At 38.1% G+C, this 144,179-nt stretch overlaps 8 protein-coding genes and 3 long non-coding RNA genes across 15 annotated transcripts; 5 read left to right on the forward strand and 6 right to left on the reverse strand.

The window, feature by feature from the left end:
* Nucleotides 1–5,249: 5,249 nt before the first annotated feature.
* On the reverse strand, nucleotides 5,250–10,146 carry LOC129744403 (alpha-(1,3)-fucosyltransferase 10). The gene is made up of 4 exons (XM_055736909.1): nucleotides 9,983–10,146; nucleotides 9,768–9,926; nucleotides 5,880–6,458; nucleotides 5,250–5,808 (listed from the first exon to the last, which is right to left on the reverse strand). Exons 1-4 carry the CDS (start codon nucleotides 10,052–10,054, stop codon nucleotides 5,380–5,382), a joined length of 1,239 nt encoding a protein of 412 aa, XP_055592884.1. The 5' UTR covers nucleotides 10,055–10,146; the 3' UTR covers nucleotides 5,250–5,379.
* An 11,035-nt stretch (nucleotides 10,147–21,181) lies between these two features.
* LOC129744407 (uncharacterized) lies at nucleotides 21,182–26,246 on the forward strand. Of its 3 annotated transcripts, none has more exons than XR_008736906.1 (2): nucleotides 21,182–21,278; nucleotides 25,884–26,020. XR_008736906.1 is itself a non-coding variant. In XM_055736912.1 (2 exons), exons 1-2 carry the CDS (start codon nucleotides 21,612–21,614, stop codon nucleotides 26,054–26,056), a joined length of 432 nt encoding a protein of 143 aa, XP_055592887.1. In that variant the 5' UTR covers nucleotides 21,483–21,611; the 3' UTR covers nucleotides 26,057–26,246. The 3 variants fall into 3 exon arrangements, 1 of the variants encoding a protein (XP_055592887.1); XM_055736912.1 differs by lacking the exon at nucleotides 21,182–21,278 and adding an exon at nucleotides 21,483–21,870 and having other exon boundaries at nucleotides 25,884–26,246; XR_008736907.1 differs by lacking the exon at nucleotides 21,182–21,278 and adding an exon at nucleotides 21,881–22,896 and having other exon boundaries at nucleotides 25,884–26,014.
* A 6,787-nt stretch (nucleotides 26,247–33,033) lies between these two features.
* On the reverse strand, nucleotides 33,034–34,723 carry LOC129746502 (COP9 signalosome complex subunit 4). Its single transcript, XM_055740176.1, has 4 exons — nucleotides 34,430–34,723; nucleotides 34,115–34,370; nucleotides 33,325–34,001; nucleotides 33,034–33,260 (listed from the first exon to the last, which is right to left on the reverse strand). The coding sequence occupies exons 1-4, from the start codon at nucleotides 34,590–34,592 to the stop codon at nucleotides 33,127–33,129; spliced, it is 1,230 nt and encodes a 409-aa protein (XP_055596151.1). The 5' UTR covers nucleotides 34,593–34,723; the 3' UTR covers nucleotides 33,034–33,126.
* Nucleotides 34,724–35,192: 469 nt separating this feature from the next.
* LOC129747186 (mitochondrial import inner membrane translocase subunit Tim23) lies at nucleotides 35,193–36,464 on the forward strand. Its single transcript, XM_055741234.1, has 3 exons — nucleotides 35,193–35,371; nucleotides 35,475–35,721; nucleotides 35,876–36,464. The coding sequence occupies exons 1-3, from the start codon at nucleotides 35,323–35,325 to the stop codon at nucleotides 36,168–36,170; spliced, it is 591 nt and encodes a 196-aa protein (XP_055597209.1). The 5' UTR covers nucleotides 35,193–35,322; the 3' UTR covers nucleotides 36,171–36,464.
* Nucleotides 36,465–44,900: 8,436 nt separating this feature from the next.
* LOC129746813 (voltage-dependent anion-selective channel-like) lies at nucleotides 44,901–51,952 on the reverse strand. The gene is made up of 5 exons (XM_055740698.1): nucleotides 51,792–51,952; nucleotides 47,340–47,659; nucleotides 47,016–47,243; nucleotides 45,938–46,146; nucleotides 44,901–45,867 (listed from the first exon to the last, which is right to left on the reverse strand). The coding sequence occupies exons 2-5, from the start codon at nucleotides 47,657–47,659 to the stop codon at nucleotides 45,776–45,778; spliced, it is 849 nt and encodes a 282-aa protein (XP_055596673.1). The 5' UTR covers nucleotides 51,792–51,952; the 3' UTR covers nucleotides 44,901–45,775.
* Nucleotides 51,953–62,227: 10,275 nt separating this feature from the next.
* LOC129747083 (uncharacterized) lies at nucleotides 62,228–68,290 on the forward strand. Its single transcript, XR_008737443.1, has 4 exons — nucleotides 62,228–62,351; nucleotides 66,734–66,782; nucleotides 66,878–66,950; nucleotides 67,007–68,290. It is a non-coding gene; the product is annotated as an uncharacterized LOC129747083 (long non-coding RNA).
* On the reverse strand, nucleotides 63,025–63,823 carry LOC129747082 (uncharacterized). The gene is made up of 3 exons (XR_008737442.1): nucleotides 63,631–63,823; nucleotides 63,500–63,533; nucleotides 63,025–63,426 (listed from the first exon to the last, which is right to left on the reverse strand). It is a non-coding gene; the product is annotated as an uncharacterized LOC129747082 (long non-coding RNA).
* Nucleotides 68,291–89,318: 21,028 nt separating the features above from the next.
* On the forward strand, nucleotides 89,319–90,659 carry LOC129742428 (uncharacterized protein K02A2.6-like). The gene has a single exon (XM_055734325.1). It carries the CDS (start codon nucleotides 89,319–89,321, stop codon nucleotides 90,657–90,659), a length of 1,341 nt encoding a protein of 446 aa, XP_055590300.1.
* Nucleotides 90,660–94,836: 4,177 nt separating this feature from the next.
* On the forward strand, nucleotides 94,837–106,498 carry LOC129744546 (SET domain-containing protein SmydA-8). Its single transcript, XM_055737125.1, has 3 exons — nucleotides 94,837–95,874; nucleotides 105,517–105,743; nucleotides 105,809–106,498. Exons 1-3 carry the CDS (start codon nucleotides 95,195–95,197, stop codon nucleotides 106,390–106,392), a joined length of 1,491 nt encoding a protein of 496 aa, XP_055593100.1. The 5' UTR covers nucleotides 94,837–95,194; the 3' UTR covers nucleotides 106,393–106,498.
* LOC129744547 (uncharacterized) lies at nucleotides 97,216–97,824 on the reverse strand. The gene is made up of 2 exons (XR_008736943.1): nucleotides 97,519–97,824; nucleotides 97,216–97,447 (listed from the first exon to the last, which is right to left on the reverse strand). It is a non-coding gene; the product is annotated as an uncharacterized LOC129744547 (long non-coding RNA).
* A 164-nt stretch (nucleotides 106,499–106,662) lies between the features above and the next one.
* LOC129744545 (DNA-directed RNA polymerase, mitochondrial) lies at nucleotides 106,663–112,079 on the reverse strand. Of its 3 annotated transcripts, XM_055737124.1 has the most exons (7): nucleotides 111,904–112,014; nucleotides 111,796–111,839; nucleotides 110,981–111,109; nucleotides 109,680–110,905; nucleotides 107,329–109,569; nucleotides 107,184–107,275; nucleotides 106,663–107,061 (listed from the first exon to the last, which is right to left on the reverse strand). In XM_055737124.1, the coding sequence occupies exons 3-7, from the start codon at nucleotides 111,045–111,047 to the stop codon at nucleotides 106,932–106,934; spliced, it is 3,756 nt and encodes a 1,251-aa protein (XP_055593099.1). In that variant the 5' UTR covers nucleotides 111,048–111,109; nucleotides 111,796–111,839; nucleotides 111,904–112,014; the 3' UTR covers nucleotides 106,663–106,931. The 3 variants fall into 3 exon arrangements, with proteins under 3 accessions (XP_055593099.1, XP_055593097.1, XP_055593098.1); XM_055737122.1 differs by having other exon boundaries at nucleotides 111,796–112,079; XM_055737123.1 differs by lacking the exon at nucleotides 110,981–111,109 and having other exon boundaries at nucleotides 111,796–112,079.
* Nucleotides 112,080–144,179: the final 32,100 nt, after the last annotated feature.

Consider the following 144,179-nt stretch of genomic DNA (forward strand, 5'->3'; position numbering starts at 1 on the left):
TAGCAAAGTTTGTTGAGAAATATACTTACAAAAATGTTTGCTGGGTAACTAACCTTCCGCCGTTTCGCCGTTGTCCATAACCGGCCCCTAATTTGTCCCTGAATACCACAGGACCCTGCTGTTTTGGGTTAAGAAAGCCACTCGCTTTTACCGGTGTGAAATCAACCCCACGTCACCGCATAGTTTGACTCGACAACATCGACCGCCAATAGTCGGTGTTACTTACCTCAGTACCTGGTTCAGCACCCAAGGTGGGGCCAGGTACGTTCTAATCAAGCCGCTTGCCGTCTGAGGACCAGCCGTGCCCGGTCCAGCACCCAAGGTGGGATCGGGTGCAAGCGTCACGACCCTGCCGATCTTCAAGTTATCGACTAGGAACCCGAGCTCGACGCACAGGAGAAGAGGAAGTAGCCGCAACTAAATAGCCAGGTTAGATAAATTAAGAAAGTGTTGGGTGAATAAACTGCAACTTTAAATAAACGGTACCATTATTGTAACTGAGGAGTTTTACCTTAGTCCTCCTGAACTCCCCTGCAACATAGCATATAGAGTGGTAAGCGTACCGACCTTAGGGATTGATAGGGGTTCACTGCATTTCTACTGATTAGCTAACACCCAGTCTTACACTTGTTGCCCAGCTACCACGAAATTGGAAGGATTCACTGTGTTGATTCCCATCGACTTGGTCTTTTCGACATTGATTTTGAGACCTGCTGCCTTGGAGCTTTCTGTTAGATCTTCGAGTTTGCTCAGCATGTCTTGTTGTCTCTGGGCGAGCAAAACAATATCGTCTGCCAGGTCAAGGTCGTTTAGCTGCTCCATTGTCGAAGAATTCCACGGCGAACCTCGGTTTGGTCAATCGATCCAGTCAAGGTCTCATCCATTATGATGAGAAAAAGCAACGGTGATAAAATACATCCTTGTCTCACTCCAGCAGTTACCGGGATTTGATCGGACAAGACACCGTCCGCGTCGTGCAAGACCTCACACGAAAATGCCTAGTACTGTGCTTCGATGAGATGGACTAGTCTCTCTGGGACTCCTCGTCGTCTAAGACCAGCCCAGATGTTTTCGTGGTTCAGTCTGTCAAATGCTTTTTCAAAATCGACGAACACCAACAGAAGAGAGTCCTGGAATTCGTTGATTTGTTCCAGTATGATTCGTAGCGTTGTGATCGTCCGGATCGGAATCCAGCTTGTTGCCGTCGGAGTGTAGCGTCAATTTTCTCCTGGATCTTGTTCAGGATCACTTTGCAGAGTACTTTGAGGATTGTACAGATGCCTCACCAGTTTCCGCACTCTGTCAGGTCTCCTTTCTTCGGGACCTTTACGAGGATACCCTGCATCCAGTCGGTCGGGAATGTTGCAGTATCCCAAATGTCAACGAAAAGACGGTGCAACAGTTGTGCTGACAAGGCAGGGTCGGATTTCAGCATTTCAGCAGGGATAGGTGTTCACGGCAATTTTTGGAAGTTTTGTCGTAATGTGAAGATCTGCTCTCGTAGACCGTCTCTTCACGAAGCCGTCCTGATGACTTTCCACGAATCTGTTTGATTGTGGCGTTAGGCGGCGGAGTATGATTCGGGACATCACTTTGTAGGCGGCATTGAGGACAGTGATCGGTAGTTCTCACAGTCTAATTTGTCGCCCTTCTTGTTGATAGGTCGTATTACCTCCTCCATCCACTCCTCTGGTAGATGTTCTGTGTCCCAGATCCGGATCATCAACTGGTGTAGGCATGCGGCTTACATGTCCGATTCCATTTTGATTAGTTCAGCTACGATGCCATCCTTACCAGCCGACTTGTTGCTAATCAGCTGGTGAATGGCTTCCTTAACTTAACTCATCCTTGGGGATCGTTCTCTTCGTCCATCACCTTGCTACACTCCTCGTCGAACCAGTCGTTCCGTCGAGTTCGTTCCACATGCCCGATGACGTTCTACGCAACGCTGTTGAGCTGTCTTGATGGTATCCCAACAATCCTCGAGAGGGGCTTCGTGCAGTTCGGCCACCACCCGATCACACGCTTATGCATTTTTTTCAGCACTATAGAAGTTTTTCCGAGCTCGTGTGTGTTGCCGCAGCTCTGGTAGATGGTATGACCATCTCGAAACGTTCGTACCAAGGAGGCCTTCCATAATACCAACTGAAGCGCTCGCTGTTGAACTTGTGGCTCTTCAATTCGTTGGAAAGCACGTGGCCTAAGAAATTTAGAGATCGGCAGTTCTATGTTACAAGTTTCCAATCGCTGGTCCCTTTTCGTCGCGTGAGTCTTTGCCGGCTTCCATCCGATATTTCTTGTTCATTTTTCGTTGCTGGTATTTTTTTACAGCATTTCAATGCATTGGCTTGCATTGCCAGCAGCTTATTCACCCCACTATCTTGCAGGAGGACCGTCGTGATGTTGCTGTTTTGGGTCCCGAACACCATCAGGTCGTTGCTGCGTCGGTGCGTCGATGCGTCGCATGCTGCCCCTGATTTGTAGAACATACGTGTACGCGTAGCCCCCTATGGCCGATGACATAGTAAGAGCGATGCGATGCGCGGCCAATGCGAACTCGAGCGGCGGAACAAATTGACATCTGCTTCGCCGCGTTGAGTATGTCAGGTTTAAGCGATTCACATATATTTTCATCAAATGTGGTTCGCCGCATTGAATCGCATTCGTCGTTTCGCATCGCATCGCACTCACTATGTCATCGGCCTATCTCAGTTCTCATGCGACCAAAGCACAGCCAGCACCACGGGGAGGTTGAGAATTAGAGTTGTAAGATAAGAGGTGATTTGACCACTTCCCGAAGGATGGGTATAGAGTTGTTTTTGACATTTCTACTTGACATGCTGAGCGTGTACAGATGAGACGGGACCATTAACCTCAAAAACTCTCGGTACAAAAACGGGCAGCCGGTCGACATACTTGGTCGTTTTTGAGGTTGATTGTCCCAAAACTGAAAAGTGTTAGTGAAACAATCCGCATTCTATCACGAATACTACCAGCGGCAAATATAAATATATAGGGTCTTGAGTTGCACACCATTCGCCAGCCAGGGGACTTCCATAAAAAACTGACATATAATTCGATACAATACAAACAATGTTCATGCAAATTTTGGAATCAAGTATGATTTGACATGAAATGATGATTTATTTGATTGTACAGTCATTCAGTAGAATAAATTACCTTTCGATACGGGGGTGATGCCATACAAAGTCAATATAAAATACGACTCAATAAAAGTGATTTTCATAGTTTATTTTTGACCAAAGCATTTTTTCATGATAGCATCAGATCTCGACGTTTCATGCATTTCTAAGTCAATTGGCATCAGAATTTAAAATTTGCATTTTCCCAATTTTCTTTGGCCTATCTTTTGGTGATTTTTAGGGTTAAAATTCGAAACTCTGAGCGCTTTTAAGGCAACCGTAAATCGAGCCCGATTGAGCTGAAATTTTGCACAGGTCAGTTTTATGGGCCAATATTTATACAAAATGTATATGGTCGGTTTTCAAAACTCGATCATTATATTTTTTTTATACATCCATTTCCACGTACATGGCTCTGTGGAATAAATTTGGCAGCATTAGTCGCGTTTTTGTTCGCAAGTCCAATAAAGTGGTAAAGTGATAATTTTCTGTGGTCACCGCAGTTAACTGACATATGGCTAAAGACTGTAAAATATCTAATGAAATAACTAGCCCAAATCATCCCGAAGCATTTCGGCATAAACTCAAAAAGCATTTTGAGTCTTTGAACACACAAGCCTAATTAAATTTAAAATTTGAATCTCAAATCTGAAACTGAAATCTTAAAAAAAAATGAAATAATGCCAAAAACTAATAAATTGGAATAAATTGCACGAAAGCTTGTATGTAACAAAGTTGCATACAATATTATTGCACAAAACCTATGAATCAAGTAATTTTTTTTATCTAAAAATTCAATGAAATCAAGGATACGAAACGTGATAAAACTCCCATATTTCACAATTTGTTTTTTGCTCTTGTAATCTTTCGGAAATCAGATAAATTTTTCGAAATTTCCGTAAAAAACTTCAAACTTTATTTGTTCCCCCCTTCGTGTTTTTGGAAATTTCGAAGGGGAGGGGAGGGGGGGTGGTTGACAAGACAAGAAATTGAAATTTGTTCCGGCCTAATTAAATAAAAAAAAGAAGTCAGAATAGCCGATTTCCAAAACCGGCGGGCTAATGCGCATATTTATGTTGTTAGCTATAATTCAGTTCCACTTGCAATATTTTAGAATTTTAGAAATTTAATTGAAAATGGTAGAAATTTGTGCTAAGCAGACGTCAAAGCTAAAATTTTGGCGAAATTTTAGATATCACTAGTTCTTTTGCATAAAACATAATTAGTGATGCCATATTGCCATATTTCACAGTAATAATTTGCTCGTACCATATTTTTCTCAGATTAGTATTTAGCTCTTCTATTTTCACTGTAAGGTTGTAATTAGAGCGTAGATTTAATGTTTCAATGATGAAAAGTCAAAAGCTTTTATGGCCAATATATTTTTTTATAGAGGCATTTTATCTACCTGATATGGACATTCACAACCTGTCTCTTATTTATTTATTTTTTATTGTTCACGGTCTTCGATAACTCAGTATCATACAGACTGGTTATTTCAATATCTTATAATTTATAGCTTTGCTAATAACTTCAATTTGTTGAATTTTCCAGGTGAATTAGAAACAAAAACCATGAACATTAGAATTTCTGTACGCACGAGTATTAAGTTCAATATATTTTAACAGAACTGTTAAAAATCTTTTATGAATATTTATTTATTTTTTTAAATTAAAACAATAAAAAAAAATCATGCCAAGTGCCAAAAGCGGATTTCCCTCAAACAGCACTGACTAGATATGTTGATCTAATATTCTTCTGTTTATTTCCTAATCTAAAATCTGTGTCTGACTTCTATACCAGATAGTCGGAAAACCTCGAAAATTTCTATTACTTTTGACAAACTTTTGATACTGAACAATCGGTGGTTTTCACCGAACAAACTGTAAAGTATTTTCTTCCGAACTGGTTGATAGTTAATAACGTTTTTCATATCACCCCAATCTATAGCAATTCAAAATTTAACATTATAGGGAGCTATTTTCATTTAAGAGCCGTTTGAAAGCTTATCTGGATACACAGAAAATCTAAAATGATCTTTAATAAATATAAATCAATGATTGGAAGTGCAATTCACGAATACTTAGTATAAAATTTCAAAATTCATTTAAAAATATTAAATATTTATTTTTTTAGTTGTTTAAATAATATTTGGCATTTCTTTGAATCACTAATATTTCAAATTACTGACATTGAAATCGAACCACCAGAAAAATCCACTATGGACATCTACAGCTTAGTTGATCAATTGCCGAACGAAATTCGCTTCCATGTGCGTTCGCTCGAGAAATTTATCCATCCTTGGCAGGGCCTTCGAAGTCACATTGCCCGGTGGAAAGGAAGGCAGCGTACATCTGTACCGGCTAATAGAAGAATTTTCTGGGACTTGAGGCCATTTTCGGCCGATGGCAGCTTCCGCGCACACGTGGCACTCAAACTCGGCAATGGTTCGGGTTCTTCGGTTCCGCACAAAGTAGATGTCATCTTTGAAAACGGTTTCTACCAACAGTTGATTCGAAATTGGTAACATGTTGAGAATTTTGTGGGAAAGAAAGCTATTGTACAAATCCTTATCGTTGGCGATTTTTATGATAAATTTTGCCATTTCGGCGGGACTTTTAAAATCGTCGATTAGTATGGCTGAATCCGGATTTGGAAGGTATTTCTGTGAGGATTGAAACATTTAGAACATTTAGAATAATTTATTAATTTGTTGATAGGTTCTGATTTACTTACTCTTATATTGGGAGCTCCGAAATAAATTGGAACTATTCCCAACGAAAGTGCCTTCCAAAACTTATCAATAATGTAGTCCTCGCATACCATGTCCTGGTAGACGATCACAAACTTATACATGGAAACAAAGTCGAAATAGTTTTTAATATCCAAAGCGGTTTTCGGCTCTATCAGAATGCCATCTGGTAGAGATTTATTGTGCAGACAGCTTCCGTAGGAATCTATGCTGATATGTTTGGCCAGTTCCTTCACGTATAGCTCACGACCTGTCAAGGTGTCGCAGCGAGACTGAAGGTACAGAACCGGGGCCATTTTAAGTTTCCGTTGGAACTGTACCTTTTCTTCGAAGGAGTACATCGCATGATAGTCGATAAGCTCTTCTAGGCTGGTGAAAGATTGCAACGTCAACGGAACGTCACTGTGACGACTGATCGTAGCACTGAAATTGAACAAATCGATTGCCTCCAGAAGGTAGGGCGTTTCTTTGGGCGATCCCTCATGGTAGATGGCCCACAGGTCCCGTGGTTTCCGGACTGGTAAATCCTTGAGGGACGTTTCCCTGCCATAGAAAAGATAACCCTAGAATTAAAAGAAGAACAAATGATACAAGTAAGGTGACATAAGCTATTTTAACATTAAAATTATATATGTACTGTGAAATCCTGACTATCCAGTGTTCAGGGTTTTCTCGAGATAAATGCTTTTTTTTAGTTTTTTTTATTTATATAAATGCTTTTTTTTCTGGGATTAGAGTTGTACCGAATATTCGGTCGGACGAATACCACAAAAATCCGTTAAGACGAATATTCGGCTCACCGAATAGTTGAGCTAAGTATTCGGCAATAGGCCGAATAGTTCGTATATTTATTTTTAAATTCATACAATAACAGCCTTGTCATTTTTTTTTATAAAATACCCGAAAGTGAATAATGTTGGAAAAACTACCCAATTATCAAAAAATCATGTTTTCAGTAAAACATTTTAGGTATATCTTTTACTGTAGATCGTGCTAGTTATCAATCGTTTATACCAAATTTTCTTAGATAAATTCGAGCTTGGAGATGAATTCAATAAAGAATTCGAGATAAGTTAAATCTGTCCTGGATGCCTAGATACTGTTCAAAACTTTTCGGATCACATTATTTGCTGAATTATATTTAAAAAACTCACATTTTTCTATGAAAATTTTAATTTATTGTGTTCAGAATTTTTTCAGGGTAAAGTTGAAAAATGAACATCATATATTTTTTTAATTCTTCTATACGATTTGATCGCTGCTGATGAAATTTAAAGTGATTTTCTGTCACTTTTCTCCTGTTTGTTTAAGAATAATGTTTGGATTCTGTTCAGATTTGCTTTATTTTATACGTGCGGTAGAAAGTATAGCATGCTTGAGGTTAAAGATCATCGTTCTTTTAAAGTACTATTTGCTCAAAAGCTGAAAATCAGTCACTATAGGGGCATAATGAGAACCCCCACTGGGGCAGTATAAGCACCATAAATCGAGGTACGATGAGCATTTTCTGCCGTAGAATGTAGCAGCGAATGCAACTCGATGAAGTCAGCTGAATTATATAGCTACAGCTTGACTTGTTTCCTCTGATGATTTGGCCTATTGGTGAGGTGTCGGAGAGGTAATCAGTGGACTCGAGTTCGATTCCTAGTCGAGATTATTTTTTTGATTTACCATTCATGATCGATGCATTTTGTACTAAGTGAGTCGACAAACAAAGCAATAATAGAAAAATGTATATTTGTTTGTTTGAATTGTTTGTATTCTAAAAACAGACATACATTTTTCTGTTATTTCACACATTTATACATTATGTTTCTGGTGCTTTGTTTGGCGGATGATGCTACTATCCGTATAATGCAACAATCAAAATAATCGATCATGAATGGTAAATGAAAAAAAAATCACCTCGACCAGGAGTCGAACTCGAGTCTTTTGATTACCTCTCCGACACCTTACCAAAAGGCTAAACCATCAGATGTAAAAAGTCAAGCTGTGGCTCTATAATTCAGCTGACTTTATCGAGTTCAATTTGCAGCTAGATTCAACGGTAAAAAATGCTCATCGTGCCCCGATCAATTGTGCTATATACGCCCCGAGTCAACAAGTTAAAGTAAAAACGCGTTTTAAAATTGATTATAGTGAAAAATCGATAATTTAATGATGGTGAAAATTGAGGAACAATGTGTGCATCATGTTGCGTGTGTATCTTATAGATTAAGATGATTTAGCTCTCATAAGAGCTTATTTTCCGGTTCTCAAAAATTATAATATTTTTGTCACATGAGAACCTTGTTGGTTTTGTTTAATATTTCTGTTAAGATTGGTTTTGTTTCGATTATAGTCGTTTTAACATCTTTATGTCATTCGCGACTTATATCAACGATGCTTTGTATCAAATATCCGAACCCGGATAATACCGCCAGATTGCGCAACATTAGTTTAGCGATAATTGAATCCTAAGTACCCGAGAGACTAATTATTATTAAAAAATATGTTATGCGTTACTCATCTAGTTGAAAATAATTGACTTAAAAACATGAGGGGCATTTAGATCGAAACAATATAAAAAATCTAAATAATCGGGTTTAACACTTTCAAAAAAATCGATTTTTTTTTATTTTCTTATTGTAAAACATTTCAAGAATGTAGTGTCAATTGAAGCAAAACTGTAGAAATTATAGGCCTTTATCTCCTCCTATCTAATACCACAGAGGTAATACTGCAAGAAAGCAAGAGCAGAAACTTCGAACGCGTTTTTCTCGAAAGCACATTTTTAAAGTCCGTGGACATAGTCATTTGAAAACTACTTATCCGATTCTTTTCAAATTTGGAACATATTTTCTACATATAAAATACCAGACCCCAACGTTTTTCTTTTTTTTTACTTTGAGGAGATTTTGCAGATAAAAAATGGCGGATTTTTTCGTGAAAAATCGTAGTTTTTACTTCAAACAGCCACAAAAATTTCATAAATTTTTTTTTAGTTAAATAAAAACGTTGGGGTCCAGAAAAACATCTATTAAAAATATTTTGCTCTGATTTTTTGACTTCAGATGATTCTGTGCTGAGATACAGTGTCCACCGCAAATCCTGTTTTCTGAAAGGCATCCTCGAAAGTGCTCCGTCACCAGCTCATTTTTCAATATTTTTCTACGAAAAAATTACTAAATGTTCATTTAACAATGCTTTGTATAATGCAAAAAATTTAAATACATTTGTTTGAACGATAGCTCTAGAAAAAAATCGAGAAAATGGTGTTTTTTTTACCCGTTAGACCCTACCATAATGACTCAAGCATTGATGCAAGACCACTATAAGATCATGTTATTAACATATGAAGTTGGATCAACGCTAAAGGTAAGACAAGCGTTTTCACAGTAATTAGTATGATTTTTTCTTTGAAAAAACATTAAAAAGGTTAAAAAATCTTCAAAAAAATAAATTGTATACTAGATCCCCCGATGGATTATTTTGAAGTTGGGCTCAAATGAAAGAGGAAAGTGCCAGCTTTCGAACAGTACAAAAATTAGCGATGCTAATTTTAGATGAATAAAATCATACACCATAATTTAGGAAATATTTTTACATGTTCTAGTTTATCAGGCAACGCAAAATTGAGTCACCTCATGTTCCTGCATGTGACTTCATAAACAGAGACGTCTTTTGAACCATAATTTGCGATCTCCGATGGAGATCCTGGATAATTTTTCTGCCAATGACTTGCGTTGAATTTTTCAACTAATCCTTTTTGATTTTAAGGAGTGCCTAATCAGGATAGCGCATGGCACCTTTTCAAATGAACGAATTCCAATTCAAAATCCTTTGATTTTAAACTAAAACCGCTAATCGAATCAATTTGAAAATATCCGTACCGTAAAATGTGGATCACTTTGAACACTCCGATCACTCGTAAAGCGACACTCTGCCAGATCACATTTCCGGTGATAATCGATGTGCTTCCTGTAGGGACTCCACCACACTATCACATTGTACTGATGCTCGGTCCGATTCTGTCGATGTCGATGATTTAACTGCAAGAAATTTAAATGTTGAAATAAACTGGCACGCCAATTAAAGGTGAAATTACATATAAACAAATTCCAAACAAGAGCGAAAATCCTAAAACTATAAATCTGGTATTCCTATTCCTAACAACCATTGTAAGTGCGAGAAACTACATTTTGATACTGAAACAACACTTGGAAAGTCTCATGAGTTATCGGAAACCTCTTATCATCTGTGTAGTCGCTTTGATATAGCACTTCCATATCATATTATAGGTCCGTAATGTATGCAACGCTGTTTAGCACATTGCTGTTTATTTTATCTCACAAACGGGTCGTTTTCCTCTCTTGAGGGAATGTTGTTTCGAGACAAATTAAAACCGTACGTCCATCATGCGGTTGGTCGAGCTCAAATTTGAATATTCGTTTTTTTCATTCTTCATGGCAGTATTTGCATCAATAAGAAATAAATATTTAAAAGGCAAAAACTGACCTTCAAGGTCCATATAACATTTATTAAATGTCTTATCTTCGCTGAGTAAAATTTCTTTAAGACGCAGTAATTACCTACTTAGTGCTTATTTATAATTGTTCAACTATTTCTATCATTCCTTCAAGTGGGTAGACATGTACTTAAGATTTCCTCAGACATGCGCTGAGTCAATACAAATATTATTTCTCGAGTGGAAAGAAAAAGGTTTATTTTTTTTAATATTTTCCATTTTATTTGAATCTTTGAAAAACTGAATTATCCACAGACTATTTATAATCTAAGGATTCTTCTTTTTAAAGTAAATTTGGACACACTAAAATCGAAGTTTTCACTTGTCTCGTTGAATTTCCGACAGCATGTCCAGATGGGGTTGATGAGACCATGGCTGACCAAATCGTGGCCCGCGGGCCACATTTGACCCTTGGCTGTCTTTTTGTTGCTCTCGAAGCTTTTTCCAAGATTGTCAAGCTCTTAGAATTGAATAATTCATTTGAGCTTGGGCTTGCTATCAACTACGGTCCACCTGCGGCCCCTCCTGGGCAATGGCATAATGGTTGCACTCCGTGATTGGTTCGAAATTTATTTATTTAGTCTTTGCAGACATTTAGAGATGTTTACACATAACAAAAAGATAAATTCTTATTCTACTTTTGAACACAGGCTAAGAAATTTGTAATTTGTAATTTATTGATTATCAACTTCAACGTAGCCTGTTAGTTACAATTAACTTTATAGTCAGGTTAAGGAAAACAATTCTTGAAAATATTCTACTTATTGAGTGTTAATAATTAAAAGAAAAGAAATATTAAAATCAAGGTTAGGGGAGATGGGGGCATAATGGCCACCTTAAGGAAAACGGTTATTTAACCATAGAAAATAGCTATAATATGAAGGTTACATTATTGTTTCGTGTTCAGACACTTGAAAAGCCTATTCCCTAACGGGCTGAGACGTGAAAAACTAGATGAAAACGTTAAAAAATGCATTTTAAAAATTTTTGCCAAAAGCTGAAAACCAGCCACTGTGGAGGCATAATGAGAACCCCCCTGAGGCAGTATGAGCACCATTAATCAGAGCAAGATGTGCGTTTTTGCCGGGGAATCTAGCAGCGAATTCAATTCGATGAAGTCAGGTGAGTCGTAGATTCATCAAACAAAGCAATAACAAAATAATCTAGGTCTGTTTGTAGAATACAAACAATTCACGCACGCTCATACATTAAGTGCTTTGTTCGGAGGATGATGCTACTAGCCGTATAATAAAAAAAATCGATCATGAATTGTGAATGGAAAAAAATCACCTCGAACAGAAATCTAACTCTAGTCTTTTGATTACCTCTCCGACACCTTACCAATAGGCTAAATTGTCGGATGAAAACTAGTAAAGGTGTGGCGCTATAAATCAATTTTAATTCGCTGCTAGATTCTACGGCAGAAAATGCTCATTATGCCTCGATAATATGGTGCTCTATATGCCCCTAGTCAACAAATTTAAGTAAAAACGTGTTTTAAAATTGATAAAAATGAAAAATCAAAAATTTTATGATGGTAAAAATTGAGAAACAATGTGAACATCATGTTGTAGTGCGTACATTATAGATCAAGGTTATTTTAAGATCATAAGAGCTTATTTCGAGGTGCTCAAAAATTATAATATTTTCGTAACTTGAGAACCAAGCTAGTTTTTTTAAATATCTCTGTAAAGATGATAAAGAGATTCCTTTTTTTGTGAAAAATTAATACTATAGGAAGTACGAAACAAATCCTCATGAAAATTTATTTAAGAAAATACGCACTTTCGTAGAAAAGCGTAGTTCTCATTATGCCTCGGGTGCTCGTTATGCCCTCATCTCCCCTACTAACTATTTCATTGATACACTCAGAGGAAATCTTATTATAAATTTCATAAGATACATCTTATGAACCACTTTTTTGCGTCCAAACTAATTCTTCATAAGAGTCTTATGAAATTCTTTCTATATTCATATGAAGTTCTTATGAAAAATAGAAGAAGCGGCATTGTGAAAAAATAATGAACACATTCATTCCATCAGTCATTTCCTCGTCGTTGCACCAAGCACTAACCAGTTGTGGAGCCATCAGTTTTTTTTCAAAGTTGAAAGTGGTTTTGTTATTCTACATGGTAAGTTTATTTTTTTGTGAACGTTCAAATTATTTGTTAACGTAAACACATATTTTTATGTTTACTTTTTAGCATGTTGACCGGCGAAAAGGATAAGTTCAATGGACCGGGTGCGGCAGATTGACTGTTGGAACCGTGCTTTGATGTGCTGCTTATGGTGATCATGATGTTATTGTAAACAAACAACAAATTACCAACGAAAATAAACTGATCGTTTTTAACATCAATTATCTTGATATTTCTCTTCAAACGTAAAATTTTCTGTTTCCATAAGACGCTCTTATGAAAAGCAACAACCTTTCATTGAAGCAGGTGTTCATCTGAAGAATTCATTCGCTTCATAAGATAATCTTATGAATTTCATAGATTTTTCTTATGGCGCCACTTCATAAGAGAATCTTATGGTATATATAATAGTATTTTTCTGAGTGTACGAGCACAACATGTATCCAACAATTCTGGACAGTCCACATTATTCTGTAGAATATCGAAGATAAAGGCCTTTGTAGGAGAATGCGCCTTGATGCCAGCGTCGTTGGATTCAGCAACAAACAGCGCTGTTCGTACGGCGGGAGGTTCAAGGCGTCGTTCCTTGCTATCTGGCGCAGAGCGTATCTGAGGAAGCATCGTTGTACTCTTTCGATCCGGTTTGCCTGTACAATAGACTGAGTCGATTTGGGGTCATTTTTGATTTTCTCAAACCCTGGAGTCTAAAAAGCTTCGTCTTGGTCCAAAACTCATCCATGATTTTTTGTAGAATTTTTCAGAAACGTTTACATGCGTAAATTTGAACGTTTAGGTTTGTATGGGAAAATTGAATATTTTGTACTGAAAAATCAACATCATTTTTGTTTTTCTTGTAGAATCGAGCCTCCTGAAGGTTTTTGTGCAAATTTATAAAATTCCTAAAGGAAATTATCCGCTGAACAACTTTGTCGAAGACCGTAACTTCGTATCTCATTAGACAAAAATGTTATTAGCTGTTTAACAGGGGTATGTCTTTTCGCATTGATAAACAATAAATTCAATTGACATCATTGCTCAAGCCTGGTGAAGTATTGCATGAAAAGTAGTCATACACTCAAAAGAAAAACATAGTAAAATTACTAAATCCGTGGTTTAAATGAACAACACGCAACCATATTTTTGAGTCAATAATGTTTTGTTCTTGATATTACCATGCGCATAGTAATTTTACTTTGTGTTGATTTTGGATGCGCATAGTATTTTCGACTACGTGCATAGTAAAATTGTCAATGAAATCATGAGTATTTTTTACATCATGCATGGTAAAATTGAAATGTTTCATAATAAAACTAGTACGTGTTATGATATAAATAAGTACATGTTGCTTGATTCGACAACAAAATTACCATGCGCCATGGTATAACTATATTGCAGCGCGATAGGAATAACACTCTTTGCGATTTTTTCGAGATCTGGAAATAATTTATTTTCAAACAAATTACATTTTTATTTTTTCGTAACAACTATCACAGCACGATACAAAGGCCCCATAGTAACTTCGATGATTCATTGTCAGGCGCTGAAAAAAATTAAAAAAAATCACTTAATGAGCAGATTAAATTTAGTATTGCTGATCCACTCTTTTTTTCTATTTCTGCGATAGCTGATTTGGGCTCCCGTAGGGTACCACTGTAAAAAAAATTACAGTATTCAACAAAAAAATGAGCATTGTTCTACGAAATTAAATCGGATGAACTAGCGGAAAACATTGAAAGATGATTTAATAAAAAGTTGTCAAACAAACATGTATACTAAATATTATTATCGGATTATCTATTGTTTATAAAACAAAAAATTGTGTTTGCCTTGAGCTTGGTCAATCAGCGGTTAAAATCACGGAAAAATGAATAATAAAAAAACCTGTTTGCAATGGGGTCAATCAACGGACAAATTCACGAAAAAAAAATGAAAACCTGTAGTTGTTTAAATAAGTTTAGAGTTCGACGACACGGTAGCGATCATTCATGGAATGTTGGATTTCGTGCAATGTTTTGCAGTCGGAGTTATCCGTATAAAGTTTAACTGAATAGCGGTTAGCGTGTAGAAAACCGTCAGATTTTATACTGATTTGACAGATCGCACAAATTTCGCAGTTATGAGTGTGCAGTCCAATTTTTTGCGATACGAATGGTATTATTTCCTATAATAGATTATTCACCGTACACAACTCCTTTTTTTAGCTTCTCATATACGATTTGTTACATTTTAACGACAACATAATTGAATTCGACCAGCATATAAAGTATCAAAGACGCATTTATCGCATCAAAAATCTTCGTCATGCCAAATTCGTTAATTCTCAGGCTATGGAAAAATGTGTTTTCAATAATGTAGATTGTTTTTTGTTTTGTCTGGGATTTTAACGCTCGTAATTAATTCAATCTCAATGAATACTAAGAATAATAATATTTCATTCCGATGACTTCATGTTTTGTCCTCTCTTGCAAAATAATGATTTGAAGATTGATTCAAGAATTTACTTCTTAACTTTTCAATGAAATTAGTGAGTAAGAGTGAATTTTTTAACTGTGTTTACTGCTCCGGCTAGCCTACCGCACGGAAGGCTACCGTCGCGCGATTAGAAATTTTCCCAGTAACCGCAATAATTGTTGTACTTACGCTGGAATCGATATGGATGTTGGCAGTCATCTTGAGACCAATGATCCAGAAAGTGGGCCCGGAAATTGCTATCCTTCCGTTAATCTTCAGCGGCTGGTTGGGAGGGAGATCCCCACGGCCGGGGAATTCGGGTTGCAACGAATGGAACAGCTAAACATTAAAAGAAAGATAGGAAAAACATTTGATTCAAGAAAATAGAAAAAAAAACTGTTAGCATATTCCATAAGCAGTAAATCAGAAGTAACAAAAAAAATTTAATTTAAAATTTACTCACCTGAGGGAATGCGTTTCCCGATCCGACAAATGGACTGATTCCAATCCACCTTACGACGTACCCGCGCAATTTTGTTCACTTTCCGAAATCCCGACCGGCTGACCCGAAAAAAAAACACTCGACCGAAGCACAAAGTTCTATGAATTATAATGAGCATAGTATTTTGGACAACACAAATGACGGTGTTTCAACATTACCATGGGCATAGTAATTTCAAGAACACGAACTGTGTAATATCCGAATATCATGCGCATGGTAATTAAGCCACGAGGAAATTACTACACACAAAAAAAAGCATAGTAAAATTACTAGATCCGTGGTTTAAACGAACAACACGCAACCATATTTTTGAGTCAATAATGTTTTGTTCTTGATATTACCATGCACATAGTAATTTTACTTTGTGTTAATTTTGGCTGCGCATAGTAATTTAGACTACGTTCATAGTAAAATTGTCAATGAAATCATGAGTATTTTTTACATCATGCATGGTAAAATTAATATGTTCAATTTTGAAAATAGTATGTGTTATGATAGAAACAAGCATATTAACACGATCCAAATAGTAAAATTACCATGAAGCATGGTATGAATATCTCGTAGCATAATCGATTTTACTAATTATTGTGATATTTTGAGCCCTTTAATTGAAAATGCAATTTTTTCATATCACGTTTTTATTTCATAAGTAGTGTTTCACTTACATAACTTTTCTTCGTGTGAAGCACAGTACGCCGGACCGAATCACATCTGATGATTAATTGGAATATTCTGAAAACAAATTTATAAAAATCAATTAGTGGGCAAATTGATATTAATTATTTCAACTTACGCTTATACCGCTGAATGTCGATTTTTTTTCCATACCGATTTGGGATGTTTCGGAACTCCTTTTGGCCATCGATGATAAACTTCCGGGGTGGGGGTCTGGGACTTGAGCAAGTGCCTCTTGAAATCGAAGTGCCAATGAATAAAATTCGGCTTCCGGCTCCAGCACTTTCAGTAGATTTTTTTTGCGATTTGAGCCGGGACCGAGAGTTGGCCGGGTGGAAGGCAGCTTTATGATCACAAATTGATTGTTAAACTAAACACTTACAATTTTACCCGCGCCGGACAGCTTGTTCGCGTTCCTAAATCGCGACGAACGACCGAAAAGAAAACAAAACACATTCAAACGAAGCGCACAATGAAGAATTTACCATGGATATAGTATTTCCGACTTCACAAAAGACGATTACCATGCGCATAGTAATTGGAAGAACACAAATCGAGCAATATCTAAATATCATGCGCATGGTAATTTAGACACGGGAAAATTACTATGAGCTGTCAAAGTTCGTATAGTAAAAATACTATGTTGTAGTACTTTAAACCAGATTTCTGGTAGAAAATACTAAATCGTGGTAGAAAACACTAGATCGTGGACATAGTAAAATTATCATGATCCTGTATTTAGAAAACCCATGCAATTTTTTTCCGTGTAGGCACCCAGCAGTAATGTCAATTGAATTTGTCGTTCATCAATGCGAAAAGACATACCCCTGATAACTTTTTTGTCTAATAAGATACGAAGTAACGGTCTTCGACAAAGTTGTTCAGCGGAAAATTTTCTTTAGGAATTTTATAAATTGGCACAAAAACCATCAGGTGGCTCGATTCCACAAGAAAAACAAAAATGATGTTGATTTTTCAGTACAAAATATTCAATTTTCCCATACCAACCTAAAAGCACAGAGAACAGACGTACAAGCTCGAACAAAAAATCTTCAAAAAAGTGTGTAAAATTTCAAATGCAGACATCCAAAAAATATGTTGAAAATTAACTTTAAACAGTGGCACCTATTGCGCCGTTCAAAAGCTGGGGGAGGAAGACTGAAATTTGCTGTATCGTTTTCTGTATCGTTTTTTTACTGTTCGGCAAAAAGCCAGCAATTGTTGAAAAGATTTGTAATAGTTCAAATTTTCACATTTGATGATCAGTTTCGTGTAGCGAGTCATGTAACCAAAAATAGTTTATATAAAGATTCCCAACTCTTATGAAAACCGGGAGACAAAAAAAAGCGCCACCAGACGGCAGAAATGCAACTAAAACACATTGAACACTGTTAGCAGAGAAAACTCATGTAAATAAGTTTTTATCACACGGTGGGACACATGTACTCAATTGAGAGTTTTTTAGCACAACAATCAAAAGTCCCATTAACAGTAACTAATTTTTGCACTCAAAAATTTTTAATGAGAAATGAGGGTGTGGATTATTTTATGAGCAGCGCACAAAATGGGACTGCACACTTTAGATTTGTGGATTGTGACATTTGTGCCACATTTCAAAACAGTACCTATTTAAATCAGTTTTTTTTTTTAATTTTTCTATTCGCCAATCGCTTTTTGTGACTGCAACAGATTGCACAGTATCCAAATTTTCAAAAAAAAAAAATAATATCAGCCTGATTATTTCACATTGAAGAAGACTCTAAATTTGCAAAAGTAATAATAAAATAATATTCTTCAAAATTTAACACGACACTTCAGGTAAACTAAAATGCCATAGTTGTATTAGTTGGTCCAGCTGTTTTTATCATACAGCAATTTGAGTATTGGATTTTTTCTAATTGATTTCCTTGCTGGCCATTTACCTAAATTTAGTTCTTAATTTTAGTTCAACGTTTCGAAGTGCTATGTACAAATTTAAAAGAGTAAATAAAGGTAGCGGTACACCTCAGGTGGAAATGAAAAGGTAGGAATGTTATCACATTGAGGGAATCAAGAAATAAAATCTTAAGAAGTTTTAAGCGCTGAGACTGGCTTAAAATTCAACTTTTCACTATGTTCATAAATTATAAATGTTAAATATTCTTAAATTATAACTTTGTTTATACACTTTTTTTTATTCATTGTTGATCAAATAATCAAAACATTGTTAATGTTAATGTTTTCATTATTAAATTAAGGTATTTTCACAATCGATGAATCTGAATGCGGTTAGCTCAATTTTACTGAGTCAGTCGCATTTATTTCTGCAATATTTAATCAAATTACTTCAGAGTGCAGTTTGAATAATTTTACATTGATTGAAAACATATCAGAGTGCATCATGATCTGCACGCTACGATCACTAAACACAATTTGTGAGAAATGATGACCTTTTCCGTCAGCAGGTGGTGTTAATGTTGGTAGAAAGAATGTCTGTTGGAATTTATATGAAAAATGTAAAGAGCTGGGTATCTTTATATCTACTATCTTTGATGTAATTCAGTTGTTTAGGTGCTAAATTTAGATTTAGCTATATTTTTAGAACAACCATTCATCAAACCATTTTTATTCATCAGCTTCAAAACTTTGACGAAATTTGAACGACTCAATACGCCAGATCATGCTAGAATTTGCCAGAGCAAAACAAAACGTAATTAAATCATTGTTCTATGCAAAACAAGTGCTTTTCAGAATCAAAAAAGTTTTATTAAAAAAATCACTAAATGAGAAAGTAAAATTTAAAACCTTCGCACTGGTCGGTAGATTGATGAAAGAAATTTGACGTTTAAAAGATTTTTTTCTTTTTTTATTCAGTCTTCCTCCCCTAGTTCAAAAGTTACAAATCAAATTCTCAAGTGTACAGTTTTCGAAAAGGCGTAATCGTATATATGAACTAATAATTAAACTAATTGTCATGTCCGGATTTATATTCTACACACTGTAAATGAACTCTGAGAATAACTCATAATTATGAGATCTCTCACGATCCGATCGAACGACGATCGTGATCGATGTCGAAATAAAAGATCATTCTATTCTTACCCGTGGTACATAGCGGAAGCCTTCTAAACGCGTGTTTGTTTTATTGATTGGAAAATCCCATTTCTTAATTTTATAAAAAGGTTTTATAAGTCAAGTCGTGTGTTAAGGATATACATTACAGCTGGCGACGACGGTAAAAATACTCAAACAGAAATTTAGCATATTTCTAGAGTGAGTCCGTAAGTATTCCTGAACTAGAATTGCTTGGGAGCTTGGCTCAAAGATTTGAAGTTGAGAATAATCTGATTGTAGCTTAGTGTAAAAATTCATGAAAGCTAGATCGCCGTTAATAATTTGATCAATCTAAAGAAAAATTAAATAATTCTATGCGTGCACATTAATATTGTGAAAAATATTGATTAAGTATAAAACGTGTTTTAACGCCATTTTCCTTTCTTCCAGCAGGTTACTCAAAGGGTTATTCGAAGAACAAAAGATTTGTTCTGGAATAGCGTGTTCAACGTGAGTTCCTTGGGCTAGTAGACTGCCTTAGCGAAGTATTCTACCGACGCCTGCTACTCGACGCTGATCAGCACAGGCAGTGAAACAAAGTTTCTGTGAGTGCAAGTGAGAAAAAAGCGTGCGAGTTATACTGCAACTGTGGATCGATCGACAGACAAGTGGAATCTTGTGGGGATTTCTTGTGTCGCTACACACAAAAAAAAAATCATAGTAAAATTACTAAATCCGTGGTTTAAATGAACAACACGCAACCATATTTTTGAGTCAATAATGTTTTGTTCTTGATATTACCATGCGCATAGTAATTTTACTTTGTGTTGATTTTGGCTGCGCATAGTAATTTTGACTACGTTCATAGTAAAACTGTCAATGAAATCATGAGTATTTTTTACATTGTGCATGGTAAAATTTAAATGTTTCATTATAAAATTGGTACGTGTTATGATATAAATAACTATATGTTGCTTGATTTGATAACAAAATTACCATGCGCCAGGGTATAACTATTTTGCAGCACGATAGGATTAATACTCTTTGTGATTTTTTCGAGATCTAGAAATAATTTAGTTTGAAACAAATTACGTTTTTATTTTTCCATAATAACTAAAATGGTCCGCTAATAACTTTGATGATTAATTGTCGGGCTCTGAAAAAATTAAAAAAAAAACACTTAATGAGCAGATCAAAATTGGTAATTGTTGTACTTACGCTGGAATCGATATGGACGTTGGCAGTCATCTTGAGACCAATGATTCAGAAAGTGGGCAAGGATTCTGGAAATTGCTATCATCCCGTTAATCTTCAGCGGCTGGTTGGGAGGGAGACCCCCACGTCCAGGGAATTCGGGTTGCATCGAATGGAACACCTTAAGATTAGAAGAAAGATTTTGTTAGCATATTCTATAAGTAGTAAATTAGAAGTAACAAAAACAAAAACACAATCTACTCACCTGAGGGAATGCGTTTCCCGATCCGACTATGACGCTGATTCCGATCCTCACACCAAGTGCGCCGGTCACCTGATTAGTTGAAACAGCATATCCACCTCATCGACGTTCCCGCGCAACAATTTTGTCCGCGTTCCGAGACCCCGACAGGCTGACTCGAAAAAAAAAACACTCGACCGAAGCACAAATTGCTATGAATTATAATGAACATAGTATTTTCGACAACACAAATGACGGTGTTTCAATAATACCATGGGCATGGTAATTTCAAGAACACGAATTGTGTAATATCAAAATATTATGCGCATGGTAATTAAGCCACGAGGAAATTACTATGAGCTGTCAAAGTAAGCATAGTAAAAATACTATGTCGTAGTATTATCACCCAGATTTTTGGTAAAAAATACTAAATCATGGTCGAAAATACTAAATGATGGATATAGTAAAATTATCATGACTCTGTATTAGAAAAACCCATGCAATTTTTTTCCGTGTAGCGTCGAACTTCTTGTCACAAGTGAGACGTGAAGTGAACCAAGAAGAACGATCGAGTTTGACTGGGAAGGTGCAACTCATAGTGCATTCCGCAAGACACCGACAGGTAGTAGATTCTACTGAAGCGTGAGTACTCAGATTTTACATTCTTTCTTTCATTATATTTTTACACAGTTTTTTACTATCGAATCAATAATGACTGCTCCAAGCATGATTGGAACGATTGACCATTACAATATTGGTCGATCTTTTCAAAACTATGTTGAAAGATTTGAGATACTGTGCGATTTAAATAAGGTGACCGAGGATTGCAGGAAGTCTTGGTTTATTTCGTTGAGCGGTGATTTCGTTTACGATGAAATAAAACTGCTGTTTCCTAATCAGGAAGTCAGTAATTTACAATACAAGGAAATAATAAGTAAACTAAAATCTCGATTCGATAAAACACAGCCAGCGCTAATGCACCGTTACAAATTTTACAATCGTTTTCAAGGAGCCAACGAAGGTTCTGAAAATTTTGTACTGGCAATTAAATTGTTAGCGGAAAAATGTAATTTTCGGGAGTTCAAAAATGAAGCGATCAGGGATCGCTTGATCATTGGTCTGAAGGATAAAATTTTACAACATGAACTACTAATGGATGATGATCGTGAATTAGAGGAAGTAACCAATATGATTATTAGTAATGAGCTAGCTGGGGAACGCGCGAAAATAATAGGTGAGCACAGTGAAGCTCAAGCGGATATTTTTTCAATAAAAAATAGGCTGGGTCGTCGTGACAACTTCGAAATGAACGGATATGGGAATCGTACGGATTATAATCAACAGCGCTACGGCAAGTTTGCTAGATACCGGTCACGTAGCAGGAGTAGGGACGAAGGGGGAAATAATGATCGCCGTTTTCGCAGTCGCAAACAGTTTAATCATTCGCGAGCTGTTTGTAACAGATGCAATCGTTCAGGTCATTTGCGTAGAGATTGCTGGTTCGAAAAAAAGAACGTGAACTTTGTAGAACAGGAAGATCAAAAAACCGTTTCACCCACTGATAAATTTGATCGTCTCCGTTTACATGATTCTAGTGAGGAAAGCGAAATCAATTGTATGATGATCAAAACAATTAGCAACATTTCGGAAGCTTGTCTCGTAGATGCGGTGGTAGAAGGACAGTGTCTTTCCATGGAGGTGGATACTGGTTCTGCTGTGTCCGTGATGAGTGATAGATTATACAAACAACGTTTTCGTACCCTGGTACGAAATCGTGGTAGATGGAGCCAAACTTGATGTACTGGGACAGGTTCAAGTGTTTGTTAGTCTCAATAATCGGATGAAAATTGAAAAATTGATTGTTTTAAAAAGCCAAAAAGATTTTATACCACTACTAGGTCGAGACTGGATGAAAACTTTTTATCCACAATGGAAGGCCAGTTTTTCGCATGTTTCATCTATTAATAATGTTGTTTTGGATGCAACAAGAGAAAAAACTCTGGGGGAAATAAAACAAAAGTATGCAAAAATTTTCAATAAAGACTTAACAGAACCTATTTCAGGATTTGAAGTTGATTTACATTTCAGGATGGAGCAACCGATTTTTAAAAGAGCCTATCAGGTACCATACAAACTCAAGGAAAAAATTTTGATTCATTTGCAAGAACTAAAGAAGCAGGGTATCATAACACCAGTCAAATCGAGTGATTGGGCATCTCCAGTCATTGCGGTCTTAAAGAAAAACGAAGAAATTCGTATGGTAATTGATTGCAAAGTTTCTTTAAATAAGATTATCATACCCAGTTCTTATCCTTTGCCACTCGCACAAGACATTTTCGCTTCTTTGGCTGGATGTAAAGTTTTTTGCTCCCTCGATTTGACAGGGGCTTACACCCAACTCAAATTATCTGAACGTTCTAGGAAGTATGTTGTAATTAATACCGAAGTTGGTCTTTTTGAGTACAATAGATTACCTCAAGGTTTGTCATCCAGTGCGGGTGATTTTCAAAGAGTGATGGACGAAATCCTTAAAGGTTTGGAAAATGTATGTTGCTATCTTGACGACCTGTTAATTGCAGGAAAAGATTTTCAAGGATGTTTATTTAAATTAGAACAGGTGCTTGAAAGACTTTACAAAGCAAATGTTTGTATAAATTTTAAAAAGTGTAAATTTTTTGTAAATTTGTTACAATATTTAGGTCATGTTATTACTAGTGATGGATTATTACCATCACCTGAAAAATTGTCTACAATTAAAAATGCTCAAATACCTAAAGATGTGACACAGTTAAAAGCCTTTTTAGGGCTAATAAATTTTTACAACAAATTCGTTCCAAATCTATCGACAAAATTACGGAGCCTTTATGATTTACTGAAGAAAAATGAACGTTTTATATGGACAGCAGAATGTAATACATCGTTTAATGAAAGTAAGGATAGTTTATTGAAAGCTAACATTCTTGAGCTCTATGACCCAAATAAGCCTCTGATAGTAGTGACTGATGCTTCATCCTATGGTTTAGGAGGAGTGTTAGCTCACAATATTAAGGAAACAGAGAAACCAATATGTTTTACGTCCTTTTCGTTGAATGCCGCACAGAAAAAGTACCCAATACTTCACTTGGAGGCGTTGGCTCTGGTTTGTGTTGTAAAGAAGTTTCATAAATTTCTTTTTGGTCAAAAATTTAAGGTCTTTACTGACCATAAGCCACTTATAGGAATATTCAGTAGAGAAGGAAAGCACTCCATATATGTGACTAGACTGCAACGTTATATTATGGAATTATCTACACACTTAGAAAAATCAACGTAGATTTACATGAAACTACATGGGTAGAAAGGAATCGGCCATTTGCATGCGATAATACTAGTTGTTTCATGTAAATTTTCGTCAGCATTCAATGCTGTTATTGAATGTAGATTTACATGATCTATCTCATCCTATAAATCTTATTAGACAGGGGATGGTTACTGAATCAAAACAAAAAACACTTTTTGTGCAGAGAAAACATTTTATTGCACTTAAAATACACTTACACTTGGAATTGAAAAAAAAACACTTGGTTCAAACACTCTCGAACACTGTTTAGTTTTGGCTGATTCCTCCGACGAAAACAACGGCTGGTGCGAAATGACAGCAGAAAATATGCTGTTGCACAATTGGAGTTCCAATGGTTAAATTTCCAGGCATCTAATTCCTCAGCTTTGGTTTCCTGCAAATGACATAAACCAGTGTTAATATGCTATAAGTCACACTTATTTTCAAAATTGTTTACCTCTAGTTAGCAAACATAATTCTATGGAATAAAAAACTGCAAACTGTTGCCGACGGAGAACGGGACGAGAATTTAACTGGAGTAAATACAAAACAAAACTGACAAACTGACGCTGGCGCTGGATTTGGCATGCATTTACATGTAATTTCCCTTGAAAAGGTCAAGATGCTATACTCTTTTTCAATATTCTTCCAGCGCTGGTGTTAAAATGTAAAATCACTTGTAATGTAAGGTTACATTTTTTTATCTGTGTATTTATAACTTCGAAATTGAGTATCGTCCAGCATCCAAAATGGGAAATGCAGATTTTTGCAGTCGCTTTCCACTTGAACAAAAAGTTCCTAGTAGCCTGGATTAAGAACAAATTAACAGTTTGAATTTCACAAACGATTTTCCGCTGGACTTTGCTTTAATTTCGAAAGAAACTAAAGTTGACAAAGTTTTAGCAGAAGTCATTCAGCAAGTCACAACAGGGTGGAGTCAGTCAAACCAGATGAAATTTAAAAACTTTTATTCACAAAAGGAGAAACTTGAAGTTATGAACGATGTATTATTGTTGGAGAACAGGGTAGTTATTCCTCATTCCTTGAGATATGCAATTCTCAAAGTTTTACACGCTAATCATGGTGGAATGATAAAAATGAAAACATTAGCTCGACGCACAGTCTATTGGCCAGGAATGAATCTAAACATCGAAGATTTTGTTAAATCCTGTAGTATCTGTGCAGTGATGGCAGTTACAACAAAAACTAAAGACACTTACCCTTGGATTCCTACTAAACGTCCCTTCAGTAGATTACACGCTGATTTTTTCTTCTTTGAAAAGAAAACGTTTCTTCTAATGGTAGATAGTCATTCTAAATGGCTAGAGGTAGAATGTATGAATTATAGTACAACTGCTCAAAAGGTCAACAAGAAATTCAGCTCGTTATTTGCTCGTTTTGGGCTACCCGATGTTGTAGTCACAGATGGAGGACCGCCTTTCAACTCACGTGAATTCACTGGTTTCTTAGAGCAGCAAGGAATAAAAGTTCTAAAAAGTCCACCGTACAATCCGACCAGTAATGGTCAAGCTGAACGGATGGTGAGAACAATTAAGGATGTATTAAAAAAATTTCTACTAGACCCTGAATTTAAAATGATAGATTTGGAAGATAAAATTTGTTTATTCCTAATCAACTATAGAAATAGTTGTCTTGTTGAGGATGGTACGTTCCCATCAGAAAAGATTTTCAGTTACAAGCCAAAAATGCTTCTGGATCTGATCAACCCAAGGAAAAAATTTGATCAACAATTTGATACATCTCCTGCAAGAGATAAATTGTTTGACTACAGGTTAGAAACACCTCCTGACGACTTTGACAAGCTCGTGGCAGGGGATAAGCTGTTGTATAGAAACCCTAATCGTAAAGAAATTCCCAAATGGTTAAATGCGTTGTTTTTAAAAAGCTATTCTACTAATATCTTTCAGATATCTTTGGAGAAGCAAGTTATCATGGCCCATCGACACCAGTTAAAAATGGTATACAACCCGCAACGAAAGTGGAACGTGATGATCCGGTCAAAGGTTTCGCAGGGAAACCAACAACCTTACAAACGCCGACGAAGCTCATCAGAAGACGATTTTTTGGGATTTCCGGATGATAAGGAACAACTGGATCAACCATCAAAAAAACGCTTCGTATCAGTACGCAGTCCAATTTGGACGCGGTCTAAAGGGAGCCCAGCAAACAATTCCCAAAATGGATTCTAGATATTCAGCAAGTCGTTTCATAAGAGGTGTTACAAGTGCTGTCACATAAACTCAATTTTTTTTTGAATACAATGAATAATAAAAAGCATAATATACTGCACGATTCTCTGGATTCCTTATATAAAAGTAGCCGAAATAAAAATAATCCCCACTTTCTAAGAGCTCTTCAACTGAATATCAGAGGTCTTAATGATCCAACCAAATTGGATACAATTAAGATTTTTCTAGAAAAATACCCTGCATCTGTAGACATCATAGTCCTTGGTGAAACCTGGTTGAAGGAAGAGAATAAACATTACGCAAATATAAATGGATATCGTAGTTTCGTCTCATGTCGTCCTGATTCCAGTAGCGGAGGTCTTGCTGTTCTTGTGAAAGAATCTCTAAAAATCTCGGAAGTGGAGAACACACACATTGAGGGTTTTCATTTTATTCACTTGCGACTTGATCCTGGAGGCTCTCCAATCGACATTCTTGCCATATATCGTCCGCCCTCTCAGAATCCGCAGTTGTTGTTTGACAAAATCGATTCTATTCTTGCATCCCTGAAACCTGACACCCGGATCTTAATGCTTGGAGATGTAAATATCCCTATAAACAAGGAAATGTGTCCAGTTGTCCAACGATATTTAGATCTTTTAACATGCTATGGTTGTCGTGTGTCTAACACACATGCAACTCGTCCAGCCAGCAGCAACATACTTGACCATGTGGTATGCTCAGATTCATTAGCTGATCAAATATTGAATGAAACGCTCCCATTTGACATCAGTGACCACAGCCTGGTGTTGACCACAATTAATTTAAAAAAAAACATTTCGTATCAAACACTTGAAAAAGTTATCCTTCAACACGAGCAAATAAATGCAGCTTTCCGAATAGAATTCGAAAACATACAAGCGTGCAATCCGTCAGAGAAACTTATCAAACTTATAGAATTATACTCTTTGCTGAAAGAGAGGTTCTCAAAAACAGTATCGGTTCAAGTAAAAGTGAGAGGTTATTGTCCATGGATGTCGTTTGATGTGTGGAAATTGATGCGTATTAAAGACAGAACTCTTGCCCGATGCAAAAAATACCCTTTCAATGAAAACCTGAAAGAACTCCTATCGCACATCTCGAAAAAACTGCAGCGCGCCAAAGCTGAGGCTAAGAAAGGTTATTACCACTAACTTTTCCAAAAATCTAATCAGAAAGCGATGTGGAAAAATTTGAATGATCTGGTTGGACGTAGCATGTCACAAAGCGAAACTATTAAATTGGAAATCAATGGAGTGCTCGTGGAAGATGCGAAATTGGTTGCAAATGCATTCAACGACTACTTCTGCAACGTTGGGACACAATTAGCGGCCACGATACCGAGAAATGTGCAGAGTAGTAATACTCCATCAGTTCACAATGGTAGAAGTATATACCTGAGACCAGCAACCGAACAAGAACTTATTGTTCTTATTAACAACCTCGAATCTTCTAAAAGTCCTGGACCGGATGGCATTTCGGCAGAATTTGTTAAAACTCATCATGTCATCTTGGCACCGCTGATCAGAGACATATTCAACGACTGTATTAGGACAGGTCAATTTCCGGAGTTTCTCAAAACAGCACGAGTCATTCCGATATTCAAAGCAGGGAAAAAGACTAGCTGCAGTAACTACCGCCCGATATCAATATTATCAGTTTTTAGTAAAATCCTTGAAAAACTCGTAGCAGAGCGGATCTTGCACTTCCTAAAGCAGCACAAACTGTTTTACAACTATCAATATGGGTTCCGGGAAGGTTCAAGCACATTAACTGCGGCAACCGAGCTTGTAGATGATATCCACAACGCACTTGATAATCGCAAACTTATGGGAGTGTTGTTTTTGGATCTGAAAAAGGCCTTCGACACAATCGATCATTCCACTATGATCCAAAAACTGGATGCTTACGGAATCAGAGGTGTTGCAAATTCCCTCTTAGCTAGCTACCTTGCCAACAGGAAACAGTTCGTCCAAATCAACCATACTTCAAGCAAACTAGGAAACCTGCCAGTTGGAGTTCCTCAAGGTAGTAATCTTGGTCCTCTTCTATTCATCCTGTACGTGAACGATTTGCATAACTTGCATCTACATGGCAAACCCCGACTTTTTGCTGACGATACTTCACTGTCGTACGAACATGCTGATCAACAAATAATAATGTCTCGAATGGCGCAGGATTTGGACACACTTCAAGGATACTTCAATTACAATCTTCTCTCGCTCAATTTGGACAAAACCAAGTACGTCATTTTTAGGACAGCCAATCGGCGCATTGAATGTGAGGATCTGCTTCAGACTGGTACAACAGTAATCGAAAAAGTTGAAACCTTCAAGTACCTTGGGCTTATCTTTGACGAATTTCTGAAATGGGATGCGCACGTAGACAGGCTCAGAAAAGAGCTTAGTGCTATACACAGCTTAATGTGGAAAATTTCGAGGTTCGTACCCACTAAACAGCTGACGTACATCTACCATGCTTTTGTACAGTCTAAACTGCAATACATGGTCTCTATCTGGGGAGCAGCAAGTAAAAGCAGTATAAGACCACTCCAGGCCATGCAAAATCGATGTCTGAAAGCAGTTTACAAACGACCCAAACTCTTCTCCACGCTCAGCCTATTTAAAGAAGCCCCGTTATCTGTTCTACCGATAGCTGCACTAAGAGAACTACAGAGTATTGTGCAGATTCACAACGTACTGTATAATCCACTCTGTCACCACAATCAACATGTCCAGCAACAGAGTCATAGATTCCCCACAAGATCGAGAGAAAACCTAATACAAAGAAGACCAAACACAGAAAAGATGAAAAGATCCCCTGAATACTTCAGTAAAATGAAGTATAACAGTCTACCAGCGCACTTAAAAATCATAAGGAACAAAGCCAGTTTCAAACGTCAACTCAAAGTTCATATAAAAAACAACTTGGAGAACTTCTTAGTATGAAACAACAGTAAAACAAACTAGATCGTTGAACCTGCCGTAGACCAGTTTTTTCAAAGTCTCCTTAACAGAGAGTAATCTCACTGGAGACTTGAAAGAAGTCCAGTTCCTCACTTCAAACATATCTGCCTGCCACTAATTGCCTCCATACAATTTTGTTTTTATCCCTCTCCGCCAGCCACCGCCACCACCCACCACCGCCCACCAACGCCACCCACCACCGCCACCCACCACCGCCACCTACAACAGTCACAATTTGAAGAAAATACAGCTCTCAAACAATGAGCCCGAATAATTGAAGCGTTTATAAAACAAAAATTCTGTGTAATCACAAAAATTGTACGAAAAATATTGAAAAAACAAATAAATAAAAAAGTGAGGAGGTTTTATGCCTTCGGGAGGATGGTCTTGAATGGTGACCAACTCCCGGGGGCTTTTCCCTGCTCTGTTAAAAAAAAAAAAAAAAAAAAAAAAAAAAAAAAAAAAAAAAAAAAAAAAAAAAAAAACTTGTAATCGAAGAAATGCCTAGAGAAAGAGAAGCAATTTAATGCTATCGAATATTTTCTTATCAATCAAAACTTTAATTATTCATACTGATATTGTATTTTCTGAAAACGGAGGACTGTCATGTCCGGATTTATATTCTACACACTGTAAATGAACTCTGAAAATAACTCATAATTATGAGATCTCTCACGATCCGATCGAACGACGATCGTGATCGACGTCGAAATAAAAGATCATTCTATTCTTACCCGTGGTACATAGCGGAAGCCTTCTAAACGCGTGTTTGTTTTATTGATTGGAAAATCCCATTTCCTAATTTTATAAAAAGTTTTTATAAGTCAAGTCGTGTGTTAAGGATATACATTACACTAATGCCGCTGGAAATTTTACACAAGTTTCGTGGGCTAGCTTGTACGTATGTTCTCTGTGCTAAAAGTTCAAATTTACTCATGTAAACGTTACTTAAAAATTCTACAAAAAATTATGGATGAGTTTTGGACCAAGACGAAGCTTTTTAGATCCCAGGGTTTGAGAAATTCAAAAATGACCCCAAATCGACTCAGTCTATACTGTACAACCTAGTATGGAGCCCATATTTGCACTTTGTATAAGAGCACAATAAAGTGCTTTTAGGCTGTAGTAGTCGTTGAAAAATTACGTGTTTCGTCGAATGAAGCCAAGAACCGCAAAGCCCTTAGCTGTTGTAGTCGAGAAAGTGAGCTTGGTGTCCAAAATTATGCCAAGGTCCTTGACGATGAAGTTGCGACTTAAGGTAGTCGATGACATTTTGTACTCGATGTTCAAAGGTTGACATTTACGAGTGAAAGATATGACACTACATTTGTAAATATTATGAGCCATACCATTCAGTAGCAGTAGTCAACTAGTGAAGCTATGGTACGAAAAATTTTTAGATCGTCGGCGTACAACAACTTCTCAGATTCAATGATATCTCATAGATCGTTGATAAAAAGAACGAAGATCAAAGGTCTCAGATGACTTCCTTCTAGAACTCCAGAAGTGATTCGGAAAAGCGTCGAGTTCACGTTGTTTAGTCGTACGTAAGCAGTCCGGTATACGAGATAAGAGTTGATCCATTTGTAAAGCAAATCAGGTAATTTTATCCGACGCATTTTTTCGATGAAAAATTTGTGCGGTACTCTGTCAAAAGCTTGCTCAAGTCTACATAAACTGCATCAACTTGTTGACGTTTGTCCAGCCTAGTAACCAACTACGAAATGTACGTCATAAGATTGGTGGTCGTAGATCTACGTTTCATGAATCCATGTTGATCTTCAGAAATACAGTGATGCACTGATTGATGAAGTACGTTATAAACGAGGCTCTCGAATACCTTAGGCAAACAGCTTAGAATTGAAATCTCTCGGTAGTTTTTCACTCGATGCGAGTCGCTGGATTTGAGGATTGGAGTGATCGATGCGATATTCCATGCGGTGGGAAAAGTACCTTCCATTAACGATTGGTTAAAAATGATCGAAATTGGTACGGATAACGGATCGGCACATTTCTTAAACAGAATTGGAGGAGTGTCATCTGGTCCAGGTCCTTTTGTTGCATCTGACGTAGACAGCTTTCGGAAGACGTCGTTCGAGAAGAAATTCAGCAGAGGAAGGTTAAAATCACGATTCGGCAAGCTACTTAGGTATGATTCGCATAAAAGTGGTGAGTTAGTGCTAAGAACACTCTGGAAGAATGTCGAGAATTGGATTGAAACAGCATTTGGCGTTTTGGCAGTTCCACTTGAGTCACTTGAGGTTGAAACTTTGCTTTTTCCCCAGGATCGGGTTCAGCCCAGAAGGGGCTGCCCAGCAACACCCAGTCCCTGGTCTAAAGCCACGGGGACTAATGGGTTTGGGCGCTCAAGGCCTCTTTAGTTCCTGGGTCTCAGGGCGTATGTTAGGCTGGGGGAGTTTTCGGATGGGAGGATTCCTAACACAAAAAACACAAAAAAAAAAAACGGTTGGTCGGTTCGGTCTCTCTCCTCGGCTTGGGTAGACCAACCACGCGCTTTTGACTTGGCGCGTACCTCGGTCTTCGGCTGGATGGTCTTCACGCTCGGACGCGGCGTGAGAGGCAATAAGGCGGTACTACGCACTACCGGCTGGATGATGCGGTTCTGTCTCTCTCTCCTTCGGCTCGGCAAACCAACCACGCGCTCATGGCTATGCGCGTCAAGGTAAGACGCGACGTGTTGGGCAACGTGATGGGATCGAGATAATGCGATACCACGGACTCGCGGCTGGATGAGGCTGTCTCTCTCCGGCTGGCCGCACCTCGGGTTGAATTGGCGCAAACCGGTTTTGGCGATGATCGGGGACCACTCACCACACACACGATTCTTCGGACCAGTTTAAGCTCCGTCTAATCACACACGGAACGTCTCGCACCACCACTGACTCGGATTGTTGCCTTAGGGAGCGATAGCAAGGCACGTCCGAACTCGTTCGCTACCGGAAACCAAGAGAGTTGGTGATTTGTCTTGCCTCAGCAAGAAACCTCGGCTCGGCTCTGCTTGCGTTTTTCTAAAACGCGTGTATCTTGCGGCGTTGCGATATAGGCGTACGTAAGTCGTCAAACCCATGTGCGTTTTGCTTTCGCCTGCTTCGCAGTTTAGAATTCGCTGACCGCGTGTTTGAATTTGAATCCGCTGTTGTCTCAAGCTAGCTTATTACATTACATATTATCTTACCCTAACTCCAACCCATCAATAAATATAAAAATAAAATTAAAGCAAAACAAAACAATGTTACCGAATTGGGAACAAGGTATACTCTGAGTACCCTTTCTTTGTCGCACGTATGACCAAAAAGATAAGGGATCGGTGAGAGCGTTATCCTGAATGCGATTGATGTAGTTACAGAAACTTGTCACGTGTAATGTGTTGTAGGCGCTCTCCAAGTTACGTACCTCAAGAAACTCAGTCATATCATAGTCATTGCGGAACCTTTTTTTCGCTTTCCTCAAACGAAGGTTACGAAGTTCGGGGTTTAGCCAAGGTTGACTTACTCCAATACGTGAACACCGTTTTTTAACAGCAACAATATCTCGGAATACTTCATTCAATTTTCCATAGAAAGCTTCTACCACATTATCGATTGAACCACATAAAACACTTGGCCAATCAACAGCAGCTAAAGACTCATTCATTGAGTCGAAATCGCATCGTTTGAAATCGAAAACCAATAATCAACTTTGCACAATGAACCAAATGAAAGGTTGCTGGGATCAAGCAAAACAATCTCACTGTACAGTTTTGAGAATCTCCGATATTACTATGAGCAATAATGACGCCGGCCAAGTCCGTGTAGTCGATAAGAGGAAGGGAAATGCAGTACGCCATCTCTCCACAAATCGTGTCAAACAAAACTAACAAAAACTTTTGATTAAGTAAGACAGTTTAATCATTTCAAAGTTTATATAAGCTCTTGAGAACCATTATTAAACTCTACGGCCCTGCTGAAAATAGCAATCTATGTGCACATCTCTTCATCCATAATCTTATTCATCCATTCGGGTTCGGCTGCTCCAATTTTTTCGATCAAGCCATTGACCTGATAGCAAAGGCTTTGAATTTGCTTATCCCATTGCGGTAAAATTTCACGAGCTGGAACAAAGATACAATTTATTTTTCAATGTTCGACATTTAAAAATTTGTAATGTTATCTTACTTTCAAAATGTACAACCCCGTCGATTTGGTCGATGTAGCCATTCATTCGTCCTTCGGTAATCATTTGACTAGCTATTCTTTCAGCCTTGTGGGGTGGAATTTCCAGCAGCGACCCTAACTCATCGAAGGTAATATTGTTGTATAACTTGCTTGCAGACAGCAAGTTATGTTCGAAGACCGCCCGGTCCAGAATGGTTGACCCATCTATGGTAGTTGCCTTTTGGTGAGCCTGCAGCAGCGCTTCGAAATCCTGCAGCTCAGAACGTCGAATAATTCTATCGAGGTACATTTTCTCGAGAATCGAATAAGCCGGCAAATGCTGGCATCGTTCATCCTTGAACAGGGTTGCCAGCATACGAGAGCGCTGCTGCCCTGCTGAGGCCAGAACAGTGCATATAAGAGCCTTTTTAAGGGCGGTCATCCGTTCGCCTTCGTCCACGATGGTGCGATAAGAGAGCTCGTTGTATCGCTGGGCGGCCTCGATGAATTTGCGACGATAGTCAAGAACACGGGCGTAGCAAACCTTGTATAGAATTTGCAACTTCTCATCCTTCGTGTCTGCCTGCAGAATCGAAGCTCGATTGATGAAGGCCTCCGCCTGAACAGGATCTTCATCTTCCAGAAAGAGTCGCGCGATCTTAAGATAGGTTTCTAATTTGTAGTCAAGAGTATACGGCCTTTAACAAAAAGGTAAAATAAAAAAAATTATTATTTAACCAATAATATATTATAAGCCCAAGAACCAATCCAAGTTGTTTTCAAGGAGTCCTAATCTTAAGAAGATACTCACTTCTGGCCTGTTTCCAACGGAATCCCGCCAAGGACATTTGCAGCCTCTTTCCAATTCTGGTTCCGTTCATAGATCTGCGCCAAGTGTTGTCTGATGCTGGCAACCTGTTCTTCGAACGAAATCACCCTTGGTTGGACCTTATCCAACGTGAAATGGGAAACCGTTTTCGAAATGTCGTCCGGAAGCTTGGTCAGGTGAGTGCTGACATCCGATAAAATCTGCCGGGAGATGACCAGGCTAACATGTTCATTGACAACTGAAAATTCAGAAAGATTTAATAATTTGGCAGGGAAAAAAAACTTGAAACAACCTTACTTGCTTCAATAAAAAGTTTCAATGTCTCGACTAATTCATTTCCAGTATTCAACAAAATCTGATCCAACAAGGCCCGGTATTTGTCGGCTTGTTCCTTATGGATGCCGGAAGAATTTGTTAGCGAGGCAAGTTGATTGCGCAAAGCAGTGGCCGAAATAGCCATTATGATGGTTTGAAAACTTATGTTGAATTATTACGCCACAAGCACTTAGTATTCGTATTTTCTTGCGAAAATTTACGAACGCTTCCGCCGAATCACGAAAAAAGTTGTTTTCGGAAAACAACAAACCGCAAAATGTTTGACAACACGCGGAACGTTTTGGCAAAATTTACTTTTTCTGCTCAGGAAGCAGAGCTAACTTCAACGAGTAATTAAACAATATTTTTTTCTGTGTTATCTACACATGCATAAATTGCGTTCGGATTTTTTTTTTGTACGAGATTTTCGTCCTCTGGGATGATTCATCAAAAAAAAATCGCGTTCTGATGTTGACACTTTACCTGACAAATCAGACTTTCGTACAAGTTTTGAAATTCGAGTAATTGAGGATAAAAAAATGAAAATTTTAAGTTACCCTGTTCACCATCTGTTGCATGTAACAAATTCCACATAAACGATCTAAATTGCGAATTAACCCGCTATTTTTTTTTATTAGCGATTCCAGTTCAACGCTATAGGGTTTTGATTGAGAATTCTAAATATTCTAAAATTTTACTCCCCTCTCGAGTATTTCGGCTTCAGCGTGTAATAATGTTAGAGCTAACATGGAACACATTTAAGCACATGCACGAAACTGTCACACAGCGCTTATTTTGACGACGCGATAATTGAGAAAAATTGATTGAATTGTTCAAATTTACCATAAAAACTAGTAAAATAATTGATCAAAGACATGAGTGATGATTACTTGAGCAAACCTCTATCGTTCGGAGCTTCACCGGGTAAGTAGAACCACAAATTTAATCCCTTTCAAGCTTGATTACGCAACCTATAATTACAAAAAAATCATTTGGCTCATGTCATATACAAATTGCTTCCTACCAGCACTTCCGTCGCAGCAGATTCAACCTCTTTCGCCGTACCTCAACTATGATCCACGCTTTCTGCAGAACCAGCCGGAATTCATTTTCCCAGAAGGCGCTTCGAAACAACGCGGCCGGTTCGAATTGGCATTCTCACAAATCGGATCTTCGGCAATGATCGGCGCTGGCATAGGCGGTATGGCTGGTTTCTACAACGGAGTACGGGCCACGGCTCTCGCAAATCAGACCGGCAAACTTCGCCGTACACAGTAAGTTGGTTCTCTGTTTTTATAAACAACTCTGTTTCACGTGTGAGATCCGGATATGGTTTAAAATTAAGGTCTCAAAGTCAACCTTAAGATTAGTACTTTTAAAAAGATCTATGTTGTTCGTTATTAATAAAACAATCTCCCTTTCCTAAAGACTGCTAAACCATGTCATGAAGCAGGGAGCGGCCACGGCAAACACCCTCGGAACCGTTGCTGTTATGTATTCGGCATTCGGTGTCCTGCTACAGTGGGCTCGCGGAGAGGACGATGAAATCAACACGATAGCTGCCGGGGGTGCCACCGGGTTGCTGTACAAATCGACGGCAGGCCTGAGAAAGTGTGCCCTAGGCGGAGGAATCGGTCTTGCCTTAAGTTCTTTGTACGTGCTATGGAGCATGAGCGGAGGTAGTTCGGGAAAATTGAAAGAATTCCGCTCACAGTACTTGTAATTTGGAATGCTATTATAGATACCCAATACGAAACACGTGCTGCAAAGTGACGCGGATTTAAATGATAAAGTAAATTGTTAAGAGTAGGTTCAGCGAATAGGAAAGGAACCTTGATCCTTTATCCAAAAGCAAACGAACCAGTTTCAGTCTATGAAGAACAAGTGTACCCATTGAGATAAGTTCCATTATGTATGTTCAGAGGACACTTGTTATCTGTGATTCTTATGTTTATATTATTTCTTCTCTAGACATGCAAACCAAGAAGTTCAAATAAATGGAAAAATCAAAAATGTGTTTCGCTTTGTTCCTAAAATCCGTTTTTAAAAACCTTTGTCACCTTTCACACAATCTTCATCATTCTATCCAGATTAGAACTTTAATACCGTAATACTTTTGAATATAATTTATTACAGTCTAACATACTAAAAGGTCTTCCCATGAACATTTTTTTAAAAAAATAAATCTGAAACGATTTCGGTTCTCCCATGTATTCCCTTTACTTAAAGAGTTAGATGTATAAGATGCTGACTCAATTATAAGCGGTTCTTCTTTAGGCTATCTTCATTCTCCAATTGCAATCGATAGCAAAATAAAACTTGACAAAATTCGAAAGGACACATTGACAATGAAAACAAAATTTCTCCCATTCAAAATATCTTGTTAAAAACTTCTGTCTTCCTTTTCTCAATGATGCCTTCTTTGATTTGACCGATGGTTCATTATCTTGTTTATTTTGGTATTTTCTTTGTCGATATCTTTACCAATGACCGTGCACCGACCGAGTTCAACTATCATTGTCAAATTTGTTTTCCCTTTTTTGAAAGTTCATTTGTGCCTTTCTCAGTTCATTTCAGAAATCAGTGAAAATTTAAATTTCGATTTTCAACTATCAATTTTTTCTTTGAAATTTTCGAAAATTCAACTTTGATGTGAAAAAATTGCTTTAAGCAATTGAAAACGAACGGTGATCGCGTAACGAATGATAGGCCTTGCTTTAGGCCGAAATTCATCAACCGCCTGTGCACGTATGGACAATGTGATCCTTAAATCATGTAAACTATCATTAATTCGTGCAACCCAACTCGATGGGGGTTTTGCTGCCTCGTGAAGACCTTGGCTGAGAAATACAGTTGGTTCCAGAAACTGACCTCACCGTGTGAGACACATTGAACGTTGTCAACGAAGACCTCAATTCAAAGCACATCGAACCGGCAGCAGTTCCTCTAACCCTTAAGGACTACAGCTGGGGAATCCTCAACTTTCAGTTACCAGGTATGACATTTACGACATCGGTCGTTTTAGGCGGCAATTGGATTTGGCAAAGAAAATATGCCACACGAGCCATCGCCCGCCAGATTCAGCATGATCATCGGATACAACACAACAGCAAAATTGGAATCCAGCAACATTATGCTGGGCTTTGATCGTACCTCAGGCAAAGGAAATGAAATGATAACAAGCACAAGTCTGAAATTCATGAAATTTATGTTCCAGACCTAAGCCCATTTTTCAAGTCCACATCCTAATCCAAATCTCAAGTCCGAATCCGAAGCGCAAGCTCAAGATGTCCAGGTAGCAGATGAGCGAAACAATTTTCTTCTGTTTGTTTAATGTTTGTCTAATAAAAAAAATATTTTAATAAATAGTTTAAATAAAATTTTCCAGTTTTCGACATTCAATTTCGAATCCATATGACATATTTGAGTAAGTAATCTATTCAATTAAAAATCAAGACTTAGACAAAAAAAAACCGATTAAGTTACACTCGTTTCATTCAAAGAGGTCGCTTGGCTAACAGTTTGTTCGTTTAGCTCAATAAAGTTTAACGTTTTACTTATGCTCTTTCTACAGTATATAACCAGAAAAATTCTTTAAAAAATTGAAAAAACTCAGGCATTTGACTATTATTATTATATATTGAAAAATCTAGGAAAATATTAACACGGACATTGTTTAACTTTAGTTATTTTGATCACATATTTTGCTTAACTTCATTACATTAGCCAAAACTTGATTAAGAAGAAAAACAAATTCCTACTTTTGTTGCGATTTTCTCTCGCACTAATTCGATCTGACCATTCACTGTTTCAGGTTAAGTAACTTATTTTTATAACGCAATCGATGGCTCCAAGTTGTAAAATAATTCTGCAAGAATTATAAAACAAATGAATGATTATTTCTAGTAAAAGATAGCTGCATACTTACATCGACATGAAACGAATTAAGAAGTAACGTGTGTAAAGCTGACGTAACCTTGCTCCGAGATTTATTACCTTTTGGCGAGCAACTTCCTTCCGGTTGCTATTAAATCGTTTTGAGCAACTTTAAGTTAATAGTCTATCTACAAAACTTACCATATTCCAAGGTGCCAAGAATCTGAGAGATTTTAACTGAGGGCGGCTTATCAAAATGCAGTTAGTCTTTACTCCCAGTTCTAGTTTTGATATTCAAGGGTTAGGTTTTAAAAATAGTTAAAAACCATTAATATAATTTGATCACATTTTTTTTAAACTGTAGATTATGGCCCTTATTCTGCGCCGCGCGTGAGCTTTTTTTTTTCCGCTTCGACTGCCGACGTGTACACACGTGTGTCCTAACAGTTCGCCAGTGAATAAGTGTGCTAGAAAAAAAAAATTATTCAAATTCGGAAGTTATTTTATTCCCTCCTTGTTTGTTGAAAACACCGCACGAGTGATAAGGTGTTCAGACCATTTTATCTCCACCATGTCGGTGGTTAAAAATCCACCGTGGGGCGGTCAGCCTGGCCCCTCCCGTCAACAAAATCGAAGAACTTTACCGTCCTGGATGGACCCAGAAGGTCTTCATGGGGAAGTTCAATTCCTCACCCTCAAGCCGGCCGAAAATTCAAAACTCCCCAACCCATTCATCATAGCCAAAACCTTGGACCAAGCTGCTGGAAAAATATATGCTGCCAATCCAAGCGAAGGTGGAAAATGCTATCTCCTGAAAGTCCGTAGCGCCGATCAAGCAACGAAACTGACTCTCATCAATCAACTTATCGACGGGACACCTGTGTCGATTAGTCTACACCCAACACTCAACGTCAGCCAGTGTGTTGTCTCATGCCGGGAAGTACTCGGAATGAGCGACGATGAATTAACTGAATGCCTAGCTGATCAGGGAGTTACACGCGTGTATCGCTTCCTGAAAAAGGTAAATGGTGCAAAAGTACCAACGAACACCATGGTCATTACCACGAAAGGATCCACACCCCCAACACACATATTCTTCGGATACATCAGAGTACAAACCAGGCCATATTATCCCCGTCCCCTGTTGTGCTACAACTGTGGCAAATTCGGGCACACTAAACAACGCTGCCAAGTGAAAGCTGCTTGCTTAGAGTGTGGCGCCGCTGAGGTACATCCAGAGTGTTCCAACAAAGCACATTGTCTCAACTGTGGCGGTTCCCATTCAGCAATCAACCGATCCTGCCCAAAGCAAATAGAAGAGCAAGCCATCGTCCGGATCCGCGTGGATCAGGGAATCTCCCAAGCTGCTGCCACAAAAGAATACCATTCCCACATCGCAACCGCCAAAAATGATAGCTCTGTTCAGAACCGAATGGATGCTATTAGGAACAATATTGCAACCGATGAAAAGGACCAACGAATTAAGCAACTGGAGAAGGAAATTCAGGAGCTCACCACACAACTGTATAAACTACAATCAGCCACGGAACGAGAAGCAGAAAGCGAGGAATCATCAATCGAATCCGATGACACCATGTTTTCGGAATCCAGCAACCCCTTGTCTACACCTAAAAGAAATCGAAACCGAGAATCATCAGAAGAACGACAATCTAAATCAGATATGGAACTCGAAAAGAAAAATCATCAGTCATCAAATCCAAGCCAACCAGCCAACAAAAAATCCCGCAAAAACAAATAGCTCTCCCCTCATTCGATCTGTCCCACCTAGGCTTCCAGTACTATCCGGTAAGTCTTATCTTTTCTTTTCCTAAAAATGGCCTCTATAAGCAATATCACTCCGGCTACTGACGAACCATCAAGAACTACACAACTAAATGAAGCCGTTACCCCCACAATAAATACCATCACAACAAACCCTTCCCCTGAACCACATACACCGCCACCTTCCCAAAGAAAGAAATATACATTCGCCCTCCAATGGAACCTACGAGGTCTGAGAGCCCGAGCATCAGAAATTCAATTATTGACTATGAATTTCTCCCCCATCGTCCTAGCTTTTCAAGAGACCTTGGTGCGACAAAACCAAATTCCTCAAAATTACATAAAAGGATACCAACTCCACCTCAACACAAATCATGGTCAAGGATCAGGTCTTGCTATCAAAAATGGTTATCCCTATACCACAATAAATATAGACTCCCCTCTCAACGTAGTATGCATCCGATTGAAGTCTCCTGTAGAAATAACAGTTTTGTCCATTTACATACCCCCCGACAAGCCCATTAGCGATTACTGCAAAGATATTGAAGATCTATTCCAACAGATCCCTCAACCAGTTTTACTGTTGGGCGATTTTAACGCACATTCAACCAGCTGGGGTTGTTCTCGAAATGACACGAAAGGACTTTTTGTTGAAGATTTCTGCTTTAGCAATAACCTAATAATACTCAACAATTCATTACCAACTCGAATCGACCCTTCATCCGGAAATACATCTGCTTTGGATCTGAGTCTAGTTTCATGGCACTTTGCTTCGAAATTTACTTGGAGGACTCTGCAAGATGCCCACGGAAGTGATCACATTCCCATCCTGATAAATCTCGAAAACTCCACTCCTCAAGTTGCAACTAGGCCTCGCTGGAAATATGAAGATGCGGACTGGACTAATTACCAGATTGAAATCGAAAGGGCCCTCGGAAGAAATCCTCATTACACCCCAACATCCTTTATTAAGCTCCTATTCGAAACTGCTCATCTATGTATACCACGAACAACTGGCGTACCTGGAAAACCATCAGTCCCCTGGTGGAGCCCAGAAGTCAGAGACGCTATTAAGCTCCGTAGAAAAAGACTTCGCGCACTCAAACGTCTACCAAATGATGACCCAAGAAAAGACTCCGCTCTTAGCCAGTTCAAAGCTGCCCGCTCAGCCGCTCGAGCGATCATAAAAGCTGCAAAAAGCAAATGCTGGAAGGAATTCGTCGAAGAAATAAACCCCAACACCCCATCCGCGAAACTCTGGGAGAAACTTAAACGTCTAGAAGGCTCAAATCGGACTAGCCGATACCACCTGCTGCTGCACCAAAATTACTCCAGCGATCCTTCGCAACTAGCAGAAGCTTTTATTGAATACTTCTCCTCCGTTTCTTCAGATTCCCCACCTAACACTCCTCATTCTATCGACTTCGATACCGATCTGAACCTGGAATATAACTCTGACTTCACTTTGCACGAACTCAACATTGCACTTCAGAAAGTTAAAGGTCGTTCTGCAGGACAGGATGAAGTCGGATACCCTTTATTGAAAAATCTTCCACCAGTCGGAAAGATAACTTTTCTAAACATATTGAATGAAATTTGGCAGACCGGAGAATTCCCATCTCAATGGAAAGAGGGACTCATCATCCCAATCCCAAAACCACACCAAGATCTCCATTTAACAAACAGCTACCGCCCCATCACTCTTCTGGACTGCTCTGGGAAGATCCTGGAGCGAATGGTTAAACGTCGCTTGTCCTCCGTTCTAGAATCTGAAAATCGACTAGATACCCGTCAGTTTGGATTTCGTCCTGGGTGCTCTACTGACGATCACCTCACCACCCTCGAAGGCATCCTAGACGATGCCCTCGAAAACAACCAACATGTTGAATGCCTCTCGTTAGACCTCTCCAAAGCCTTTGACAGGGTGTACAGACATAAAATCTTGTCCACGTTAAAAGATTGGGGAGTGCTTGGTAGAATGGGCCAATTCGTTAAAAGCTTTCTGACGGACCGGAAATCCAGAGTCTTTATCGACGGCATGGTATCTTCCTCCCGGATCATCTCAAACGGCGTCCCACAAGGTTCTGTATTGGCCCCTACTCTATTCCTTATCGCGATGCAATCAATTTTCAACACTGTTCCTGGAAATGTCAAAATCTTGGCTTACGCAGACGACATCACACTTCTTTCTGTTGCTCCTTTCTCGAAACTTGCCAGAAAACGATTACAATTTGCTGTAGACAAAGTATCTAATTGGGCCCCTACGTTAGGTTTCACTTTCGCTCCAGATAAATCAAAGTTAATGCACTTCGGCAACCGGAACAGAAAGCTGAGTAAGCTCCCACCAGTTACCATGAACGACAACTCTGTTCCTCTAGTTCACTCAGCTCGCATCCTAGGAGTCTGGATAGATGATCGATTAAAGTTCATCAACCACGCTAACCGCGTTCGCAAATCCACTTCCCTTAAACTTAACATCCTTAGAAAAGTATGCAGCGTCAGAGGAGCTGGGTCTCGCAAATCGTTATTTCTGTTCCTGCACGGATGGATATTACCCACAATGCTTCACGGTCTAGGATTGATCAGCAGAGGAGGTGACCGCATCTCCAAACTTTTGGAACCTATGTACAATGAAGCAATTCGTATCATCAGCGGTGCCTTTAGAAGCAGCCCTATTGTATCACTGATGGCTGAGAGTGGGCAACCACCTTTTGAATTCATCCTCACCAAAAACCTCACCATCAAAGCAATAAGGTGGCTGTCATACAATAGACATCCCGGAATTCCGATGATCCGACGAGTTGAAAATGCTCTTTTAGAGTACCAAACATCTCTTCCAGATATTGCACCTCGTCTCGAACCTAGACTCCGCAAATACAACACGCCAATCCCGAAAGTTGACACGTGTCTGCTTTCAAAACTTCGCGCTGGAGTAAGCTCCTCAGTTGTCTTGCCATTTTTCCACCAACTGGTAGAGAGGAAGTACAAAAATACCCCAAAATTCTACACTGATGGCTCCAAATCAACCGATGACCGAGTAGGATGTGGTATATTTGGCAGTACAAGAAACTTCGCACTTGCACTTCCATCTCAATGTACAGTGTTCAGCTCAGAAGCCTATGCTGTCTTAAGAACTGCCGAAGATTTATGCCCATCATCTGGTTCCGTCATCTTCTCGGACTCTGCTAGCGTGCTTAGTGCCGTGTCAGCGGGTAACACAAAACATCCCTGGATTACTACCTTCTCTGAACTCGCTATCCAGAAAAGTATTACCCTGTGCTGGATCCCTGGTCATTCCATGATTCCCGGGAATGAAGCTGCAGATCGTCTGGCTTTTGAAGGCAGTCAGATGACTCCTCCAAATATTCCTGTCCCGCCGTCAGACATCACAAACTGGATAAAAGACAGACTATCCCTACTATGGGCACATCGTTGGAACACCTGCCCTGAGAACAAACTAAGAGAAGTAAAAAACTGCACTCTGGCATGGACTGATCGAAACACATTTCTGGAACGGAGAGTACTTACGCGGCTACGCATAGGTCACACCAGACTGACACACGGTCACCTAATGGGTAACGATGATCCTCCCGAATGTCACACTTGCAAAGTTCCCGTAACCATCAAACACATCATCATTCAGTGCCCGATATATCACCAGGTCCGGTCGGACTGTGGATTGGCTCAAAACCTTCGGGAAGCACTCTCAAATGATCCTGAAGACGAAGAGAAAATGATACGCTTTTTACGAAAAACCAAATTGTTCGGAGAGATATAAGATAAAAGAAATCAACAACAAGAAACAGATCTACAACACTGGCAACACTAGACGCACTAGACAGACATTGCAGGAAAGGGGATGAATAACGTCCAGGCGTTAAAATCCCAGGAAAAAAAAAAAAAAAAAAAAAAAAAAAAAAAAAGCCGCGCGTGAGGTGACAATAGTCGAGTCACCTTAACGTCACGGAACTCTAAGTCACCCAGATTATACTCATAATATTATCGAAGAACTTTACTAGTTACCTTATTTTTTCAAAAGGAATTTAACAGCAAGCTGTCATTCTCCCCAAAGTCACCTTATTCCGATAGTCGGTGTGACAGTTCCCTAAGTTCATCCGAAGTGACGTTCCTCATCTAAAGCGTCTCCTGGAATTGAGTGATTCGACTATCGCCATCTCACGCGCGGTGCAGAATAAGGGCCTATTTTTTTTTATTAAAGGGTTTCATCAAATCATCAGATCGAGGAAGACCCCGAAATTTGAAATTATGAAAAAAAGATTTAGATATTAATCGTTTTAGGGAATTAAATTCAACAGAAACTATTTTTATTTTAAGAGGCAAAGCTCCCTTTAGTGATACCAGAAATAGACTTTTTCTGTTGAATGTTTGAAAAAATTATAGAATTTTATTTCTTTAACACTTAATTTAAAAATCTGACCTTCAAAAACTTGGTCCTTTAAAATTTAAACAGCTATAACTTGCCAACCATTCCACCGATTTTTACAAAATCCGTCATTTTGAAAAGAGAGGCATAAAAAATGCTGTTCCCCAAGTAACACAAGAAAGAGAAAATATAACAACCCATAAGATGTGTTTCCGTAAGAAAAAATATATGTTAAATAATTTATTGTGTTGAGAATATGAAAACGGTAATATCTTGCTTATACTGTTTGAATACATCAACTATCATTTAAATAAATTTAATCTATTTAAAAAAAAACGAGTCATAAAAAAGCTCTTAGTTTAAAAGAGGAAGTATGGAGTAATCTCAATGTAAGTGAAATCCAAGGGTAAATTTGCTGAGGCAATGGGAATATTTCGGTTGCACTTTTATTGAACTTCACTTTTCTATACAACATGACAGGATCTGCACACGTATTTCGTGCTAACATTTTAGAACTTTTCCGATACCTGTTACGAAGTACGACCGTACGGTTCTGTATCTTTCTCAACCAACCCACCGAAGTTGTCGAAATATTGGCAGTGGAAAGTGTTGAGGAATTATTTTTTTAATTCCATCGATAGAAAGCCGTTTTTGTTTTTTTTTTTGTAATCAATGTTTATGTGGGTGAATGTGTGCTATCAGCAAATCCTGTGTCTCTTGGTAGCTAACTAATGAGTTGGGGTTTGGTTTAAATTTTGCTTACGCTGGAACGTTTTGTGGGCCAGTGGCTTTGCGTAGTTTTATTCTGACTTGTTAAATTTGAGTAATGCCTTAACTTTGTGTCGTTGACTAAATCTCTGAAGGTAGCAAATAGTAACTGTAACCACTTATCCAATTGAAGCATTCGAAGGTTAGTAGTGTTCGAGTGGACTGTTTAACTTACTAAATTTTTCTCATCAATGCAATAAACTTCCAACGAGTTATTTATACTTTACTGATTTTTTTGCCATCTTTATTTGATTTTTTAAATTATTATTTTACCATCTTCGGTGTACAGTCAGCTGCGTAGCACCGATTCACTAGTAATCGCACAGAGTTGGCCCCGAAACCAGGGGGAATCATCTTCCTTCAGACACGTGCGCAGTTGTCTTTCTTCTTGATGCGAATGTTTTCTTACTTCTTTTACTATACGTGGTAATTTGATGTTTAGTTTTGTTTTTTTTCTGTTTTTAGTTATTTAAGATTTGAATCTGTTTGTTAAAACACGAACACGATTTCCTAGCGGTTTAGGCTTCGAGTTCCAGAGCAACGCCAATCTTGTGTCCACCAGTGTTGAAGCTCTTGCCGTCAATCATCGTGGACAGCGTCAGAGTAATACCTTTAAAAGGAAAAAGAAATGAATATTTGTGATTATTGCTAGAGAGAAATTCTAGTAAACTGATACTTACCATCGCGCAACTTCTGTTGGTAACCGAGTCCAATTTGGCTCTGGTTGTTGACCTTGGCACGGACGCAAGCATCCTTGTCCAGATCGTACTTGGCGGCCAGACCGAATTTAGTTGCGTTAGAGCCCGAGGCCCACGACAGCTGAACACCAGTTTCAAGCTTGTCGCTGCACCGCTGATAGATCAAGCCACCGAATTCGCGGCCATCGTTACTGTTTAGAAGAGAAAGAGCATTTAATTAATGAATATTGAATAGACATTAATATTGATCACAAATAAAGTTGTGTTTTGACATCTTTCATTGATTGTTTAACTTATAAAATTGAAAGTTTGTAAAACTATCACACGAAAACCATATTTATGAAACGAGAGGTGCTTGAAATTTCATATAAAAAAAAAAAAATTCTAATGACTTGAATTATTTTTCATTTCTAGGAATATCAACTACAGCTGGTTGATCATTATAAATTGAAAAAAAAAACATTTAGATTTTAAAGTTCAATTTAAAAAAGTGTCTTTTTCAAAAGTAAAACATTAAATAGTGGAATAACTTTAAATCAAAAATAGAAACTGATAATATATTAATGTCATTTATCAATCAATCAATTTTCACTAAATAATAAATGACACGGTCATTTCGTTAGTTTCATATATTTCCTGGAATTTGCAAAATATCGGGAAGACTTTCATGACAACGAAGTTGAAAAGACTTCAGCAAAATGCCCGTATGCTAATCACGCGAACTTGTGTGTTTACGTGATTTCAAGATAAACACGGGCACCTGGTCATTTCATTTACTGCCGCATCACACGACTACAGTTACGTAACATATTTTTCAGTAAATTTCATCAGCCAGAGAAGACAGTTCAATATCATACGCATCTCTCATTCGAGTTTTTATCTTATCACGCAGTGAAAAATATATTACATGTATTGCCGAGACTGCTAATGAAAATAATATATGCTTTTTCAGAAATAACGATTGTTATCTGTGTACATGAGCTAGCTAGCTTCCAAAGCAAACAACTTGATTTGCACTATTTGTAGACAGATGGTTCAAGATCACGAACAATATACTTACACATTGGTGTGCAGAATGAAGTCACCGGTGGAATAACCAAGGGCGAAGTTATTGGCAGTAACCTTCGACTTCTGCGAGTCAAATGCAACCTGGTAGCCGGCCAGCCAGCCCTGATGAGCGAACACGCCGGACGCATTCACTAGTGGTCCCGCCAGGTCAACGTTGACATCTCCATCCAGACGAACCTTATCGTGTGAGTAGGACGACTTGAAACGTCCGGTCTTGCTTCTGTAGGACAAAGTGAAAGTGGTATCGTTAGTGGCCTTCCGGCGATACTTGTAAGATGCTCCAAAGCCAAATTTAGCTTTTCTAATCGTTTCATACCCAGTTTGTGGTGCGAAGGAACCATCGAAGGACAGCTTCAGTCCCTTGACCAGCTGGTTCTCGATGGACACTTCGGAAGTCAGGGTGTTGTCGGTGTTCCACTTTTCCGAAAAGTTTAGACCGTACTCTTTGACTTTGTACTTGGTTTCGAGAGAACCGAACACTTTTCCGTTGTCCTGGTTTGATGAACCGCTGGTGTTGAATTCGACACCGGAGTTAGTCTTCGTCTTAACATCCAACTTCCACATGCCAAAGTGGTAGCCCTTGTTGAAGACATCGCGGGCCTGCTTGCCGAGATCTGCGTATGCTGGTGGGGCCATCTAGCAATTATAAAAATGATAAAATCAATGTCCTACATTTTATTCTTGAATAACTAATACAATCAATAATAAAATCATTAAATTGAGCGAGAGTCATCTTATGCTATTCAAGTTCAAAGTTCACCAGGAGTTCATTGTTCCCTGACGTAAAACCAAGCCGATGCCGCAAATAGTAAACATGAACAGATTTCACATTGATTACTTATATCAAATCAAGAAAACACGTCTGCTAAAATAACTTTGAGTCCCCGGGGTGTTCCTACATGTGATTTGAAAGCATGGAAGCAGAAAGAGAGAGACATGGGTGTTCGTTCTATTAATAAGCAAATCTACTCTTGTTTCTGTTTGCGCGCTTCAGTACATACAAACAAAAACTAAGCATTTGGTATTAAGAATCACATGTGCAGCGGCTTAGTGCTAGCTACATTTGATAAGTAGAGTTCAGCAAGTTAATGATTTCGTCCTCTAGATTTGCTGTTACCATGTCAACATTAGTTTTTTATGTTAGAATTGAAGAAGGAATAATAACTAAATTATCCAGCCAAATTTTGTTCATGACAGTTTTACGTGGTTTTGAAGTTTTTTTTCACTAACTCGAGTCTTCTGATTACGATTTTGCTGGGAAGAATAACACCTGCTATTAAATTCCTTAAAGTTTTTTTTAATGAAAAACATGCCAAAAACTTGATAGTATACTACACAGAATACTTTTAAGTATTTTCTTCAAGATTCAAATTCATTTGAAAGCCATTTTAATACAAACCGAAGCGATCTACAGAAAGTTCTTTCCGCGATCATAAACGCGGCAAAATAATCATTGTGAACTCATTCTGAAATATTTTATGTGTTATCCTTAAGATTTAAAAAATATAGCATGATATTAATACTCAAAAACTTAAATCTTAAGTTTTTCATATAAGTTTTTTTTATAATTTCTTGGCCGGATAAAACACTTTATCGTAACTGAACGAAGAAAGTCACAATTTATTTTTTTCTGTTTAAAGGTATTAATTGGCTTGAAGATCTATTCTTGGAATTGTTTATTTACCGAATTCAACAGTTAAAATACTTATTAAACACGTACTAATAAATGAGGCACTTGGGATCAGAGGGGTGCAAGTGATTTTTTATCAAAACTGAGATAAACTGTTTTTTGGAAATTTGAAGTATAGATCAACATTCTGTAGAAGACACAGGTCGAAAAAAAAAATATTTCGATATTTTTAGGCTGTTTTAAAAATAACGTGTTAATGGAAATCGTGTTTCGTTTGGTGTCAGAAGGGTGCAAGTGCACTTGCACCCTTCTGACACCAAAGGATTAATCATTTAGGCTGAAAACAAGTAGTGAAAAAACAAACTTGGAATCATCATCTAGCTCCGACTTTTTAAGATTTTCTACTGGTTCTGACCAGGATAATCCAAAGTCCCCAGATAGAGAAAAGATGAAAATAGATTCAGATGAAACTTCATCGGCAGGTTAATAAACATGAAAAATCTAATTGTCATGTATATAAAAAATTCTAAAAGGTTTGTTTTTTTTATGGCAAATTTAGCTTATGCTAATAAGGATAAAAGGCAGACACAAAACGCACGTAACAACAATTTTTTTTCCAAATATATCAAAGAAAAATCACTAGGATGAAAGCTCAGGGGAATCAGATTTTTCGATAGGCTCTGATCATGATGTCACATACTATTCCAAGAAAAAAAGAAACTTCGGAAAGTTCAGATCAGTCGTTGTCGAAGATTTTTTTTATTTACAAGTAGTTTTATTAAGGCATTTAACTCATAAAGTTTTTTTTTTGTGCCGAGTATTCACTTCACTTTTGTGTGGTGTTAGTAACGTTGTCGAAGATATTTTACAAAAAATAACATTAAGTCTTTTAAGGAATATTTACATAACATTTTTGCAAAGGAGCATGGTAGGATTGGACCAAATAAAAGAAAAATGAAACATCCACGTTTCTTTTGGAGAATCAAAAGTTGCTGCTGCTGCGGTTGCTAACGAGAATGAGTCCACTTCTGGAGAGTCAACTGGCCATTCCTCAAGACCCCGAAAATGCCAATGAAATCAGACAGTCTGGAAACTCAACTTGCGAAAAACGAAACCAAGGGGAAACGTTAGTTGATTCTATAGGAAAAGCGACCAGCTAAAGCTAAACAGTTGATTCCAATGGATGAACACATAAGCAGGTATTCTTGTGTATCCATTAAGGAAAAAGGGAGATTGGAAGTTTTCAACAAATTCTGGGAATTAGGATCGTGGAACTGGTAAACCTCGTTCATTATGAGTTGCATGGAAATTTGTAGCCCGAAAACGCAGAAAATCAAATGTGTGAACAAAAACAAAACAGCTATTGTCATACTGAAAATACTCGTTACATACAGGTTCCAAAAGGATGCGATCATATTGTTTGGAGTCAGAGGGGTGCAAGTGAGAAAAATCAAAAAAAGTAGTTCGCCGTTTTAACATAAATATCACAAAAACTTTGGTTTTTCTTTCAGAATTATTCATTTTAGACCTCTTGAGGCACACTCCATCGAAAATTGGGTAGAAAAAGCGATTCGATAATTTTGATTTAGAAAAAAAACTTTGAGGCCCGTTTTCTCGAAATCATCATTTCGGCACTTGCACCCCTCTGATCCTAAGCGCCTCAAATGTAATATTTTAAAATTATTAAAATATTTGAACTTTTGTGTAAATCTATCGGTAACAAGGGTTGTCATCAAAATGCTAGGTTTCATAACTCGTCGTGATCTAAAATAATTGAGGTTTTGTGTGACCACCAATAACTCTACCTTACTCATCCTGAAGAGGTTGTGTTTGTCCTCAAAGGAATGTGTAGATATTCATCAATGCACCTACGGTTTGTTTCGATTAATTTTGATAACACTCTATTTCATTGATGACGTAATTTATCTTTCATTCATCCACTTGAGGCCGGCTAGCATGATTCGTGAGAGTTTTTCGATAGGTTGGAGAGCTACAAACGCACACACACAAACCCAATCATTTCAGGCTTTGGCAAAAAAAAAACAAAAAATATTAAAGGAGAAAAATTCTCTTTGAAACTTATTGGAGAACTTTTAAAAGCATGTGTAAGATACGGTTCCGCTCAACTTCGAATCGGCATCCGGTTGAAAAAATTTATGCCATTCATTTATGGAAAGATTTTATGAATACTTTGCTTTCTAGCTACCTGTATCGAGTAGATGTACCTGCTAGATGAATTAGAGGTATTTTCTTGGAATAATTACATAAGCTTTCTTAGGGGTCGGTCGGCTGATCCATTTCAACTGTCGTCATAGGCATACGTAAATGTGTGCCTCTCTAAAAAAAAAACAAAATCTCTCGATGCATTAAACGGGATAGTAAGTTCAGACGGGGCAGAAAATTTAAAATAGAAAACTAAAACTTGGTGTTTTGGAACATCATTTTCAAATATTTTCCAGCAAGAAAGAACTTTCGTTTCGACCGATTGTTTCTATAATATATGCCACACGACTTGACTAGAAACAAACCCTGCCAATTTAAAATCTTATCCCTGAAAGAAAAAAACATTTGGGAAACAAGTGCAATTGTGTGAGTATCAATTGTAGTCATTTGGGTTCCCCCGGCAGAGCGCCATATTGGTTTTCTTTTGCCGAATCTGAACTTTCTACTTCATGCTTGACGGCAAATCGCTCTTTCCGGCCGCAATTTGGACTTATTATCTGGCAAGGCATCAATTATTCTTGCGGATTTCTAAGAATACATAATAGTAAAAATTGTCAATCAATTGCTTTTGCTGACCAAATTTTCGAATTACACCATTTTCGCAAGATTTGGCTGCATTTTTCGCTGCGGCCAGATACGTGTTATTGATCGGTTATGTAACCTAGTTTAGCCGACTTATGAAATGTCTCCAAAATGAGAAAAATCCAGTTCATGAGTTCAGTAGTAGATATCAATGTTAAAAGATTCATATTTACAATTATTCAAAATTATATTAAGAAAAAAACAACGGAACCGTGGTAGGCGCGGCTTATAATTCATGATTGGCGAGCAGCACATTTTTTTCTGTCAGGCGGTTCCTCGCTGCCCGTTAACAAATTATCCTACCTGGCCATCACAATCTAAAACTGTACTTACTTTTAACTGATTGAAGAGATATTTTCAGAAATTAATTCCACGCGGAAGTCCTTTAGGGTCTTTTCACTGAAGGATAAAATGCCACACGCTGCGCACTTTTCACACTCGACACCAACGCTGTCGATGACGGAACTTTCAAGACTGCTACGATTTCTCTCTCGTGGAACGGTGATGAAGTGATGTGTCTCCGTTTTGTGGTTTCGATTCATTTCTCTTTTCTTCGCAGACCGCAGATGGACAGCATACAGCACTCAACACGCAGCGTTGCCACATTTAAATCTGTATTATCGAGCCAAAAAATCTTTTTAATCAGTATAAAATCCCAAAAATCTGTATTGAAATCTTTATCAAATATTTCCATTCCGGATACTTACGCTCAACTACGTTGACCTTTTTATTAACCTGATATTTTGTATACGAGAACCGTTTTTGGTTTAACCACTGACCATACTGACTGGACACTCGATTTCGTTTTCTGGATAATTTTTCCAACAGTACGCAATGTCGATTCCAGAGTGCGCATCGATCGATTTGAAGAAATGCTATCCCAGTTAGGAAATGCCACCCAACTTTAAAACAAAAACACGCAATTTCTACGATAAAATCGGGCTAAATAGGACCATTTTTCCTACAGGGCATTTTTTGTCAAATTTGTCAGGTTCGCCACCTGCCGTCGGTATTGCGAACCTGCAAAATCTGACAACAAAAAATTAGACAGAAAATGATTGAAGTTTTGTTCTAAGTGTCATGTCAGTGTGGTCAGTGGTTTAACTTTGCCGATTAATTATAACAGACAAAATACATGTCCGCTAAGTGTGAAAAATAAGGTCATGCAAAGTTTAAGGTCAACATATCCCGTTAAATACAACGATCTGTAATCTTCTAGGGTTTAACAACCAGTTGGGATTTGAACATTGTGTCAATAGTCTTTACCATTAAAAGTTACATTTCTTTTAATGCAATGACCAATTTTGGTGTACGATTCTTAAACACAGGTTTTAAAACATTCTTCAACCCTTTGCTTGTTGTCTTGCATTGTAACGGTTCTGAACTCTAATCTGGAAGTTTTTTCTTATTGGCAAGCGTGATAATTGATGGATGATTGAATCATCAAAGTAGATGATTATTGATTCACTCGACGTATAATCAAAATATCTTCAAAAATCTCTGATTTTCTGAAAATCTATATAAATTTCTAATTATCTGTAATCTGTTTATACAGATTCTGTGTTTGAAAATTTTCAAAAAATCTGTATACTTACAGAAAAATCTGTATATGTGGTAACGCTGTCAACACGGTCACATTTTTAGGATGATGTGGTGGTGGTGTTGGTTATTTTGATAGGATTTTTTCTCTCTTGGTGAGAGAATGTAACGCACACTATAAACTTCAATGAATAAAAAGAATTTAAAATGCATGAGAAATCAGAGAGAAAACTACACGGAAAATAAAAAAAAGGTAAAATTTACCTTTTTGCGAGGTGAATTTTTTCCACCCCTCTTTCGAGGTAAATTTTACCTTTTTTTCATTCACCTAGCAAAAAGGTAAATTATACCTTTTTTCAATTCACCTAGCAAAAAGGTATATTTTACCTTTTTCGCATTCACCTAGCATAATAGTAAATAATACCGTTTTCCCATTTACTGATTTAAAAGGTAAATGCTGGTTGGTTTGATTGGTTTCTTCAATAAGAATTTAAAAAATACAAAATTCTATCAAAAATTATATTTATTGGAGATAAATAGGGACTGGTAATTCGGCTTCGCGTTCTTCCGAGCCGCCGTGGCCGCTGAATACTCCTGCGTTGCGTACATTCATGACCTCCTCTGTTCGGCTAATCCGGTCAGGTTCGGCTTTTCCGGCTGGAGGATGACGTGGAGGATCGCTCTATGGGTCGATCTGAAAACAAGAGCAAGTATTATGACGAGAATCAGCACAACAAAATGATATCTAAGAAAACACTTACCATTCTATTCCGATTTTCACATATTATGCACAAAGTAAAACTTGTTCCTGAATGACAAAACAGCTTAACCTCAATAAACGGGTTCGGCGAATAGTCACTTTTTTCGAGAAGAATTGTACCGTTTTGTTTAGCTCAATCCAGGTCAACTTCACCTCGCTACGAGGTAAGTTTTACCTTATTTGGTTTTACCTTTTTTTCTAGGTGAATTATACTTTTTTATTCAGCTCAATTCAGGTGAACTTCACCTCGCTACGAGGTAAGATTTACCTTTTTTGGATTCACCTTTTTCCTCGGTAAATTGTACCTTTTTTCCAACCTCGATTCAGGTAAATTTTACCTCGCTGTGAGGTGAGTTTCACCTCGAAGAGGTAGAAGCTACCTTTTTGGCTTTCACGATCATTTACCTTGGCTATCTCGGTAAATTTTACCTTTTTATTATTTTCCGTGTATTGTCGATAACACAGAGTTTATTAAAACACAGATGCAAATCAAAGGTTTAAAACCAATAGATTTCATAAGTTGCTTTGCATGATGTTTTTTTATGTTTTGCTTGCATGAAAATCTCCCATAATAAATGGACCAAAAATCTGAATACTGCAAAACTTTCAAAGCGCTCTATATTTTTTCGCTGCGAGAGGCTGTCGCTTTCTGGGATTTTCAACCTGTCAGAAGATTCATCACTAGTACATAGGGAAGATAAGGGCAGAACGAGCACCCAGGGTTTTTCAAAGGAAATACGGATTTTCTTAAATAAATTTTCACGAGGAACAATTTGGTAGATCTAGTATTAATTTTTCAGCGAAAAATAAATCTCTTTATGACCTTAACAGAAAAAGTAGAATTGAAATGGAAAAATGAACATAAAAAATATTACAGATCAATGGATTTTAAGAAAAGTTATATTTCGAACATAGTCCAGATTCATCACAGCCAACACATCCCTCACTGGAACGTCAGGTGGTTTTCCTCGGGAACGAAAGGAATCTATGAAGTTCGTTCTGGTGACAGGGCGGTCCTCACAACGACCAAACAATAGGCTCGATAGGGCTGAACAGAAGGCCGAAATCTGTAATGGAACTTCAAAGTTTCAATAAGAACTTAAATTTTGGGCTGAATAAAACAAACTTCAGAACATTGATTATGCTGATTAAGCTAGGTTTGACCCTTGTAACGAGACCTTTAGTTGCTTGGGCAATGTCGACCATTGCTCCAAGGTATTTCAGCTGCTGTTTCGAAGATGTCGTGTGTCGTCCAACAGTAATCTCCATGTGCGGCACAACTCCCCAGCAAATATTTAAGAAGGTATATCCTGCCTATAGCTCTATAGGTGAGATTTTTTTTAACGAACCGGTCAAGGAAAAAAAGGGAGAGACCGGATAGAGTGTAAATTAAAGGAACACCAATTTATCGTGAATCAGTTCTTTTTAAGATAGCTCAAATCGTTAATGTCGAATTAGAATCTTCTCAACTTTTTGAAGATACATATGTATATTTACCAACTGACCAAACTGCTGTCCGATTTAATATTTTTTCAGGCAAAGCTTGTCGTAAATGGATGATAGAAAATCACTCAATACCAACGTACCATCATGTCACCATCTACCGCCCAGTTAAGCGGTTTTTCAACTTCAAACATGTGTAATAAAAAAACGACGGCAGATTTTTATTCGCTTTCTTTTCCAATACATCTCAAAACTGCTCTACTTTCAATTAAAAATTTAGTGGAATGCGAAAAATGTGCGCTTTTCAAAATAATTAACTAAATTTTGAGGTGTTCAACTGGCCCTATTACCGCCCACTCGACTTTTTTGGGTATCAATAAGGTTTTCTTAAGGAAAAACTATCTAACAACACGGAAACTGTTCTTTTTAGTATTTTCCATGTAACGAGCTGTCAAAAGCATTTTGAGGAACTTGAGAGAATACATTTTGTGAAATTTTTCCCGCAAATTTTTGACAAATTGTAACAAAGCGCGTTGACTGACAAAATGATGATTCCAGGCAAACAGCCTCAAGTAACCGGTTACTTTCAGCGATAAAACATCATTTTCTAACATAATCGAACTAAATTCTTCTTATTATTTACACATTTGACACAATACATGCGTTAAAAACAAAGAAATTGTGCGTGACCGGTCATTAGGAACCCACACTTTTTTTTAAACACCAATTACCGCCCATCACTAAACGCTTCAAAAAACAACAACTATTGAAAAAATCGGAAATTTTTCGATGCAAATCTATTCTACGAAAATAAAACTATCGTTTCAAGTCGATTTTAGGTCAAATAGGTACTATCTTGAAAACAAAAACCCTTTTTGCCCTAGGAGTACAGTAATGCTTGAGATTGCTCAAAAAACAAAACACCCTTCGCTTGGGGATTGGATGTTTACATTTCGACACGGAAGGCCAATTTTTAATTCTTGACGAAAATAATTGATTAATTTTAATAGTTTTTTCGTCTGTACTGTCGCTATATGTTTTGATTTTAACGTGTTTAGTGAAGTAGAGTGCAAAAATCATAAGTGCCAGAAATTTTAAAGTGGATTGTGACTAAAAAGTCAAAAATGAGTGTGCAAGGTGCTGCTCCTCAAGGAGCAGCATCAATAACAGCAAGTTCACCTAACCTACAAAATAGGAGGAACATAGATGATATGGAAACCACGGAAACAACAGAAATTAGAAGGAACGACCAGCCACCAAGCACCGGATTGGTAGAAAAAACGAGAGTTTTTAAGAACTACCAGTATAAATCAACAGATGGACGACCATTTAGAGTGATATTGCTGATCCACTCTTTTTTTCTATTTCTGCGATAGCTGATTTGGGCTCCCGTAGGGTACCACTGTAAAAAAAAATTACAGTATTCAAGAAAAAAATTAGCATTGTTCTACATAAGGATTATTTATCGACTGAAATTAAATCGGATGTCTCAATATTTCCACGGAAGAACGAAACACACGTGTTGAGTCGTATAAAAAGTGAACAGGAATGAAAATTTATTCTTGACGTTTCTCTTACAGGGTTGTATTCAGTGATTGCTCATTCGGGGTTGCACACTAAAACTTGAGTAGGCTAATTGGCACTAATGACTACCATGTTAACACCCCGCCTCAATTAACTACTCCTAACATCTCCCTGAATGCGCTAAACTTGGATGAAGCTAAGCCCTTAGTCATGATGTCTGCTAATTGCTTATCTGTTGGAACGTAACACATCGTCTACGTAAATGAGCACATACACAACCACACCATCTTTGTTCGAATAATACAGACAGTGATCATGATTGCTCCGACGGAATCCCAACGTAACGATGAAATTGTGGAATCTCAAATTCCAGTTGCGGGAAGACTGTTTGAGACCGTATATTGCCTTCTTCAACTGGCACACGAGCTTGGTCCCCGCCTCAAACCCAGGCGGTTGGCGCATGAAGATTTTCTCCTCCAAAGCACCGTTCAGGAAAGCGCTTCGAACGTCCATTTGATGAACATCCCAATCTTCATGGTTCGCAAGCGCAAGAAGAATACGCACCGTCAACATTTTGGCTACCGGCGAATATGTTTCGGAAAAGTCGAAGCCTTTTCGCTGCGTAAATCCACGAGCAACAAGCCTGGCTTTGTATTTCTCGATCGTGCCATCACTCTTCTTCTTAATCCTGAAGATCCACTTACAATCAACTATTTTGCGGTTGACTGGTGATTCGACCAACGTCCAGGTCTCGTTCTTCTCCAAAGAATCCAGTTCTTCCCGAATCGCTCGCTCCCACTGCGGCCAATCCGTTCGCTTCTGCAGCTCCTTCACGTCTGAGGGAATACCATCGACAAAATTCTCCGCACTCAGAGCAAAAACAGACACATCCATGTCGTAATCGTGTTGCCAACTTGGTGGAGCTCGCTGCCTTCCGCTGCGACGGATATTCGATTCTTCAACGACGGTTTCGTCTGGAAAGGTGTCGTCCGTCTCGTGATACTCATCCTCGGTTTCAACATCCGAGAAAATATTAACGGGATTTGGTTCTTCAACACTCTCGTTCAAGACACTATCTTTCGAAACACTCTCGTTCAACACAACGGTATCACTTTCTTGCTTAAGGTTCATTTCCTTTTCCGGACGGAACAACAGTTCATCTTCGCGAAAGATCACATCGCGACCGATAATCACCTTCTTTCCGTTCCACAAGCGGAAACCGTTCGGAGCATATCCGACGAACATCACTTTCTGAGTTTTCGAATCGAGCTTCTTTCGTAACGGTTTTGGGACGTGTACGAAACAACTACTTCCAAACACTCGCAGATTCGATACCACTGGCTTCTTTCCAGACCATCTTTCCCACGGAGTGACATCATCCGGGACCGCAATAGTGGGGCTACGATTCAGCACATACACAGCAGCATAAACAGCCTCTCCCCACAGCTTCTTGGGAGCACCGCTAGCTTCAAGCATACATCGCACTTTTTCCACTATCGTCCTATTTAGACGCTCACTGACACCATTCTGCTCTGGTGTATATGGCACTGTAGTTTCCAGTCGAATACCGCGTTGTTTACACATTTTTCGAAAAGCTTTGCCCGTATACTCTCCTCCGTTGTCACAACGTAACCGCGAGATGCCCGTACCGAAATGAGTTGAAACCATAGCCTCATATTCCGAAAAACACTGTAACACTTCACTTTTGTGCTTAATAACGTAAGCCACCGTTACACGAGTAAAATCGTCCGTGAACGTTACAAAATACGAGCAACCATCCCATGTCGTGGGTGAGACCGGACCACAAACATCACTGTACACAATTTCCAAAGGTCGAATCGCTCGCTTCTCTGGCTGACTACGAAAAGGTTCTCTTGTCTGTTTGCCATGAATGCACGCTTCACATAAAAACTTTTCCGAATCGGTTGATGCATTACCCACACTCATACCCTGAACCATGTTCTTTTTCAATAGCTTCATAAGGTTATCGTTGCCCAAATGGCCAAAACGATGATGCCATAATTCCAAATCACGATTAACCTGACCTGTCAACAAGGCTTTCCCACAATCAATCTTCCGATTGCAAGAAAAATCCATGGCGTAGAGACGACCATAACGTCTGCCAGTCGCAACTACATCTCCATCCACATCGACAGTAACACAACCATTGAAAAACACTACCTTTTTACCGGTACACTCCAATCGCCTCAGCGATAACAGGTTCAATGAAAGTTCGGGTATGTACAGAACATCATCGATGGTGATTGTTATTGATTCACCATTCACAACCGATTTCGCGATTACACGACCTTTGAAATTTGCTGTCAAATTTGCGCCACTCTTAGCTGTTTGGATCACTACTGGTTTGTCCAATTTACACAAACTTTCAAAAACGTTCCGGTCATTCGACATGTGCTCCGATGCACCACTGTCCAAATACCACTTCAAATCCGCTTTTGAACCAATGACGGCTATTTCGGTTTCGACATCTGCAGCAACGAATGTGACTGTCTTATGGGCGGCACTAGCTTTTTGCACTTGCGGTTTCTTTTTCTTCGCATCTTTGCCACTAGCACTTTTATTCGGACAGTCAGCTTGCTTATGCCCGAAATTGTTACACTTGAAACACTTCCACTTTCCTTTTGCTTTTCCACTAAACGCGGCATTCTGGCTCTCCGTGTCTTCCCGATGGCCTTTCCTCTTCGCTTCCACATCCAAATAATTTCGGCGAACGAGATCCATCGTCAGGCGGTCTGACACTGCTTCCATAGCCGAGTTTACAGCATCGAAAGAAGTCGGCATAGTGAGCATCAGGTGGCAAATTGTGTCTTCTTCGTCTAAATTTCCACCTGCACCTTTGAGCTCACGCACTGCTTTGTCGAATTGAAGAAAATGGGTCTGCAAATCTTCTTCTTCGTCGTATTTCATCATCAGCAGCCGTCTTTTCAAGAGAAAGCGATTCGTCAAACTTTTTCTCTCGAAAATGTTGTGCAGTGTATCCCAGATTTGCTTCGGACTCTCCTTGTCTTTCACGTACTCCAGGTGACTGTCAGCTATAGCCTGGATGAGTACTGAACGACACTTGTTGTCCTGCTTCCTCCGCGCGTTTCTCAGAACTTCTTTTTCGGTTCTGATTTTCGCTTCGTCACTGGCAAGAATGTTCCAAAATGGCTCCTCTTCCGCTGCCACTTCAACACAGCGCAACACGTCCAACTGCTGCAGGTACGCCCGTACCCGGAAGCTCCAGTTGTTAAAGCCTGTGCCATCGAATGGCCGAATTCTGAGGGATCTGGCTTCATCCTCCATTTTCACGCGCGACGACTACAATCGATCACTTTTTAACAATTCCGACCGCGGGTTTGAGCTGGGCCCATAACCTCTCAATATTTCCACGGAAGAACGAAACACACGTGTTGAGTCGTATAAAAAGTGAACAGGAATGAAAATTTATTCTTGACGTTTCTCTTACAGGGTTGTATTCAGTGATTGCTCATTCGGGGTTGCACACTAAAACTTGAGTAGGCTAATTGGCACTAATGACTACCATGTTAACAGGATGAACAAGCGGAAAACATTGAAAGATGATTTAATAAAAAGTTGTCAAACAAACATGTATAACAAACATTATTATCGGATTATCTTTTGTTTATAAAACAAAAATTGTGTTTGCCTTGAGCTTGGTCAATCAGCGGTCAAAATCACGGAAAAATGATTAAGAAAAAAAACTGTTTGCGATGGGGTCAATCAGCGGACAAATTCACGAAAAAAAATGAAAACCTGTAGTTGTTTAAATAAGTTTAGAGTTCGACGACACGGTAGCGATCATTCATTGAATGTTGGATTTCGTGCTATGTTTTGCAGTCGGAGTTATCCGTATAAAGTTTAACTGAAAAGCGGTTAGCGTGTAGAAAACCGTCAGATTTTATACTGATTCGACAGATTGCACAAATTTCGCAGTTATGAGTGCGCAGTCCAATTTTTTGCGATGCGAATGGTATTATTTCCTATAATAGATTATTCACCGTACACAACTCCTTTTTTTAACTTCTCATATACGATTTGTTACATTTTACGACAACATAATTGAATTCGACCTGCATATAAAGCTAGCATATAAAGTATCAAAGACGCATTTATCGCATCAAAAATCTTCGTCATGCCAAATTCGTTAATTCTCAGGCTATGGAAAAATGTGTTTTCAATAATGTAGATTGTTTTTTGTTTTGTCTGGGATTTTAACGCTCGTAATTAATTCAATCTCCATGAATACTAAGAATAATAATATTTCATTCCGATGACTTCATGTGTCCTCTCTTGCAAAATAATGATTTGAAGATTGATTCAAGTATTTACTTCTTAACTTTTCAATGAAATTAGTGAGTAAGAGTGAATTTTTTAACTGTGATTACTCCTCCGGCTAGCCTACCGCACGGAAGGCTACCGTCGTGCGATTAGAAATTTTCCCAGTAACCGCAATAGTGGAAAATGTAGATGTTGAGAAAAGAAAAATCATTAACCGATTAACTGTTGGGATCATACTGCATCAAAACGGATTTGACAAATCGATTGAAGATATCAGCAAAACCGGAAGGAACAAAGTGACGGTTTATGTTGGAAACTGGAAAGACGCGAATCGATTGGCTTCATGCAAAAACTTAGAACTACAAGGATACAAAGCTTACATCCCGCGTCAATTCATTACTATGACTGGAGTTATTTCAGGAATCCCTACCGATATGGATGAAGGAGAATTGATAAGTAGTATCCAATGCCAAGTTGAAATTGATTCAATATTTAGACTATTCCGTTATAATGATGACAAAAAGAAAGAACCAACTCATAAAGTGGGAGTGATATTTAGGAGTAACATATTGCCTACTAATTTAAGTACACTCCAAAAAATTTTCAAAATTACACGAGCCAGAAACGCTTCGAGACATAATTTTGTTTGATCTATATTCAAATATGATCTAATTTTACATCTTTCCACGTCTAACATACATGTGCGTAACAATACATCAGGTCTCATCCTGAAAATAAGTCTTCAATGATGTAAATTTGTGTGCTTTATATCATATTTGCTTTGTCAAACCATATGCAAACCGCATCGCATGTCTGCTACGTTTATTTTGAAAACTTGCAACTATTTTGTGAAATGTTACGCACAAATATTTTCAACGTTATTTTTATAGTTTTGTCGGTATATGAACATGCAGAGAATTGTGTGTTGGTTGGAAGAAATTTTAAATAATCATCGCTAGTGATAAAAAATGAAAGTGTATGGTTTTGAGCAATATCACAGCCGAACATATGAGTGCAGGACGAATTCAGAAACATCGGCGTTGAATAGGACCGTTCGCTCTGAATTCCCGTATTTACATCTGATAAATGATCACCTCGATTTAGCGACCGTATGGAGTTCCGGAACAAGAACGTGTATTATCACCTCTTTCCCTGATAATTGAGTTTCTCTTCAATTCCGAATGCATTCTTACGGACATCCATCGGGATTATTTCTTGCGTGCCATTAAAAATTTGTAGATTCGGAACAGTGACATAGCTGACGCTCGTAAGAGTCTGGAGACAGTCCCACTGCTGCAACAGATGAAACAGATGCACTGATTACGGTATCTATTAAATGGATTAATTTTTATTACCTGCAACAATAAACCTCGATAGGATTTCACTGGTTTCAGTACATTATATTATTCGGTGCAATTTGGTCTCATTACCGGTATTGATTTGATTATCCTAGCGTAAAACTTCAAAAAGCCGAAACTGCAACTGTAGGAAATTGCAAAACACGAACTAAAAGATTAAGATTTGAAAAATAAATAGATTTTGATTGCATTCAATGTAATTTCTTAAGCCACGTTTCGAGTTAATTGCTAGATTCGCCTTTGTGAAATATTCAGCAAATATTGACGAGACAAAAGACAGAACAACATAATCAGAAGTGCCAGGTGTTCTTACTTTTCAGGATTTGTCCTGATTTTCGAGAGACCGTCCCAGGGGGATGGCAAGTTGGTTCTTCTTGCGACAAGAATCTTTTTTTTTCTATCTATGGGGAGAAAAGTTTATGGTGTTCTCCTCTCAAAGTAGTACGAAGTCAAATTTTCAATCAATGAGGAACCAGAACGATTGTTGTGTTAGTGTGCAATCATTCATAACTATCTAAGATTTGACATTTAGTCCGGGTCCTTGACAGCAAAACGTCAGGTTTGTATTGGGCCCCAGAAAATAGTGGGCCCGTAATTATGATGGTTGTCAAATTCAATGACAAACACTCTAATTCTCGTTGACTCAGATTTGAAGGAAAACAATTCAAAATGCGCCAAAACTAGGAAAACTCAAATTTTGATTAGAGCGGCAAAACTCAAAACTGAATTGTAGGGGTTTTCACGAATTCTGAGTTGTTTTTGTTCAGGGAGGTTTAGGCTTGTTCATGGATCGACTGAATGAAAAAAAATCAAAAATTTATGAAATTTCAAAGCGGTTTTGAATGGAATTTCTGATTTCAAAAAGAAAAAGACGATTGTATTCAGAAGATGGATGCGTGCATTTTTATCCGATTGGTTTTATTTTCACCACAAAAAAAAATTAGAGCCGCCGGGCCATTTGACTGCACTCAGCGGGAGGAACTACGTGCTATCCCACCTGGCACGCTCACCCACCAGCACACTCTGTCTAATTTGAGCTGATCTGAAAAGACAAGAGAAAAGAAAACACCATAGGTGAAAATGATTAACACTTCAAAATTATGAGAAAATTATACTTATAGTTGTGAATGATGGCTTCCGTAGAGATTGCTGGAAGATAAGATAAATTTGTTAAATTTTATATTTGTCCTTTCGACACCACTTAATTTCTAACTCAATAGTAAATGTAATTAAAAGTTGTACTCACCTTGATTACTGTGATTATTCCGTAACTGGTCTCCGACCATCGCATCCAAACAATCAACACTGGTTTTTGGAACTCTCTGAGTTGTTTTCATCTATTTTGTTCGAAAACGTATGCGTCTTCGCTAAGTTCCAGGCTTTGAAAGTCAATAGATGAAAACAACTCAAAATTTTGATGGATTCCAACTCAGTTGTTTTCATCTCCATACATGGTGCGACCCCTGAACCGAAATTATTCAGTCTCTGAATAATCTAAATTTACCGTGAAGAATAGGTTTGCCATCCCTTGGACCGTCCTGATTTTTTAAAATATCCTGATTTATCCTTATTTTTTTGTATTTAAATGGTCTTTTCGCACTAAATTTTAAAAAAAATATCCAAATTATAATTAAATTTAGTTCAAAAAGACCATTTAAAAAAAATCAGGACAATTTGAAAAATCAGGACGGTCTCTCGAAAATCAGGACAAATCCTGAAAAATCAGAACACCTGGCACCTCTAATGTGGTTCTGTCAGGTTCTGTCCATACTCGCTGGATATTTCATAAAGGCGAACCTAGCAGTTTGCTCGAATCCTGAAAAATGCTAATGAAATGTCATTAAATATAATCAAAACAGATCAAAACCTATTTTCAAAATCATAATCTTTTTGTTCATGTATTTTGATGAATTCCTTTTTGCAGTCTCGGCCTTTTGAAATATTACACTAGAATAATCAAAACGATAACGGTCGGTACACGCTAGAAATTATTAAACCATTTACGATTCAAAAATAACCATTTTTGACCTTTTCCCGGGAAATGTCATTTTATGAGTTCTCCATCAGAAGTCATAAAATGACTTCTTGGGGAGAAGTTCGAATATGGTTATTTTTCAACCGAATGGAATTCTGGAGGAGAAGTTGAAAAATGGTTATTCTTCAACCGAAATTCAAATGAGCTGCTTTTTCAGATTCATGAGGATTTCTCAAAAAATTGTCAATAACAATCAGAATTTTCCAATTAAGTATTCTTATTTATTTATGATTCCCAAAAAAATTAAAAAAAAATCAATCGAATAGTTGAAATTGCCACCAGCTTTACACCAACAGCAGCCGAATCACCTGGTACGGAAGTAAAGTTCCCCCGCGAGCGCAAACCAAACCTTATAAGAAAAAGAGCTCCTGCGGGATGGCCAATACTATCATCGCTAGTCTGCTATTTTTAACGGGGTGAGGGGTGGAGAAAGAGGGCCTGGTGAATAATCTTCGATTGGCTGGTGATGTTTTTTCAAACATACCGGCCCGTTCCAGCTCCTTCCGGATGGTGTGAAAAACGATTCCTTGTGTATTTTCATTTGCTGTGGCTGGAAACGATGGACCGGTGAGCGAGGCCTCGTCCTTCTCAAGTTAGGAGTATGAAACGGAATTGATCCGGATTGATCCAATCGATACCCTGAAATTTTTTTGTTTATGATGTTGGGATCGACAAATAATTGGAATAAATCTCTTACCTTTCTCCATCTCCTACATATCCGAAGTTTCCACGATCCGGCTGCAATTTGAACCGTTTTCAAAATGGCGATATAGAGAACATCAAATTATTAAACCATTTTCTGGTTTATACTCGAAAACTACCAAAATGGTTAAAATTCTTTCAGGAAAAATTATTGAAAAATAACCATATTGGCAGATTATAAGTAAATATCATAAAATGGTTATTTAAGAACCATAAATGGTTATAACAAATCGAGCGTGTAGTGGGTGGAGTACAGGGATGCCAGGTGTTTAGGATGAAAAATCTGGGCAATTTTGAAAAAAAGTCTGTGTGTGTCTGTGCATAAGGAAAATAAAAAATTTGGTACTAAACAAGAAATTAAATTTGGCGAATCGTGTAAGGGGGGGGGGGGGGGGGGGGGGTGTTTGTGTTATGGTGTTCGGGTTATTTTCGAGTTAATAACTAAATAACACACAGTATCCTACCACGTACCATGCCGATCTTATTTAAAAAACAAAATGATTGGTCATACCATAGAATACAAGCCAGATTTTAGGCTGATCTGCCACTTACATATCAAATCTGATACATTCATATTGAATTTATCTGTCAATTTTGAAAGTCTGTAAAATCTGGGCACTCTCACCAAAAATCTGGGCAAAATCTGTGTCTGACCAATATCTGGACGAAGGGTCAAAAGTCTTGGTTTTACAGACAAATCTGGGCACCTGGCAACCCAGGTGGAGTACGACGTTCTAATGAAATGCACGCTCGGCCATATTGAACCATTAATGCTTGAAAAATAACCATAATGGCAGTTTTGTGGGTTAAGTCGTTTTATGAGTTTTCAGTGAAAACTCATAAAATGAGATTCCGGGGAGAACTTAGATTATGGTTATTTTTCAAGCATGGTAAAAAAAGTGAAAATGAGATAAATTCAGGGAAAAATGATACGAATTAATGAAGAACAACAAGAATCAATCGGAGTTTCATCAATAGAACCTTTATTTTAAAATATATTGATCGATGTGAAACAATTATGAATCCGATCTTTGTAATTTAATTTTCCTCTTCCTCTTATGAGACCATTTCCGGATGATGCACTGTATGCCTCGTCTGGGGTGATTGCGGGGCACCCGTTTCTGCTCCTACAGATTTTCACAGGAAGCTCCTGATCCGGATCCATGTGAAGCAGCCTGTGATCCGTCTTTGTCCTGTTTGAGAAAGAAAAAAAAAGTTAGTGGCACGGGGGATTTGGAGGATGTTCGAAAGTAATTTTATCAATTTTATTCAGTCTAGCAGATACTTACAAGCTTTTAATCAGATTATTCCCCTGAAGTTAGAAAAATCGCTAAAACATTCAGTAGATTCGACGCACAGCAGTAAAAAACAAACAATTGTTATCTGCGCGTCCAAAAATGGCAACTGTTTTTCTTATATATTACGGTTGAAATTTAACCATTTTCAACATTTTTCCTCAGAACTTACGAAATGCTTGAAATTAAACCGTATACTGTGGTTGAAAAACAACAATTATCGCAGTTCAATCGGAAATCTCATAAAATGGTTCAATAAAAGTCATTAATGTTTAAAAAAATATGAGCGTGTGTTAATTTTATTTGATCGCTGCCAGCCGTTCGTTTCAAGAAATTGGCCAATACTTCGATCGGATGATGGCTCGAGTAAGTTCTTTGTCGAAATTCCCAGAACTCCGTTGAATGATGCAGTTTTGGTCGTTCCGTCAATATTCTAATATTTGTTTTTTTTTTTGTTGCAGAATTCTATTTGCATGATGAATACCCGGAATTTCTTCGAACGGTGCAATTGGCACTTGTTGCTGCAGTCTACAGGTTGGTTTATCACTATTGTTTAAGCTTACCATGCTAATTGCTGTTACTTTTTTTAGGATTTCTGTGCGACTCTTGAAAAACGGAAAGCACAAGAACAGATAGTTGAAGAATGGCCTGTTCCGTGAAATCTGACACATGTTCCGATTTAGCAAACATCGTGAGAACGGCATTTACGCAATAAGTGACAACGATCGAATGGATTACGCGACTGGTGGCTGGAATGAAACATCCGCTTCTTCGGCTCAACAGAAAACTCAGGATACTCTCGATCCATCAGACGGATGTGTTTAACCGTCGGTTTTCGCACAATGTCAAGTAAGTTATCCCACCGTCATGTACTCTCAAAATCATCCAGCACAGCAGACTCGCCATGGCGCAGCGGAACACCAGTCAACCTGCATAGCCATCTAAACAGCTGCAGAAGCATGTCAACTGGAACGACCGGAAGCATGGATAGCAGCAGTTCCGGATGACTTTCGTCCGGCTACCATCTCAAAAACGGAACGGTTCCATCCGCATCCGAAGTCCATTTTTAAACCAGGTTCAAATCTAGAACTCGCTGTCGTATCAATGGTTGGCCTCTCAAGTTAATTCATTTAAGTACCTCACAGTTTTTAACAAGCAATCATCCAAATTAATTGAAGCACTCAGCTAGAAAACTGTTCAGTCTCGAGTACCCATCAAGATGTTTTTTTTGCAAATTAGGCTCCAGTAATGGAATTGTTACTTTGAAAAACTATTTGCCGGATATATTAACAGTTTCATATACTATCGTATGGTTATGGCAACATGATGTACTCTGTTTACTTAACTGACCCTGTTTAAATGTCCCTGAGCTACTACTAAGGTGGCTAGAGTTTTCAATAAGATCGGGTACAAATCAAAATCACGATAATTTTTAATTAACTCGTCAGAGTTAATAATATTTTTTTCTAATTGACAGGCAATTCATGATGATCTATTAATTGCTTTGAAAATGTTGAATATAACAAATTTCAGACTTTTCTCAAGTTCATTATATGCGGCATGCTCCTCTGTTATTGATATTTCGTCCCCTAAACACGATATCGATTTTTGATACAGTCAAAATTGGTTCTCGGTACTTAAGTTTGTTTTTCGGGAACCAATTAATTAAGCATTTTTTTTTAAAGAAGATAGAAATAAAAAAAATCAATTAGCATTGCAAAAGTATGCGTAACTGTTAACTGTACAGTTAGGTTGTAAAAAATTGTAAACATTGGGGCTTATTCTGCGACGCGAGTGACGTGACTCACGAAATTTCACTTCTTTGTCCTGACTACAGAAAAAGCTTTAGCAAAGAAATTTGTGTATCGATAAGTTCTGAAGACCAATAGCAGCTCATACGAACGAAAATTTCGAGACTAGAGAGACTATTTAAGCCAGCAAAACGATATGAAATTTCGTGAGTCACGTCAATCGCGTCGCAGCATAAGCCCCATTTCCTAGAAATGTGTGTTCTAGAATAAGATGTTTAAAAAAATAAAAGAAAATCAAACAAAACAAATGTATTAATCTATAAATTTTGTCCCCGAAAGCTCATACCACTAAAAATGTATACGACGCAACATTATTTCTTATGAGATCTAATTTTATGCTAAAAAAGATGCTTTACTTTTGTGCATCACATTTGATTTAAGTTTACATCATCGATGATATAATATTATGTCAAATACGTCATATAATTTATGTCTGAGGAATTATGGCTTCAAGCGTTTCTGTTTTTCTCGGTATAACTTTAGGTCAAAAGTGATGTTTCAATTTTGTGCATCCAATTTGACATAAATTTACACCAAAAAATTAATAGTGTGTATATTTTCTGTTATTTTCAGAGTTGAACCCTATATTAGAAAACCCGTGATTTGTTACAAATGTTTGAAATATAATCATTTGTCTAAAAATTGCAAATCTAAGTCTGAAAAATGTACCAGCTGTTCAGAAGAGCATCCGATGGACAAAACCTGCAAAAAAATCAAATGTTATTATTGTGAAAGTAATGAACATAAAACGACGGACAAAATTTGTCCTCGTTGGAAAAAAGAAAGCAATATACAAGCTAAAATGGCCAAAAAAGGAATGACATACCAAGAAGCTAAACAGTCCTACATTGTACCTACCGAAAACCATTTTGACGTCTTGAGAAGTGCCGAAGAGTATCCGACGCCTGCCGAATCGTTTTCAAATGTTGTAGCAAGAGCACCAGGTATCCACCAGAAGACAATTTTACATCGAGAAGAGAGCAACAAACATCGTTTAAACAAGGGAAAGGAAAGGAAAGAAGAACAAGAAACAGCACCAGGAGTAGCCAGTATTCTTGGACTGACTTCGAAGGAATTTGTTAAAAAAAGGAAAATGGAAGAAGAAAAAGAAGAAATTAGAGGAACAGGTTTAAACAACATTTATAGAACGGGAGAGATAGAAAAACTGAAGAAGCAAATAGAAGAAACCGTAAAGAAACAAACTCAAACAGAATGGAAGAAAGCTATGGAAGAAGTAAGTTATAAACTGATTGAAATTCTGAAACCTCATGGAGCACCTGGAGCAGAACTTTCTGCAAAAATAATAGGAGAGCTAAAAAGAGCAGGTGAGTGGACTGGAAATAGTTCATGATGCAAAGTAATTTTAATATATTACAAACAAACATACAAAGTCTATATACAAACAAGAACGAACTTGCTCATGAACTATTTACCGAAAAATATGATGCTGCACTGTTATCGGAAATTTGGGTAAAGCCTGAACAACTGATGACACATAGATGGAACATTCAAGGTTACCATCGAATACTATCGCCTAGAACAGACGGTTTTGGAGGTGTTGGTATTTACCTACGTTCGGATTTAACTTTCGAGAAAATTATATTGAGATCGACTGATCAATTTGAAACGTTGGGAATTAAAATACATACACTGAATCTGGTACTAGTTACAATTTACATTAACCCACGAATTTCAACACAAGAATTAGAAACTGCAGTTTCAGTTTTACTAAATGAACTTACAATACACTCCAAGATCTTCTTGGGAGGAGATTTCAATAGCCACAATGAACTCTGGGGCTGTTTGGAAACTAATAATAAAGGGAATTTAATATACGATTCCATTACCAACTCTAACTTGCTTATACTAAACAACGGAGATTTTACATTTATACCACATGCTGCTGGGCAAAGATCCAGTGCCATTGATCTTTCGATGTGTACTGCAAATATATTTAACGACGCCAAATGGGAAGTTTTTAATAAAAGTTTTGGTGGAAGTGGTCACCTTATGATCAAAACACAACTACAATTGAACTTCAAAACAAAAAAAAAGTATTATTTTGATAAAATAAAAATAACCGAAGAAATTTCACAAATCAAACACTATGAATTTGATGAAATCAAAGATCTTACGACTATTTCGAATGAAATCTGCAAAAAACATAAAAAAATGAACACATTTATTCCAAAATATTACTGGAGCTCTGAGCTTACTGAGCTATATGAAGCTAAACAAAATGCATTGAGAGACTACAACAGGTGTAGCAGTACTTCTAATCTTATAGAATGGAAAAAATCCACAGCTAAATTCAAAAAGGCTAAAATAAAACACATAAAAGAAAAAATATTGGAACTTACTAATTCCATAGACCCCCGCAACGTTAAAGAAAACTGGAATTTAGTAAAGAGATTAAAATTTAACCCTGTTGTAAATCCCAAAAACAATCCCATATTACACAATAATGATATTGCGGAAAGATTTCTTCTTAAAAACTTTGGTCAACAAGAAATAAAAACACCACTTCAACCTGATCTAAACACAAGACCAAAAATTCTGAGTTTAGAATCCTGGAAAGGTTTTTTAAAAAACAAATCGATTCGTTCCTCACCAGGAACCGATAACATAAATTATGGAATGCTAAAATGTATGGATCTAACTACTGTCACAAAAATACTTGACCTATTAAATCAAATGTGGCGAAATGGTGATCTAGACAAACACCTGAAAGAGATAAAGATCATACCAGTATTGAAACCAAATAAACCTCCTGAAGAAATTGAATCTAGCAGACCCATAGCACTTCTATCAACTTTGACTAAAACTATAAACGCAGCAGTCCTTGAAGATATTAACCTCACCTGCTTAAGCAATAACATACTGTCAGACTACTCATTCGGATTTAGAAAAGGTATGTCAACGGAACACTGTGTGACATTTGCCACAAATTTCATTATGTCGTCAAGAAGAGAAGGATTTGTAACTATTGGAGTTTTCTTCGATTTCTCAAATGCATTTAACAGTGTAAATGTTGACAAATTGAGAAACATGATGCAGAGCTATGGATTCAAAGGGGACACTGTTACGTGGATTTATAATTTTCTGATCAACAGAAAAACGATAATAAGTACAGACCAAGGAAAAGTAGAACACACAATCAGCTGCGGAGTACCACAAGGTGATGTTTTATCACCGGTGCTTTTCAATATTTACACTTCTTCTCTTCACAACACAAACCTGGACAGAAATATCATCACTCTCCAATTCGCAGATGACTTTCTGAAAATAGTAAGGGCAAAATCGTACGAAACTGCTATACAGAAAATGCAGACGGAGATTGATGACTTCACAAGTAAGGCTGAGGAACTTGGACTAAAATTAAACAGTTCCAAAACTAAGGCTATGCTATTTAAAAACACGGATAAAAGGCTCTTGCTCACTTTGAATGGAGAGACGTTAGAAACTGTAAGGAACTATAAATATCTGGGAATAACGCTGGACCAGACACTCAAATATGGAATACACGTTAAAAACCTTAAAAAAACATTCATGGACAGATTAAACATGTTAAAAATCATCGGAGGGATTAGGCATGGCGGAACCCCAAAAGCTATGATAATGTTCCACAAAGCTCTTTTCGGTAACTATCTGAATTATGGCGCTACTCTGTATGGAAACACGGCAAAAAAATATAGTGACATGCTAGAAACGACGAACAGGCAAGGTCTACGTATAGCAACAGGCTGTTCCAAAACTACACCGATAAACTCATTGGCAGCATTGAGTGGCGAAGGCCCACTATCACTAAAACGTGAATTTTTCACAAAAAAAAGGATTGCTTTGCACATTTACAAAAACGACTTAATTGCTCAACAATTACAGTCACTGAACATAAATTCCTTAAAAGCAGAATCACAGTATATACATACATTGAAAGAATATTCATTAAAAACTACAGTGAATTTCAAATACTATACTTACAGGCTAAATCTTGTAACATGCTAAATATCACGATAAAAGAACAAATTATAGGGTCAACTCTAAAAAAAAAAATAACATCTCCTATAGTACTTAAATCACTTACCCAAAACATGATAAAAACAAACTACCATCTATACGAACAATGGTTCACGGATGCTTCCAAGTCTGGCCATAAATGCGGACTCGGAGTTTTCGATGCTACCTCGGAAGAGAGCATTAGTCTAGGATTAGCTCACGAAGTAAGTATTGCTTCTGCTGAGCTCTTAGCAATACGGGTCGCATTAGAACAAGTAAGAGACAATAACACAAGAAAAGTGGTCATTTTCACTGATTCACAGGCAGCTTGCAAAATACTCAAAAGAGATCTAAAAAAAAAAATATTCGACAAAGTTACACTCGACATCTGCACACTAGCAACGCAAAAACAAGCTACAATCCAATGGCTTCCGTCACACATCGGAATAACAGGAAACGAAAAGGCTGATGAACTAGCTAAAATTGGACTAGAATGCCCAGCTATTCTAGAAAATAAGCTACGGTTGGATGATGCATGCAGAAACTATAAAAAGGATTTCATCAACACTACTAACAAATGGTATCAAGATATTGCAACAGAAAATCAAAAAGGACTGAAATTTTTCAAATTTCAAAACACATTCGATCTCAAACCGTGGTACTGGAATTCAGAAATGAATAACAAACAAATACGTACAGCAAATCGACTACTTAGTGGACACGACTATTCACCATACTATCTCGGACTTTTTCGAATCCGTGATACAAAATTATGTGAACTATGTTCGGAAAACTTCACAACAGAACATGCTCTGTTCCACTGTATACAGTACAATCACGTTAGAAATCACTACGATTGGGAAAGATACAACAATCTTTTCGAATTGATTAACAACTTCGATGAAGACAAAATAAAAGAAGTCTTGGGATTTTTAGAAAAAGCTCGATTAACAATTTAATTAAAAATTGTGCTAACTAAACACACCGTGTTATCGAAAATCTGAATAACATTGATACCTACGTAGTGGTGATATAGAGTATAACACTCTCGGCCAAAAAGCGAAATCTATACATACATACATACAGTAATGCTTAGTTCGCTAACAGGCGTCGAATTATACAATTTGACCGGAAACCAAAAACTAAACATTTAATTTCTGGCTATAGTTGGCATAATTAAGTGATGTTTTTTCAGTGAAATGATCGAACAATGATGCCGATACAGAACACAGGTCTTATTTTTGGAGAAAACATCCCAGTTTTTTCAAAATACAAACAAAAGGTTGATTTTGGGCGGTAAATGGTGTCTGGGCGGTAGATGGTGACATGATGGTATTTACGATGGTTATTGAAAATGTCTTAACAGTTGATTCGGATCATCATTACAAGTTAAGGCTATGATCATATAGTATCCGGGCAGTTACAAACGTGTGTATTTTAAAAACTATTCATTTGATCGAAAAACTTTCTAAGGAGGAAATGAATGTGCTAATATGACATTTAATGTAAAAATATAAAAAAAAATATTTATCAATGATTTCAAGAAATACTCTAACTTTTTCATAAACTCTCTTTTTTATCTTTGCACACATTTTTCCACTCATGTATTGATTTCTTTTTTTTACCACAGAAGCAAAACCTTTGCAAAATCATGATATTTTACACAAACTCACCTGGAAAAAGCAATTGGAATCGTGTTGGAACCTTTTCATGAGTAGGCATCTCGAAGAATTTGATCTCTGTAATCCGATTTTAACATTAATTTTTTTATCCATCAGAACACATCTGTCATATTGCTTAAAAACTAGATGCACAGATTGCAATCTTTGGAACTGATGATTATTAGTTATTTTGATGGACAACTACTAACTGAGAACACAACTTGTTATAAGTTTAACAGTTTATTAACTAATGGATAAAGTTTACAATCTAGTGCTTGCTTTTATAGTGAGTCGAGAAAGACATGATTGCTATGATAAATTCAAATTCAAATTAAGATTGCTGTGATCGGTTTTCGTCTCAACTTCAACACTCCTCCTAGACGAAAGCAATCAGACCAATCTCCTTAGCTAAATAGTCTATTCTAATACCCGGTAAGGGTTTCGTCAAAATATCTGCTATCATGTTTTCTGATGGACAGTAGATACATGATATTTCGCCTTGCTTCATCTGGTCCCTGGTGAAATGAATTCGAGCAGCAATGTGCTTGGTCCTGCTGCTAAATTTTTCCGACTCGATGATCTTCAAGGCGCTTTGATTATCACCAAATATCGAGACAGCTTTCACCTCCTCGTCCAAATCGCTCATCAGTTGTTTCAGCCACAATGCTTCCGCTTCAGCCGTCGAGAGGGAAACACAGGTTTGTTTCCGGCACGCCCAGCTCACCGTTCCACCATGCACCATGAACACAAAGCCGCTGTTGGACTTTCGATCGTCTCGATTCTCGGCCCAATCTGCATCCGCGTAGCCGACAACACCTTCTGGTCCACTGCAGTTGGATAAACGAAGTCGGTATTGAATCGTCCCTTTCAAATACCTCACCACACGTTTGAGCTCGTTCCAGTCGACTTGAGATGGGCTACTTGTTTTCCGGCTCAGGATCGAAACAGCAGTCGCAATGTCCGGACGACTATTGACCGCGACGTAGAGAAGCTTACCAATAAGCTTCTGGTACTCCTTGTTGTCCGGAAGTAGGTCACCTTTATTAGCCTGCTTGACGTAGCCTGGATCAAGTGGAACCTTGGACACCTTTGCATCGCCTAAACCACTATCGACAATAACCTCGTTGATGTACCGACGCTGATTCAGGAAATAATCTCCGCTTTTCTTTTCTATTTCTAGACCTAGGAAATAGTGAATATCACCCAGAGCGCACACTTCGAAGGACTTCTGAAGTATTCCGATTAGAACGTCGATCATCTCAGCATCTTGGCTTGCCACCACCAGGTCGTCCACGTACACCAGAACGTAGCACCAAAGCTTGTTGTGGCACTTCCGGTACAAGCATGGATCCGATTTGCACCGTTGATAGCCAGATTTCTCCAAAACATCGTGCAGCTTCTGATTCCAGGAACGAGCCGCCTGCTTCAGTCCGTACAGGCTTTTCTGGAGACGACAGACCTTGCCTTCGCTGCCCTTCACGGTGTACCCACACGGCTGCTTCATAAACAACTCCTCCTCAAGGTCACCGTAGAGAAAAGCCGTCTTGATGTCGAATTGTTTCACCGTCATGTTTCGTCTCGCTGCCACCGCCATCAACGTACGGAACGTATTTTGCCGGACCACCGGCGCGAAGACCTCTTCATAGTCCGTACCAAATTGCTGACTGAAGCCCTGCGCAACAAAACGCGCCTTGTACCGGATGACGTTTCCAGCTGCATCTCGTTTCACCGCATAGACCCACTTACAGCCGATCGCTTTTCGGCCAGGTGGTAGGTCAACCAACGCCCAGGTGCCATTCGTTCGGATGGATGCCAGTTCTTCATCCATAGCCATCTTCCAGTTCGCAGCATACGGTGAGGCCAACGCTTCTTTGTAGGTCTTAGGTGCCTCACGCTGCTCCAGAGTTCGCCCAGAAACAGCAGCTGTGCCACTGAAGCCAGCTTCTGGCTCACTGTTGGTAGCACCAGCGCTCGGAACAATCGGTTGGTTCTGTGAAGAATGGGAAACGAAAATACCTTTGCCCTTCATTTGATAATCTGCATACTTGCCTGGAAGTCTGTGCTCCCGACCGCTGCGCCTCAACACCTGTGACCAAGGTGGATTTGAGTTGTTTTGCGGAGGGAGCACGGTCACATCAGTTACGGTGTCAGTTGATGTATTTCCATCTGCAGATTCGTAATCGGTTTCTTCAACATCGCTAACCGAAACGACATCATCGTCCGGTTCACCAACGACAGCAACATCATCAGCATCGCCCTGGTCTTCGGAAAAAGTTACTGGGATAACTGGAACGCTTGAACCCTCGTTGCTCGTCGTAGGATTTGTTATTGGATTATCAGGAACGCTTGAACCCTCGTTGATAAAGGACACCTCTCTGCTTTTCTCGATGCACCTCGTTTTCACATCGAGAATTCGGAAGCCCTTGGTGTCTTCCTCGAAACCAACAAGGATGCACTCACGTGATTTCGGGTCCCACTTCTTGCGCTTTTGTTTCGGTACCTGCACCATTGCCTTCGTACCAAAGACTCTCACGTGCGATAGATCAGGTTTCCTGCCACTCCATGCCTCTTCCGGTGTCAAATCATGGCCTCGAGTGGGAGACTATTGATGAGGTAAACCGCCGTCGACACTGCTTCGGCCCAAAACTTCTTGTCAAGATTTGCCTCGTACAACATACACCTGGCCCGTTCAACTATGGTTCTGTTCGCTCTTTCGGCAAACCCGTTCTGCTCAGGAGTATGTAGGAAATAATGATGGTTAAATATTAAATATCTAAAGTATATCACTATAACAGTGTAAATTGCAAGCCACAAATAAACTGTGATATAAATACTTTGTTTGACAGTGTAGAAACGGGATGGCTATCTATGAGAAAGAGAATTCTATCCCTCTTCCGCATCTAACGGACGATCAGATCGACGTTCGAAAACTCGGCATTCTGAAAACGATAGTTGCGGCGTACGGACGTTGTGTCTCGAGAGTTAAAGCACACATTGTGGTGTCGGAAAGTGATTCAAGCAGAGTTTCGGAATTCATTTTATATTGGGTGTAGTCCCGTCGGATCGATTTACGGACGTTGCTTCTCGAGAGTCGAGACATACGTTGTGGTCTCGAAAAGTTTTACAAAAGTATTCGGAATTAATTTTGGATCGGGTGAAGTTCGGTTTGATTGATTTTAAGGACGTTGTTTTGCGAGTTGTGAGCTTGCGTGAGTTGCGAAATGGATCTCCGCGGAAGACGCGGTCACGACAATAATGGCGCAGGAAGTGCTCCTTCACGGTAAGTACTAGCCCCTATAATAAACAACTGAATTCTAAAAGAAACCTGCGGAATTATTCTACATAACAAATTAAAGTGGTAAAAAAAAAAGTGAAATTTGCAATTTGTTCCGCCATTTTTTTCTTTCCCAAGTGATATTTCAAAAAAAAGAAGAAAAGAAAAAGACATATAGACTGGATGGCTAATGTACAAAAAACTGAGCGAGAGGTCTCAAAAAAGGAGCGAGAGGACTCCATCGTAAATTTTGTGTGTGAAAGGAATCCTAAATCAATGGTATGAGCGAGAGGTCTCATCTGTACTTTCATAAATAGTCGACCATCAACAAAATTGAGCGAGAGGTCTCGTCTATACAAAGTCGACAAAAAAAAATAAAAAAAATTCTTGAGCGAGAGGTCTCAATTAGATATGATGTAACTAAAAATGACAAGCAATAGTGAATACATAAATCAGTTTAAAGCATTTGAACGCGAGGCCTCAGAGCTCTTTGAATGATTTGGTTAATGGAAATAAACCACATAAGGAGCGAGAGGACTCCATATTTCATTATCTGAGCGAGGTCACAGTTAAAAAAAAAAAATGATGAAATATGCATAAAAATATATATGAAAATAAATAATTATAAAAATAGTGTTTTGAACTAAATTTTCTCGACTTTCCAAGTACCAACACATTTTCATTGTTTTGTTTTTCTAACCTACCTATATAGAAATATTTGAATACGTGCATTGGTACCATAAATTACAGCACCAATTTATAATTCCAAATTTGGTTACTTTCCTTTCATATTTGAAATATGTTTTTTCGTGCAAATCATAGCAAATTTTAACTTATTTGAGCAATAATGCAACAAATTTAAAGGTTGTATCCTTTTCAATTAATGTTTAAAATCATAGCATTTTGAAATAAATTTAAAATTAATTTTAACGGTAAAAGAAATATTGGAATGATCTGTAGTGTATTTAACGTTACCTGATTTGAAGGTTGTTTATGTTCCATATTTTCAATTGGGTTTCTTAAGAATAATATTTGGTAGATGAATCGAAAGAAAGAATCAAAATTGATAAATTTCATGTGTGTATGTTACAGGAAAATGTTGAAAAATAACGATATGGATACAATGGTCAATGAACTAGCTGCGGAAAAAGCCAAAACTACCAAACTGGCCATAGAACTAGAAAAAGCAGGAGAGACGATTAGGTCGCTTCAGACCAGTCTAGCTAGGTCATGCCCAGAGTCACAAAATATCGTTGATGAACTTGCAGAACAAAAAGCAAAAACGGCTGAGCTTGTCAGGGAGCTTAACGAGGCTAAACAAATGATTAAAGATTTACAAAATCATGATCGTAACATTAGAACAGAAACACCAGAAAGCGATTTCAATGTGGGTTTGGGTCCATCGAGCACTCATCGACGAGGCATGGTTTCCGCACTAGAGGAATCTAGATTCTATTCTTCCATGAATCAAATATCAATCGCATCTATTACTGTGCCCGAATGCAAACCATTTGGTGACGGGCCTAACATTGAAAGACACGTATACAATGCTTGGAAAGATCTTCTAGAAGATTCCCTTAGGTTGGCAGGCGTTTCTGATGAGGCAACTCAATATACAATTTTTAAAGTAAAGGCAGGACAGCGTCTACTAGAAATTTATAAAAGTACTCGATCAACCTCATCGACTCCCGATTTTGTGAGTGTGGTAGATATAGCGTGGAAATATAAAACTAATGTGACCTTTTGAGCTGAATTTTATTATGTTATTTATTAATTCGGTAATGTAAGGATTATTGATATAGAGTAAATATTATTGAGCATAATGAGAACATCGTTATAATAAACAAATGAGTAATTTGAGATTAAATTTAAGGAAAACTTAAAAATAATTTCTTGAGAAAAATAAGCATAGATTTTCATTCTCCAAGTTGGAAGAATGAATGATCTATTCTCAGCGTGCAAGCCCATTAACGAAAAGCGCACGAAAACTTAACGAACGAAAAAAGCGTGTGAGTGTGTATCGGAGAAGAAACGGGCATTCTATGGAATAATTTTGGGAAGGAAGGATCGTAGAGTTCCTTCATAAGTTTTGTTTCAAAGTTGTGTAAGATGCACGTGAAAAGGTTAAGTAAAGTGGAAAAAATTACGACAATGGCGCAGTCTCAGCTCCGTTTGGTGAGTATATTTTATCGAAAGATTAAAATATAAAAGTGAAATATTCTATAATGTTCGAACGAGATTCCTGTTTTTTTCGCATTTCGCGGTTGCTAATTGATTCAAATTTGTGTTTGAGCAGTGAAAAAGTGAAAGGTGAAAGAACAAGTAAAGAAACTGAGCTGTATACGGTTATTTAAGAAAAATAACTTGATTCACGCAGCGAAAAGGTTTTTTATTTCAAAGGAAAGTGCCGCAAAAACAAAGGATTTTTTCCTTTGGTTTTGGGACAAATAAAAATTCTTTTGGTTCAAAAGCATTTTCCTTTGTTTCAAAGAATTTTTCTTTTGAAAAATCTTTGAATCAAAATCTTAATACTTTGAAACAAAAAACTGTTTCATTTGATACAAAGTTGTTTTCGTTCGCCACAATGTAATTTAGATTTAGATTTAAAAAGATTGGTTCATTGAACTTTGATGATACCATGAACCATTTTCCATTTATTCCAATTGGAGGACATATTTCCTGTTGTTTTGAAATTCCTATTAGGAATTTCAAAAAATAAAAAGAAAGAAATTTATATGTTAAATTAATTTTTATTTACAACAGATGAAACACTTGGCCACAAACTAGTTCACTAAAATCGATCCGGTCTAAATTTTTGTCGACCTGACCGCTGGATTTGGAGCGGTGTCATCGTGCGCAGCTTTCATCTCGGTTGAGGCATCCAGGGAAACCATCCTTTTGCTCTGGTTCTGTAAAAACGCAATCACTTATAGAAAATCTTCGATATTCACTCTTTAATTAACATACTTACCATACTTCATCCTGAATCCTTTTAATATATCTAACTCTGACCTACATTTTCACACGACCGGCCAAACTTGATTCGATTTTTCGGTTTTGTATTCTTCTTGCAAGGCAAATCAAAATATCTTTTGAATCAAAGGCTGGAGTTTTTATTTAAAGGAATCATTTCTTCAAGTTAAAAATATTTTCCTTTGGTTCAAAAAAAGTTGACTTTGTTTTAAAAGAAATAAGCTCAATTAACATTTATTTAGAATCAAAGTATTTGCTTAAATTCAAAATCCAAAAATATTTAGTTCAAATAATTGATTATTTGTTTCAAAAAATATTTTTTTGAATCAAAAACAAAAGTTTTTGGTTCAAATAAAACAGGAGTTAGATTCAAAAAAATGAATGTTTTGAAACAAAATCATTTTTGTTTTGGTTCAAAAGCCTAGTTTTCTCTGCGTGTTGGACTTAGGAAAATGGTATCGAGTGCTAGTCTCGATGCCTTTGATTGAAATAAAACAAGCATACCTGTCGAGTGCTAGTCTCGACTATGATATACAACCAAAATTCAGAGTGATAGTCTCTGCAATTATATAAAAGAATGGAGAAAAAACAGAGTGCTAGTCTCTGAGTAATGAATGAACAACTAAAATATAGAGTGCTAGTCTCTAAAATTATGAAAATGAATCAAAAAGTTAAACGTTGATACAGAGTGCTAGTCTCTGAAGTAAAACAAAAATCTGGTTCGAGTGCTAGTCTCGATATTAGTGGTATAATGATTTGAGAATGGTAATTGCTGCAAGTGCAATCTAAAAAGAATAAAGAAGAAAAATAATAGGTCCTGTTGGTTAGAACGATGTGAAATTTTAGTTTTGAAAATGCGGCGGATCATCAGCGGAAGTTAGATGAGTATTGGCAATAATGTCATTAGTTCCGACACGTATGATATGATGTTAATGTTTTGGATTTTGCGTTATCTTAGCCGAACGACTTGCGTTGAGTTGATTCGTAGAAGTGTTGGAGAAAAAAATTACATTGCAAGAGGTGCCAATCACCAACAAGCTTCAATCGTACTTCCACAGTACAATAATTTTGCATATACTAATGTTGTTTCATGGCATATCAGTAGAAGTGGCTTAGTTCTCATGAAACGTGGTTTGTGGTTTCCAAATTAAATCATCTGAATACAGTAAGAGGAAATGGGGAAGACAATATGCGATTACAATTTTTTTTTTATAAATTCTTTATTTGAAACGGCTCATACCTTTGGGCTTTAAGGAGCCAAACTCGATTTGTTTGATTACAATTGTGTGCTTATATCTAGTTCACTTTTTAAAGAAAAGAAAGAAGATAGATAGGGAAATATGAAAACAAAAAGAATTATAGACGAAGATCAATAGCTTTTAGAAAAAGGTATATTTCGAACTAGTCCAAGTCTATATGCGATTACAATGATTAAAAGATGATAAAATTGAATACAATTGAGAAAACCGTCGCACGTGGCGTAGAGGATAGCCTTCAAGTCTTCTAAGTCAGGGGGCATGAGATCGAATCCCGGTCACGGCATACATAGTAAACTTTCGGTGGGTTGGTGGTTTTAGCATTTGGAAGATGCTAGCCATCATATCATCGAAAGATGTACGCTTAGAGTTAAGAAAAAAGGAATCTCTTCGAGGAAACGTCATGTTTCATTGAGATCCTGTATGTGTTTGTGTTCGTTTTCTAAGTAGTTTAAAAAAAAAAACAAAATCAAGAAAAGATATCAAACTAAAGAGATCGACAAAAAATGATGAGAAAATAAGAAAATAAAAAAAAGTTCAGAAGATAGAAAGAGCTGGAAAGAGAAAACGAGGAACAAGTGATAATAGGTTGAGGAAAAAAAATGGATGGAAAGAAGATCAGAAGAAAAAAAGGTAAACATAAGAATTAAAAGATGTCCATGTAGAGAAAATGAAAGTATGAGAAGAATGGAAGATTAATAAGGGAGAAGATTTAATTGCGAGGCGCTTAGAAGATGATTATCTGGAAAATGAAGGAGAAAAAATGATGAGATAGCCTAATTAGAAGATGAGGAAAAAAAAATTAATTGAGAAGAGTGGCTAATGAGATAAGAAGATGAAATAATGACAAAACGAAGAAAGAAAAAAAATATATTCTTAACATACTTTCCTCTCCAGATAAGAGAAGGAGAAGATTCAATGATCAGATGAGATGTTCAAGATAAAAAAAAGGAAAAGATGAGGAAACAACCGAATTTAAAAATAGAAACATGGCAGGTAAGGAAATGCCAAAAGTAGAAGTGTAGGAAAAGAAAGGGTATGTGAAGTTAAAAAGCTTAGACGAAATTGTGAGGAAAATATGTAAATATTTGATGATAATAAAATAAAAAGATGAGTTTATGGAGAAATTAGATGATTAGAAGATGCGGAGAAAAAAAAATGATGATAGGACAATAATTGTAAGGAAAGTGAGAAATGAGAATATGAAGAGGAAAGATGAGAAGGGTGGCAGATGAAGATAGACAGAGTTTAAATAATGAAACAATAAGAAACTGGAATGATGTGACGAAAAAGATTATATTATGACATAACTAAACGATGAAAGAATTAAATAAGAAAAGGAGAAGAACATGAGTAATAAAAGTGCTGATGTAGAGCAGTTAGCAAGGCACTTGACTAGTCAAATAAGCGTAAGAAAATGAAAAAAAGATGAACAAAAATTAATTAGAGGATAAAAAGAGAAAAAAAACATGAAAATTGTCGCAGATTAGGAACGGTGTCACGACTGTACGTCTCATCTCAGCGTAAACTTAATAACAGTCTTATAATATTCCGGCACACCCAAACGTCATATAAACGATGTTCGAAATAAGATACAATCCATGAGGTAGAAGAAGATGACTACACAGTTAGAAAAATCCTTGTAACATTACATGCAACTGCATGGGTAGAAGGGAATCGGGTATTTACATGTATCAATACGGCTTAATTCATGTAAACTTCCCATCGCCTTCAACTGATTTGTTTACTGTAAACCTACGTTTCCCATCATTCTTTTTGGTATGGTTGTTTATCCAATAAGAAAAGCATCGATATTTGTTGATAAGAGATTTTAATATCTTAAACATACATTTTATTTGATCCACACAAGAAAAATTCGTATTCAATAAATTTTCACGAATACCGGTTTTTTTGGTGCTATTCCCCCGACGACGGCAACGGCGTTTGACATGCTGATAGGAAAATAAGTTGTCATGCACTTGGGGTAGCCCGAGCTTTCGTTGAATTCAAGTGGCATTTTTTCTGGAACAAATAAAATTGACTATTTGATATAATAATTACAATAATTAGAAGGGTATTAAGTTTTATTTCTCACTTACTTGCTTTAAAACTCAGCATGCACCACCTCGATTCGAACAGAAGCGAACAGCACACGAGCAGGTACAACAAAATACGGTCGAGCGTTGCGAACGCTAAGATTTGCATGAAATTGCATGCTAATTGATGAAGTTCGCCTTCGTTGGGAATCCAATAGGAACGAAAACAAAACAGAATTGGCAAATTGACGTTGACACTGGATTTCGCATGCGGTGACATGTAAAGTTCATCTTAGCCTTTAAATATTATACTCTTTTTCATATTTTTCGTGGTTAGGATGTGAAAACGTGCAATGTAAGATTACATTTTTCTTTCTGTGTAGAAAAATGCAGATCAGAAGTTTTGCGCCATTTTCTAAAATATCTACAAAGTTATTATCTACAAAACCTAAATTTTCTCTGTCCTAACGGAAATAATATAATCACAATTAAGTTCATACTCATTATGCAACAGTAAGTTGATTGGATATAAAATCGCATAGTTTGATTTGTTGTTACATGAAAATATCAAATTTGCAGTAGTTTCGATAACTCAAAGCACAATAACTTAGTGAACAGTAATGAAGGCATGATTGCTTGGTTCGAGGTGATTTCCAGAAATTTATAAAATATGTTCATAGTTTCTTAACAAAGTGATACCGTCATATCAGGTAGCAACTTATTAGTAGGTCATTATGAGAGGATATGCATGACAAGATAAGATATTTAGAAAAATTGTGTGGAATATATATGATTATAGAATCAGAATTTGATATGACGAGTAATCAAATTTCTGGAATATTCGAAAATAAAATGTATAGATGAGGGAACAACACTCAAGAAATGAAGTTTTTAGAATACTAAGAGAAAATATAAGAAGAGTGATGAGAAAAGATGAAGCTGAAATTGTAAGATGATATAAACAAAATAATTGGGAGATGTGTCAAAAAAAGTGTGGTGAAAAGATAAGAAAATTAAAAGACTACAAAATAGAAGTAGTTGATGAAGTGGTGAGATAATCAGAAGATGAGAAGCTGGAAAGATAAATCAAGAGGAAGATTGTAATACAGGAAGATAACAAGATGAGGAAATGAGAAAAGTAAATGACTGGAAGAGAATAAGGTGGGTAGTGAAAAACTTCGATGATAGGATGATAAGAAGATGCAAAAATAATAATCTAAGGAGCAAAGATGATATGAAGCTGAAATTATAAATAGGAAATAAGATGGCAAGAAAATTCAAAGATCTTAGAGGAAAAACGGTCGATTCGATTGATTCGAATGTAATTTTCTTAAAATTGGGCTTTTGGGAAATACATAATAAGGGAAAAGATTAGCGAAGATGCAAGCTGCATTCAAAAAACAACTTGCAATAGGTCAAGTTCAACTCGATTCATGCGAGACATTGAAGATTAAAGAATGAATACAAAGACAACTTGCGTTGTTTGAACATTCCAAGGGCAACTTGCGAGAGGTCAAGTTCAGTTCAATTGATGCGGGAGGTCATGGCTCGAATTATGATTGAATGATGGACAATTGCGAGAGGTCAAGTGTAGTTTGATTCATGCGAGAGGTTATGGTTCGCATTATGAATCAATGATGAATTTAAAGACAATCTGCAAAGATCCAAGTTTGAACAACAAAACGAGAACATGCGAGTGATCCAGTTCAGTTCACGAACAACATTATATGATGAAAAAAATCAGATGACGAAATTGGAAAATAAAATAGAAAATCAATGAGAAGTAACCAAAATTAAAAGTTGAGAAACTGGAGAAATTTGACGTTAAAAGATGATACGATTAAAAAAAATTAAAAGATATAAAAATAATAGGAAGTTAAGAAAATGAAATAATCGAAAGATATGAGCACAAGAATATGAGAATAGGAGACGATGAAATGATGAGATAAAAAGAAAATGAGAAACTAAAATGGTAAAACAAGAAAATCAGTAATGAGTAATAGATAACTTGAGAAGAGTTGAGCTTAGTGGACGACAACTCGTTTTCACGACAAGTTTGATATAGAATAATCAAGCTTGCGAGAGGTCAAGTTTAGATCGATTCATGTGAGAGGTCATGAGTTGAACTAGGCTTGGCTGGTATAAAAGATTAAATATTAAATAAAAGAATGGTCGATTGTTGAGTAAAAGATAACTTAGAACAGGCATGCTGGTAACATTTTAGCTGTGAAATAGGTAACATGTCAAAAAAGGTAATGTTAATAAAAATGATCAAAGCAAATTTGAAATTTTATAAGGGTAAAAGTTGATTAAATATTCATACAGGTAACAGTAAACCTATGATTTTTATCTTTGTGAGTGATATTAACGCTAATAAAATAACATGGATGAACCCTTTTCAAATGTGCAGACAATTATAGACAGTTTTTTTTTCATGAAAAGTGATCGTTCGAATAAGGAAGATCATTGAGGAAGCATTCTATTTGATAATGTAATTTTAGAGTACAGGAGAAGGCGAATGTGGTAGATATAGCGTGGAAATATAAAACTAATGTGACCTTTTGAGCTGAATTTTATTATGTTATTTAATAATTCGGTAATGTAAGGATTATTGATAGAGTAAATATTATTGAGCATAATGAGAACATCGTTATAATAAACAAATGAGTAATTTGAGATTAAATTTAAGGAAAACTTAAAAATAATTTCTTGAGAAAAATAAGCATAGATTTTCATTCTCCAAGTTGGAAGAATGAATGAACTATTCTCAGCGTGCAAGCCCATTAACGAAAAGCGCACGAAAACTTAACGAACGAAAAAAGCGTGTGAGTGTGTATCGGAGAAGAAACGGGCATTCTATGGAATAATTTTGGGAAGGAAGGATCGTAGAGTTCCTTCATAAGTTTTGTTTCAAAGTTGTGTAAGATGCACGTGAAAAGGTTAAGTAAAGTGGAAAAAATTACGACAGTGAGATTTCCTTTTTCAAACGCCATGCACCGCTTGGACGCACACTTTGCGTCTGATTCGGATGTGATGATGCAAAGACGTAAACTGGCTTTGATTGAGCAGGCTGCGGATGAGTCTGACCTGAACTTCGTCATGCGCGTTGGGTCACTGGCAAGAATGTGTAACTTCGGTGACGAAAAAGAATACACCGAAATCATTAGTACCATTGCGGGTACTGCCATAAACAAAGATGTGCGAAAAATGGCTCTCGAAATGATGCGACTTAAAGGCACTTTTCCAGAAATCGTTGATAAGGTCAAAGAAATCGAAACCATTAAGCTCAACGAGGAATACTTCAAGTTAAAGCACGGTAACAATGAATCAGCTTTGCTTGCTCCGGTTCGTGTCGAGTATCCAACAAGAAGGCGCGGCTACCGTGGACAAAGTCCAAGAAATCGTTTTGTGGCTCAGCAGTTTTATCGCCAAAATGATAACCGCTTTAAATTTGACTCCGCTTCTAGAGGCTCTTGGAATAGGTCTTCGAGAACTGCTCAAGGTAACAATAATATGCGCAGAAGTCCAAACAGCGGAGTTCCAAATAAAAGTTTCAAAGCCTCATTTAAAAATGAACGTGGTGTGGCCTCAGATCTGCAGACCAATGTCAAATCTAATAAATGCATCAGATGTGATAGCGTGTTCCACGATTCTGAAGAGTGTCTATCGAAAAACCTGGACTGCTACAAATGCGGATACATTGGTCACATCGGTCGTGCATGTCATAATTTCCAAAGAGGCGAGCCAATAGAGAACTCCGATGCAAACACGGTCTCGAGGAAAATTGCCGTCGTAGAAAAATCCGAAAGTTCAACATCTCCGGTTGAATATGTAGGTGACAACACTGAGTAATCTGAAAAGAACACAAACATTCTATTAAATCAAATTTCTTTGCTTTGTATTTAATTTTTTTAAATGAAAAATCAACATCAATGGTATCTTATTTAAAAAAAAAACCTTCTAGTGTGTTCTCTTCATTTCAAATAAAATATTTATCAAAATATGACTAAAAGTATTTCATTCTACAGGCAAACATTCATTGTCCTGGCCAAAGTTCAGGTAATCTGATAGCAACCGTCTATACTAGTTTGAATGACGGTATGATTGATGCACAGGTGGCGGGTATGCCAATTCGATTTTTGATAGACTCCGGTGCACAAGTGAATACAGTTTCGAAGAGTATATTTGATGCGCTGTGCGCGAGAGATGAGTTCAAGGAAAATCTATTCAACGTTAGCTCAAAAACAGACCGTTCACTGAAAGCATATGCATCTACCAGTGAAATCAAAGTTTATTCTACATTCGAAGCACCCTTGTTCATATCTATTGAGAGACCATTATATATCGAAAAGTTTTATGTTGTCCACGCACAACAGGCTCTTCTAAGTAGAACAACAGCGCAACGTTATAGCGTTCTTATGCTTGGATTAAAAGTTCCTATATTTGAGGAAACTTGTTCAAAAATTTCAAAGCCAAAAGCTGGCGAGATTGCGGCTATTATAGATGATGAGGAATTTCCTCAAGTTCAATATTCCTCCCGTTAAAATAGAATATGACAGGTGCAGAACACCGTGTCGTAATGTTTTTATGAACATTCCTGTGGCGGTAAAACCACTGGTGGAACAACGATTGAAAAAGTTGGTATCAGCCAAAATCATTGAGCCGGTAACCCCTGAAATGGATTCTAGGTTCTGTTCTTCGATGATAGTAGTGCCCAAAGGCAAACAAGATATACGTCTGGTAATTGATCTTCGCGGTCCCAATAACTACATTTACAGAACTCCATTCGAAATGCCTACACTCGAAAGGATCTTGGCAGAACTCGACGGTGCCATGTGGTTTTCTACAATAGATCTCTCAAACGCGTACTACCATATTGAACTCGATGAAGGATCACGACACCTTACAAATTTTTTTACCGAGTTTGGTATGTTTCGCTGTGTCAGGCTTCCCTTCGGACTGACAAATGCCCCCGATATCTTTCAAGAGGTGTTGCAGTGCAAGATTTTGGAAGGCTGTGAGGGATGCAAAAATTATCAAGATGATATCTTGGTATTTGGTAAGACCAAGTATGAACACGACAAAAGACTGGCCTTAGTACGAACAAAACTCTCTGAACATAATGTAAAAATCAATGATTCGAAATGCGTTTATGGAAGCCAGTCAGTGAAATTCCTTGGGTTCAGATTAACTGCTGATGGTTGGGAAGTTGAAAGCGAGAAAATAGAAGCTATACGAAATTTTCGTCGACCTACTAGTTGCGCGGAGGTTAAGAGTTTCCTCGGATGGGTAACCTTCGCAGATCGCTTCATCGTTCATAGAGCTACTAATACCGAAAAACTAAGAGCCCTTGCCGGTTCCGATTCGTTTTACTGGACTGAAAATGAGGAGAAGGAATTCAAATATCTTCAAAACAACGCTCTGCAAAAAATAAAAACACTTGGCTATTATTGTAAGACAGATCGAACTGAACTTTTTGTGGATGCTATAGAGAACAATAGAGATTAAAAGAGAAAATAATGATAAAATAAATTAACGATAGATAAATAAAAAAAAATGGAATTAAAAAAAACAGGATGGAATATTGGAAATTTAATAATTTTAATTGAAACATTTCTTTGAGTGCATGATTCGTTAAGTTGTATTAACATTTCTTTGAGTGCATAATCTTCCCGTTGTGCCAGCGAGAAAATCATTTCGTTTAACGAAAATAGCCAGCGTTACCCGTTGCATGACTCTTGCCAAGAGAGAATGAGAGAGGAAAGAACCGGGTTGCTCTGAAAAGAGGAAGAGCGAGAAAGCAAGAAGAACACGAACGGAGGAACGCTGATTGATCATTCTGAAAAGTAGTTTTGGAAGTGATAGACGGTTTAAGGAAAATGGATGTTTCCGACAATGGGTCGTTCTTTTATTATTCGTACGGATGCTGAAGCCAACGAATATATATTCAATGGTGAGCATCGCATCGGGAAACGCGCTACTTCGCGTGCCGAAGCATGGGCGCTACGTCTACAACCATACGACTTTACCATCGAAAGAGTAACCGGAGAAAGCAATGTAGCAGATTCTTTATCAAGACTGATTCAAGATTCCAAAGAGGCAGTACCGTTCGAAGAAGAAAATGAAAATCATTACTTATTCTCTTTAGATAGCGGGTTAATGGACTTGACTCTTAACGAAATAGAAGGCAGCACAGAACAAGATAGCGATTTACAGCTTATTTTATCTCACTTAAACTCCAAAAAGTGGCCGTCTTCGTTAATCGAATTCGCCCCCCATCGACAGAGTATCCATCACATAGGTTCACTGCTATACAAAGATGATAGACTCATTCTACCAAAAGCTCTAAGGATAAAAGCGTTATCTTCCGCACACGCCGGACACATTGGTGAAGTGGCGATGAAGCGAATATTGCGACAGTTTTTCTGGTGGCCATGTATATCCAAAGAAGCAGAGTTGTTCGTAAAAAGATGTAAAACTTGCACAATGCTATCCAAGAAAGATCCACCCATTTCTATATCCAGTCGGACTCTACCAGACGGGCCTTGGGAAGAGTTGCAGATTGATTTCCTCTCGATTCCTGGATTCGGTACTGGAGAATTTCTCATTATAGTTGATACGTATTCAAGATTTCTGTCTGTTTGCGAAATGCGTCGGACAGATGCAGATAGCACTAATGCAGCGTTATGCGATGTTTTCAAATTGTGGGGATTACCAAAAATTATACAGAGTGACAACGGGCCACCATTCCAAAGTTCGGCATTCTGCAACTACTGGGAAGAAAAAGCAGTAATGATTCGCAAATCAATTCCGTTATGCCCACAATCAAATGGTTGTGTAGAACGTCAGAACCAAGGCATAATCAAAGCCTTGGCTGCTTCGAGAATCGACGGGTCAAACTGGAGAGTCGCCCTTCATAAGTACGTGCACAACCATAACACGTTGATCCCCCACGCAAGACTGAATGTTACCCCGTTTGAATTACTAGTTGGTTGGAAATTCCGCGGAACCTTTCCTTCGCTTTGGCATACGGATAATGTTAAGTCTTTGAACAGAGAAGAAGTAAAAGATCGTGACACGGAAGCCAAATTTACCAGTAAATCATACGCTGACACTCGAAGAGGAGCTAAAGATTCTAATCTGCAAGTTGGAGATAAAGTTCTTCTAGCTCAACAAAAGAAAACCAAAACGGATCCGAACTTCTCGTCCGAATATTACCGAAGTATTCGGAATTAATTTTGGATCGGGTGAAGTTCGGTTATCTTAAGGACGTTGTTTTGCGAGTTGTGAGCTTGCGTGAGTTGCGAAATGGATCTCCGCGGAAGACGCGGTCACGACAGAGTATAGTCGTTCGTTGTCTGATGACGTACACCCAAACCTTTCAGATACTGCTGGAACGCGGTGTTGGTGTATTCGTTGCCGTTATCGGTCCTCAAAATTTTCATTTTTCGACCGCACTGCCGTTCTGCCATCGAATGAAACGCCTTGAAACACTTCAGCACCTCGTCAGCCGATTTCGTTTTAAGAAAATAAACGAAAATCCGCGAGACTTGTCATCGATGAATGTGATGTAGTATCGGTTTCCTCCAAGCGAACACTCTTCCATCGGACCGCCGATGTCCGAATGAATCATCTCCAGCAACTTTTGCGCCCTCGAACCTTGCTTGCTGAATGGGAGCTTTGTCTGTTTCCCTTTAGCACACGTGGCACAGTCACCGAAATCACCTGGCTCAAGCACCACACCATCTACAACACCGTTGGCCAATTTCTTCACGTTGGCCACTCCGAGATGACCCATTCGCTTATGCCACGTTTCCAACGACACTTTCGAAGCACCAACCATCGCCACACCAGAAACATCATGCTGGTCCAACTTGAATAAGTCGTTCTTGATGCTTCCGGTCGCCACAAGCTGTTTGTCCTGGTTCAAAATTCGACACCCTCCGTTGTTGAACGTCACCGAATAACCACGTTTCACAATTTGCACAACAGACAGCAAATTCGCCGATAGTTCTGGAATGAACTGGACATCATGGACCGGAACCGCAGTTCGTTTCTCTTGACACCTCGGGTAGAGTTCCGTCGTTCCGCTCGCCTTGATTTGCATCGAACCGTTATTAGCTGCAACCACCGTCCCGTGAGATTTTCGCACTTCTTCCAACACCTCCATGCGCCCGAGTCAAGGTACCAACCACGTGTCTTTTCCAGGGGGAAAGCAGACAGCACCGTACAAAACGCCTCGCCGCTTTTCTTCGTAGCAGGGCAGAATTTTGCAATATGGCCTGCTTTATTGCAACGATGACACTTTAGCTTGGAATGCACATTTTTTCTGTTTGGCGTTGACATGGTAACCGTTTTTCTTGTCGAAACGTCCCTTGGCTACCAGCGCTGTTTTGTTCCCTGGCAACGACTCCTCCTGCAGCAAAATGGTCTTGATCGAATCTCCGGTTATCGGTGTTCCGGAATTTTTCAATGCCATGACCATTGGTTGAAAACTTTCCGGCAAACCAGCCAGCAACAGCACACTGACAAACCTCTCCGGAATTGGGAAACCAATTTCGGCCAATTGGTGACACGTGGATATCATCTGGTTGGCGTAATTTTCCATCGTACCGCAGCTTTCCAGATCGGTCCGAATCAGCTTGTACAGCAATCCCACTTCCCTCGTAAGACCTGTCTCCTCGAAAGCATCACAAAGCTTCCTCCACACCTCCCGAGCTGTGGCTGCTTCCCGCACGTGGTAATAATTCACGGGTTCCAAGAACAAGATAATTTTGCCTCGGGCTTTCCTGTCCTTCACCGGGTCAACCGCTTCCACTGTCCCATCCGGTTCCGCTTTCGGTTCCACCGCTTCCCATAGGTCCTCGACTTCCAAGTAAGTTTGAACTGCAAACTTCCACGTGGTCCAATTCTCCCGTCCTACCAGACGCTCGATTCCAGGATTCGCGTTCGTGGCCATTGCTTCAATTTACTGAGCCCATAACCTAATGGACAACTACTAACTGAGAACACAACTTGTTATAAGTTTAACAGTTTATTAACTAATGGATAAAGTTTACAATCTAGTGCTTGCTTTTATAGTGAGTCGAGAAAGACATGATTGCTATGATAAATTCAAATTCAAATTAAGATTGCTGTGATCGGTTTTCGTCTCAACTTCAACATATTTACTTGGTGTCTTCTAGTCAGGCAAAACTTTTTGCCAGCTGAAAATGGATTTTTTGCATTATTTAAGGAGTCTGCATTCAGTTATCCCCAATAACCATAGACTTTTTACAATATTTAAGATCAAGGGTTCCACTAAGATGCTTGGTTTGAACTTCGTGAGCATCCTAGAGTGGCTCCTTATACTTCTTAACTTTTGTGTCAAAAAAAAAAAAAAAAAAAAAAATCAGAAAAAATCAACAGTTCATGAGCTTTTAAGTCAACAATGAAGAATTTTCGAGGCGCAAAATGCGTAAGAGGAGCAAATTTGTGCAAAATTATTTTTACCATGTCTTTTTGTGCGTAAATATCTTAAACATACGTTAACTTAAAAATCTATCAAAATAGGCAAGATAATAACGTAGATATCACCGAAATAAAGTGCCCGGATACTAAATGATCATAGCCTTAGCTGGGTCTTTTGTTGGTCACGAGCAGAACTTCGGTTTTATGGTGAGCTAGGTATCTGAAGCTTAACTCCCTCCATCCAGACGCCAACCCTTTCTACGGACACCGTTGTAAAGTCTTCTACCTCCTCGATTGTTTCGCCGGTGATCATGAGCACGATATCGTCAGCAAATCCGACTATCTGCACGCCAGCTGGTAGTTTCAGCGTTAACACCTCATTATACATGGCATTCCAAAGCACAGGTCCGAGTATGGAACCCTATGGAACACTCGCTGTTAAGGCAGTAGATCATAACCCCGTTTCTGTTTCGTACATCAGGACAAAAGTTGAATGCTGCATCATGGACGACGAAACATGTGTGAAGGCCGACTTCAAACAGATCCCCGGCAACCTGTTTTTCACGGCCAAGGTAAGTTCAGCGTTCCGGAGCATGTCCGCACTCAGAAGATATCCAAGTTTAGTGAAAATAGTCGAGAAACTGAATAAAGTATGGGTTTACATGCAAAAAACGGTTGATGCAAAGGGGAATCTTATGGCTTGGGTTAAGGCCAAGGTGCGGGCATTTGCGTATGGACTGTAAATAAAATACGTAAATGTAATAAAATGTTAATAAAATAAAACTCGAATTTTGCGAATTAGTTTTGTGTGTGGCAATTTGATCGTGGACACCCTTTATATGAGCGCTTTGCGTACTCTGCCACCTTTCGGATGGCGTCCACCGTAGATCTTCCTTTCCGAGAACAGAACTGTCTGTCCGATAGTCCACTTTCGCTTTTTGTGTGGGTAATAAGTCTGTTGAATATTATACTCTCCAGTAGCTTACCAAGGGTGTCCAGCAGACAAATGGGTTTGTACGATGATGGATGCCCAGGAGGTTTCCCAGGTTTCGATAGTAGCACCAACTTCACCGTTTTCCACGGATTGGGAAAGGATCCCTTGTCGAGAAACTTTTGTAGCACCACTCTGAAAGTATCCGGAAGGGTCTGTATCGCCACCTTCAGCATTACATTTGGGGTTCCGTCCGGACCAGGAGCCTTATTCACCGCAAGTTTTTTAGTGATAGCCACAAGTTTCTCGTTCGTTACTGGCTCGAAGCCGTGGGCTCCCCCGTCGTACGGTGTTAGTGGCCACTGCGTCGGGCCATGCTGCGGGAACAGATGTACTACGATCTCTTTCAGTTTTTCCGGACACTTTTCGGTCGGCGACCTTGGACCACTGAATCTTGCCAGTGTAACTCTATAGGCTTGGCTCCATGGGTTATCATACGCTCTGACATAACGCTCTGTAACAGTTCTCTTTGCTTGTTTTAATAGCTCGCATAAGTGCCACCCTGGCTGCTCGGTAAACGGAATCTTTCGTTTCTCGCACGTTGAGCTCGTCGTGGCAGCTAGTACGTAGCTCAGTAATTTCTGAGCTCCACCAGTAAGCTGGTCGTGGTGGACTTCGGTGTATTCCTTCTGGACATGGTCATGTCACACACCGCATGGAAAATCGTGTCTAAAACCACACGGATAATCACATCCAAAAACATTGGATTCAAAAATTTTTAAAATCCAGTTATGACAAAAGATGTCTAATTACCTCAACTTAGCAATACATTATTTTAATTTTCTTTACTGAGTTTCGTCGATATTTTTTTCTTCGACTTTAAGTAGGTATTTTTAAAAACAATGACTCGATTATACCATTCATTTGAACGTGTTCCGAGTTCAATATTTTTTTTTAAATGTGTTCGGGAAATTCAATACAATGGATATCAAAATTCATTAGAAACAAACGGTTAATTATGGTGAGCAGCGTGCCATTCGTCTTTCTCAACTATTCTAGAATGGTTTACGAATTCAGATGCAGAATTTTTCTAGATGTTACCTCCTGGCGGTCATTTGAGAGGAAACCCGACAGGGGTAGGTCCATTTGGTATAAATACCAATCAGTATGCTAAATTTAAATATAAGCGCGCGCACGATTTAACAGAAAACATTGTGTTTGTTCACGTATCGGTGGAAACTGCCCTACACAGTTTCTTTTGAGCGGTCAGTTCGATTGAAGGTGGATTAATATTCAAGATTCAAATTGCTCTTATAGCGGCGAAATATTCCGATTGATAAGAAATCTAGCATATAGATAGTGAATAGTTTGAAGTGAAATTGCCAAAATTATGGGTGAAAAGTACGTGGTGAAGGAGAATTCAGAACTGGGACGATATGGAGTGGCAGCAAAGCACTTGGAAGCGGGGGAAATTTTGCTAGAAGAACTCCCGTTTGTGATTGGACCAAAGGTTGAAAGTCCACCGGTGTGTCTAGAATGCTGCTGTCCGGTAGATGGCAGTTCAAGTGGTCCAAAATGTTCGGCTTGTGGGTGGCCGCTATGCGAAGAATGTGTGGCCAATGACGCTAAGATTACTTTTCATAAAAAGGAATGTGCAGTTTTCGTGAAAAGTAAAGCAAAATTTAACAATGTGGATGATTCAACGGCCAGCTGTCTTCAGCTAGATTGCATAACTCCGTTGCGGATGCTTTTGGAAAAGGAAGCTCATCCTGATCGATGGGAAATGGAAATTGCACCGATGGAATATCACAACGATGCTAGGAAGGATACTGCCATATGGCAAGCCGATCAGACAAACGTTGTGGGATATTTACGAGGGCCATGCGGTTTGAAAGATCGCTTTTCGGAACAGTTGATCCAACAGGTGATCGGAATCTTGGAAGTGAATGCATTCGAGGCGCGGACCACCAGTGGATACTCGGTTCGTGGCCTATATCCCAAACTGGCGTTAATGGCTCATAGTTGCGTTCCGAATATCGTGCACTCAATCCATCCTAGCAAAGATTACAGGTGAGGATCAGGGCGATCGAAGCAAGGGATGGGGCCCATTAATTTGTGCGAAAATTGATTTCACACTTTGCTAATGGTTTGTTTGGTATGTTGTACGTTATTCTCGCGTGCTGTTTCATAAAGCTCAGACAGAATCTCTGAACACGGCATGTGATGACTGTTGAGGAAAATACGCGCTTATGAACCACATCGGGACTGGCATTTATAAATAGATGTGGTAGAATACCTTACTTTCGCAGTGGCCAGAATCTTGCAAAGAAAAAAATGTGTGGAAACATGGTTTCAGTAATTAAAGTTAAATAGCAGTGAGGATTGAAGGGGTCGTGAGTTTCTAAATGCATTCTAATGCAATGACAATGAACGTTCTTTATAATTAGGGTACGTTTTCAATATCTGAATACTGAAATGTTCATTTATAAAACTGCGACAATAGAGTTGCTGAATTTTGAAGTTTTTAAGGGGGGGGGGGGGGTAGGGTCTAACATTTTCAAAAAATCGATTTTTTTATTTTTTATTTTCTTATTGTAAAACATTTCAAGAATGTTGTGTCAAATTTTCAAGTCAATTGAAGCAAAACTGTAGAAGTTATAGGCATTTATCTCCTCCTATCTAACACTGCAAAGAAGCAAGATCAGAAACTTCAAACGCGTTTTTCTCGAAAGCACGTTTTTAAAGTCCGTGGACATCGTCATTTGAAAACTACTTATCCGATTCTTTTCAAATTTGGAACATATTTTCTACATATAAAATACCAGACCCCAACGTTTTTTTTTTTGTTTTTTTACTTTGGGGAGATTTTACAGATAAAAAATGGCGGATTTTTTCGTGAAAAATCGTAGTTTTTACTTCAAACAGCCACAAAAATTTCATAAAAATTTTTTTAAGTTAAATAAAAACGTTGGGGTCCAGAAAAACATCTATTAAAAATATTTTGCTCTGATTTTTTCACTTCAGATGATTCTGTGCTGAGATACAGTGTCCACCGCAAATCCTGTTTTTTAAAAGGCAACCTCGAAAGTGCTCCGTCACCGGTTCATTTTTCAATATTTCTCTACGAAAAAATTACTAAATGTTCTTTTAACAATGCTTTGTACACACAAAACTTTCGAGGCCGGAATTTAGCAAAATTTTGCTCAAATTTGACCAGCTAGAAACTTAGCAATCAATTTAGCAATATTTTTTAACTAAAATTTGAGCAAACGAGAAAAAAAGTTAGCCGCCGCATTTTTTACTAAAATTGCTAGCAAAAATCGGAGGAAAAGATAGCTCCGGATTTTAAATTTCAAAATTTATTGTTTTTTTTATTGAGGGAATGTTTGATTTAGCATTAGAATACACAAATAACTTCATTTTGATTTTATTTTACAAATTTTTTCGAAACTTAATTTGCACTTTTATTTAATAATTTACAATCCTGGGAACACACCTTTCGGCGAGTGAAACGCCAAGCGACCGATCCTAATTCACGAACGCACCGGGTTTGTTCCGGTAGCAGCGGGTTCAAAATTCCAATTTCAACTTTTCATTTCCGGACTGTTGCAAAAAACCCGTCGTGTTTGCCGGCGTTTGTCATCTGGAAGAAAAAAAAAACAATTTTTTCGATTAAAAATCGGAAAATCTGTAGACTTTAAAATCGGATCTTACCTGTAAGCATCCGGTGTCTATTTAGCTACCATTTCGTCGTGGAGTTGGTCACCACAAGCACCACCAGCAACGAACATCCGGGACCGCACTTAATCGCGTCAACTTTTTATTTTTCTCCCAACTGGCGCGGCGGCTGCTGTCTGTGAACAAAGCGGCTAAAAAAAACTTTGTTTTACTAAAATCAAGTAATATGGTCTTTTTTATTGCTAATATCAAGTAAATTTAGCTTTTTGCTAACTCGAAAGTAAAAAAATATTTTTGCTAATGGAAAGTAACACTGAATTTTTGCTAAGTGGAGCCCCGAAAATTTTGTGTGTATAATGCAAAAAAATTGAATAAATTTGTTTGAACGATAGCTCTAGAAAAAAATCGTGAAAATGGTGTTTTTTTTTACCCGTTAGACCCTACCCTCCCCTTAAGACTTGCAAATTTGAAGATGTCAAGCAATTCATCGCGGAAACGTGAACTTTTTTGACACTCGACTTGATTGGATAAATCAATATCCACATGGTTTTCATTTTTCGTTGCTGGTTTTTTTTCTCACTGTCGTGATGTTACTGTTTTGGGTCATGAACATCAGCAGGACGTTGTTGCACTCTGCACGCCGCCTCTGACACGCAGAATAGCAGTGATCCGAAAATCACTCATTTCAATTAATGTCCCTGATTCCAATTCGCAACTGAAGGTACAGCAATCGTCTTGTGTTTTTGATTGCTACTGTACGTATCCGATCATCAATCATTCTATTCAATGCTGAAACACTGATCACTTCGCACGATGCTTGCTGTTAAAACAGCACCAACATTAAACTGGAATCTCACCCAGATCGGTAGCGATTGTTCCATCGGACCGATTACAGTCAAAACGCGTTTGACCGCCGATCGTGGCCTCGAGGACAGCGTGTATCTCAAAAACCATTCGTTTGATCGAAACACTTTCTATGAAGGAAATGAAGGTAATCTTACAAAAAAAGTTATTTACCGTTTTTTGTAAGATTTTTTTTTATTTTATTCTTGATACCCTCATCGGCCGGCGCACACTTTTTTCAGCCTTATCCTGATCCCAGTCGTGTTGACCTAAGGGTCCGGGTCCGATTGACCGACGCATAGGGCTGAGATAAAAGATCTGCAACTGCTGGCGATCCGGAGCCAGCGTCTTCACTTGCTATCAACCAAGGTTCCCGTCAACTGTGCGGATTTCAGCGGCTATACTACGCCGCCACGAGTTTCTGGGCCTGCCTCTCCTTCGATGTCCCTCTGGATTCCATTCAAGCGCCTTTCTGCAAATCTCGCTCTCATCTCTTCGCAGCGTGTGCCCGATCCATCTCTACTTACGCTCCCGAATCTCGATTTCCAGCGCCCTTTGATGACACCGGCGATGTAGTTCCTCATTTGAGATCCAATTGCCAGGGCATCAAGCGCAGATGATACTCCGCAGGCAGCGATTTACAAATACTAGCAATTTTCACGTCGTCAGCACTTATGTGCACCAAGTTTCATACCCGTACAGCAATACGGATTTGACGTTTGAGTTGAAGATTCGGATTTTCGTTCGTAGAGAGATCTGGTGTGACCGCCACATGTTCCGGAGACTCGCAAATGCAAATCGGGCCTTTCTGATCCGGGTTTCGATGTCTTTTCTGGTACCACCATCAGGCGTTATCTGGCTACCAAGATACTGGAAGCACTCCCCTTTCTCAACTTATTGCCCAGCTACCACGAAATTGGAAGGATTCCTGTGTTGATCTCCATCGTCTTGGTCTTTCCGACATTGATTTTGAGACCTGCTGCCTTGGAGCTTCCGGTGAGATCATCGAGTTTGCTCTGCATGTCTTGTTGTCTTTGGGATAGCAAAAAAATATCGTCAGCCAGGTCAAGGTCGTTTAGCTGCTCCATTGTCGAAGGATTCCACGGCAATCCTCGGTTTGGTCTACAGTCAATCGATCCAGTCAAGATCTCATTCATTACGATGAGGAAAAGTAGCGGTGATAAAATACATCCTTGTCTCACTCCAGCAGTTACCGGGATAGGTTCGGACAAGACACCGTCGTGCAAGACTTTGCACGAAAATGCCTGGTACTGTGCTTCGATGAGATGGACTAGTTTCTCTGGGACCCCTCGTCGTCTTAGAGCAGCCCAGATGTTTTCGTGGTTAAGTCCGTAAAATTCTTTTTCGAAATCAACGAACACCAGCAGAAGAGAGTCCTGTAATTCGTCGATTGGTTCCAGTATGATTCGTAGCGTTGTGATGTGGTCCACACATGATCGTTCGGATCGGAATCTAGCTTGTTGCCGTCGGAGTGTAGCAACGATTTTCTCCTGGATGTTCAGGATCACTTTGCAGAGTACTTTGAGGGTTGTACAAATCAACGTTATGCCTCGCCAGTTACCGCACTATGTCAGGTCTCCTTTCTTGAAGTGCTCAGTCCATCGTTTAAGCAGATCGGTTCGATCGGTCAATAACTGACCTGCTCGGTCTTTCAGCGGCATTCTTGCATTAGTCCTTGCACCATTAAGGCGGCGAGAAATGTCATAAAGTAATAGGATATTTCCATTGGCGGCGGCTCTTTCTCCATCTTCGGCTAGGGAATTTATCCAGGCTCTCTTGTCTCGTCTACAAGCTCGTTTAACTGCCTTTTCTAGCTCCGCATATCGTAAGCGGCCGGTTGCTTTGGCTGACCCGGTACATACCTGCTCAATTCCGGCTTTCGCCTTTCTCCGATCATAGATCATCCTCCAGGTTTCAGGGGATGAATGACTTTTAGAAGTTAAAATCCATCCAAAAAAAAAAAAAAAATTCCATGGCGGTTGTTTACAAAATGCTATCGTTTGGTGTTATGACATAAATACATGGTGAAAGGTAATGAATTTCCTGACACGTGGGTGAAAAAAGTTTCCAAATCCGTCCACTAGGAGCGCCACAATGAGCAAAAGAATTTGTTCCAATATTAAATGAAGCAGACTTTATTCTTGGGTCTAATTTATACAAGAATTGAACCAATAAAATGAAATCCAATCCCGTGAAAAAACTGTAAACCCCACTCGTGTTTCATTAACTGTCAAACGGATTGGAACTGCGTCAAATTGGATCCAAATCTCATCAGTTTTGGATCAATCCTTAGAGCACCTGTATCCGTGGTCCAAACAGCCGGTTTAGATCCAAATTCCGACCAAAGCAACCGCACTGGTGGTCTATTAGACCAGTTTCAACTCAACTTTTTTTAGAACTGGTATAAGGACTGATCCAAAACTGATGAGATTTGGATCCAATTTGACGGAGTTCTAAACCGTTTGACAGTTAATGGAACACGAGTGGGGTTGTCAGTTTTTTCACTGGATTGGATCTAATTTCTTTGGTCCAATTCTTGTGTTGGTAGACTAGCTATGTACCCTAGACACGATGCTGCGAAGGTCGATGGTCGAAAACCCACGAAGCAGAAGGTCTTGAGGAAGCGTTTAATGACGAGTGCAACAGCTGATCTTCAAACCTTAGTTCGAGAAGAGAAACATAAAAATGAAGAAAAAACACACTATTTGAAACGAATTTATTAACTACGAAACTACATTAAACATATATTTAAGCAAACTAATTTTCAACGGGGTCTCATATGACCTGTGCCAAATCGCTCTTAATACTACTGATACTGGATATAATATAATGTTTCGACAGATTGGTATATGCGAAGCTGATATGCCCCTGCAAAGCATCCTTTGGAGAACGGATACGAAGAAGGAGGTTGAAACTTACGAGTTGGCAACCGTGACGTATGGCACGAAACCGGCGCCATTTCTAGCGACCAGAACGTTGAAACAGCTGGCGAGCGATGAGTACAATCGATTCCCAAGCGCATCTAAGGCGTTGGTAGATGACGTCTACATGGACGATGTTATCACAGGCACCGATACAGAGAGTGATGCAATCAAATTGTGCGCAGAACTTATCAAAGTGGCAGACAGTGGTGGTTTCCGTCTTAGGAAGTTCGCATCCAACTCAGCAGCAGCTTTAAGAGAGGTGAAAATTGAGGATCTTGCTCTCCCGCAAACCAATGACATCAATTTGGATCCTGATCCATCGGTGAAAACATTAGGACTGGTCTGGCAGCCACATAAGGACTATTTTCGCTTCAACTTCACCATTGAACAAATTGCGGCAAAGGAAAGGTTGTCTAAACGGAAAATCCTATCAGCTATCGCTATGCTATTCGACCCCCTCGGTCTCGTAGGAGCAGTTACAACGAGTGCAAAAATCTTCATGCAGCGTTTATGGCGGCTGCAGAAAGACGGGAAAACCCTTGGTTGGGATCATCCAGTTCCGATTGATGTAGAAGAAGAATGGCGAAGTTTTCATGGACAGTTATCAATCCTGAATAACCTTAAAATCCAGCGATGTGCAGTTGTACCAGAGGCGGTCAATATAGAGCTGCATTTCTTCTCGGATGCGTCCGAGCGTGCGTATGGAGCGTGCGCTTACGTCAAGAGTATCGACAAACATGGAAGGTCTCTCGTATGTTTGCTAGCAGCGAAATCGAAGGTAGCACCGTTAAAATCCCAATCCATTCCGAGGCTAGAGCTGTGTGGAGCGCTTTTGTCGGCGGAATTATCTGTTAAGGTACGCGAAGCGTTGAAATTGGAGATCGACATGCATTTCTGGACAGATTCTACGTGTGTTCTTCAATAGTTGAAGGCAATTCCTGCGACGTGGTCCACTTTCGTAGCTAACCGTGTTGCGAAAATACAAACGATTACGGAAAACTGTACTTGGAGACATGTTCCTGGCTTGCAAAATCCAGCAGACCTTATCTCACGGGGTATGGATCCAAATCAGATAGAGGGATGCAGTCTTTGGTGGAAGGGCCCTGAATGGTTAGGGCAAAATCATTATCCGGAGCAGCCAGGCACCTTGGAGTCTCAAATAGCAGAAGAGGAAATTCGTCGTACCGCACATCCAACCATCAGTCGAGTATCAGACTTCAGTGAAGACTATGTTCGAAGGTTTTCGTCATTTACCAAACTAATACGCAGTACCGCTTATTGGATGCGGCTCATGCGTATTCTCAAGAAATCTGAAGAAAACTGCAAAGACTTACTAACCGTCGAAGAATTGGAACAAGCAGAATTTTCTATCATCCGCTGCATCCAGCAAGAATCATTTCCTGCTGAGTGGAAGGCGTTAATGAAAAACGAAAACGTACATCGAAGTTCACCACTTAGATGGTTTACCCCACGAATATCATCAGAAGGACTCATTCGCGTGGGAGGCAGATTAGGAAGATCCATGGAATCGGAAAATATGAAGCACCCCATTGTGCTACCAGCTAAACACCCGTTTACTAAGATGTTATTCGAGTACTATCACATCAAGCTACTTCATGCTGGTTCTCAACTACTGCTAAGCACAGTGAGACTAAAGTATTGGCCACTTGGTGGCAGAAATGTTCCACGACAGGTTGTGCATAATTGCATGAAATGCTTTCGAGCGAAACCCAGCCCTATTGAGCAGTTTATGGGAGAACTACCTCAAGCACGTGTCACCGTAGCTCGAGCATTTCTAAGGACAGGCGTCGACTATTTTGGCCCAGTGTACATTCGGCCAGCTCCAAGAAAACCAGCAGTTAAGGCATACGTATCAGTCTTTATTTGCCTGTGTACGAAGGCTGTACACCTAGAACTCGTGTCCGATTTATCCACAGAACGTTTTCTCCAAGCTCTACGACGATTCATCGGTAGAAGAGGATACTGTTCGGACATCTATTCGGACAATGGGACGAACTTTGTTGGAGCACGGAATTACCTGCGTGAAATCCTCAAATTGCTGCGCAACGATCACCACAAGGAAGCAGTTTCGAAGGAGTGTGCGAACAACAATATCCAATGGCACTTTATACCCCCAGGAGCACCTCACTTCGGAGGACTCTGGGAAGCAGCAGTCAGATCAGCCAAAAAACATCTTTTGAAGGTTCTAGGAGAGAACGCGGTTTCATTTGAGGACATGACTACGCTTCTGGTGCAAGTAGAAAACTGCCTCAACTCCAGACCAATTACAGCGTTAACGGATGATCCTGACAATCTCGAGCCTCTAACACCGGGGCATTTTCTTATTGGGGAACCCCTACAACAAATACCTGAGAGAGATGTTTGCGAGGTACCCTTGAATAGGCTGAACAACAATCAAACGTTGCAGAAAAGAATCCAGCACTTTTGGGATCGTTGGAGAGTTGAATATCTGACTCAACTTCAAGGGCGGTTCAAAAGATGGAAGACACCAATTGAAATCAAGATCGGGCAGCTAGTTGTCATCAAGGATGATAACTTACCACCAAGTCGTTGGAAGATGGGACGAGTAGATCGAGTTTTTCCAGGACCTGATGGAGTCGTAAGGGTCGTTACTTTGAAGACTGCAGCAGGACTATCCACGCGTCCAGTCGAAAAGCTTTGTGTTTTACCAGCGTCGTCTCAACTAGATTACAAGCAGCCTAGCTTCTCGGAGAAAGATCAGTAGCACCCACCCGTTGTGTTCGCGAGGTTTCTTTCTTTCTTTTCAGAAATACGAGCGATTTCAGGATGGGCCGGGATGTTGGTAGACTAGCTATGTACCCTAGACACGATGCTGCGAAGGTCGATGGTCGAAAACCCACGAAGCAGAAGGTCTTGAGGAAGCGTTTAATGACGAGTGCAACAGCTGATCTTCAAACCTTAGTTCGAGAAGAGAAACATAAAAATGAAGAAAAAACCCGCTTGAAGGTTCACCATTTTTTAAATTAATATTATATCCAGTATCAGTAGTATTAAAGCGATTTGGCACAGGTCATATGAGACCCCGTTGAAAATTAGTTTGCTTAAATATATGTTTAATGTAGTTTCGTAGTTAATAAATTCGTTTCAAATAGTGTGTTTTTTAAGCCAAAATAAATGTGTAGTTTTTGTAAATAAATTGTGTGCCTTACTTCAACGAGGAATTTTTACTTACCGCCGCCTGGAGCAGAGATTGCAACTATCACAAGGGACAACCCAACACCCCCCACGGAAGACTCAACCCAACCAGGAGCCCAAGGTTTGCCCCACGGAAATTCCCCCCATACAGTCCACTGCGAGGTCCAAGCAGGGTTTGGACCGCACCCCAACATCTTGTATAAATTAGACCCAAGAATAGACCACGGATAAAGGTGCTCTTATACCGGTTCTAAAAATGTTGAGGTGAAACTGGTATAATGGACGGATGCGGTTGCTTGGGTCGAAATTTGGGTCTAGACCGGCTGTCTGGACCACGAATACAGATGCTTTAATAACATAGAATAATATAAGAAGAACAAAGAACGACGAACTCAATATCTTGAATCCATAAAACGAATATATGGACAACAATACGAAAATCCCTGTTAATTAAACTTAAGCAACTGTTGTTCAAAAAATAATGGTCTCTCGGCTCCGTAAAACTAAGTAATTTGAGCCGTTTCAAATAAACGATTTATAAAAAAAAAGAACAAAGTAAGCGAGGGAACTGAAAAAAACGAAGTTTTTGACAGACAGATAGCGGTACAAATGTGTCTCGCTTGGACTCTAAACTCGGTAGAATTTACAATTTTCGTAACAGTGTTACATTTCGTGGTAGTAGTGTTCATTTCTACGTCCGAAGAGTTACAAAATAGGTTAAGGAAATTTTGTAACTCTTCGGACTTAGGGTGGCGGAATTCGAACCCTGGACCTCTGGCTTAGAAGCCAAAGACGTTCGCCATTAGGCTGAACGACCACCTCTCCAAAACTGTTATAGCCAAGCCACTGTTATACAAAACCGGAATTGTTCCTTTTCTTCGTTGTTTCTTTTTGTTTTCATTTCTATACACTGAGGTAAATTCAATGTTTAGTACCTATCTTGTTTTTTATCGGTTACACTACTGAGGGGTATGGTGTCTGCAGCCCGTTCAATGATTTTTTTACGGCACTACTTACTAGCACTACTACTAAACGAAAAATAAAATATTTTCTAATGCACTAATTCCAGATTGACGGCCAGAGCTGCGTTCGATATTCCGGAAGGCGAATTCCTATGCAACACTTACACCTACACTTTGAATGGAACCACTGCTAGACAACAAATGCTAAGGGCAGGTAAATTCTTCACCTGTCGCTGTGCCCGTTGTCTGGACCCCACGGAACTGGGCACGCATTTTAGCTCACTCAAGTGCCAAAAATGTGATAATGGACTGATCGTATCGAGCAATCCTTTAGGTAAATATTGTCTTTTATCCTTATCTATTGGTTATTCTAGAACACGATTTATTTTTATCTTTCAGACGACGAATCGGAATGGAAATGTACGCACTGCGAGTTCAAAACGAAAGGAGCTGCTGTGTCGAAAGCCGTCCAAGTTATGCAAGCTGAATTGGATGAGCTTGCTTACATGGAATATGGTCCAGAACGTTTGGAAAACTTCGAACGCGTATTTAAAAAGTATCGAAGCGTTCTGCACCCCCTGCATTTCATCAATACTTCAATCCGTCATAGTCTCATTGAATTGTACGGCCGAATTCCCGGGTATGAAATGCAAGAGCTTCCGGACATTTTGCTAGAACGCAAGATCACGCTATGCAGAGATGTTTTGAAAGTATTGAACGTATTGGAACCGGGAAAGTCACGGGCTAGAGCAATGATTATGTACGAACTGCATGCGCCATTGGTTCTAATGGCGCAATCGGCATACCGGAACGGTATTTTAGCTGGTGAACCATTGAAGAAACAGTTGGAGGAGGCAATTGAATTGTTGGTAGAATGTGCTGAAATATTGGATTGGGAAGATCCATCCACTCCGGAAGGCATTCTTGCGAACGTGGCCAAACAATCGCTAGTTGAGCTGAGACAAAGTGTGGATAGATTATAGCGTTATTCAATAATGATCTTGACCAAGTTGTGCTGTTTTCAAATAAAGCGCATCCTTTCACAAAGCTTATATAAAGTATTATTCAATTTGATGTTTGTAGGGTCATCTAGGTAATTATTAAAATTGTTTTTTTTCTAATCTTGTGCTTCTGTTGTTTTAGTTTGGCATATTATGATGACTACCTATTTGATAATATTTCAATGGTCCTGCAATTTATGCTACAATTCCAATGATGCAAGACAGGCTTTCTTTCACAAACATACTAGCGTCGAAGCTTTTACACTTTTATTTCGTTTGATTGTTTAAGAATTATAAAAACAGAGCACATGAGTTTCATCAACGCACTTTTATGAAATGTGCATTCGAGGTGAAGAAAACTAAATGACGCTTCGCATACAACATTCACAGAAACTGTCCGCGAAGTTTGTTTAGGCATGCAAAAGACATACCACTGATTATGCCTTACATGTTTAGTATCACAACTGACTAGGACTATCATAACACAGGGTCGGGCGCATTTACCTTCATTGGATTCCTCTCTAACTGAAGAAGTAGATCGAATTCAGTACTTCCCGAAGATCGAAGGTTCCTTTGTCTGGGTACTGGTGTAAAATACGGTTCAGCTTTCGTTTTGTCAGATCTATCACCGACCCGTCGTTAGCTATTTCACTATAAATTAAAAAAAAAAAAAAAACAATTTGTTACATGTGTATGATCAGCGATCAAATAATAAAGTTTTTAAGTACATATGTAATTAGTTAATGTAATAGACTATTTAAGTAAATACTTACTTTTCGTCATAGCTGTATTTTTGCACAAGAAACTTTGAAAGATCTTCTAGGATCGGTTCTGAATGTAAGGCAACGAATTGTTCACGACATATCTGTAAAAAAGTATTTTTATGCTAGTATTTTTTTAAGTTGTTCAAAAGCTCACCTTATTCATAAGAGGAACTGTGCAAGCATGAGTCCAGTAACAGTCGTGCACGGAAACGAATGTTAATCCTGCTCGCTCGCAATGCAGGGAAGTGAGCATCATGTGACTTGAATCTAGCGAATGCACGAAATTAGGCGGAAATGCATTTTTCTGCTTCATGATGTTCGGTTTTTCAAACGAATCGATGGAAAAATGTTCCGGCAGTTGGATAGACTTGGCAGATAGGTATGGTCGATCAGACCGGTTGTAAGGCTGCACTACCGGAAGACCAAGCGGTGTAGTCCATTCAACGTTCTGTGCGCAAACTGCCGAGATAAGTCGCGCGCAATCTGTGAACCAGTCTTGGATTTCTTTTGCTGAGGTAAACATTTCGCCGAGGGCATTAAACGTTTTCGACGTCAGATAACTTGAGGCTGGCCACACCCAATCTTTAGGGAATTCATCAATGTATTCTAATTGACGGGCGATTTGTTTGCGAGCTCCATATCGGGTCACCCCGTAGACTGTCGTCATAACAGTTTGTTTGATAACTTTGCGTTGAATAAATCCTTCTAAAATTTTTGCAACTTTTATATTGTTTTCGGCATCTTTGGCTCTACTATCTTCAACCAGTGCAGCAACAGCACTATAAACGTCTTGTGGCTTTTCGGCGGGAGCGAGATTCACGCTAATAGCGCCAAGTTTGTCACGACCAAGAGCTGCATAATGCTGAAGTCCATTACATGAACCATCTTGATGAATGGGGAAACCACTCAGGAATTTAGTAGGATCAGGACAGCGGTGAACTTTGGCAATTTCCATGCAACAGGCAAGTGTTTGCCATGGTTCATCAGATTTGCTCCACCACATTTTTCCCGACAGTGGTCGATCTGCTGAGTCTAAAATATCATCCATAATTTCATTTGCGTATTTAAGGCGATCAGCGACAGAATCTCTTTTTTTCAGGCCCGTCAAATTGATGCAATGTAATTTCAGCCAGTCAAATCCGTCTGGGCCTAACGGTTTCTTTTGATGAAAAACCATTAGACATCGGGCCAGATCATGTCCTAGATGATTTAGATGTGGTGGAATAGGGTAAACGCGTCCTCGAAAATCTATATTTTGTGGAAGCCAGAATACCCGTTTGCGGAAATGATTGGCTAGCGAAAGTCGATAAAGAGCATCGCACCATAAACTGTACATGTCACCCTGCTTTCGTTTGTGGGAGATTTTCTTGCGCAACATATCGAATTTGTCATAATTAGACATTTCGTTCCGTGGTTTCAACTCTTCTATCTGAGGTAGAGAACTTGGTGGCTCAGGAACATCCAGTTTAGCATTACCACCATCATTGAAGACCTTCAGCACTACATTTAACATTCCTTCATTTATTCTCCACGGAATACTGCCTAATTGGTTCAATGAATCTAAAGTTGGGTACATGTCTTGTTTTTTTACATTGGCAATCCTTTCAATTTGCTGGTGTGCTTGCTGTGGCAAACGAATTAATTCTGATTTGGCCAGTATGTACCCACCATTCTCTGGTGTGCTCCACGGCTGAGGAGGGCACAACATCGGAACTAAGTTGACATCGAATTTCAGAGTGTCCTGTTGTGATTTACGGAACAGCTTGACCAGCACTGGATGGGGCTTAATTTGCTCTTTAGCAATTTTAGCCTCATAGCGGAACAACGAATAGAACGCAGGAACATTTTTTACCTGCCGATTGATTTTCGAGGCTGCGTTTACGTTAACTTTTAAGTCATTTTTCAAGATACTGTACAAAAAGCGACCAACGCCATTTACGGCAGCTTTCGGCCAAGAAATACTTTGAATATCCATGCTGGCTCCACTCTGTCGATTTTCGTGAACTAACCGTTGACACAGTTGTCTTGGATTATCGCTACTCGTACCCTCGGACAAGGCGTCGCAATACATTCCATAAATCTCACAGGTTTTGTCTAGCACACCATTCGATCGTTTTTGTTCTACATGATAACGTGCCTCAACTTTCTTTCCTAATTCTCGATGAAGATGACTTATTACATAGCTGAAGGTATCTGAGCCCTCGATCAACATTTGTGCTTCATCCAGTAGTATTTCTGTGTATTGCGCCACATCAAGAGCCTTAAGGTACGGAAATAAATTGATCGAACGACCAGCTTTAGATTCAGTTACGGCTTTCAGCGTGTTTACATCCCTATTGAATGCTACCGAAGCTTGTTTTGTCCAGGTTTTTCGTAGTTCTTCCAACTCTCGACGCTATAGAAAGAAATCTTCTCATTAGCATTCTTGTTATAAAACGAACAATATAATTGCAGCATGATAAAGAAAAGGACTGTAATCAAATTTTCTGATAAAAAAATACTCACATAAAGTTGTACGTTATCACTAGGTTCAGGTATATTTTGGATGCTTTTAACCTTGAGGTGACCCTTTAATTCCAGTTCGAGCTGTTCATTGGTCATTTGCTCCAATTCATCTCGGGAAAATCCAAACTTACTGGTCATTAATTCCGAGCCCGGCTGCGGGATCCCGATGTCGATCTCGAAACTCTTCGATTCGATCGGCAATACGTGCTCGTTTAAATCATTTAGTAGATGATTGTCGTAGTGAATAACTGGAACGGTGTATCTCGGTATGAATCCTGGATCTAGTTCTCTGAAAAGGCCAAGCAAAATTTCTCGCTGATCTTCGATAAACTTGCTGTTATTCATGATATCATTCATGGTTAGTTTTTGAATTTTAGCTTCCTGTAGAAACGAGCGCGCTTCTGCTTTCAGTTCATTTGTCGTTTCAAGACGTCCTAAACATTCAAAGATTGCCGCGTATGTTTGCGAATTGCGATCAATTTTATCTTCTTTTAATATTTTTAAGATGTCTTTGACCTTTGGAAGATTTCCTTTAGCCGCGTACCCATGCAAGAGCATGTTATAAACTGAAACATCGAAGAACGAGCGATTCCGTTTGTGTCGATAGCTTAAAACGGTAGCATAAGCGCGGTTTACCATACCCCTAGTGAGACACATATCAAGATATGCACTAAGAGTTACGTGGAAGCTCTTCTGTCGAGCTAATAATTCTAGCTCAGAACTTTTGTAATACTTGGAAACAAATTTTTTACTACTTTCTTTGGATTTGGTTGGCTCTTCTTTCGCTTTTTTGCCCTTTTTAATCTTAAGCACTGTTTCGTTTGTGATATCCTTTTCCATAGGCTCGACAAACTCTTCTTCGAGGTTATCATTAACAACAGCAGCACAGCTGGTTTTACGCTTTTCGTGCAGTTCTTTCAGCACGCGATAGCTTTCCAGAATTTCCGCCAATGTTTCCTGAGAAAGTTCAATCTCTTTCATGTCTTTGCCAATGTAAATAACCGGGGTCTCTTCCAGATTCCAATTCGACGGAAGGTTCGTTGGAATGCCAGACATAATTTTATCGGAACAGCTGACAGCGACACCTTCTTCGTCAGGAACAATATCTTCGGGATTCATCGAAGAAATAGTACTGTGAGAAATTTGATGAGAAATAAAGTTTGCCAGCTTCTGTGCTTTCAATTTCTGGACTGTTGTTTTTGTTTCCTTTGTCGATGTGTCAGTGACTATCGAGAGGAATAGTATAAAAGTGTAATTAGCATTGCGAAAATAAAGTTCTAATATTGTATTAAACATTTTACCTTTCAAAAGCTCTGTAAATTTCTTGGATGTTTTCTTTCGTTTTTTCTTGTGCACTGGATCCAACATTTCTGCAGTAGGTGTTGTTGAATGAACACGCTTTGTGATGTCTACTTTGCACTGATCGAATGCTAAAAATATAACGAAATATCGATAGACTATAAATAATGTGGATTTATTTGAGTGAGTTGTAGTATTTCTTTTGTTCGTTCTAATAAATTGATCTCTCTGTTATTAGACGCTTCATTATAATTTTGGAACGGGAATAAACTCTATATTAGAAATTATTAAGAACAGACAAGAGTGCCAAAAAAGGTCTCTAATAAAATTTAACAAAAAATAATCAAGAATAATTAAAGCTCATTTTCAAGCGGATTTGTGCCAACGTATGAACTTAGCTACACAATTAACACACGACGTATTACAGGACACGACACTTAACGTATATATCCGTTTGTAAGAACGTTAAGTGTCGTGTCCTGTAATACGTCGTGTGTCAATTGAATAATTAAAGCGCTTGAATATTGCAAATTGGAAGATTTTTTAGGCTAACAAGTTAACTACAAATTCAGAAACGCTACACTGGAATGTCATTTTCGTAAAAAAAAATTTCAGTACGAAAATGAAAAAAAAAACACGTACTTGAACAGACCTAACGTAGTAGAATGGATTTGTTTTGATTGCGTAACGACGAACATAACCACAAAATTGAGACGATAGAATTTTTAAAAATTAAATTACAACGCAATTATATCTACCCGCAATTACGTTCCCTCGATTTACATATATCATCGAACCCCTAAGAATGTTTACTTACCAGTTTCTGGAAGCAGCCTGAAACACGTTTTAAACCCATCAACTCTGTTACATAAAAAGGAATAATTTTGCACTTGATTTTTCTTGTACTGACACCGGTTAATTGTACCTTTACCAATCAATAGATTGTTCTTATTCCTGGACAAATTTCTTATCGCTAGTATACGATACATTTTCCCAACTTTAAATCGGCGTTTATTAAAAGAAATCGTGAAAAAAACCTAACTTTCGGGCGGGACACTATCGAGTTTTCGGCAAGCACATTGTTTTTGTTATGAAAACAAGATCACGAGCTAATACACGATAGCGTGTTTGAAGGCACTCACAACTGAAATTTTACCCTACACGCTCATTTTTTAAACTTAAAAATTAGGTTGTTTTGGTTACAAACAGCACTTCAGTGGCAGCCCTCAACTTTGAGTTCGACTGGGCAATCGCAACTATAAGCACAGAGAACAGACGTACAAGCTCGAACAAAAAGTCTTTAAAAAGTGTGTAAAATTTCAAATTCCGACATCCAAAAAATACGTTGAAAATTGACTTGAAACAGTGCCATCTATTGCGCCGTTCAAAAGTTGCAGATCAAATTTTTAAGTTCTTGGTTTTCGAAAAGGCGTAATTGTATAAGAAAGAACTAATTTATTGTTAAACTTATGCCGCTCTAAAATAGATGGGTTCAATTAATTGCTAAATAGGGGAGATGAGGGCATAACGAGCACTTACTTACTTACTTAATGATCCCGCGCCGATCCTCCGGTGCATAGGGCCGTGGTAAAAGACCTCCACTGTTGACGATCCGGAGCCAGCGTCTTCACCTGGTCCCAGTCAAGATTCTCGTCGACAGTTCGGATTTCAGCGGCTAGGCTTCGCCGCCACGAGTTTCTGGGCCTGCCTCTTCTTCGATGACCTTCTGGATTCCAGTCAAGCGCCTCTCTGCAAATCTCGTCTTCATCTTTTCGCAGCGTGTGCCCAATCCATCTCCACTTACGTTCCCGAATCTCGATTTCTAGCGCCCTTTGATGACACCGGCGATGTAGTTCCTCATTCGAGATCCAGTTGCCAGGCCACCAAGCGCGGATGATGTTCCGCAGGCAGCGGTTTACAAATACTTGCAGTTTTTGCGTCGTCACCGCATATGTGCACCAAGTTTCGCACCCGTACAGCAATACGGATTTGACGTTTGAGTTGAAGATTCGGATTTTTGTTCGTAGAGAGATCTGGCGTGACCGCCAGATGTTTCGGAGATTCGCAAACGCAAATCGGGCCTTTCTGATCCGGGTTTCGATGTCTTTCCTGGTACCACCATCAGGCGTTATCTGGCTACCAAGATACTGGAAGCACTCCACTTTCTCAACTTGTTGCCCAGCTACCATGAAACTGGAGGGATTTCCTGTGTTGATTTCCATCGACTTGGTCTTTCCGACATTGACTTTGAGACCTGCTGCCTTGGAGCTTTCGGTGAGGTCGTCGAGTTTGCTCTGCATGTCCGGTTGTGTTTGGGCGAGCAAAACAATATCGTCAGCCAGGTCAAGGTCGTTCAGTTGCTCAATTTTTAAAGGATTCCACGGCAATCCTCGGTTCGGTGCACAGTCGATCGATCCAGTCAGAATCTCATCCATTACGATGAGGAAAAGTAGCGGTGATAAGATACATCCTTGTCTCACTCCAGCAGGTACCGGGATTGGTTCGGACAAGACACCATCGTGCAAGACCTTGCACGAAAATGCCTCGTATTGTGCTTCGATGAGATGGACTAGTTTCTCTGGGACCCCTCGTCGCCTTAGAGCCGCCCAGATGTTTTCATGATTAAGTCGGTCGAATGCTTTTTCGAAATCAACGAACACCAGCAGAAGAGAGTCCTGGAATTCGTTGATTTGTTCCAGTATGATTCGTAGCGTTGTGATGTGGTCCACACATGATCGTCCGGATCGGAATCCAGCTTGTTGCCGTCGGAGTGTAGCGTCGATTTTCTCCTGGATCCTGTTCAGGATCACTTTGCAGAGTACTTTGAGGGTTGTACAGATCAACGTTATGCCTCGCCAGTTACCGCACTCTGTCAGGTCTCCTTTCTTCGGGACCTTTACGAGGATACCCTGCATCCAGTCGGCCGGGAATGTTGCAGTATCCCAGATGTCAGCGAAAAGACGGTGCAACATTTGTGCTGATAGGGCAGGGTCGGCTTTCAGCATTTCAGCAGGGATGCAATCGATCCCAGGTGCTTTGTTGGATTTCATGTTTTTGATTGCCGCTTCTATTTCAGCCAGCGAGGGCGCTTCCGAGTTGACGCCAATTATGCGACTTACTGTTGGCGCTTCAAGCTGCGGGTTCTGTTGGCCATCGCTATTCGTGACTCGGAAGAGTTGTTCGAAGTGCTCAGTCCATAACGAGCACCCAGGGCATAATAAGCATACTTTTATTCTACATAAGTACACTCAGGCAAATTCTTATTATAAATTTCATAAGATGCGTCTTATGAACCGCTTTTTAGAGTGCATAATTGTTTTTCATAAGAGTCTTATGAAATTCTTTCAGTTTTTATAATAATATCGTATGAAAAATAGAAGAAACGGCATTGTGAAAAATTAATGAACACATTCACTCATTCTATCAGTAATTTTTTTCATCGTCGTACGGATTTTCTAAATGGTAAGTTTGAGAAAAAGTTTATTTTTTATGACGCTGAAACATTTGAGAATTAAAATACTTTTTCATTCGTTTACTTTTCAGAAAATCACCGGCAAAATGCAAAAGGTCAAAGGACCGGATTGTAGGAAATATTGGTAATCAATAATAACGATGATTATATATTTAGTTAATGTCACTGTGAGAACATAGATGACTATTAATAATGCAAAATGGGGAATATTACCTTACAGTGTAAACGAATCAGACGCACGCTCCTTGTTTTAAACTCAAAATTAAGTAGTTTTGGTTCAAAACAGCACCCGAATAGACTTGCACCGTGAAAAAACCATCAAGTTCATAATCACAAAACCATGAATTTGATGGTTTACACCATGACTTTTACGATCCACGATACCGTGAATACACATTGAAGTTCATTGTTTTCGACCATACATTTCATCGTTTTGGCGAAAATAACCATGAAAAAGAGGTATTGTTATGCAGCGTGACCATGAAAAAAATAGCGATTTCCCATACATTCGGAAGCTCAAAAATATGAAGTTCATTGTGATAACAGCTTCCACTTTTTCATAGTAAAACCATGAAAATCCGTTTATTTTCAATGTTTTCACGAAGATGGAAGTCAAGGGCAATTGATGGTACGAAATATGTGTTTTACCATACAATTTCATGGTTTACCATCAATAATTTAAACTTTCATGTATTGGAATAGTTTGTTAAAGTTATCACTCATTTCAAGGAATTTTATTCATAATTGATCGTGCTTTTAAAAAACTTGGTTTATGTTTATCACAAAGCACGATCAATCGGGAATAATATTTCTTGAAACAAGGAATAACTTTAGCAAGCTTGTTCGTTTTGAGATTTCTTACGAGTCACTTGTCAAAAAACAAATTTTGATTTTAATGATTTATGTTGTTGTTAATCATTTTAATTTTATAAACTTTGTTCTTTCCACCAATTTTTTTACACTTAACACTTTCCAAAAATATTCACAATTTTATGATTCCCTGCAATGCGTTCGGAACCCGTTTTAAATGTTTTCCGCACAGCTCCGACCTGCTGCAAATGAATTTCCGGCTAGGTGAATCAGCACCCGCTTTTCATGCAGGCTGGGGAACAGCAAGTCCATCAGCCTAAAAACCGAAAACAAATAATTAACCAGAGATATCAAAACAATTTTCAGAAAAAAAAATGTTGAGCTTTATTTGAGCACGGGACGAATAACGCAACATTTTTGCTAACTCTGATGAGAAAAACTGGAAAAAATACTTACGACAGATGCTCCCGGACTTGATACTCTGTATTCCTATTAGAAGTCTCCGGGGGAACTTTACCGGGAGCCTGCCTGTAACCGGATCCGTAGAGAAGCATCTAGAATAATATGTACATTAAAAAATACAGCTCGGAAAAACACAAGTAAATTAAAAAGCTACTCACCATCCAAGATATTTTGCGCTGCTTGCCATAAAGAAAATTTACCGAAAATTGTTCGCCAAAATGGGGGAAAATCATTTGCCACGAGGCACACGTCAAAAAAAATCTACACGGAAAATTATCATTACTCAAAAGCAAATTTATTTATATGCGTTTGAATTGTAATTTTACCGTGAACAACATTGTGACGATGGTATTTATTCATTGGAAAGTTATTGTGAAACCATGCTCCGGGTAAATTCGAATATTATGAAAAACTATGAGAGAACCATAAACTTTACTGTTGTTGCGTTGTAACTGTTATAAGCTAGCGATATTTCTACATCAAGTACTCTGCAAATTTCTCTGAACGCATACAAAGAAATTTGCAGAGTACTTGATGTAGAAATATCGCTAGCTTATAACAGTTACAACGCAAGAGTAGAGAGCAATATTAAATCCGATCCTAAAACCTTCTTTAGCTATGCAAATGAAAAAATGAAAACATCTAATTTTCCATCACGTATGCAGTTTGAAGACTTTGATGGATCTGACAGTGAGGAGATTTGTAACCAGTTTGCTCGTTTTTTTCAAAATATTTACAAAAAATCTAATGCTTCTCCAGACTTAAATTATTTTTCTTATCTTCCTGAACGAGTAAATGACGTTAGTGTTGAAAATATTACTGTGCAAGAAATTTTAAGTTCCCTCAATAGTCTTGATGACAAAAAAGGTCCAGGTCCTGATCAAATACCTCCACTATTACTTAAAAAATTTGCTACTTCATTTGTTAATCCACTATTTTGGCTGTTCAATTTATCTCTTAAATCAGGAGTCTTTCCGATAGCATGGAAAAAGTCATTTTTAATCCCAATATTTAAATCTGGTAAACGATCAGACATAAAAAATTATCGAGGCATTGCTATTATCTCATGTATCCCAAAGATGTTTGAGGCGATTGTGAATCAAAAGATGTTCAATCAAGTAAATAATCGCATCTCCAATAACCAACATGGCTTTTTCAAAGGTAGATCAACATCTACCAACCTATTAGAATTTGTGAACTTCTCGCTTGGAGCTATGGACAGATGTAATTTTGTTGAAACTTTATATACAGATTTTAGTAAGGCGTTTGATAGAGTTGACATTTCATTGCTACTTTTTAAACTAAAACGTATAGGATTATCAACTTCACTTTTAAAATGGATCGAGTCATATTTGTCGGATCGAACGCAGGTAGTCCGTTTTAAAGGAAAAATCTCGACAGAAATACAGGTCACTTCTGGTGTTCCACAAGGATCTCACTTGGGCCCCTTGTTATTTATAATTTTTGTAGACGATGTCAATTTAGTATTAAATAGCGTCAAAGTACTCATTTATGCCGACGATATGAAACTGTACATGGAGATACGTAACAGAATGGATTTACAGCATTTTCAGGATGATATTGATATTTTTTACACTTGGTGTGCAAAAAGTCTGCTAGATCTCAATATTAAAAAGTGCAACATTATATCTTACTCTAGAAAACTGAACCATCATGATTTTAATTTTACTTTAGGGCAGCAGCAGATTGAAAGATGTAACAAAATTAGGGACCTACACTGAACCAAATCTGGAAATAAAATCTACTAGGTCATTCCAATAATTTTTAAAGTTAATCGCTCATATACAAAGTAATGATTTATCCTGTACAAGTTATTGGAAAATTCAATAGATTCTGCAAGTGTATTTTATCGAAGAAAAACATACTAAAAAGTATAGGAAAATCTAATGAATACCATGAGCTTAATAATCTTAATCAAATGTATTAGAAAATCCTTTAATTTTCAAATGTTCATATTCATATAGAATTTATATTTTGCATATCTGATAAATTTACTAACAATTCGCATCGACTCGACATCGACTGATTTGTAAGGTTTGGTTTGGTAAGAAAACCTGTAAAATGGCCAAAAAAGTACTGAAAACTGTACGCACCGAGGCCGAAACATCGCTAGCGATGAAGGTAAGTGGAAAAACTGTTTTATATAGCGATAATTTTAATTTTTTCTACCCCCCGTACAGCTCGCATTAGATGCGAAAAAAAACTCTACCATCCGGCCGGACAAACGCCGGAACTGTTCCAGCGCCGAACGAGGTGAAAACTGGGCAGAAACGACCATGCATTCACATCATGAACAGCAGGAGCAATATACTTGGCGGAAAAAAACATCACTCGTCCAGTTCCTCAATCATGATTGCGGAAACATAATCACAACATTCCGAAGGCTGGAGGAAGAGATCAGCACCACAGAAGCAGCTACCAGGAGCCAGTTTTTTTCACCGACGGCGGAAGCGCACTAAGCCGTCGATGATCGTATCACCATCGCCACCAACAGCGGCAACAGCAGCACCACCAGCGACAACAGCAGCACCACCAAATCCAAAAGCAGATATCCGCCGGAAACGTTTATCGCATCGCATCACCCCACCCGATGTAAGTTATTGTCATTTTTTCTTCTTCCACGGTGTAAGTGTATAGGAGATATAAATAAAATATTATAATGCTTCAAGCCCAGATGTTTTATTTTTCATAACAAATCCATTTAAAAATCGCAAGTAGAATTAAATACACTCATTTCATTGTCCAGAATAATCATTTTTACCAAATTACGATTATATTACTTTCACTGGAAATTCCTATAAAATTTATCGGAACGCTAAACTATATGCGCAAAATTTTGCGCTCATCTATAAAAAGTATTGGATTTTCTAGTAGTGCAAAAATACTAAAATTCCCAATACTGTTTATAGCCCGATTTTGTTCAGTGTAGGTGTAATACTGGACACCAAACTAACTTTTATTGAACATTTTAACACGATTATTAATAAAGCTTTCAGTATGTTAGGGTTTATCAAAAGATTCTGTTATCACTTTAAGGACCCTTATACAATAAAAACACTTTTCATATCGTATGTAAGATCTATACTCGAATATTGTAGTGTAGTTTGGTGCCCGTATCAGCCCACTCATGTTACAAGAATAGAATCGGTTCAAAAACAATTTCTACTGTTTGCACTAAGAAAGCTGGGCTGGAGTTCCACTTTAATTCTTCCATCATATGAAGCACGATGCATGTTAATCAATATTGAAACGCTTGAAAAACGAAGAGACGTTGCTATGATTTCCTTTGTTAACGATATTATCTCCCAACGTGTAAAATCAGAATACTTGTTAGAAAACTTGAACTTTTACACACCCTCACGCATACTAAGAACCAGAAACTTATTTCAAGCTGAGTCTCAACGAACCATGTACGCCAGCAACAAACCTGTAAACCAAATGATGAAAACTTATAATCAATATTGTGTACATATTGACATAACCATGTCCAGAGCTGCAATAAGAAAAGTGTTAAACAGAAGACATTTACAAAATAGTGGTTAAGACAATTTTTGTATGAGCAAATTGTAAACGTAGTCTACAACTGATTGACGAAATAAATAAATAAACTGTTAGTTTGAATATTATGGTTATTTCACAATACAAAATAATTTCTCAAGATTGAGAATTAACGTTGAAATTCATCGTTAACGATGCAAATCGTTGTTTAGTCATTGTTGTATCATAGTTTTGGTCTATTCGGGCACTTCAGTTGTAGCCCTCAACTTTGAGTAAGACTGAGCAAACGCAAAAACTAAGTTCTGACTGGCATACTCAAACCTAAGTTCGAAAGCGAGTTCCATTTTTTGAACTTTCTTTATGCCTTGATTCGTAGCTACCCAAAATGCAGTTCTCGCAGCCGAACTCGCAAAGTGCTTTCAGTTCAACACACGCGAGGAGGGTTCAATTTTTAGTTCATTAGATCGATCTCAGTTTTGCTGCTTCGCCGAAGGAAAAATGGGATTAGTTTGAGTTCGCAGTTCGAACTTCCTTTTGAACCATCGCAAGGAGGAAAAAAGGAACTCAACTTTAGTTCATACAATCGAACTATGATTTGACCACGGTCAAACAGCGCTTCAGTGGCAGCCCTCAGCTTTGAGTTTGATTGGGCAGTAGCGAAACTAAGTTCTGACAAGCATACTCAAAACTAAGTTCAAAAGCGAGTACCATTTTTTGAACCGTTTTTTATGCCCTTGTTCGTAGCTACCTGAAATGCAGCTCGGCAGAAATGGCACGAATGGGATTAGTTTTGAGTTCGCAGTTCGAACTCCATTTTGAACAATCGCGAGGAGGAAAAAGGGTACTTAACTTTAAGTTCATAGAATCGAACTATGTTTTGAACCTCGGTCGTACTTAATTTTGAGTTTAAAAAAAGGAGCGTGCGCTCACCAACGAAAGAGAGGAATGGCTCTTCAAGAACCCAAAGAATGTTCACCACGAGAGAGTGGAAGAATGAGCAAAGTCGTGCCGCGTGCGTCTCTGCGTGGCGCGTGTGTCTTTACGTCTTCAGTTAGTAGAAAGATGTAATGAAGTACGGATGTTTTGTAAATCGTCAAAACCGAAAGTACAATTTTCAAAAAGAATAAAATGGCTTCCGGACGCGTTGGTTTTGGCATGCTGAAAAATAGTCTGGATCAGTCACGACAATGGCGCAGTAAGTAGGTCCTACGGTTTTCTTAACAAACATGCATGTTAGAGGCCAAATAATGATAGTGAGATAAAAGAAAATGTTGCCTTTTTAGTTACAAAAGAATTTAGCTCGTTCAAAAAAAGTGTTCATTTTGATTAAGATTTTCAAGAGGTTTGAAAAGTAAATTTAAAAAAATAACTAAGTTCCTACGAGACGTAGCTATTTGAACTTAGTCTTGTCGGGGAGTAAAGTGTTCTTCAAAATTTAATATTACAAAATGAGTAAGGATCAGAGTTCATAAAGCATGGTTATTTCAAGAAAATTAAAAAAAAAATACTTCAGTTTTTTTTTTGTAAATTCTTTATTTGAAACGGCTCATACCTTTAGGCTTTAAGGAGCCAAACCCCTTTTTTTACAATAGTTTGTTTACTTCTAGTTCACTTTTTTAAAGAAAAGAAAATAGATAGGGAAATATGAAAATAAAAAGAATTATAGACGAAGATCAATAGCTTTGAGGAAAAGATATATTTCGAACATGTAGTCCAAGTCTATCACTGCCAGCACATCTCTCACTGGAACATAGGGTGGTTTTCCTCGGGCCCGAAGGGAGTCTATCAAATTCGTTCTAGCGACAAGATGGACCTCGCACGACCAAACAATATGCTCGATGTCGTGGTAACCTTGGCCGCAACTACACAAATTGCTGCCAGCAATATCAAAACGATAGAGTACCGCGTCTAAGGAACAATGATTGGACATGAGACGGGAAAATATACAAATAAAATCCCGACTCAAGTTTAATCTATTAAACCATGGTTTAAGGTCGAATTCACAGTGAGCGCGAAGCGAAGTGCGAAGCGAATTTCTAATTCGCGCGAAAAACCGCTTCTCATTGAAACACGTTGAAAAAAACATCGACCAGCCACAGTGCAAGCGAATTCTTGTGCGAAGACCCGGCTCGATCGCGTGAATTCATCCTGTTCATCCGGACATACACTGAAAATATTCTCTCGGATATTTTGTATCGCAAATGATTATTTATCAAAAAATCTTTTTCAAATGTTTATTTATTTCATTATCATTGCCGTTTCTGTGTTGGTTATGAAAAATGCACGGTTTTTTAGCGTGGATTTTCACAAATAACGCGGTGTCAGTCTTTTTCAATTGAAACAAAATCTGATGTTTTGATGTTTTAAACTGGCAATAAACGACCGGTGCCACAATATGTGTATAGGGCGAAGGGGCTGAACGGATAGAAGTTGGAATTCGTTGTCCGACGCCATCTTGAAATCCAATATGTCCCCTTCTATTCAACTTTAAAATGCTGGAAGTGACTGAAAAGCATGAAACTCCCACATCTGGGTATTCGATGAAAGTGCTCAATAAGTAGAAGTCGAATTTGGCTGTTCGACGCCATCTTGAAATCAAAGATGGCGGTTTCCGCTTAATTCAAAGGGCAGTAAATAACTGAAAATCGCATGAATCATCCACAGTATAGGTAATTAGTAAAAGGGCTCAAAAAGTAGATGAAAAATGATTGACAAAAATTTAACAAAAGACTGAAAGAAATTAACAAAAATATGACAAGTGTTAAAAAATAAAGTAATAATTACCAAAATATAACAAAACTGTGGTAAAAATATAAAAAACTATTACTACAATTTGACAAAGGACAAAAATTTGAAAGCACTATGACAAAAATATGACAAACAAAATAATGACAAATGACAAAACTTTGAATAAAACACGACTAATGTGCTGAAAAAATTATACCGAAAAATATAATAAATATTACAAAATTGGACCAAAATATGAGGAAAATTTCACATAAAAAGCAAAACTATGACAAATATGAAAAAATATGACAAAATTATAATCAAAATTTGACAATAAAATGACCTGACAGAACTAATATATGGATAAATATTTGACAACTAATTTACAAAAATGACAAAGTAATAAAGAAAATTAACAATAAAATAACAAAACTGACACATATATAAAACTATAAAAAAAATATTTCAAAGGTGGTAAAAATATGGCAAAAATTTTACATTAAATTGGAAAAAAAAATAAGACAAATGGGCTAGAATATGACAAAGTTCTCAAAAAAATATTTTTATCACCTTTGCCATATTTTTCACAAAGTTTTGTCAGCGTTTCGTAATTTTTGTTGTCATAATATTGTAAAATATCTTTTCATAATTTTGTTATATTTGTGTCTTAGTTTTGGTAGATTTGTTTTCATGCGATTTGCAGTCATTTGAAATATTTTAAAGTTGAGCGGAAGCCGCCGAATTGGATTTTAAGATGGCGTTTCATAGCGTCAGACTGCAAAATTCGACTTCTACTAGTTGATTCCTTTCACCTAATACCCACATAATGGGTGTTTTATGCGATTTCAGCAGTTTTTTTGCCATTTTCGCCATCTTGGTTTTTCGGAATTAACTCGGAATTAACGCGGTTTTTTTTTGTGCGCGGTACGTATTCCCCGCTCACAGTTTTTATTCTGCAAATAAATTTGCAAAGATTTTTTCACGTGTGAATAATTTTTGCAAAACACAGAAGGTTTTTTTCAGTGTTGAACCACTTCGCAATTCGCGTGCACTGTGGCCGGCCTTCAAAAACGAACTTGCGAAATTCATCCGGTGAATGAATATTTCGCTTCGCAGTTCGCTTCGCGCTCACTGTGTTCGTACCCTAAGGCTTACCTTTGGGATAATCGAGTGGAACCACCGACCCTTGTCATCCTCGTCCCATTTGCGCTGCCAGTTGACAAGAGAGTTTTTTCGAACTAAAAAGTAAAATTCGTTGAAGGCGATTTCACGCTGATACGTGTCGCCTTCCATCGCCCCCACCTTTGCCAGAGAGTCTGCCTTCTCATTACCCTCTATCGAGCAATGGGAGGGAACCCAAACAAAGGTGATGGTAAAGCGACGTTTTGATAAAGCACTCAAACTATCCCGTATCTTCTCGAAGAAGTATGGCGAGTGCTTTCCCGGTTTTATTGAGCGAATTGCTTGAACAGAACTCAGACTATCCGTTACAATAAAGTAGTGCCCAAATGGCCTTGAAGCGATACTGTCCAAAGCCCAATGAATTGCTGCTAACTCTGCTATATACACAGAGCATGGTGACTCGAGGCTGTAAGAGGCGCTAGATATTTCGTTGAACACTCCAAATCCTGTTGATTCCTCTATAAGTGATCCATCAGTAAAGTACATTTTATCAGCATCGACGTGTCTATATTTAGCTTCGAAAATTCTTGGAATCAGAAGTGGACGATGCGGATCCGTGATTCCACGAATTTCCTGCTGCATTGACAAATCAAACTGGACAGAAGAATTATCGTAGTCTGGGCTACAAACACGAGCGGGAGAATACGAAGAAGGGTTTACCTGCATTGACATGAGGACATGGTATATACACACTAAGAATGCATTTATTCCTCTCGGGATAATGAACTTTCGAATCACAGGGAAATTGCACAGAGGTCGCGAAATTCGAAAGGAACTTCATCCGAATTACGTGACACTTCGTTTTCCCTGAAATCCAGGATGGGATTAAAACGAGTGCACAGGTACTCGAACCCTCGGCCTTAATTCAGGACAGCAATCTCCTGAATCACGTGAGATTCATCTAGAATCGCGCGTTTTTTGTTGGTGTGTGAGTGAGCAACCGTTGTGTATCCTTTTCTACCGCGTGTGTGTGTGTAATGTAGCGATAATTTTTTGTCAGTTTGGTTTCGGTCAGACAGTTATAAGCTCCTAAGCTATCAAGACAAAGCTCATCGAAAAAGTTTGTCTTCTGGTAAGTTGAGATTGCTAATTTGGTAGTTCCTAATAAAAATTCTCGAAATGGTTTCCCCCTCCCAGATATCTTCGTTGGCAAACGCGACAGATCCTCCGGTTTTCTCACCACCCGCCCTAGTGGTTCAGAAGAATGCCCAGTCAGCACCGATTTTGACGACAGTTCAGCGCTTTGAACAACAGAATCTTCTTTTCGGGAATCACCAAACAACCAACGGCACTTCTTCCCAACCCGAGCCAATAACCATTTTGTAAAATGGCCCAGCAAAACTTAGGAAAACCAATCATCCAGCCGAGTGAAGTGAATTAGTGAGTATAATTGTATTGTGTTTAAAAAAAAGGTAAACAAATTTGTGTTAATAAATTGATTTATTTGTGCATTAAATAGGTGTTTTTATTTAAAAACAATGAATTTTACACGATTGAGATTGATTAGAAAAAAGGAACCAGGGGAAACAAAACTTAGAATTCTCCTGAAAACCTCGAAAGGAAACCTTCTCGAATTCACAGGGAAACCCCGTTTCGACACTACAGGTGAATTTGACAGTTGTTTTCCTGAGCTGTTTTTCTGTCCCGAGATCGTCCTGTAATTTCAGCTGTTGAAAATACAGGACGAAACCGACCCGACCACAGGAGAAAAGATTAAGTGTGTAGACATAAATCTTGTATGAAAATTTTGCTCAAGTAACCTTTCAAAATCAACGATCACCAATGGGTTCATGACCTCACACCTGATGAGGAACCGAAGTGATAGTAGATTGAATCGATCTTTCAAAGGGAGTATTCCTGCCAAAACTTCGAGACTCATGTTATGCGTTGAGGGCATACAGCCCAAAGCGATGCGGAGACAACGATATTGGATACGCTCGAGTTTGATGAGGTGAGTTTTGGCAGCTGACTGGAAACAGAAGCTACCATATTCGATCTCTGAGAGAATAGTTGTTCGATACAATTTTAAAAGATCTTCTGGATGGGCTCCCCACCAGGTGCCAGTGATTGATCGGAGAAAATTGATTCTTTGTTGGCATTTTCCTTTCAGATACTCAATGTGGGCTCTCCAGGTACACTTGGAATCAAACCAAACCCCAAGATACTTGAAACACCTCGATTGAGTGATCGTTCTGCCCAGGAGTTGAAGCTTAGGTTGAGCAGGTCTATGTTTCTTAGAGAAAACAACCATCTCCGTTTTCTGAGGGGAAAACTCCAAAGCCCAGGAAGACAATCTGTTCAAAGTATCTTGTAAAGGTCTGTGCAGATGAGACTCGGAAGATCCTGTGACAGACACCACGCCGTCATCTGCAAGTTGTCTTAAAGTGCAGCCTTCAGAGAGACAACTGTCGATGTCACTAACGTAAAAGTTGTACAAAAGTGGACTTAAACATGAACCCTGTGGAAGACCCATGTAAGAGGTTCTTCTAACTGCAATATCTCCGTGAGCAAAGTTCAGATGTTTTTCACAAAGCAAACTGTATAAGATGTTGTTCAATAGTGGAGGCAGACCCCGAGAGTGCAACTTGTCTGACAACACCTCTATAGAGACTGCATCAAAAGCTCCTTTTATGTCTAGAAACACTGAAGCCATTTGCTCACGTTTTGCGAACGCCATTTGTATCTCTGAAGACAGCAAAGCAAGACAATCGTTTGTCCCTTTGCCCCTTCGAAACCCAAATTGAGTATCTGAAAGGAGACCATTTGCTTCTACCCATTTATCCAAACGAAACAAAATCATTTTCTCCATCAATTTGCGTATACAAGACAACATCGCTATAGGACGGTACGAATTCGCATCGGACGCTGGTTTTCCGGGCTTTTGGATAGCGATAACTCTCACTTCTCTCCACTCTTGGGGAACAATGTTGTTCTCCAAGAATTGATTAAATAAATTTAACAAGCGAAATTTTGCGGCGTCCGGAAGGTTTTTCAACAAGTTAAATTTGATTTTATCAATTCCCGGAGCTGAATTGTTGCAAGAGAGGAGGGCAAGTGAAAATTCGACCATCGAAAAGCTGGAATCCAGACCACACCTATCAGGAGGCACGTTCCGGATTATTTTTTGTACAGGTGTAGAATCTGGGCAGACTTTCCGTGCGAAGTTTAATATCCATCTATGTGTATATTCTTCACTTTCATTTGTAGATGATCGATTGCGCATACTTCGTGCCACTTTCCATAAGGTACTCAAGGATGTTTCCCTTGATAAACCACCCACAAAATTCCTCCAATACGCCTTTTTCTTCCCTTTGATCAATTTTTTGAACTGATTTTCAAGGGAAACGTATGATTCAAAAAGGACGAGGGTTCCATGTTTTCGAAAATCTTTGAATGCTTTTGATTTGTCCTTGTAAAGCTTGGAACACTGCTGGTCCCACCATGGGTTTGGGGGCCTTCGAAGAACTGATGAATCTGGAATGGGTTTTGTTTGTGCGCAAAGCGCACTTTCATATATCAAACGTGAAAGAAAGTTATACTCCTCTAAAGGAGGTAGAATTTGCATAGAATCGATGGCTGTTGTTATTTCGTCCGAGTACTTTTTCCAGTCGATGTGTCTTGTAAGGTCATATGCCATATTTGTAGAATTTGAATTGCTGGCCCCATTGGTGATTGTAATTTTGATTGGCAAGTGATCACTACCATTGGGATCAGGGATTACTTTCCACTGGCAATTCAATGATAGTGAATTTGAGCAGAGTGAGAGGTCAATTGCACTTGGTCTTGCAGGAGGTTTAGGTACCCGTGTTTTTTCACCCGTGTTCAAAATTGTTAAATTGAAACTGTCACAAATGTCATAAATAAGAGTAGAACGACAATCGTCAGTTTGTTCTCCCCAGACAGTTCCATGTGAATTGAAGTCACCCAGGATCAACCTTGGCTGTTGCATGTCCCTACCTCTTATAGTTATATGACATGCAACAGCTTCAATTCCTCCTGATAAAGGGAGGTGGATTCTATAAAAAGAGTGGCGCTTATTGATCCCCAAAAGCACCCCTCCATAAGAATCGCTGCGATCCAAACGGATAATGTTAAAATCGTGGAATGAGATGTTTGATTGAGAAGAAAGCCATGTTTCTGAAAGGGCAAAAATATCGCAACTAGTTTCATGAAGAAGAAATTTGAACGGATCCAGTTTAGGGACTAAACTACGACAATTCCACTGTATAACAGTGATATCTCCGACCTCTCGGCGTAAATTAGCCATCGAGAGAGATAAACATTGAAATGAGGGGCCAAGTTTGCATCAATTGCTTCAAAAATGTCTTTACTACAGGAAGCATTGTTGTTACAATGCTTTTGATGGATTCAGAAACGTTGAAAAACGAAAAAATTCCATTCAGAATGTCAGTCAACTTAAACAATCCTGGCTGGGAAGTTGATTCTGAAAAAACTGCATTCGTCAAAGGGGCCTTTGAGGTCCCTGCTGGTGTTGAATCATTCTGTGGTGAAAAAATCGTGCGGAATCCAGGAGGATTTTGTTTTTGTTGTTCTGCAGCATTCGGCTTTTTAGGGACACTGGTTGGAGGGCTCATTGCAGGGATTTTCTTGGGTATTTTGGGTGTCTTGGGAGTTGTTTTAGCACGTTTCCGGGAGTTTGCAACGAAAACAAAAGAGTTTTCCTCATCCGTTGTTTCTTCGTTGTCAACTGGCAACACAGAAAAGATGTTACTTGAATGAGGTTGGGCCAGTGGAGAAGCGCTCTTTAAGATAGAGGCATAAGAACGACGCGATCGTTCCTTTAAAGAGCGCTTCTGTTTATCCCAGCAACTCTTGAATGCCTCGCACGAAGAGATTTCATGGGGTGAGCCCCCGCAATAGACACATTTCTGCTCTATTGCTGAGCATGCTCCAGCCCCATGATTCTCCCCGCATTGGGGACAGCGTGGCTTATTGCAACAGTGCGACGCTGTGTGCCCCAACTTGATGCAGTTTTGGCAATGCATGGGTCGAGGCACGAAGAGTCGCACAGGAAGCCTTAAAACTCCGTCAATCAAGACGTAGTGAGGGAGGGCGGTACCCGCGAAGGTCACACGAAATGAAGCTGAAGGCGAGTACTTTGTAACTCCATTTACGACGCTGGCAGTATTGAGTTGACGGCAATCCACGATTTCGACAGAAGTCGAATCGAGGCTCTTGAACTTACCAACGCCGTTGGATTTAATGTACTTCGCATCCAGGCTCATTTCTGTGATCACGCCCTCAATCTCTACGTCTCGAGACGGGATGTAAACGTGATACTCTAGAATTAGAAACTTGCTGGCAACAATCTCGTTTGCAGCTTTCGAGTTAGCCACAACAACGCGCAGCTTGTTCGCACGTAATTTTGTAACACTGGTTACAGAGGTCCACCTCGCCAGATCTTTGGTGATCTGTACCACATTAAGAGGTTTTCCGTTCTTTTTGGGCCGGATGAAAACCACCCATGGCCCAGAGGAAGATGAGCCTTCAGCATATTTTCGGAGCCGGGTGACTCTACTCTCAGCTGGGGATGATGAAGAGGCATCATCCATCTGAGAAAGGCTAGCATTTGAGGGACCAGCAGCATCTGGGTCCTCCAGATGCTCCTCATTCTCGTAGGTTGGACTCTCATCATCCATAACTGAGGGGTTTAACCCCCCGCCTTCGTTCATATTTTTTCAACGGAGCCACTAATGCCTCCGTTTTGAAAATATGAGCAAAGCACTCAATGATCGAAATATAAAAAAAAAGAGAAACAAGATAGGGGAGAAACAGTGAAAAAAATAAAAGATATTACAAACTTGATTGATTTTTTCGTAATCCACGACTATTCGGCCAATTGCAAAGTCGTATATTTGGTCCAGTGTCTAACGATGGCTCCAACCACGTGGTCTTCTTTCGTTGATTGAAGATGGCTGCCACGAACGTCAATGAGCGGGGAACTAGTCTGACGAAGATGATTAGGCCGTTTGTCAAACGATGACGACGACCTTCACCCGCGCCTCCAAACACTTCCAGCGGGGGCCAAATCCTTTTCACGGGGAACAACGGAATAAAAACTGCAGGCCACCAGCAGTCGACAGGCCAAGTTTCGGGGAAGTCAACGTATCACTTTTCCTATTCTAGCGAGGGCACTTCTCCACTTTGGTAGCTAGCGAGAATTTAATTGTCTTTTGTGTCACCATACGGCAAAAAAAACACCGGATTGAACACGGCAACTCTCTCCTATCAACCGAACAAAGAACACTTTTTTCACACACGAGGCTCGCAAAACCACGACCGTGTTCACTGACTGATGGGAGACGAATGGAAATACTTCAGTTGTGAAGAAGAAAATATTTAAGGGGTTCATAAAAAAAAAAATTAGTTTAAAATGCTCGAGGGTTATTGGAAGTCTCAATACTTTAATTAAGAATAAAGTATTTAAGGATTTATGAAATTCCCGAAAGGAGAAACGAGTTGGAAGAAGTTTTTTTTAAATACAATCCCGTTAAGGTGAAAAAAAAAGACCTCGAAAATTTAATCATGGAGTTTGAATTAAGCATAAAGGGATAATGATAGTCCCGAAAAATTAAAAAAAATTATAATAAGTTTTTTTTTTTAATATATAGAAGGTTCTCAAAGGGTTAACCTCATAAAACTTTAAATAAGTATAGGTCCTCAAGGATTGATGAATGTCCCAAAAGGAATATATAATGATATTAAAAGAAAAATAAATAAATTAAAGTCCCGTTGAGGTTTATAAAGTTCTCATAGGGTCAATCTTAAAGCTTGAATTATAAACTGAGTTCTCAAGGGTTAATGAAAGTCCCGAATAGCAAAACAATTAGAAAGAAAAGTTATAAATTAAACTCACGTTGTGGTGGAGAAAGTCTCCATAAAGTTAATCATATAACTTAAAATTTGGCAAAAAGTTCTTCAGGGTTAATGAAACTCTCTAATGGTAATCTATAAGACTTTAATAAGTATAAAGTCCTTAAGGGTTAATGAAAGTCCCTAAAGGTAATCTTATGAAACTTTAATTAAGTATGAAGTCCTTAAGGGTTAATGAAAGTCCCTGAAGGTAATCTATAAGACTTTAATTAAGTATAAAGTCCTTAAGGGTTAATGAAAGTCCCTGAAGGTAATCTTATAAAACTTTAATTAAGTATAAAGTCCTTAAGGGTTAATGAAAGTCCCTAAAGGTAATCTTATACGACTTAAATTAAGTATGAAGTCCTTAAGGGTTAATGAAAGTCCCTAAAGGTAATCTTATAAAACTTTAATTAAGTATAAAGTCCCTAAGGGTTAATGAAAGTCCCTAAGGGTTAATGAAAGTCCCTAAAGGTAATCTTATAAGACTTTAATTAAGTATAAAGTCCTTAAGGGTTAATGAAAGTCCCGAAAAGAAACACGATTTGGAAGAAAAATTTAAAATTAAATGTTCCATTGAGGTAAAGAAAGTCCTCAAAGGGTTGATCATGAAGCTTGAATGAAAATAAAGTCAAAAGTTTGAAAAAAACAAATAGAATTAAAAATAAAAGTTCCGTTGAGGAGTTAAAAGTCCTCAAAGGCTTGATCATGAAACTTAAACGGAACATGGTATCCTTAAAAGTTAATGATAGTCCCGAAAAGTAAGAGTATTTGAAAGATTTTTTCTTGAATAAAAAACTCATGGAGGTGAAAAAAGTATTCAGAAGGTTAAGCATAATAAAAAAAACATTACGAATTGAGTAGAGTCCTGGAGGTTTTAGATAAGTCCCATAATAATATTCTTTTGCATATATAATAAGAGTCGAAAACGATAGAGCTATTTGGAAGAGAATTTAAAAATTATAAAGATAAAGCTTTTGGAAAGAAAAATTTAAATAAAAGTCCCAGGAGGTATAGAAAGTTCTCAAAGTGATAATAATAACAAAATAAAATTTTGCAGAATTCCAAAAGATAAGGCTATCTTGAAGAGAATTAAATAAAAAAAAAATTCATAAATCTATATATATAAAAATGAATTTCTGTCTGTCTGTCAGTCTGTCTGTCTGTCTGTCTGTCTGTCTGTCTGTCTGTCTGTCTGTTCCCTATAGACTCGGAAACTACTGAACCGATTTACGTGAAACTTGGCAGGTGGGGTACTGGAGGCAGGGGAAGGTTCCTATTATGGTTTAAGACCCCTCCCTCTCTCAATAAGGGAGGGAGGGGCCTCTTAAACAAAAGACAATTTTTTGCATAACTCGAGCACCCATCAAGCAATTGCTATCAAAATTAGTATGGGGTGGTATTTGGGTACGAGAAATATTTCTATGAATATTAGGTACCTCTCCCTCCTTTCAGTGGGGTGATAGGAAGGGGGGAGGGTGGCTACCTTACAATTTTTCATATAACTCGAATACTTATCAAGATATTGGAACCAAATTTGGCACGGGAAGGTATTTGGATACGAAAAATATTTCAATGATTATTTGAGACCCCTCCCTCTTTCCAGTAGAAAGGGGGAGGGGGCCTCTTTCATATTTTTTTACATAACTCAAAAACTAATGAAGCAAATGGAACCAAATTTGGCATGGGAGGATATTTGGATACGAAAAATATTTCTATGATTATTTGAGACCCATCCCTCTTTCCAGTAGGGAGAATAAAGGGGGGAGGGGCCCCTTTAAAATTTTTAACACAACTCAAAAACTAATTAAGCAAATGGAACCAAATTTGGCATGGACTGGTATTTGGGAACGTGACATGTTCTAATGATTGTTTGAGACCACTTCCTTCTTCCAGCGGGGAGAAAAGAAAGAGGGAGGGGAGTTTCATACAATTTTTACAGCATAACTCAAAAACTACAACAGCAAATGGAACCAAATTTGGCATGGAATGATATTTGGGTACGAGAAATGCTTCTATGAATATTTGGTATCCCTCACTCCTTCAAAGAGGTGGATTAAAAGGGGGAGGAAAGGTCTCCCTTATAATTTTCAGTATAATTGGAGAGTTGATCGAGCAAATTGAAATTTATTGGCATAGGAGCGTATTTGGATATGAGAAATGTTTCTATCATAAATTGAAGCCCCACCTTTTTCAGCGGAAAGATATAAAGATGGAAAGGGGAGCTTCCATATAATTTTTTCGCATAACTCGAGAATTTATCGAGCAAACGAAACCAAATTTGGCATCAAAAAGTTTTTGAGTACGATAAATACTTTTTCTATGTGAAACAATTCCTATCTTGCAGTAGGATGATAGAATTGGAAATATAGGAAGTCTATGATTATCTAACACAACATCTTCCTTTTAGTGAGTAGGTACATAAAAGGAGAGAGGTGAGCCCAACGCAATAGTGTTAGCATAAGTTCTCAATTTATGCTATCGAAGCCGACAAATGGAAACATATATAGCATGGAAAGGTACTTGGTTACGAGATATGTTTCTAGATTGTTATAGATCCTTACGCTTTCAAGTGTAGAGAGGGGAAGAAAGGAGGAGGCTCCATATTAATTTTGTTGTAAAGCTTAAAAACTTATCAACCAATGGAACTATATTTGAAATAAGAGGATTTTTGGGAACGAAAAAAATAGGTATGATTATTAAAAATCACGACCTCCATTCAGCAGGGGGAAGGTAAGGACAGGGGAAGGGCTCTCTTATCAGTTTTTCAGCATAAATCCAGAACATATCAAGAAAAAACAACCATATTTTATAAGTTAGATTGTTTGCGTACGATTAATTTGAGATCGTTCAGACAGCTTCAAATTATCAGATCTTTAACACAAATTTATAGAGCAAGATTTAAAATATTCGTTTAAGTTATCTTTGTGTTGCATTTCGAAACTCCAGCTGCAGCTCTCATTTTATAGCGTTTGCTTATAAATTATGTTATAATTTGATTTAAAATAATGGCAATAAAACAATAAAAATTTGAATAATTTTTAAAAATATCATTTGATTTTGAAAGGTGTAGCAAAGCACACCGGGTCAGCTAGTATTAAATAAAATTCCATTGTGGCCATTCCATATATCGAAATAAAGACTGTCACAAAAGTCCGCTTGGATCATTAGTCCGAAAAGGTAACATAATGTCAGCTGCAAGGGTCATATTGATATAACAGAACATAACATAATAGCTCTGTGGTACGGTTACCGATTCTAACAAGAAGTTATATTTTTTTAAGAAAAAGCGTTAGGGTTGTCGGTATGATCTATTGTTTTTTTCCGAAAATTAAAGCTATTAGAATAACGTTTTTTTTCTATATTAAAAATCCTAAGTAAAAGATTCTAAACCAAGATAGATGAAGAAAAGTTTATTAGGTTAGTATTAGTCCTTAAAGTTAAAGGAATGTTTTTTGAAAAGCGAGTTCGTTTTCAAATAAAAGAATCATTATGGTTTAAAACTCTTATTATGGTTGGTACCAATATAAAATAGTCTGGATCAGTCACGACACGGATGAGGAAGAAAAATTGTGTTGGATGGACGGAACCGGATGTATGTGACCATGGTATAATTTCGATTAAATATGCCGAAAAAATAAAATATAAGTTTTAACCATCAAATTTCTTGAATTATTTACATTAAACATGACATTTCCTGTTTTCATAAGACTCTATTATGAAAAACAACAGCAGCTCATTGGAGAAGGTGTTCATCTGAAGAATTCATTCGCGTCATAAGACAATCTTATGAATTTCAATGATTTCTCTTATGGCGCCACTTCATAAGAGAATCTTATGGCATACTTAATAGTATTTTTCTGAGTGTACGTATTTCCTTAAACAAATTTTCATAACGACTTGTTTCGTACTACCTATAGTATTAATTTTTCACCGAAAAAGAAATATCCTTTTCATCTTTACAGACATATTAAATAATAACCAGCTAGGTTCTCAAGTGAAGAAAATATTATAATTTTTGAGCACCACCAAATAAGCTTTTATGACCTTTAAATCATCTTGATCTGAAATGTACGCACTGCAACATGATCTATACATTGTTTCTCAATTTTCAGCATCTTAAATTTTTGATTTTTCACTTTAATCAATTTTAAAACGCGTTTTTACTTTAATTTGTTCACTGGAGGCGAACAGAGCACTATCAATGAAGGCATAATGAGCATTTTCTGCCGGGGAATCTAGCAGCAAATTCAACTCGATGAAGTCAACTGAATAATAGAGCTACAGCTTAACTTGTTTCGTCTGTCGATTTGGCCTATTGGTAAAGTGTCGGAGAGGTTATCAGTAGACTCGAGTTCGATTCCTGTTCGAGGGGATTTTTTTGTACGTATCATTCATGATTGTTTTTTTTTATTGTTACATTATACGACTAATAGCATCAAAGCATCTCCGTCAAACAAAACACCAAAACATAATGTATGACCATGTGTTAATTCTTTAAATTCTACAAACAGACCTAGATTATTTTGTTATTGCTTTGTTTGATGAATCTACCCAGCAAACATGAAATCGCATTAAAAATGATAACTCAAGTCATAAAACACGTTACTGCGAATCGTAATTCCAACTAACGCAAGTAAAATGTCGTAAAAATCGTTACTTGAAGTCGTATTAAATGGTTAAAATCGGATATGATAAAAAGTCCGCCATGTTTGCAGATTTTGAAGACGATTTCGTTCCTTTTTTTTCTCCCGCGTGGGTCAAAAGAGAGAACAGCTTTGTTGTTCTCTTTGCGACCAGCAGTGCAACCAGATTGCAAAAAGTCAGATGGTGTATTTGCAAGAATTGACCAATGACAAAGGCAGCAAATATTGGCGCTGGCAACAGTTCGCATGCGTTGAGAGAAAAAACTTGTGCTCTCTTGCATTCTTTCAGTATGTATGAATATGGTGTCGAAATCGTATACTCTTATCGCTTTAGCCAGAAATTGAAAATTTGTATGTATATTGCCTCCACTTTGGTAGGTAAATGCTGTTTTTTCGTGTTTCATACGATCATTCTATAATGTATATGAAACGTATAACAAAGTTGTTGAGAAATATACCTACAAAAATGTTTGCTGGGTACGCCTCACCGTTTAGTGCAATCATGATCATGAATGATAAATAAAAAAAATTACCTCCACCAGGAATTGAACTCGAGCCTACTGATTACCTTTCCGACATCTAACCAATAGGCCAAATCGTCAGACGATACAAGTTAAGCTGTAGCTCTATTACTCAGTTGACTTCATCGAGTCGTTTTCGCTGCTAGATTCCCCGGCAGAAAACGCTCATTATGCCTTCATTAATGGTGCTCATACTGCCTCAGGGGGTTTCTCATTATGCCTCTACAATGACTGGTTTTCAGCTTTCGGCAAAAATTATTAAAATGCATTTTTAAACGCTTTTATCTACTTTTTCAAGTTTCATCCAATTAGGCAATAGACTATAGTCTATATATATAGTCTATAGACTATATATATATATGAGTGTCTGAACACGAAACAATGATGTAATTCACATATAGTTTGGTATGAATAAAGCTCAAATCTGAAGCAATTGCTCGACAAATCTCATAGCAATTGCTTTATTTTCTAAGCATGCTCGGTAGCAGACTTTTCCAATAAAAAATTCTTCAATAACGTCATGAACTTATCAAATTAGCAATATTTCACTTCAAAACAATTCAAAAAGGTATTTTCAACATTGATAAAGAAAAGTCGAAGTGATAACCCAACTTTTTTCATATTCCTGTCGTTATAAAATCCGTATAAAATCATTCGTCTAAGATGACAATAAACAAATCAATTAGTAAATATTTCAAATTAAAAAAAAATCCGGCCATAGTTGAAGAAGTCCCAATTGGCTCAAAGTAAGAAATAAATTGTAATAATTTAAAACATTATACAGATCTCTCATTTTTATATAATTTTTTATAATCCTAAGATTTAAAAAAAAATCTAAATTAAAATGCGTGCCTATTGCCTATTTTTTTATACATCGGATTATCTCGATCCGAATACATGTGGGAGAGCTTATGATAAATATTAAAGTTAGGCCATTTTTTGTTTGACAATATTCGAATATGTAGGGGAGATGGGGGCATAATGGCCACCTTAAGGAAAACGGTTATTTAACCATAGAAAATAGCTATAATATGGAGGTTACATTATTGTTTCGTGTTCAGACACTTGAAAAGCCTATTCCCTAACGTGAAAAACTAGATGAAAACGTTAAAAAATGCATTTTAAAATATTTTGCCAAAAGCTGAAAACTAGCCACTGTGGAGGCATAATGAGAACCCCCCCTGAGGCAGTATGAGCACCATTAATCAGAGCAAGATGTGCGTTTTTGCCGGGGAATCTAGCAGCGAATTCAATTCGATGAAGTCAGGTGAGTCGTAGATTCATCAAACAAAGCAATAACAAAATAATCTAGGTCTGTCTGCAGAATACAAACAATTCACGCTCGCTCATACATTAAGTGCTTTGTTCGGAGGATGATGCTACTAGCCGTATAATGTAACAATAAAAAAATCGATCATCTAACTCTAGTCTTTTGATTACCTCTCCGACACCTTACCAATAGGCTAAATCGTCGGATGAAAACTAGTCAAGGTGTGGCGCTATTAATCAATTTTAATTCGCTGCTAGATTCTACGGCAGAAAATGCTCATTATGCCTCGATAATACGGCGCTCTATATGCCCCTAGTCAACAAATTTAAGTAAAAACGTGTTTTAAAATTGATAAAAGTGAAAAATCAAAAATTTTATGATGGTAAAAATTGAGAAACAATGTGTACATCATGATGCAGTGCGTACATTATAGATCAAGGTTATTTTAAGATCAAAAGAGCTTATTTCGTGGTGCTCAAAAATTATAATATTTTCGTAACTTGAGAACCAAGCTCGTTTTTTAAAATATCTCTGTAAAGATGATAAGGAGATTCCTTTTTTTTGTGAAAAATTAATACTATACACCCTTAGAAAATCCTACACAAAAGTAAGTAAAAAGAAGCCAAAACAACCCGTAAGTGCAGGAAGCCAATGTAAAAATGGTGATACGAAAAAGTATGTAACATAGGCTTGTACATAGCAGTATGTAAAAAGTACGCAAAAGAACGTAGAGCTCTGGAAACTGAAAAGTATGTTAAAATCACATAAAATCGGAAAAAATCAAAATTCTAATTTGGAACTAAGAAGCAGGGATATTTTATTTCAAATTCATTGAAATTTGATTTGAGTATGATAATTTATTGTCCATCAAATCAAAGTGTAAAGATGAGTACAGTAATTTGTTTTCGAATATCACCTCCATCATTTTCGGCCACTGTTTTTTTTGCCAACTGTCTTCAGTTCATCCGAGAAATTCATTTTTTAGTTGTAGATTTAATTGGACATAATCATGATGGATAATCTTGAAACCACCCTGATGGGATTTGTCACACCAGAACATCGGTTTTTTAGCTCGTGTCCTTGAGATTCAATTTCTGGGGCAGGGTGTTATTCAACAGTCGACTGGCGGGTGAAGTTGAAGATCCTATTGAAGCAAAAAATGGTTAAAAAAATTGTTAAACAAAAAGATAGAAATATTACCTTTTATTTTTGGCTTTCTTGGTTGCGGTCGCAACTATAGCCCGGTTTACAGTTCTTGTGAACTCGGACGCGAACGTGAACGTGAACTCACCACAGTGAAAAAATATTCCGCAGTGAAATGTCAAATCGGTCAAATCTACCAAATTGGCAACTAGTTTGTTCAATGACAGACCGAAATTGATCGATACTAGTCGAACCGGTGTTCAAATTTAAATTCAAATTTCTTAAGACCAAAAATAAAAACCTATTCTTCTTCAAGCCATATTCATCTTTGAAAGCGATTGATTAAAAAAAAAATAATCCAAAAGTCTTTATCCGTTAATACAATGAATTTAAATTTGAATTATGAATTCTGAGTACTCTCAAAAAGTATTTATCGATCAAAGAGTAACTAGCTTAAGCGATTTGTTTCTTTTGAAAAACTTATTGAAAAAACGTTATGCAAAATAGCCATTTTTTTTCTTGATTAAAAATTTGCTAAAAAAAGGTTATCAAAATTACTTTTTAAAAAAATGAAACAATCGAAAAGTTTTTATGAAATTCAAATGCATCGGTTTACTTTTGCTCATGATTTTGCTTCTTTTCAGTTCTTTTTAAAAACATTATTTTTGAAAAATTACAAGAGTTTTCCAATTATTTTCGTACCTTTCCTTAAGAACACATTTGAACAGAGCTGATTCTACTTTTTTTTATTTCAATAGACTCTGGCCATTCGCATGGTTCTTGTTTACATTTATTCGTTTAGAAACTCTCACAACAGGTACAATTAAATGGTGCCCAAGCGAGTTTTGAACATGAAAAAAAAATTATCTAATGCGAATCATTTCAAACTCGTAATATTTTTAAGCCTTTCATTGCCTTCAAATGTGCTTGCAATTTAAAAACTAATTTTTTTGGAGCAAAAAATGTTTCCTTCATCGGTGAATTTTTTTTTAGAATGCACATTTATATTCACCACTCTTGTTCGTTTTCCGTTTTCACGTTCACTCAGTGCGTTTACACTTCGAGTGGAATGTCAGTGAACGCGGAAAAAATATTCCGCAGTGAAAATCGAGGGAATTGAAATAAAACCAATTTTAAAGGGATTTGAATAAAAAAATCAGTTCAAGAATAATCATTCAACCATTCCGCATCTATTACACCTAGTTTCGCAGCCATGAAATGCAGCATAGTCGAGTTTTTCAAGAATATAAGTATTTTCATTTTCACGTTCGAAAGAACTGTAAATGCACCTTATGGTGGAATCAGATTGTGGAATCGTCCGATGTCAGCGTTTCATGTCGCTTCTGGAAACCAACAACTATCCTAAAATTATGGAGATGAATTGAAGAAAAAAAAAATCTAGCAGAAATATATGTTACCAAACTTACCGACAGAAATTTTGAAGTTTTCGCATAGACTTTTGGGGAAGTTCTGCAAAAGTTGTTGCGTGCGCGCAAGTAGGATGCATATCACAGACTGACTTTCTGGTGGTGCGAGTGAGAAGCAAAACGCCGTCAACTACAAAATAACTGAATTTGCAGTTCTTTCTACAGAGTGGGTTTTGTAGAACAGAAAGAACTGACAAGGTATGTAATTTCTGAAACTCATTTCTACGTAAAAGTTGTCGAACTCCAAAGTATGTAATTTTAACGGTACCACTATGTACAATTTTCTTAGTGTGTAGGAAGTACGAAACAAATCCTCAATTTATTTAAGAAAATACGCACTTTCGTAGAAAAGCGTAGTTCTCATCATGCCTCGGGTGCTCGTTATGCCCTCATCTCCCCTATTAATTTTTTTTTAAACATCAACATACGAGCACGCATTAACAAAAAATTCTGGTCGTTCTTACACCCACCACCCGCTTCGTCCACTTCAAGGCTGCTTTAGCCGTACTTTTCAATTTTCTGATCGTCTTCTTTCATTTTACTTTAGAAAACTTCAGATTCTGCTGGTTGGATAGCTCTATTATTCGAAGCAAAAGCTATGTTCTAAGACTTTAGTACACATCCGCTAAGCAAATGTTTATTCATACCAAACTAAGCAAATGCTTTGGACTTTTGCTTTGATTGATTTCGAGCTAAGTAAAAGCTACCAAAGCAATTGCTAAACCTTATTCATACCACTAACGGTTTGTGAGATAGTAACATACACTCAGGCAAATTCTTATTATAATTTTCATAAGATGCATCGTATGAACCGCTTTTTAGAGTGTAAAATAATGTTTCATAAGAGTCTTATGGAATTCTTTCAATTTTCAAACGATGTTCTTATGAAAAATAGAAGAAACGGCTTTGTGAAAAAAATAATGAACACTTTCATTCATGGCATAAGTTTTTTTTTCTCATCATCTAACAGTACGAAGCAATCGCCAGTTCATAGTTATTATATATAGTTTCCCTTCAATGTTAAATCACTGACCATAGTTAAATGTTATTGTTATCTTCGGAATGGTAAGTTTGATTTGATGGGTTTGGTGTGATCGTTTAATATATTAGTAAACTAAATTACATTATTTGTTTACTTTTCAGCAAGCTGATCGGCAAAAAACGAAAGGTCGAAGATTAAGATGCGGCAAAAATAAATTTGATGGAGCCGTCTGTTGATGCGCTGCTGATGGTGACCATAAATGATTCAATTTTCAACAAATTTGACAAACAATAAAGTGAATGTTTTCAGCATGAAATATTTAGAATTTTTCTTATTAGAAAGTGATTTACTGTTTCCATAAGAATCTCTTATGAAAAACAACAACCTCTCATTGAAGTAGGTGTTCATCTTCAGAATTCATTCGCGTCATAAGACAATCTTATGAATTTCATTAATTTTTCTTATGGCGCCACTTCATAAGAGAATCTTATGGCATACATAATAGTATTTTTCTGAGTGTAGAAATTAACCAGAACACAAAACAAGACACAGATGCACAGACATTCACAGACTTTTTTTCCAAATTGCCTCATCAACACCTGGCATCCCTGTTCAGACGTCGCTTCTCGGTTCACAATAAATATTTAAATAAAAAATGCAGAAGTAAAAAGCGTCGCTAGTTAAACTGTCGCTATTCGGTTTGGTGCTATACACATAATAGCAGCTTTGCCTACTAGCGACTCAGCGAATACGTTGCGACGTTGGAAATCATAACAACGTATACACGCTCGGCCATATTGAACCATTAATGCTTGAAAAATAACCGTAATCGAAGTTTTGTGGATCAAGTCGTTTTATGAGTTTTCAGTGAAAACTCATAAAATGAGATTTGGAGGAGAACTTGGATTATGGTTATTTTTTAAACATGGTCGAAAAAGTGAAAATTAGTAGCAAATCGAGGTTTTCTTTGTTTTATTCGCTTACACATCACGGAGAATAAAGTATAGTTTTTCCAACTATATTCCGCCTATATTGAACTATATTTCTGATTAATTCTCGGCTAACTATAAATATTAAACTTCGAACTATATATATAATAGATGATCTGGTTGATTTTTTGCATCCAACTATACATATGATAGATTAAATTATAGCCGTATGATTGATTTTGTGCATTCAACTATACATATGATAAATTCAACTATAATCGTATGATTGATTCTATGCACTTAACAATAAGTATAGTAGATTCAACTATACTTATATAATTGATTCAATCATAAGTATTATAGATTCAATTATACTAATATAATTGATTCAATCATAAATATTATAGATTCAACTATATCTATATGATTGATTTTTTGCATCCAACTATATGTATATTATTAAGATTACTATAATACAGTTGGCTTAAAGTTGTGTTCTATCCAGACTTGTAAACCATCGACATTTTCTCTGACAGTCGCACAGCCTGCTTTTATCAGTATCATTGTTCATGCCATCAAACGAATGCGACCGAAAACTTGCCGAACAGTCGACTACCATCAAACGAAACGACATTCATTCTTCTTTGTGTGATTGTCGAACGAAATTTCGTGTCTTGGTACACGAGAGGGATAATTTGATGGTCAAACGACCATTATTCCCGACAGTTTACGACATCGCCTATCTCTTTCACGCAGCAGAACATACAGACTCAATAAGCAAATGCAATCTTTTCTATTCACTCCCTCCTGTTGAAAAAAAAATTCGCCACTCTGCAGCGCCGGGTGATGTTTGGATGTGTTGGTCGAACAATGTGGAATGATTATCTCGATTATCTACGCAAGAGGGATGAAAGTCAAACGACTAACCACCACAAAGATCAAAATTTCATTTGATATTTTTTTTGCTCTCCGATCAAACGATTGCGCTCTCCACGATTGTCACGAACGATGTGTGGTGTTTGTCTCCGGAAAAATTCAAACGATGGTGACCACTTACAAGCCTGGTTCTATCGCTGCATCAAAATTAATTTTATGTATCTAGCAATTTTTAATTTTATTTTAAATCACTCATTCGTCATCCAGTTCGGATACATAAAGGAGGTACAATGGAAACAGCATGCTTGTTCGGTCAGACTCCAGTGATGGAATTGTTCCCACTCGGGTGGAATGCTGTTCGAAGGCCCTCCGGAAGCTTCCAGTGCGGAACCAGTAAGCACATTTGACCCGAACTATAGATTTGCGAATGATTTCCTGCTAAAAAAAAATCTTATCTATAACTGATTTAATAAAAATGGGACAAGACTCACGGAGTTATTTATGTTCCGGCAGACGGTGACTAAATTCTTCCACCATCTCATTTTCTCGGAACCGGTCCCCACCGCCATCAAATGAGATGCACATCCAACAGATGAACCGGGTTGTCTTTACCCTGTCCGGGGATCCCGGAGATGGTAAACAAGAAAACAAAATTATGTTAAATTGTGGTGCTTCATTATAAAGCAAATAAATTTAAAAATTTCACCCGTCGTGCTACTCAGGACACACTACTTGCCGTAGTTGGTGCGACAACCAGCACCTCCGTTCCCTGGTGGCCAACGAGGACCATTTCGAGCCGGACAACGACAATCGGTGCCACCCAGCCGGGATGTCCAACAATTCCTCCAGCGGCATCGATTCCTTCGTTTTGATTTAAGCTGCTTCCGCATCTGGATTGAGTTGACCTAAAGGAGGAAAAAATTTGCCACAAGTTTATTTAAAAAAAAGCAAATGTATGCACCTTCGCTAATTACCTTTTGTTTTTGCCATTGGTAAACACCCAGCCACCTGCTGCTGAAGGCACTCTGACTACGCTTATGTAAATACATTTTTATTCAAGTATCACACAATCAATCGTAACAATATAATTTTATTTACTATGTTTATAGTTCAAAACCTAGAATCAATCATACATTTGTAGTTGAATCTATCATATTTACAATTGAATCAATTATACCACTACAGTTGAATCTATCATATTTACAGTTGAATCAATTATACCACTACAGTTGAATCTATTATATTTATAGTTGAATGCCTAAAATCAATGATACAATTGTAGTTGAATCTATCATATTGACAATTGAATCAATTATACCACTACAGTTGAATCTATCATATTTACAATTGAATCAATTATACCACTACAGTTGAATCTATTATATTTATAGTTGAATGCCAAAAATCAATCATACAATTGTAGTTGAATCAATCATATCTACAGTTGAATCAATTATACCATTACAATTGAATCAATTATACCATTACAATTGAATCTATTATATTCAAAGTTGATTGCATAAGGTCAATCAGCAGTTTGTAGTTGAATCTATTGTATTTATAGTTGGATGCATAAAATAAATCATACAGTTGAATGCATTATATTGATAGTTGATTGCGTAAGGACAATTAGAAGTTTGTATTTGAATCTATTATATAAGAAGTTGGATGCGAAAAAATCAACTGCATTTCGATTATTGGTATAACAAGCTGAAATAATTGGAACAACTTTCGTCTTTTTTCTCCGTGATAAAAAAAATCAAAGGAAGACAACTTTTATTAATGTATAATGACACAATACAATGCGTGTTATTTTCAAAAAAGCTTTTACTGGAAAATACATATGACTACTTAAGGGGTACAATTGATATTTTGAGTCGGCCACTTTCGGATGATCCACTTGTGCTACCTCCCCGGTGACTGCATCCGATGCTGAGCCCGTTTTTGCCTTTTTCCACTGCTGTTCTTCTACTAGCAGCTTTATAGGGTCGGATAAACTTGCCAAATGAATAAGAGGAACTGTTTCCCCTTATAACTTCTGCAAAAAAGAGATGAAAAAATGAGATTATGAAATGTTCCGTGGAAAAATGTCACCGAAATTGTAATATTTAAAAATAAAAGTAGCATTAACCTTACCTTTTGGGAGATTCCAAAGATTTTCAGCTCAAGCAGCGTTTTTAATTATACCGGGAGTCCCGTTTCGTGGAAGCTTAAGATTCACAAACCGAGCGGATCTTAGTTCCTTGGAATTTTCGGAACCGCTCGTTCTGTTTGAAGAAAAAAATATTTGAAGGTTATTGCCGGGGGGGACTTGGAGGATGATCAAAACATAATTTAAAATCCAAATCACTACTGTTGATTT

This window comes from Uranotaenia lowii, chromosome 2, assembly GCF_029784155.1.
Source record: "Uranotaenia lowii strain MFRU-FL chromosome 2, ASM2978415v1, whole genome shotgun sequence".
NCBI classification, from domain to species: domain Eukaryota; kingdom Metazoa; phylum Arthropoda; class Insecta; order Diptera; family Culicidae; genus Uranotaenia; species Uranotaenia lowii.

What these genes read in the sequence shown, in the direction of transcription:
- LOC129744403 (XM_055736909.1), bottom strand. Translation starts at nt 10,054, where the DNA reads ATGGTTGTTAGGAATAGGAATACCAGATTTATAGTTTTAGGATTTTCG. An exon ending in TGTTTGGAATTTGTTTATAT is followed by an intron (nt 9,927 to 9,982) that starts GTAATTTCACCT and finishes AATTTCTTGCAG; the next exon opens with TTAAATCATCGACATCGACA. An exon ending in AAAGTGATCCACATTTTACG is followed by an intron (nt 6,459 to 9,767) that starts GTACGGATATTT and finishes TTTTAATTCTAG; the next exon opens with GGTTATCTTTTCTATGGCAG.
- LOC129747186 (XM_055741234.1), top strand. Translation starts at nt 35,323, where the DNA reads ATGAGTGATGATTACTTGAGCAAACCTCTATCGTTCGGAGCTTCACCG. An exon ending in ATCGTTCGGAGCTTCACCGG is followed by an intron (nt 35,372 to 35,474) that starts GTAAGTAGAACC and finishes GCTTCCTACCAG; the next exon opens with CACTTCCGTCGCAGCAGATT. An exon ending in GGCAAACTTCGCCGTACACA is followed by an intron (nt 35,722 to 35,875) that starts GTAAGTTGGTTC and finishes CCTTTCCTAAAG; the next exon opens with ACTGCTAAACCATGTCATGA.
- LOC129746813 (XM_055740698.1), bottom strand. Translation starts at nt 47,659, where the DNA reads ATGGCCCCACCAGCATACGCAGATCTCGGCAAGCAGGCCCGCGATGTC. An exon ending in TTCATTCTGCACACCAATGT is followed by an intron (nt 46,147 to 47,015) that starts GTAAGTATATTG and finishes TCTTCTAAACAG; the next exon opens with TAACGATGGCCGCGAATTCG. An exon ending in CCAACAGAAGTTGCGCGATG is followed by an intron (nt 45,868 to 45,937) that starts GTAAGTATCAGT and finishes TTCCTTTTAAAG; the next exon opens with GTATTACTCTGACGCTGTCC.
- LOC129744407 (XM_055736912.1), top strand. Translation starts at nt 21,612, where the DNA reads ATGCACCGTTACAAATTTTACAATCGTTTTCAAGGAGCCAACGAAGGT. An exon ending in GGAACGCGCGAAAATAATAG is followed by an intron (nt 21,871 to 25,883) that starts GTGAGCACAGTG and finishes AATATCTTTCAG; the next exon opens with ATATCTTTGGAGAAGCAAGT.
- LOC129744546 (XM_055737125.1), top strand. Translation starts at nt 95,195, where the DNA reads ATGGGTGAAAAGTACGTGGTGAAGGAGAATTCAGAACTGGGACGATAT. An exon ending in CATCCTAGCAAAGATTACAG is followed by an intron (nt 95,875 to 105,516) that starts GTGAGGATCAGG and finishes CACTAATTCCAG; the next exon opens with ATTGACGGCCAGAGCTGCGT. An exon ending in CGTATCGAGCAATCCTTTAG is followed by an intron (nt 105,744 to 105,808) that starts GTAAATATTGTC and finishes TTTATCTTTCAG; the next exon opens with ACGACGAATCGGAATGGAAA.
- LOC129746502 (XM_055740176.1), bottom strand. Translation starts at nt 34,592, where the DNA reads ATGGCTATTTCGGCCACTGCTTTGCGCAATCAACTTGCCTCGCTAACA. An exon ending in CCGTTGGAAACAGGCCAGAA is followed by an intron (nt 34,002 to 34,114) that starts GTGAGTATCTTC and finishes TTTTTGTTAAAG; the next exon opens with GCCGTATACTCTTGACTACA. An exon ending in CGGGGTTGTACATTTTGAAA is followed by an intron (nt 33,261 to 33,324) that starts GTAAGATAACAT and finishes TCTTTGTTCCAG; the next exon opens with CTCGTGAAATTTTACCGCAA.
- LOC129742428 (XM_055734325.1), top strand. Translation starts at nt 89,319, where the DNA reads ATGGGTCGTTCTTTTATTATTCGTACGGATGCTGAAGCCAACGAATAT.
- LOC129744545 (XM_055737122.1), bottom strand. Translation starts at nt 111,967, where the DNA reads ATGTATCGTATACTAGCGATAAGAAATTTGTCCAGGAATAAGAACAAT. An exon ending in CAGTTCCTCTTATGAATAAG is followed by an intron (nt 107,276 to 107,328) that starts GTGAGCTTTTGA and finishes ACTTTTTTACAG; the next exon opens with ATATGTCGTGAACAATTCGT. An exon ending in AAATACAGCTATGACGAAAA is followed by an intron (nt 107,062 to 107,183) that starts GTAAGTATTTAC and finishes TTTAATTTATAG; the next exon opens with TGAAATAGCTAACGACGGGT.